The sequence below is a fragment of the Alosa pseudoharengus genome, unplaced genomic scaffold, assembly GCF_046254945.1.
Source record: "Alosa pseudoharengus isolate Yale_2024_CS ecotype anadromous, Long Island Sound unplaced genomic scaffold, YU_APseudo_1.1 YU_APseudo_1.1_scf_20, whole genome shotgun sequence".
NCBI classification, from domain to species: Eukaryota; Metazoa; Chordata; class Actinopteri; order Clupeiformes; family Clupeidae; genus Alosa; species Alosa pseudoharengus.
The window spans coordinates 14,035,696-14,166,353 of NW_027468664.1; the positions used below are offsets into that span (position 1 = coordinate 14,035,696).

At 40.3% G+C, this 130,658-nt stretch overlaps 5 protein-coding genes and 3 long non-coding RNA genes across 9 annotated transcripts; 4 read left to right on the top strand and 4 right to left on the bottom strand.

The window, feature by feature from the left end:
- The first annotated feature begins 6,779 nt into the window (after positions 1 to 6,779).
- Positions 6,780 to 25,212, top strand: LOC143136116 (uncharacterized). Its single transcript, XM_076296618.1, has 2 exons — positions 6,780 to 6,800; positions 20,344 to 25,212. The coding sequence occupies exon 2, from the start codon at positions 20,368 to 20,370 to the stop codon at positions 24,100 to 24,102; it is 3,735 nt and encodes a 1,244-aa protein (XP_076152733.1). The 5' UTR covers positions 6,780 to 6,800; positions 20,344 to 20,367; the 3' UTR covers positions 24,103 to 25,212.
- Positions 9,052 to 9,582, bottom strand: LOC143136618 (uncharacterized). The gene is made up of 3 exons (XR_012989363.1): positions 9,528 to 9,582; positions 9,337 to 9,407; positions 9,052 to 9,210 (listed from the first exon to the last, which is right to left on the bottom strand). It is a non-coding gene; the product is annotated as an uncharacterized LOC143136618 (long non-coding RNA).
- Positions 9,577 to 10,291, bottom strand: LOC143136619 (uncharacterized). Its single transcript, XR_012989364.1, has 3 exons — positions 10,202 to 10,291; positions 10,022 to 10,087; positions 9,577 to 9,614 (listed from the first exon to the last, which is right to left on the bottom strand). It is a non-coding gene; the product is annotated as an uncharacterized LOC143136619 (long non-coding RNA).
- Positions 10,294 to 11,406, bottom strand: LOC143136620 (uncharacterized). Its single transcript, XR_012989365.1, has 3 exons — positions 11,356 to 11,406; positions 10,451 to 10,542; positions 10,294 to 10,337 (listed from the first exon to the last, which is right to left on the bottom strand). It is a non-coding gene; the product is annotated as an uncharacterized LOC143136620 (long non-coding RNA).
- A 14,316-nt stretch (positions 25,213 to 39,528) lies between the features above and the next one.
- LOC143136118 (uncharacterized) lies at positions 39,529 to 60,020 on the top strand. 2 transcript variants are annotated; one of them, XM_076296619.1, is made up of 2 exons: positions 39,529 to 39,956; positions 56,539 to 60,020. In XM_076296619.1, exon 2 carries the CDS (start codon positions 56,576 to 56,578, stop codon positions 59,834 to 59,836), a length of 3,261 nt encoding a protein of 1,086 aa, XP_076152734.1. In that variant the 5' UTR covers positions 39,529 to 39,956; positions 56,539 to 56,575; the 3' UTR covers positions 59,837 to 60,020. The 2 variants fall into 2 exon arrangements, with proteins under 2 accessions (XP_076152734.1, XP_076152735.1); XM_076296620.1 differs by lacking the exon at positions 39,529 to 39,956 and adding an exon at positions 39,972 to 40,189.
- A 5,043-nt stretch (positions 60,021 to 65,063) lies between these two features.
- Positions 65,064 to 83,853, top strand: LOC143136621 (uncharacterized). Its single transcript, XM_076297335.1, has 5 exons — positions 65,064 to 65,154; positions 78,912 to 79,128; positions 79,800 to 79,836; positions 81,881 to 83,590; positions 83,668 to 83,853. Exons 2-5 carry the CDS (start codon positions 78,983 to 78,985, stop codon positions 83,764 to 83,766), a joined length of 1,992 nt encoding a protein of 663 aa, XP_076153450.1. The 5' UTR covers positions 65,064 to 65,154; positions 78,912 to 78,982; the 3' UTR covers positions 83,767 to 83,853.
- A 582-nt stretch (positions 83,854 to 84,435) lies between these two features.
- Positions 84,436 to 117,786, bottom strand: tdrd9 (tudor domain containing 9). Its single transcript, XM_076297471.1, has 35 exons — positions 117,671 to 117,786; positions 117,033 to 117,100; positions 116,445 to 116,518; positions 115,906 to 116,127; positions 115,452 to 115,574; positions 114,418 to 114,498; positions 111,895 to 112,059; positions 111,434 to 111,546; positions 110,650 to 110,763; positions 110,421 to 110,505; positions 110,229 to 110,286; positions 109,925 to 110,029; positions 108,991 to 109,088; positions 108,648 to 108,779; positions 106,667 to 106,826; positions 106,078 to 106,141; positions 105,265 to 105,328; positions 104,998 to 105,042; positions 104,496 to 104,549; positions 104,053 to 104,169; positions 103,587 to 103,694; positions 101,371 to 101,471; positions 100,436 to 100,612; positions 98,772 to 98,880; positions 98,252 to 98,476; positions 95,116 to 95,205; positions 93,503 to 93,763; positions 93,130 to 93,297; positions 91,024 to 91,094; positions 88,015 to 88,124; positions 86,902 to 86,998; positions 86,512 to 86,650; positions 86,030 to 86,148; positions 85,144 to 85,216; positions 84,436 to 84,819 (listed from the first exon to the last, which is right to left on the bottom strand). Exons 1-35 carry the CDS (start codon positions 117,784 to 117,786, stop codon positions 84,721 to 84,723), a joined length of 4,005 nt encoding a protein of 1,334 aa, XP_076153586.1. The 3' UTR covers positions 84,436 to 84,720.
- An 837-nt stretch (positions 117,787 to 118,623) lies between these two features.
- atp23 (ATP23 metallopeptidase and ATP synthase assembly factor homolog) lies at positions 118,624 to 121,547 on the top strand. The gene is made up of 6 exons (XM_076296621.1): positions 118,624 to 118,847; positions 119,108 to 119,153; positions 119,244 to 119,325; positions 119,543 to 119,680; positions 119,986 to 120,069; positions 120,707 to 121,547. The coding sequence occupies exons 1-6, from the start codon at positions 118,697 to 118,699 to the stop codon at positions 120,908 to 120,910; spliced, it is 705 nt and encodes a 234-aa protein (XP_076152736.1). The 5' UTR covers positions 118,624 to 118,696; the 3' UTR covers positions 120,911 to 121,547.
- The last annotated feature ends 9,111 nt before the right edge of the window (positions 121,548 to 130,658 follow it).

Genomic DNA, 130,658 nt, shown 5'->3' on the forward strand with positions numbered 1-130,658 from the left:
AAAAAAGTCTTCTTACAGTAAACTGGAGAGAACCAGAAAAATCCAAGGCAACACCGTTTTGCATATATATTTTTATGTATGATGGGAAGATGGTTTCCACAAATATAATTACTGTACAATTTTGACCCCTGGACCATAACTAGCCTAATGACGCCATCGAGCAAATGATGATAGACAATGATAGATAGATATATGATAGTGTCAGATTGTCTATCATTGTCTATCAAATACAAATGGGAACGTCTTGATTTGGTCCAAAAGTGTAAAGCATTCAACAAAGCAAAAAGTGGTTACTTTGAAGTATTTAAGTTAAGATATTACATTAGTTTGTTTTTAGTTATTTTTACATACAACATTCTTACATTCTTAGTTGATTTTGTCCTTGAATGAAGGAGAAAGGCTCAAGGAATGCCTATGTCTGTGCTGAATCATTTCAACAATAGCAAATGCAACTGTTAGTCATATTACATTTTAGGACTTTTACTTTCGATACTTAAGTACATTTGAAGGCAATTACTTTTGTACTTCCACTCAATATCTGTCAATCAAATATAGCCTAGTCAAGAACGATCGGGAAGGAGAAGAAGAAGCGAATAATAAATGGTAAAGTAAAATGTTATTAAAGACACTATTATTTTTCATTCGTTTGAAAATAGTTAGGCCTTGAAGGCCCTGACGGTCCTCATGTTTCGAGCTACTGCACAACTTTAAGTTTGGTGTTTTTCACGTGTCATTCTATTGTACGGTCTTTGCTGACATAACCGGTTTTGACACTTTGAACGATCACGCCTCGGTGTGGTGTTTCAGTGTACGTGACTTTGATTGATGGCCTATCGCTCCTAATCACCATATAGCTGTCCCAGTCCCATCATTAAATGGGCTTCTCACGGAATCTGTGTTTTGGGTTCTTTTTCGTTTTGGAGCACTTAGCACTGTCTTCCCTATTGCCGTGTGTCACTCACTTGTCAATGTAAAGTGAATAATACCGGGATTGCGTGCCATCACTACTTCGAAGAGCGTGAGAGCGGAGAAGGGACTTGCCTAAACGGTGAATATTATCTGCATTGCGTGCGATCAATGTTTTGGGGTGCATGCGAGCGTGCGTGCGTGCGTGCGTGCGTGACTTGGGAACGAAACCCATGTGCAGGTGGGTGCATGAACCTTCAAGGGAACAGGACATCATGTTCTTTTCACTGCAGAGTGGTACTCATGTCTTTTCACTTTATGTTGGAAAATTACCACACCTGGAGTCTGGAGCTCCGACTCGCACGTCTTCTCCCTCGGATCGTTGCAAATGACTGGAAAACGGGAGAGGTGCGCGGGCGCGTTTGCGTGTGCATGTGACATGCGCGTGCAGCCTCTCTTTGTGCAGGCTGGTGCACAATTTCACACAATGAAAATGTAGTATTGAAACACCATGCCTGGGTACGTAATCGCTCTCAGGGACGCCCTCTGTTCGCTGGTTGGTCGGCTGCCCAACTGCCGAAGTAAACGAGCGTGAATCAACCTATTCCAGACGGAGTACTGTAGGGAAAAGAAATCGACCGGAAGTACGTAGACAGGCCAAGGCCAGGCTAAGCCTTAAAGGAACACGCCACCCAAAATCAGTAGTGATATATGTTCTTACCGTAACTTTCACGAGTTGAGTCGTACCTCTCCCGCGTCGGTAGGTGCACTCAAACGCTCTGTCGCGCAGCGCGAATGTGTTAGCATGTTGCTATGCTAGCGGGCTCTGCCGTGGCCGTAGAGAGAGGCACATAGCAGTATTCAAACACCTCCACGTTTTACCTACTTAAATACAGTTGCACAAGTAGTTGATGAAAAATGTTAGGGCACACAACATGAAACGTGACGATTTTCCAAGCGAATAAACATGAGAACTACGATGTGTGGCGCAATAGCACTTGGGAGTACTTCGACCTAGCGTGGTAATATTATTAACACCTAATTGTAGATCCTATCCACCACAGAGTTTAGAATCCATGCTGGATCGACCCTCAGCCTCTCCCTCCCCTCTGAGCGAGAGAGGCACACACACTAGAGGTGGTGGCTGGTTGTTTTAATGTAGGCTATATGGGTGATGCAGCGCTGCTGACGTGAGGCTAGAAAGCCCTTGCCTGTTCTAGAAAGACTGATCTAATGCAGCAAATATATTAAAAGGCAAAAGTCGTACATTGGCTAGGCCTATCCCCAGAATATCAGCAGCAAACTCAGTCTCTGTCGCGCAAAACAGTCTCCAAATAAAACGCAAATCGTCCAAAATGCTTGATTGCATTGCATTCTCCACATTTTTAGCTACATTTTCATGTACCACATCAGCATTTTTGTTCAGTGAATCTTTTGTAAATTGCTTTACAATTACCGTCGGGCCTATAGGCCTATTGCCTGGCTTGCCTCAGCTTCGGTCACGTCCTTTTACAATTTTATCATTGTAATAAAAAACGCAATTTGCCACATAATTTCAGCATGCTCCTGGCCTACTAATTAATGCCTATTGTACTTTATTTTTTGCAAAAAGAAAGAAATCCTTGATAAAATAACAAGTCATTCACATTATAGGCTACTTTACACACTGTTATGTCAGGTTGACTGACAAGCCTGTTCTGAAGACTCCCATTCATTTTGACTGCACGAGCGCGTCTTTTTCAGACAGACATCGCAATTAATTTTATAGCAGGCCATCGGACAAATATGACGCCTCGATATTAAAGAAACTCCGACTCCATTCATTCTGAAAGTCCACCGCACAACAATGCAACGTGCATGTTCACATTTTTAGTAACAACCGCCAAACTTGCTTGCTTGCCTTACACATCTAAGTTTTCCGACTATTTTTCTTACCTTCTTTTTCCGCTGTGGATGTTAGTGAGTTTGTAGAAGTTTTAGCTCTTACGTTCTGAACATCTCGCACTGCCATCGCCCGATGTCATTTCTTAGTCATATCACTCTCTGTCTCTCTTTTAAATGCCTATTCCCTGAATGGTAGGCTACAATTATGTGTTTTATATATAGGCTAATATCTAAACAAAATAACCCAGGCAGTCTCATCTAGGATATAACACAGGTTGAAGTTGGTTCTATTTAGGGAGGTGAACATCTGTCGATGACTCAGAAATGACATCGGAAGACAAGGTGTGAATATGGCAAGAGGCAAGCCGAAGTCTGCTGACAAGGGCCCGACGGTAATTGTAAAGCAATTTACAAAAGATTTACTGAACAAAAATGCTGATGTGGTACATGAAAATGTAGCTAAAAATGTGGAGAATGCAATGCAATCAAGCATTTTGGACGATATATTGTCACAAGCTGGCAGAATAGGCAACAGGCCGATGTGCGTTTTATTTGGAGACTGTTTTGCGCGACAGAGACTGAGTTTGCTGCTGATATTCTGGGGATAGGCCTAGCCAATGTACGACTTTTGCCTTTTAATATATTTGCTGCATTAGATCAGTCTTTCTAGAACAGGCAAGGGCTTTCTAGCCTCACGTCAGCAGCGCTGCATCACCCATATAGCCTACATTAAAACAACCAGCCACCACCTCTAGTGTGTGTGCCTCTCTCGCTCAGAGGGGAGGGAGAGGCTGAGGGTCGATCCAGCATGGATTCTAAACTCTGTGGTGGATAGGATCTACAATTAGGTGTTAATAATATTACCACGCTAGGTCGAAGTACTCCCAAGTGCTATTGCGCCACACATCGTAGTTCTCATGTTTATTCGCTTGGAAAATCGTCACGTTTCATGTTGTGTGCCCTAACATTTTTCATCAACTACTTGTGCAACTGTATTTAAGTAGGTAAAACGTGGAGGTGTTTGAATACTGCTATGTGCCTCTCTCTACGGCCACGGCAGAGCCCGCTAGCATAGCAACATGCTAACACATTCGCGCCGCGCGACAGAGCGTTTGAGTGCACCTACCGACGCGGGAGAGGTACGACTCAACTCGTGAAAGTTACGGTAAGAACATATATCACTACTGATTTTGGGTGGCGTGTTCCTTTAAGGGGTTGCATGAGAAATGTATGTTAGATTGTGTAAAAGACCCTATATGTGTATAGGGTTTATAGGCACATAAAGGCCTGCATCTGCATAATCTAGGAGGTCAGTCTATATGACGATTTTTCCGATTTTTCATAAAGCCAGATTGTATTTGAGTATATACTGTAAACATATCAGCCTCACTACTTTAACTAAAGCAAACATTTTATATTCAACAGTTAATATTGAGATTGGATGTCAGTTGTCAATAAAAGACTGTGTCGTTACATTCCTTGTGTCACTGATTCCTTGTGTCATTGTCTTCTGCCTCACACATTCTTTATACATACATAGCACCGAACCCTCATTATAGCCCCAAAATGAACACGGAATTCTACTAAACATAGAATTATATCTTGTTTTGAAGGGGCTGGTTGTTTTGAATGGTCTGGCACTTGCCTAAAGCTAGCCTCTAGTGTGAATTTGGTAAGGTTTCATGTGTACTCTTCAGTTTTGAGATTGAGGTGTCTGATGCTCTGTGTTTCCGTGTGATAGTGAGGCCTTGCTGTTCCGGACAGTATTATTTGGCGACCTTCAACATTTTAGACATTCCTACTTGTGATAATAAACTGTATAAATAAACTCTCTCGTTCAATCCTTTAAGCAATTATAAGCCTAATAAGGCTCATTTCCATAACATTACACTTTCTTCATGGAATGGTGGGCATTTCATTCATTCATCATTGCTCTGTAAGCATTCTTGCGTAGGTTCATTTTTTTGTTACAATTTCCTTACACTCCAGGAGCAAATTGACAGATTCACATTGTCAGATTCAGATGTTTTTTTTATGTTTTCATGAGTGAAGTGAACTGAACTGAGTAATACTTACTTGACTTGACTTACTTAGTATAACTTCATCTAGATAAGTTCCTTTACTGGTCTTTTCCAGGCAATCGGTTTCCATTTTTTTAAAAGTATAGTTGTATAGTTAACATATCAGATTTTACAGTACATGTGTGTACATGATTCAAGATCATTTGTGTTTGTAATTTGACAACAAAACCCCTCCTCACCACTTTTATTTTCACCTTCCTCAGGGTTGTTTTCACCATATCTGAAATTGCAATGTTTAACAATATAAGACTGGTTAGTTGGTCATCAATCACGACTCCTAAGTTTGTCGCTACCCTGGTCACTGGTGCTTATAACCACTGATAAAAGTTTCAGGATGAATTCTGATGTGAATGAGGCTACACCAGGCGTAGGCAAACTGCTGCCCAAGGCCCTTTAGCTCCTCTAGTGGCTCCCTGGCTTTCTCTAAAAATGGAAGTTATGAAAGAGAATATAATATAGGCCTAACCTCTTATTGTAATCAAATTAAAAAGTGACAGGTGGGCGGGACTTCCGGTTGATTAAGGCGGGACTTCCGGCAAGGTATTTGATTTCCGGTTAGGGCGGGACATCCGGGTTTTGAACTTGTCATCAATGGAGTTTGACAGGTTGTTTGAATGCTGCGGGGTGCTTTTGTATGAGTCATGTGTCTGGGGGAGGGGTTTTTTGTGTGTGTGTGTGTGTGTATGTGTGTGTGTGTGTGTGTGTGTGTGTGTGTGGGTGTGTGTGTCTGCGTGGAGATAGTGAATTTGACAGTTTTGTAGGATTTAGTGTCATTTTTGTACTTTTTATGATCATTTTGTATGTTTTTTTAGGCACTTCGTGTTTTTTGGCCAGGGGCGGGGGCTTGTGTGTGTGTGTGTGTGTGTGTGTGTGTCCAGGGGTGTGTGTGTGCATGGTGTGTGTGTGTGTGTGCGTCCATGGGGTGTGGGTGTGCAGGGTGTGTGTGTGTCATGAGGTGATCATGGGGTGGGTGTACACGGATGTGATGGTCATGGGTGCGCGTGTGTCCAGGGGTGGGGGGTGTACACGGATGTATTGGTAAATGGCCCTTTTAAGAGAAAAGATTGCTGCACTCTGCTCAGATGCAACCAAATGGATTATTAAATAACAAGTATTATTAATTAATAATGTAATTGCAGTCTGATTATCGGAGAGTATTTCGTTTTTTTCCCTTGTTTTATAAAATCCAACAAAAATCTCGTGTAAATTACGGAAAGACGGTGGGCGGTATATAAAAATACCGGTATATAAAAATATTTTTTTCCCCAGGATGGTAGGGGAAGAGTCCCGCCCTACCTGCCCTGTGATTGGCCGGCTACTACCTTGTCCGTTTCTATGGAGATGGGTAGTAATCAAATCATCATTCTGGTCGTCAAGTCAAGTCAGATTTATTTATAAAGCGCATTTAACATGCACATAGTGCAATCCAAAGCGCTCCACAAACAAGACACATAACAACAAGACAAAAGATGCCGTACCTGTGACACCAAGACATACAAGACAGACAACAAAACACATAAACAAATGGTCGTGGACGTTGAACAATTTGTCAACCAAAGACTGTGAAATAGGTTGTTTGTATTAGCACTAGAGGGGTTTGGGGGGTTTCCCCCTGTTTTTTTTAACGTTCTCGTCAGATTTAGCCAGAGAGGCAGCAACTGTCAATCATGCATAACCCCAGCCAATCACAGACAGAGTAGGGCGTATTCTCATGCATAACCCAGCCAATCACAGACAGAGTAGGGCGGTATTGGCCAATCACAGACAGTCTTCCCCTACCATCCTGGGGAAAAAAATATCGCGGGTGGGCATACAGTATATCCGGGCTGGGCTGTGCAGAGTATAGCCGTGAACTTCGCAGTGACCGCACTTAAGGAGCTGTATGTCATGTGGGAGAGAAGTCAAACGCTGGAGGAGTCGCGCCGCGTAGTAAGTAGCCTAGTTTCATTTATAATTAAATGTAATTAATGAACTCATTAGGGTTCTCGTACGGAAATACTAAAGTTTGACAAATTTGGGATTTGCTCTGCAGGTTTTTTCAAACGAATGAAAAATAATAGTGTCTTTAATAACATTTTACTTTACCATTTATTATTCGCTTCTTCTTCTCCTTCCCGATCGTTTTTGACTAGGCTATATTTGATTGACAGATATTGAGTGGAAGTACAAAAGTAATTGCCTTCAAATGTACTTAAGTATCGAAAGTAAAAGTCCTAAAATGTAATATGACTAACAGATGCATTTGCTATTGTTGAAATGATTCAGCACAGACATAGGCATTCCTTGAGCCTTTCTCCTTCATTCAAGGACATCAATGTTGAAAGATGCCATTGAAGCCCATTTCCAATGTGCACACACACACAGGCACGGAAATACAATCGCTAATCCGGCATGTAGGCTACGTCTAGGCTGTTTCTTTGGAATTAAGCAAAACAACTGCGTTTAAAATATTCGTTTACATGATCGCTGCACTTTTGAAACGATTTGGTAAGAGTTAATGCTGTTTCTTGTAAATCATCGGTTAGACCCAACAGGCAGTTGTGGTGATTTTTCCTTTTATGACGTTTCTAGGCTTATAAGTTTCATTATTAATGTTGGAAAGTACCAAAAACCCAGACTAACAAAGGTAGCCTAATAATGGCGCCGGCAGCTGTAATTATACGCAGTGTGCGTAATTTTTTTCCACCGATTTAGACTGTTTATGAAATCATTCAATATCTACAACAACTAGATTTACTACCGCATAGTGGTAGGCTACAAAATATGACCGCCGCTCAGTCCTGTACCAGTTCCGCTCCTACTCCACCCCTCAGCAAACTTTTGTGTATGCTTATGTCTGTGTGTGTGCGCGCACGCTTGTGTGCGTGCGTGTGTATGCATGTGCCCATGTGTGCGTGTTTGTGTGTGTGTGTCTGCGTGTGAGTCAATTTGTCCAATAGTCTAGTAGTGTAGATAGATTTATATAGATTTGTAAAAAAAACTTAATGAGGCTGGCTATTGACATACGCCTGAACAAGTAAAATACAGGTGGAAGACGCTGAAGACGTATTATGCAGCCAAAAGAGGGAATTCCACCAGCGGAGATTTACGTCACTTTGGGAGCCTATTTGTAGGCTGCGTCGCTGATTTATTCGGAATAATGTCGATTAGGCCTACTATTTAAACAGGAATATGCTGAAAACGTGACATTTTACTTGCTTGTAAACAGGTTAAACTGTATGAAATTCCATGAAACTTGGCATACCCCCAGAGCAGGGGCGCCTAAATACCACCTGAGGCCCCTGGGCTATATGTTTTTTAAGCCCCCCCCCCCCCCCCAACCGCAACTATTAATTATGATTATATGATACCCGGCCCGCGATCTGACCCGACACATAGCGTGCGCTTTTGGTTAATAACATGCAGTCCCACACAGCAAAAGGACTCCGCGGCGGATCCGCCGCGGATGTATGACGGCCTCCGGAACGGACCCGCGAAACGGACCCGTATCGGAGTCCAGATGCTCTCAGGAACGGATCCGCTACGAAGGCGGATCGCGGACCCGCCGTGGCTCCGCGCTGCATCCGCCCCGCATCCGCGATTAAAACCTTACCTCCGCGGCGGGTCCGTTTGGGACCCGCAAATTGATACATACATCCGCCGCGGACCCGCAACGGACTCATAAAGACTCATCTGGCCCGGGTCCGTTTCGGACCCGTTTATCTCATTTTCAAAATTCCTTCTGTTCTTGCTGTAGGATTAAATAGGATAAACTATAGGATAAAAGTAAAACTATCACTAGGCCTAGCCTAGGCTACTACAGCAAGATAGGCCTACGATTAGCATCGCCTCGTATTTTTTACTTAACAATACTGTCAATAAACCTAACAGAAAAGGTTTAAGTCAAGACATCAATTTACTGTACAAACGTGATCACTACTCAATGGAAATATAAAATGGACATTTATGGAAAGTTACAGGTTATAAGCTATTCTGTTTTTGTTAAGTAGCCTACGTTGCCTAGGCTACTCTACATGAATTTTGAGGTCAAAACCTAATTTAGTGCTTTATCAGCCTAGGTCAGTGCAGACATGAAATATTTTATCTAATAGGCTACAACCTCAATGAAATGCTGTGCTATGCACATCTAAAATATCAGAAAATGAATAACTGGTGAATGACAAGAAGTTAAATAAAAAGATTGTTTAATGCTTATTTCTCCTATTACTCCATTTGTGTGGATGGAGGCGGAACACGTCTCCTCGTTGCCCGATCCACCGCCAGTTGAAACACCTAATTGCGTGCTTGGTGACCTCAGCGTCCGTGGCTGACCGTGTCACCATGTTTTTCCTCACAGCACCTGTAATCAAACAGACAGATATGTTTATGTTTATGGTATGTAGCATCCAAAGCCAAGTATGCTTACACAATACAATATATGAGATAGGTATTAAGGAGATTAAATTTAAAAAGAAACATGACTTACAAAGCTCCTCTGTTCGCTGCACGTTGAGGGCTGGTGTGGGGGTGGAGGGAGTTGAGGAGGGACTGCCATTCCTGGCCCATAGTGAGGTGGGCGGTGTGCGAGAGGGGGAAAAAATGTATTAAATGGTAGTCATCATTGATAATACACATGGGGCCTTTCTATTCACTAATATTTCAGAGATCAGTCCCTACCTTGAGTAACTCTCCGTATGTTAAATGCGGGTGCAGGTGCAGGGAGTTGAGGTGAAGAGTGTTGCGGTCCTGCCTAATGGTGAGGTGCTAAGGGAGAGAAATGGTTGTGATCTGTTAACCATGGTAGGCTGAGAGCTACAGGGCCAAACAATGGCAAACAAAAACAAATCTCTGGTCATACTGGACATGAATTTGTATGTTTCAACATTTTGGTATGCACTATCTATATCAACTCCATGAATGGATTGACATTGAAATCAATGTGTTTCAATACAATCTGATAATAATGAATGAACTTTTCAGGCAATATTGCATGAATGCAGATGTTTTAACTGACAAAATATTTGGCTGAGATTTATGTAATGTATGAAGTATGCAGAAAATCTGAGATGGTAATGCAGATGCAATCTGTTGATTTGAAATAGAGTGACTACTGCTGTGTTAATATAGATGGGGCCACTGTATTCAATTTTATTTCAGAGATCAGTCTTTACCTTAACAGTTTTCTCCAGGTTGAGGGGTAGTGACTCTGCTGCCTGGCACTCGGCAAGATGGTGGAGCTGGAGGAATAGATACAAGGAGAGGGGAATGTCTTTAGCACTAAGAATGTTAACCATATCTCTAATATTAATATTATGATTTAGTTATTTCAATGTTAAGAGATTATTACTTACTTTGCCAGTGCAATTGGCTTAGGTTTGAGGCTTCAACTGATATACCAGGCGAGTTGGAAGGTACCTCAGAGATGCAAAGTCACCATTTAACGTTACTGGCTCTTCTTCACTCTCATCAGAGTCCCCGAAACGATGGCTGTTAAATAACCATATCATTATGGTTATTGCAATCCCAAAATTTCCAAATATACATATAGTACAAGCATCTCTGGTCTATTTTGGAATGCTACGGGAATGTGTTCACATTACATTTTAACAACCCAGAAAGTATCTTCATCAAGCGAACCCAACAGAGGCAATCGTAACGTTAGATGGTAGAATCCAGCCGATAAAAGTTGACGCTGCAGAACCAACAAAATAGAAGATGGGGACCAAGTTCCATACAGTTAAGTTACGTTAGCATAATAAATCACAAACAGACGCCAATACCCATTAGTTGTCTGAACCGACTTAAACAGTGATTAAAATGCCGAGGCTTTCATTACGAAGATGGCAGAAGGACACTAAAGTTAAGTTACATATGAGACCAAACTTGGCAAAATGCAAACGTTAATGCACAGCTAGCTAGAAGCTAGGGCTAAACCATTATCAGTGAGTCAACATGCTAAAGTTGTAGCTAGGTAGCTTTCATAGCAGACGAGTGCTTCACTGACTTCATTGACTGAAATACCAGTGCCAATGTATCAGCTTAATCAAGGATTGCATCGCAAACGTGATCTCAAACATATATATGTATAATAGACATTAGCAATAACTTATGCAATTGCGCCTAGCAGCTGTATGCCGCTAGCATAGTAGCACTATGGACTATGGACAACAGCAACACATTAAAACAGACAAGACCAGACTAACGTTAAATAACAATGTGTGTTTTTTAAATCACACTACCATAACATATTTTGCCGAAATTGCTAACCCATTTTAAATCAAATAGGCTACAGACTCATATGAGCATCACAGCTAACAATAACGTTAACGTTAACTTAGCCTGTTGCTCAAAATTACAAACTTCTGCACTAACGTTAACGTTAGTCCTAATATCAAACAACGTCATTATAATCAATAAACATGATAAGTAAGTTTTAAGTATAAAACCACAAAGGCCAATGTTTAGCTATTGTGAATGTCGCAATATGTTAATAAATATCACTTACTCGAGAGGGTTCAGCGCAACCGTGTCCCAGCAAAGAAAATATCCACTAGTAGGTCCTATGACTCTTCTCGGCTCTTGGTGTACAGTCATGTTCAATCGTTACAGTACAGGCGCGTCCGCGCCCGCGGATCCGACATGGGTCCACTCAGGACCCGCTGTTTGACAGTAGAATTTACGGAGCCGCCTGGAGGCGGAGCTGATCCTCTGTGCGGCACCAAAACGAATGCGACAGTCACGCGGGTTTGGCGACTTGAAGGCGGATCCGCCTAGGAGTCTACTGCTGTGTGGGGTGTAGCCTATCATTATTCAGCCTATGTAAAACCTTTAAAATAAAGAAACTGCACACGGGTAAGGCAGCGGGGCCTGGTTCTTGAATTTCCCCTAGGGATCAATAAAGTATATCTATATATCTATCTATCTATCTATCTATCAATCTACATAAACAGGAATAGAAAGCCCTCAAATCACGTCAGCCTACCCATGACATCGCTTATCAAAAAGGCTAGCCTACTGCACGAAAGCAAGCGTTGAACTTTTACAACACTGGCTGTAGGCTAAGTTAAAAGATGGGTAGGGCCTACACATATGGACGTTTAAAAGCTTTTCAAAAGTGCATGTGTTTGTCGTGTCGGGGGTTCCCCAGGAGTTTTTTTGAAATTCTGTCTACTTAACGCACCAGTTTAACGCAGTTTGGGAGGGACAGACATAGTTTTAGCCTACAGAACAAGCTGGCTCATGTGACGTGAACATTATGCATTATCACTACGTTAACAATGGAAAAAACATAACATAGACTATTATATGTGCGAATGGGTTAGCACAAACTTAGCTGTTGGTGAACGGAGATGCAGATCACTAATTCATTTATTTGCGCCACAGCCCATGTTCTGCGTTCACTCCAGGGGCGTCACTAGACCTTATTCACTGGGGCACGTGCCTTAGTAAAAGTATCCAGTGCCCCAGTAAAATTCTAGCGCGGCTCTAGCTGGAAACGGCATTCATGAGCGCATCTCCGTGCCTGCTTTACTCATGGCTCGAGCCTGTCACTTACCAGCCAATAAAAAAAAAAAACAAGGAATAAAGAAAGGGGCCATAATAGCCAATCAGGAAATAGCATCTCTGTAGCTGGGTAAGATTGAACGCAACAACCAATGAAAATCGTTCACATGATTCTTCCGAGTGTTTCGTTGTACTGCACACACACATACACTGTGGAATCGGCTGGAGCTCATTACATCACTTTGAGCACAGAGTAAGTCGTCCCCTAATGTTACAACAAATTAACAACTTGTTTGACAGAAAAAATGACAAGTTGATCGCTGTTAGAGAGTGTTGCCCACATAACTAGCATCTGTTTTTCAATGCTTAGCGTCATAGCCTTAGCAACAGTTTACCAGCTTGTGCTCTCTCACTCACACACACACACACACACACCATGCGTAGGCTGCATGCACACATGCGGACAATTAACAACGATTTATACTATACTGTAGAAAGAGTCCTGTAAAAGTAGCCCATACTGTTTGTGAAGCTGTCCTACTGTAAAACTAAACATAGCCTTTGATAAACTATATAGAGATGGACATCAGAAAATTCTTCCTGAACAGAGGCAGAGGGAGAGGAACAGTGAGGAGGATGAAGGAGGTATGATACTTTTGCCCACATTAACAGTAACATTAACATTTATGCTGGTAATAGCCAGTGCTGTGATTTGATCAATGATTTAATGGCAAACTCAAATAAGTTTGCTACATTTGCAAATGTAGCCTATAATAATACACAGAATCAGATAGCCATCTGTGTAGATTATTATAGGCTACATTTGCAAATTATCACCAAAAGTCAGTATGAAGGCTTTAGTAGGCTATTTAAGCTACAAAGAACTGCAGTATTGCCAGGATGTCTATAGGACCCTTGCCTGGGAGGGAAGTATATCTCAATTTTGACTAAAAATAAGCTTCCCTTGTGTTAGTAGGAAAGCCTATTAAATTAATGCAGTGAGTATAGGCCTACTTATGCCTATGTGTTTGGATGTTGCTGGATAGTGGCTGCTACAACAATTGAGGGAGAGAGTGCTGGAGGAGGAGAAGGAGGAGGAGAAGAAGGTCAAAGAGAGGGAGAAGAGGGGAGAAAGAGCACAGGCTGGGCAGTCCAGTACCAGGCAGGGGGAGGAGGAGGAGAGAGACAGGCAAGAAACGGATGAGAACATGATGGGGGCTAGACGTAAAACTATTCAGAGTATGGAGGAGGATGTCGGGGGAGCCTAGGAGAGATATGTGATGGTCCAAATCAGGCTAGCTATTTATTTCATTTTTTTTTTTTATGTATTGGGAGTTGGGGGCCTGTGCCCCAGCAAAGCTCTAGGTCTAGAATCGCCCCTGGTTCACTCCAATGAGACAAGTGAAATACATGTTTTTAAAGCCGTTTCATTTCCAGGCTATTTGCTACGATATTTACCTGCTATGCCTTCTGTTTTCATGGACAGTTACATGAATCCACGTCATTCGTTTATCGTTGCTTCAATCCTACCCACGTTATCTCCAGAGTTTGTATGATAAGTTTGTCAGTCAGTTTCAGCCTCTCCTCTAGCTCTACACCCTTTGGGATTTATTACGTTTTGTTACATTTTGTTACACTTTAGAATTGGAGAAGACAAAGGGGGCCTCTGCATGGATGTAATTGTAGAGCAGTAGCCTACGATGTGCTCAATTATTTAGGCTAGCTCCAGAGTAAGCTAATGACGCTGAATACGGACAGGCCGTTTATTATTATTGATTATCATTATTATTATTAGGAGGCCCCTCATTGGCCGAGGCCCCTGGGCTGAAGCCCAGGTAAGCCCCTGCATTAAGGCGCCAGTGCCCCAGAGGATGTCAGGTCAATCCACATGAAAAATGGTGCAGTTCAGAACATCTCATCTGAAGATAGGGGCGATTAAAACAGTAGGCGTATAATATTGAATTTTCATTTTTACCGGGGGGGGGGGGGGCATTCCCTGATTCTCAGCATAAACATACATAAGAACGCTGATTCGTAAACTTTGTCATGACATGATAAACCATTCTTAAAACGCAACTCGTATAAATCATTCAAGCGTAATGCTCGTCATGAAAAGAAAACAGCAGCTTAATATTTTCAGACATTTACCGTAAAAGTAGGCCTAAAGGGCACACTGTTAGCAGTGATGCTGACAGCAGTGGGATTATCCAGCTAACAATTTATGGTTCCCAGACTGTTTTTGGTTGCGGGAACGTTTCCTGAAGGTTATGTTTTGGTTGTCCCATGAAAAGTTTTTGTGGTAAATTTCCATTGAAAAGGCCAATGTACCACTCTGCAGTAAGAACTTATAGAAATGTTTAATAAAGTTATCATTGCTTACATTTTATACACAGTTTGAGCAAGCTGTAAGAAAATGCAGGATGTCCTTGTGAAGAGGAAAAAAAAACAGGAAGACACCCCAGGTGTGGTGAAACTGATAACAGATAAAGAGAAACTGATGAGCACTAACAGGAAAATAACAAGTTATGAAACTAATGACTGATGACTTGCTATTCTGATGTTGTCGTGGTTCTTGTTTCTTAGGAAAAGGGGATTTTTCCTTGACAGAACTCATTGTCTTGTTCCCCTTAAGTTCATGCACTCACCTATATGTAGGGACTTGCCCGTTACAACATCTCTCTATTCACATGCTCACCAGTACCTGATACTACCAAGAAGCACTTAAGAAAGCATCACCATAACAAAACTGACATGACTAATGGTGAATTTGATAGGACTAACGTTTGGAAAGGTATCGAGAACCCAAGCTTAGGGGTGATTACTCAACAAAACCTGAAATTGAGAACCAGATGAAGTCAAACACATATTTTTTTTAACTCACTGAATGCCAAGCTGTTTTCGGAAGCTTTGTCCTAGAGTGCCAGCAATCTAGACCATTGTTGATGATTTTTGTACAGCCACAGCATATTCTGTGTTATAGCTATGAACACATACAATGGCTCGTTTGAAAGGTGAGACTTTAAGCTCTCAGTGGGTACAAACCGTGTATTTCTACACGCCTCTGTTCCTGAGAAATCCCAAGCTAAACAGTGGCTAGTTTTCATCAAAATACCTGTTTTTTTTCTAGAAATGGAGATATTGTGTCTTTTATGACCTGAGAAGTGTTGCCTGCAAAGTTTCTGGGAAGAGATCTAATGAGACCTGCCACCTAGTGATAAACCCACGAAAATAAATGACCTGATTTTGACCTGGCGTGCATGTCACTGATAGGCTAATCAGTGACTGATTCGAAACAAAGCGGCAACCATCAAAAGCCGAGTTAAGATCAAACGTCCAGATAAAATGTCCAGATCTTGCGTTTTCATGAGTTTTCGATCGTCATATATTTCATTTCCATTCATCACAGAGTTCCCAAAATCACATATAAGGTGTCTAGTTTCGTAATTAAAAAAAAAAACTAAAAACGTAATATTACGTTTTTTTGGCACTCAACGCACAATGAGTTAATAACAACTGTAAAAGAAAACCCACCAATATGATTAATTGACTTTTTGATCAGGGCTCTGATTGGCTCGTCAGCATGTCAGTCACCTGTTGAGGGGAAGGACCTTGACTTCTGATTGGACATGTTACGTATGGAAACTAGGAGGCCCTGAGACATGTGTATTGCATAAAAGGCACAGCACCACAACTCAGACTTCAGATCGTGCGCCCCTTCTCATGGGAACTGGTTATCTGCAGATATCAAGGGCATAGGTTTGGTCTCAGCTTTGGTGGGCACACATCCCCAACTCCTGTTGTCATGATACCAACATTATTGTTTCAATACCAATAGTAAGTGAAGAATCTCGATTTCGATACTTTTGCGTTTTTTTTTTCAAAATTTGATTTGGTTTGTGTGATTTGTGAGATGATTCACTTCAGTGGCAATCATATAATTTGATTGACCCTCCACACACACACACACACCCACACATACATAGAAAGTGATGGTTGTGATAGGTTTCTATTTCATATTTTGGAATTCATTTAAACTTTATTGTTAATTATTTATAGTATTTTATGATCTGCATAATTGTAATAGCTAAACATATTTAGTAATTTGAATACATCATATTGATATTTAAATTATTGGGCTACACTTGTCTTTAATATCATCACATTTGTGGTGTATAGGCTAAATCTAATTGAGTGCCTGCCACTTTAAGAATGTGAATGCAATTAGCTTTCAGTCTCACGGTTTTAGGCTAGTGGAAAATAGTTTTCGCAAGTGCAAGGATATGTGGATTCAATTCATCATGTTTGCTATGTCATTAGATAAAATAAACTGAGTGTCTATTTACACCCCTGGTACGAACACAGCTGAGCTATTCACACCTGTGACATAACAACAAAAAGACGTTGCTCACGTGCGCAAAAAACATGGCGGACATTCGTTTTTTCGTCAGCAGAAAGTGAAGAATTCTGAAAGGTTTCGGCACTAATATCTGTTCAGAAGTTTTAGATTGAAAAGTTGTGTTTTATTTTCATACTCTTGTGTCAGTGAACACATACAACAGTAGTAGTGGAAGAGGATAGTGTAGTGGTCTCAGACAAGGGATAACATGCGGGAGACCGGGGTTCAATTCCTGCACGATGCATTTTGGCAGAGTGAGTGTGCATGTGTACCAACGTCTCTGGAGAGAAGGCGTGGAATTTGAACAAGAAATCGGTTCTCAAACGCAAGTTTTGATTTCAATAATTAGCTAGTTCATGCATCAGGGTAGCCTGGCCATTTGCCATCCCCTTGGTACGCTTCACTTCTACAAGGGTCTGGGATCTCGGCTATTGATGAACATTTGCAAGCTGGATGCGTGGACTCTGTAGAAGTTTGAAACGATTGGATTTCACCCAATCGCTAACGTTAGGGAGGGGCTGCGATCCAGGCTACCAGAAACAACAAACCAGCAAACAACTTTATACAAATAAGGAATCCCGATTACCACTCCACTGCTGTCTGGGGCGTTTGCCAAATGCACAAAATACATGCCTTATAGTGAAAGATGGAGGTCTTCTGATCCTATAACTCTAACAAAAGAATTCTTAAATCTTTCCTAAAACTTGATGGAGAAGAATGTATTTGGCCATTCAGTTATATACACTTACAAACAGCTATATATTAGCTATATGTGACATCAGCAAGAATTTCATCTAGTTGTAATATTAAGAATAATTCATTAGGACTATTTTCTGCTAAAACATTAAATATTTTTAGTTCAATGTAGTTAACAGTGTGAGGCAAGGAAAAAAAAGATAAAAACAACACAATCAAGAATTATTTGAATAAGACTGTAGTTTCACATCGCTTCACATGCATAATCGCTTCATTTTTGCACACCCTGGCTGACAGTCATGCATATGCATCAGTTCTAGGCTCAATTTAATTTCCAGGGAAACGTTTTTATGTGTTAGCCTATGTTAAAGCAGGGTCTATAGAATTACTGCTTACACACTCCACATTACTGCTTAAGTCACTGATTACACACAGGAGTAGCAATCTCAGATGTGTATATAGGAAAGAGAGTCCTGTACACCAGAACTGACATAAAATGTAATAAAAGACTGTTCTCTGTACACTACAGGGCTTCAGGATCCTTTAGGAGCTGACCAGCTCATTTTAGGATCAGATCACACCAGACACAAGCAAGGATAAGGAACTTGATTCTGCCAGAGAGAGTCTTAGGCAAACACATACTGGACTAGTGATCTCAACTGTAACCCGAGGGCACTAGAGTAGGCACAAAACAAAACAAGACAAAAAGTTTAACTAACAGCTTGAAAATGTACTTACTTGCCTTTAACTTTGGCACTGTCCCACTCAACCTGACATGCCCTGTCCCAATTTTTCGAACCCTGTCAGGTTAAGTTTTTTTTTTATTTTTACAAAATTTGAGGTCGGGAAATTTGGTCTGGCATTGCTTCATTGAAGTGCTTCTATGTACGTATGAAAATCAGCCGACCAATCAAATCGTACTGGCGGGCTTTATATAATAATGTAACAGAACGGAAAACAGTGATTAAGGCATTTGTTGAGAATGATGTTTTGGCTGTTCTTTCTACACGTCTCATGGTAGACTATTTCATTGCTCTAATTAGTTAGGTCAATCCAATTGTGTGTAGATGCATTTTTTCTCTATATTTGAACCAGTGTGTTTAAAGCAACCTTGAGTTTGAGAAAGGCGCTACATACTGTAAATAAAACTTCCTCAAATCACTGATTCTGCAGGTGAGGTGCATGTTAGTTTTCTTTGTCTTCCAGATGGTTGATCCTGCTGGAAATTCACTCGTGTGTTTGTGGCATGTAACTGCTGACTAGCACACTGGTCTTTAGACATGTAAATACCATTTGTTAATACGGTGTATCTGTATCAGTGGAAAAGTAATCAACAGGACAAGTGTGATCATTCATCTTGGACAAAAACTACAACCCCTATAGATTAGTGAAGCAGAAATAGCGTTGACATAAACCACAATTCTCTATTACATCATGATGTCATTTCCCCTTGTTAACAACATACCATCTGCACTCGGTGAAAACAACCACATGAATGCATTGAAATTATTTGCTGATTGAAGATGTCATACAACTATTCTGATAAGCTAGATAAAACAGTGAAAGAAGGGCAGTCTGAAGTTGATGACAGCAGGATTGAGTGCATGCCCTTAAAAACTACTTGCTGGCTCATGGAAAAATGATCTGACTAAATTGTTGAATATTCAGTGGCATGATGTTTATTGTTATCTTGCGGACACTCCTTTGACCAGACTGCAAACGTCAAATGTTTAAGGTGAAATGGCAGAGGCAAGGACAAAGGCAGAAAGAAAGGAAAATAAAAGTGGACTGGACAAATGACAATGTATAGCTGCAATGGGTGGAGTATACACGGAAGAAAATCACTAGTGATTCTGGCACCTTGGGAGATAGAGGAATAAGGGGAATAACATGGAGAGTTTGGTAACAGCCCCTTTAAGTGTCTGATCATGATGAGCAGCAGCGAACGCAAAGCCTGAAGCAAATACAGGTTAAACAGGCAAACTCATGCATCCCATACACAGCAGATAACGGAACAAGCGACTAATATGGACCATGAAGAAAGGTTAGAAAAATTTGAATACTTCACCCCCAAAGACCAATCTGTGACCGTGGTCAAAGGAAAGGTGGACTCATTTGAAGGACAGTGTGAAAAAAAAACATGTGAGCAAAAATAGCATGCTGAGTGCTGGAAAGGATAGAAACAAGGTCATATTATCAGGGATGGATTACTGCACGGGCCTACCAGGCCCAGGGGCCCAAGGGGTCAGGGGGCCCTGAAGCCCAAGCCATTGCATGGAATCACTGCCTCAATATCAACAAATCAGGATGTAGGCTATGAATCTGATTGAATTGAATTATTGGCCATCCCCAAAATGCACCAGAATACAGGAAATCACATCAAACAAATAAAAAAAATTCTGGGGAGGACCCCCAAACCCCCCCCCCCCTCCCACATATGCAACAATTAATGGGGGGCCCTTAATACATCTAGGCCCAGGGGCCTGAAAGTTCATAATCCGTCCATGCATATTATTATGGTTGGATGTTGGTAGTTCACACAGGACATTCCACTTGTGGACCTCTGGTGGGCTTGTGGAAAAGAGCGGGAAAAGAGAACACCCTTCCTCCAAATTGGAAAAACTGGGAGATGTTCTTGAGTTGCCCTCATGCAGCTGACTGAGATGATACCCATGGACGAGATTGGGGAACTGGGAAGCAGAAATGGGATATTAATGACTTTGCAATAAGAAAGAGTCGGATATACAGATGTGTGCAGATATAGATGTGTGTCTAGTGTAGTGCACTGTTTTGGGAGGAGGTTGACTCTTGTGTTGACTCTTTGTGCAAAATATAATGGGGATGCGCAAAAGGAAATATAAGAGTGTAAAACATAAGACTTTTTCACTTTCCTTTTAGACCTGCCAGTGCTCGGCACTCATCATGCATCCTCAGTCCTACCAAGAAACTCAACAATATCAAAACCACTACGACTGTTCTATGAACCGCAACTACTATGGGCTGTCTGTTGAAAACCCACAGCTAAATGGAAGCCAAATCCCAAGTTCCAATTTAAACCAGCATGCCAATTTCGGATCCAGTCAGTATCACCATTCTTTGCAGCATGAAACATGCTCCCCACAGACTAGTTACCATGGAAATGGATGTCATGGGACATCTTTACCCAATCAGAATCATGTGTGTCCATATGAACATTCAGCCTCAGCCTCAACTTCGGGTCCTTGCAACAGTTTCTCTGGATGTAGCATGCCACTGGGCGGTTCTCAGAATTCCCAAATAGTACAGTCACACCAGGGAGCTGTGGTACAACCGACACACATACCCTCTTCAAGAACATCACAGGACTGGCATCCAAGGAACAGCCCACTAACCTACTTGAGACACAGTACACCCCAACTTCAACCAGAATCAACACATGGCTGGCATTTACAGAACCACTCACAAAGTAATGGGAATGGCACAGTCATACTAAACAGAGGATTACAAATGTTAAGTGGCCAACTTCAGGCTACTGTTAAAAATCTAAATGTCAACAGATCATCTCTCCCAGCCCAGCTCCAGACATTACAGTTAGAACACCCTAGCTGTCAAGGTGTACTTCAATATCTACTTCTATTTCCGGCTACCAATATCTGTTGCTTAAAATACCAGCTCTATGCAATTTGGCAGGCCTTATTTAAAAGGCAGAATATGCAGCAGTTTTGCAAACAAGGTCATGTTCAAATGCCTGTTGTCAATAAATGCTGCCGATCATGCCTATACCAGGTTGTGCGGATCATCTCTCATAAAATGAAGACAATAATGACAATGACCCACCACAGCAAGCAACAGCAATATATTCAAATGAATGGTGTGTTGAGTACCAAAGGCCATGCATTAAAGCCGCTTGCAGATGGTGGCAAATTGAAGACATGTGAAGACGTTCCACTGAAATGTGGTGATGACCTCCCATTGCTAATAAAAGACATTCAGCCCCTTGCTGTTGAAGAAGTAACAGAAGAGGCAGTAACGGCATTAGACACTGACTGTTCAGCTATGAGGAAGTTGTCAACAAGTGTAAAATCATCAGAAGATGGCAGTTGTCCTAAAGATTATTTCACAGGTGGTCAAGGCACAACACACGAAGAGTTTGTACTCTACCCAAGTACGGAGTCAGCAATCTGTTCAAGCACATTGTCTGCAGTCTGCCCAAACTTAGACTCTCTGATCAACCTGTCCCCTGAGAACAAAGATACTCCCAAGAACCAAAACAATGAAGAATTAAACCAACCTGATGTTCTCTTTGATGTGCCTATAGTGACTTTCAGACTGGAAATGTTGCGAAAATTGGTGGCAAGCCTGGACCCAAAAGGAGAAGAAACAAAAAAAGATGAAAGCAGCATGAACAAGAATGAACTAGATTTTGCACCTAGTATACTTGATCTGTATTGGGATGGCAGCTATCACAGCTACATTGAGGCAGAACAAGGAGGTACATTTGCAAATATATTGAAGGAAGCTGCAGAGTTTGACACAGACAAAGACAAGAAGATATTTGATTCCATAAAGGTAGAGGATTTAAATCAGCTTCAGCAAAAGGGCCACATTCTTACAAATTGTTTTGATTTTGATTCTGCTACCAAAGTAGATACGTCATCATGGAGAAACATAAGTGATAACTCATTGGATATTGACAAAGAATTGGCAGATGGGTCATTTCCAGAAAATTGCCATGAAAAGTCACTTGAGAGAAGCTTGCTCAATAACCTCCAGAACTTGGGCAAAAATTTAGGCCAGGACCGTATCAGTTCTAAACCAGAAGATCACCCGTCACCAACTATTATCATTGATGACCAGTCTGATCAAGACTGCTCTAAGACTTCAGATGACCCCATGCTGCCAACTAAGATAATACTGCTGCCACCAAATGAGTTAAAGCCTCTTCCAAAACAAACATACAAAGACTCTGATAGTGCGTGTGGTGTTGCAGCACCTTCAACTTGCGTTGATGTTAATTATTCTGAGATGAAGTTGGTACCAGACAATTCTGTGAACTCACAGGACTTGGATCAAAAGGAGGTTTTTCCTGAAGATGGTTGCAGATTGTCAGAAAATCTCTCTGAAGAGGTAGAAACACCAAATAAGGACTGTCCCAATAGCCCAGATGATTCCATACTGTCCATAAAATTGCCATCTGTGAATGAAATAAAGAAGGTGGGTTTAGACAATTTGTATCAGGACCTTGTGAGTTCTCCGCAGAAAGACCCCCCCTTACCTATTATTCTTGATAAGCATTCAGCCTGTCTTAAGAGTCCAGCTGATCCCGCACTGCCAATGAAGATAACGGTGCTGTCAATGGATGAGGTAAAGGCATTGTCAGAGGAATTCTGCAAAGACTCTGATGACGGTGTACAGACTGTTGCTCTGTCTTCTCCCATTTGTCTTGACAGTGAAGATGATGATTCTGAGGTGAACTTGGGCCCAACTTGTCAGATAACCAGAGATCTGAGTCAAACATCAAATCAAGAACTGATTGCCATACTTGATGGAGAAGAAGAAATACCGTCCTTTACCTCCATAAAAGATGTGTTAAAACAAGCCAAGACAAGCAGTAAAAAAAGAAAACAAGATGACCACTTAACAAAGACAACTGGAAAAGAGCCAACTAATCTTCTTATAGATAGAAGGAAGGGAAATGAAGTTCAGAAGCCCCAGCAACACCTGCAAAAGGAATACAATCATCCAAAACTAAGCCGTTGGTCATCCATTCATCAAAAGGTTTCCAGGAAGGACTCTGCTCATACAGCTCACCAGCCAGCAAAGCCACATGGACTGGAAACTGTTGCTAATTCATCCCCCTGTGGGATTAAAGCCAGCCATCCCATCTCTCCATCAGCACCCATTAGGAAAAGAAAGTTCAGTGAAATGAAGGAATCAAGTTCACTGGACACAGTAAAGGGTTGGGAGCCTGGAAGGCTAGGTGCAAATTATGGACTTGAAAGCAGCAGCCCCACCAGCATTCTCCAATCATTGCCCCTCAAAAAAAGAATGCGATCACTTGGTGAATTTGGGAATTCAGTCAAGTTGACAGATATCATGGTTCCCTCAAACCACTCACCCATTAAAGGGACTAAGACATTTAGTAATTCCCAAGACACTGGTGTAGACACAGAGCTAACAGACAGCAACATTCATACAGATGAAGCTGTAGGCCTACCTACTACTTCAGAAGATATTGTTCTGAATTTGGCAGGGACTTTAAATGTTTCAGAATTACAAAAGTCTTCACGTGGATGCAAGAAAAGGAAACCTATAACTTTGATGCTGTTTGGAGCCCATCTTGAGGACTTAAATAGAACAACTCAGCATTATACAGATTGTGACCGTAATATACCAATTCAACTTTCCATTATGCATTCCTTGGAAAAGAACTCTATAAAGGACAAGGTCAGAAAAAGTTGGGAGGACTGTTTTGTGCCCACTCCTGGGAAATCCAAGAGACTATCAGGTCCAGAAGGTGTGTACAGAAAAAAGAATGTGCATGTAAGACCAGTAGAGCATCAGAAATCACAAGGAGCACCTGGAAAGGACAAGGAGGAGCAGCAATCATCTGCCAAGGAACACCAGTCAGAACACAGGAAACATACCAAACACATATCTGCCAGTCTAGGCAGTTGAGGTGGAGGTGCTGCAAGGGTCCAAGAAGGTATGAAACATGAGTTGCTGATGCTATTTTTGAATGCTTTCTTTTCATTCCTGTACATTTTAGATGCTTTGAATCTGTTTCAAGTTTTTGTCATTCCTTAAGGGCCATTCACACCTGGAGAGATAATTATAAGAATAACGGTAACAGTATGACCGCATCAGGTGCAGTGGTAATGTAGTAGCTAAGGAACAGAGTTTTGCATGCAGTCTGAAAAGTTGTAAATTCGACTCTCAGCTGCAACTGTTGTGCCACTGCAATCAATTTGCATCTGTAAGTTGCTCTGAATAAAAGTCAAGCCATAAAAAATTAAGATACGGACAGGGCCCACTTCCCCGAAAGCATCTTAAGCCTAAGAGCGTCGTAAAGTCCCTCTTACGAACGTCTTAAAATTTGCCGACTGTTTCCCGAAACCATCGTAGCTTAAGAGCGGTGATGTCAGGTGACTGCACGTCACAGCTATAGGCCTACCATTTAAACTTCGGATCTACACATTAATTCACATCAAAACGAAAATAGAAACACTTTGACATCTGCATGTAAGCATCACAATTAGGTTATATACCACACAGAGATATAAATAATTGTAATTATTTTAAGATTAGATTGTTGCACCATGCAATAATTTTTCGCGGTGTCACTTAAGAACACGTTTGAAGATAAGAAAGAAGTCGAGTAAGAAAGAGAGGAAATGTGTAGGCTTAGATTTTGATGCAGTAGGCTACAGACTAAACCACATGTTGCTTTCTCTGCTTTTTACCTCATAGGCCTAATAAAATATTCACTTAGCAAAGATAATGTCAAACTATTCTGGCAACGTCTCGTTTCATAACTTGATTGCATTTTTGTCTGCTTTTCATCACATTATTATGACCATTAAATGTAGGCTATTTTGCACGCTAAAATCTGATCACAGGTAAACACAATAAAGAATGGGAACGTAAATTGGATTATGTATTCTAAGTTGCAATTCCTCTGTATGTCCTGTTGGTAACCTCAGTGAGAAGTACTGTTAAGACGCTCTTAGCCGGTAACGAGTACTCTGGAGCACTCGTAGATCTACGAGTGTTTTCACGACGCTCTTAAGCTACGATGGTTTCGGGAAACAGTCGGCAAATCTTAAGACGTTCGTAAGAGGGACTTTACGACGCTCTTAGGCTTAAGATGCTTTCGGGGAAGTGGGCCCTGGATGACATGCAAAACAGCACCATCAGGAGAACATAAAGGATAAATGATCCATGTTACAATGTTAATGAAAGTTGGATGGTTTCTTGGCTCATGCTGCACACTTCAGTGTAAGTGTATAACTTATCGAGTGAGTTTGTTATGTTCATAAATAAAATTCACCGACATTGCTGGACCACCTGCTATTCAACCGCTATTGTTTACTAGCGACAACAGCACAATAACATTGATTACAGGTCACCACACTGACAAGGCCGATACCGAACTAGTGCAATGTTTGTTGACTTAACACAATGGAAGTTAATTCAAGCGTGATTTATGTTTTGTAGCTAAGACATATTCAGAGCCTACACCGCCTACGCAAACAGGCTAGGCTACACCGTTGTACGCAGAATTCAATGTGTATCAGCGTGTATGCTGATATATATTCAATATATATTCAATATAGCTAGCTATTTTATTATTGCTGGTGTGAATGGTCCTTTAACGAAAGGTCAAAGTAAATAAACAAAGAAATATTCAAACAGTGTACTTTTCTTGAATTCTTAAACATTAAAGGTAAGCATTTTGTCTGATATCTGAAAGAACATATTGGGATCTGAAAACTGATTTTCTTTTTTCCCTCTTTCACCAGATATTGCAGATAAGATGACCTAAAATGACTATTTTGTGTTCAACATTGTTGTGTACAGCACTCCATTGATTTCTAAAGTAAAGTGGCTGGTACAACACTGTTGCAATGTCAAGTTAAGGATTTGAACCCAAGCCAACCAATTGTCCAGGCATTGTTAATTTGCTCTTTAATTTTGTGTTTAATTTTCCATTTTACTGAAATAAGTAACAAACAAATAGAGCATATGGACATATAAAAAATGTATTTGAATCTTAGTATGATGATGTATTACTCCTCTGTTATAGCAAATGTGGATATTATGAAACAGTTTTGGTCAGTGATTATGAATCTGCTATATATCAATATACACTAACCAAAACCTTGTTGCTGTTGTGCTTCTCGGCAACCATGCTGCTATATTTTGCTGTGTAACCACATTCCCAGATAGCAAGAGGTTGGCGGACCACTGTTGGCCCACTGGGGGCAGATCTATTGGTCCACTGGCGTTTTGCTCATCGGTTTTCTGGCGGTCCGCTGGCGGGTTGCCTACCTATGCCCCAGTATTTTGCCAGTATTGGTCTAAAATCTTTTTCATGTATTCAGTTATAATGAATCCATCATTTTAACAACATTTCATGTATTTTCTTAATATTCATAAAAAGTTAAATTTAAAGAGATGGTCGCCCCCTCATTGGTCAAGCGTGGGAAGTCACACTAGTTTTGTAGTGATTTTCCACATAACTATTTTGTACATAACTCTACATTTGATATTGTTTTCAAACTAATTCTTGCATTCCAATGATGATGCTATATTTCATGCATGCTCATTTACTGTATGCTAAAATGCTGAAGTTTTGTGCAAAAATGTAAGCTAGCTGTCACACACATCCCGATATTCATGTGACATGTTGTCAGCAACAAATATGAAAGATGACATAGGGAGGGAAAGTAATCTCATCGCCACCTACTGGTTGCGTTCCTAGAGTTGAGCGGAGTGGATGGGATTTGTTTTTGGAAAAAATAGATCTCGGTCAACATTGGGAACTTAGTTTAATGCCTTACATATGCTATGCAATGGTGTCAACTCTATTGCTTCTGGTTAACAGGGACGCTAGTTAGACGGCTGCTCCTTATGGCATCATGTTTTTGTTTGTTTTTACCTAATGTTTGTAATTTTATGTAATGTTCTTTTATTTTTTGTATTTGTCTAGTTAATTGTATTCACTCTTTATTCATGTTATTTTACTTACTTAGTTTTTGTGTTATTCTTAGTCCAGTTTTTCTGCTGACAAGTCGGCTGATGCTGTGACGTTAACATTTACCTAAGTCCATTAAACTGAACACCTTGCCATGGCTAGCTTTTGCCCTGGGTCTCTGACATCCTCCATCCATGAACGGCGCTGCACTTCACCGTCTGGTCGAAAAGAAAGATTTCTCAGGACAGCTGTGGACCTACCAAATATGCCGCCACCGTGACCACCGAACTGCTGCTGACCTGCGAGCTGCCATGCTCTGCTGCCTGGAGTCTGGATTGAGTAGAAGCAAGTTTGAAGAAAGCTGATGACAGCAATCTCACGAAACAACAAACTGTCGCTGTCAAAGTCTATCGAGTTGCTGATCTGCAGGATCGCCCACGACTTCAGACTGTTTTGTGCTTCTAGTACTCTTCAAACTGCCAGGCTAACGTTAAATCCTACGGGTTGGTCTGTGCACCATCATCATTGCCCTTGGACCTTTTCTAAGTTAACATGGAATTTTATTTGGGGTGAATTCGGGTAATCTGGGACAATTTTTGCAATTTTGACTTATGCGCCTAATTATGAGATATTATCTAAAGAAAAAGATCAACATCCTATACCTTTCTGTAATTTCCATGTTTTCTACACATCAGAAGACAAAAAATAGATAGCATAGGAGACATAACAAACCTTTTAGTTTTCCTTTCACCAAAAAAATAAATGCTAATTTTTAATGGGAAAAGCTAGCTAACCTAGCACTAACCAGACTGTACTGTATATACAGACAGTAACAGACTCATACAATGTATGATAGCTGCAATCCATAAATTACATGTTTTAGTTAATACTACTGCAACTTCATGAAGTCCCTAATCCTATTTTTCCTAATTTGAACACTTTAATTGACTGTCCCAGATTACCTAAAACATGCTGTCCCACATTATCAAACACATTTGATAAAGTGGGACAGCCAAAAAATTATCTTAAAACAATAAATGAAAACTGATTTTCAACACTGTGCATATTGTCTCTTGAAAATGCCACCAACATCAACAACAATAAAGAACCTTGTTTTATTTTATGTAAGATTTACATCCTTAACAATAATTTAGCCAAAATCATAAGTCACTGACCTTGTCGTACCATTTCAGGGGGGAGCTTCTGAAAGACACTTGCCCTGCACATTTCTGTAATCTCTGACATCTATGGTCAACTTATAGTAAAAGTTTTGATGGCTACATTTTGTAAGAACAGGAATTAAACAGGCCAAAGTTTAAGTGACCCAATGTCCCAGATTACCTAAATTCACCCTTTAAAATGTCTTATTAATTATATATTTTAGTATTTGTTAAATTCTGTTTGTTGTCTGGTGTCATGAGTACGCCGCATCCGGCATCTTTTGTCTTGTGTGGCATTTGTTATTTTCTAAATTTGTTAGGCCTAGGCTGTCTTGGTGTCACAGGCTTGTTGTGACTACTCCATCCGGCATATATTCTCTTATGTGTAAATGTCTTGTGAGTGCTGATTATCATTATATTTTATTACTGTGTTTAACTGTATTTACTCAAAAAAAGTGACCTTGGGTGCTTTGAAAGGCGATGTAACAAATAAAATGTATTATTATTATTATTATTATTATTACTTTTATTTTACATTTGCCCAAACTCTCACTTTCTTGCGAAAGTCATATGCATTGCTAGCCTATGTGTCTAATGTGTCTATTTTATCTTGCTGACATATACCTCAGTAATTAGGATATTTTTTTCCATACATAGGCCTACTCATATACTGCCCTACTAAGGCAAAAGACCTTAACTCACCAGAGTGTGAAACTGAGAAAAATGCCTTTAAAGTTATCTTAATGTCCTGACAATTGAGTAAAAGGTATAATATTGTAATTTTCACATTTTGTAGTGTATACCTGTACTGCCGCACTAAGGCAGAAGGTCATAACTTCGATTTTGGCGAAAATGAGTTTTTGCCATTATTAGGACAATAAACATACGTTTTATCATGTAGACAAACATCAAGTTTCAATTCGGTTGTTTTTTGGGAGAAATAAGATGATGTTTTTGCCGTAACTTCAAAAAGCCGAGGGGAAACTGTGGCAGAAGCCCATAACATCAGATACGGCATTATGCCTTCCTTTCATGCTGCTACTGAACACTCGATTGAAGTTACGATGCGAAGTTATGGCAAGCTGCCTTCTGACCGACCATCAACGTGAAGTTGTATTGCCGGCTGGAGTTATGTCTAGGCTATGCATTATTCAATTAAATCACCTCAGACACACACTAACTTCAATAAAGTGTATAGGCTACAGTAGCCTACATGTTTTGCAGTGCTTGATTTTTGTTAGATTGATGGCTTTGAAACGTTACCTAGCCTAAATGCCACGATCAAGGATATGCTCGTGCGTTAAAGATAGGCTAGCTAGGCTATCAAGATTAGCCTAACTTAAAAGCCTAAACTCAACAACATATTCAGTAACAATCGCATTAGAGCATGGCTTGTAGCCTAGGATATCTTAATTCACACCACAGCCCGTAATACAAGGCTACATGTCAACTGGAAAATGTTTCTCATACTGTATGCTAGCTCTCGCCTGCAAATGATAAGTGATTGACTGAAAACGACGCGAGTTTGTTGGAGCCGCAACGACACACCTTCCACACACACACCAGCAGCAGGAATGTAGTAATTTAGAGCCTACCTTTTGTTGAAACCTGGTTAAAATCCATACCAAACAACCGACGAGAAAGCGAATCCATTAAATCTGCCACGAGTTTTTAAAACTTGCTGCCGGCTAGTCAAAACTCCCAAGTTTTTACAGGCTGTCAATTCTATCAACACATCCTAAAGTTTAGTGTAGCTGCGGGTTGGTGGGGAAATTAAAGCTAGTCGCAAAGCAGGCAGCTTTAAATTGCAGTAATATAAAATTACCAAATAAAGGCAACCAATCTCATCCTAATCTACCTAATTTGTGTGGGAGAACTTTGTTTTATCATCTGCATTTGGTTAAGTTTCCATTCTATCCAGGAAAATGTATAGGCCTACAATCATAACTTAATCAAAGACCTACACACATCATCAAAATGTATTCCTGATTTCATGATAATAATGCAAATAGCCGACTGCAAGTAAAATCCCAAGAAATATTAATTCCTATGTTTTCACTGAAACTTTTCAGCAGACATTAAGATGCTACAATGGGATGATTCTGAAATATGTATGCTGTTCTAGGCTGGTTATAGAAATAAACAAGCCAATTAGTCTAGAAATTAGTGCCTCATATCCAAACAGAAATATGCTTTATATATATTAAAACATCAAAACACTCTCATTCTTAATTCTGACATCGGTCAGAAGTGACTGTCTGTGTGGTACTAGTATGAGTATGAAATACAGAAAAAAACTATGAAAAAAACTATAATTTTCATATGATGATACATTTTATCATAGTGAGTCCAATATGGTTAATATTGTTTACATTTTAAGTGAAAGTTATCATTGTTATCATAACATTGTGCTATAAAATAGAAGTTAAGGTATTTTGCCTTAGTATGACCGATTGTCATTTAGTGGGCAATACTAAGGCAGAATACAGTAACTTCCAAAAAAGGGTCAAAGGTCAAATTTGAGTTTATTTTTTTTTGTAGATAGATTAATACACTGCCCTACTAAGGCAAAAGACCTTAACTCACCAGAGTGTGAAACTGAGAAAAATGCCTTTAAAGTTATCTTAATGTCCTGACAATTGAGTAAAAGGTATAATATTGTAATTTTCACATTTTGTAGTGTATACCTGTACTGCCGCACTAAGGCAGAAGGTCATAACTTCGATTTTGGCGAAAATGAAAAAAAAATAAACTCAAATTTGACCTTTGACCCTTTTTTGGAAGTTACTGTATTCTGCCTTAGTATTGTATCTCCGTAGCACACATGGGAAAGGCAGCGCTGTGCTACATAGCACTTTAAGAATGTCATCGCAGGTTCGATTCCGGCCTGAAGCACCGTCCGGCAGTTTCCGCGGACTCACGTTGTTTGGGGGCGGTGGTAGTGTAGTGGTTAAGGAGCTGGGCTAGCGTGCAGTAGCCTGAAAGTTGTCGGTTCAATTCCCGGCTTCCACCGTTGTGCCCTTGAGCAAGGCACTTAACCCCAAGTTGCTCCAGGGACAATGCGATCCCTTGTAATATAGCTGACATATGTAAGTCACTTTGGTCAAGAAGTGTCTGCTAAATGTAATGTAATGTAATGTAATGTAGTATTGCCCACTAAATGACAATCGGTCATACTAAGGCAAAATACCTTAACTTCTATTTTATAGCACAATGTTATGATAACAATGATAACTTTCACTTAAAATGTAAACAATATTAACCCTATTGGACTCACTATGATAAAATTTATCATCATATGAAAATTATAGTTTTTTTCATAGTTTTTTTCTGTATTTCATACTCATACTAGTACCACACAGACAGTCACTTCTGACCGATGTCAGAATTAAGAATGAGAGTGTTTTGATGTTTTAATATATATAAAGCATATTTCTGTTTGGATATGAGGCACTAATTTCTAGACTAATTGGCTTGTTTATTTCTATAACCAGCCTAGAACAGCATACATATTTCAGAATCATCCCATTGTAGCATCTTAATGTCTGCTGAAAAGTTTCAGTGAAAACATAGGAATTAATATTTCTTGGGATTTTACTTGCAGTCGGCTATTTGCATTATTATCATGAAATCAGGAATACATTTTGATGATGTGTGTAGGTCTTTGATTAAGTTATGATTGTAGGCCTATACATTTTCCTGGATAGAATGGAAACTTAACCAAATGCAGATGATAAAACAAAGTTCTCCCACACAAATTAGGTAGATTAGGATGAGATTGGTTGCCTTTATTTGGTAATTTTATATTACTGCAATTTAAAGCTGCCTGCTTTGCGACTAGCTTTAATTTCCCCACCAACCCGCAGCTACACTAAACTTTAGGATGTGTTGATAGAATTGACAGCCTGTAAAAACTTGGGAGTTTTGACTAGCCGGCAGCAAGTTTTAAAAACTCGTGGCAGATTTAATGGATTCGCTTTCTCGTCGGTTGTTTGGTATGGATTTTAACCAGGTTTCAACAAAAGGTAGGCTCTAAATTACTACATTCCTGCTGCTGGTGTGTGTGTGGAAGGTGTGTCGTTGCGGCTCCAACAAACTCGCGTCGTTTTCAGTCAATCACTTATCATTTGCAGGCGAGAGCTAGCATACAGTATGAGAAACATTTTCCAGTTGACATGTAGCCTTGTATTACGGGCTGTGGTGTGAATTAAGATATCCTAGGCTACAAGCCATGCTCTAATGCGATTGTTACTGAATATGTTGTTGAGTTTAGGCTTTTAAGTTAGGCTAATCTTGATAGCCTAGCTAGCCTATCTTTAACGCACGAGCATATCCTTGATCGTGGCATTTAGGCTAGGTAACGTTTCAAAGCCATCAATCTAACAAAAATCAAGCACTGCAAAACATGTAGGCTACTGTAGCCTATACACTTTATTGAAGTTAGTGTGTGTCTGAGGTGATTTAATTGAATAATGCATAGCCTAGACATAACTCCAGCCGGCAATACAACTTCACGTTGATGGTCGGTCAGAAGGCAGCTTGCCATAACTTCGCATCGTAACTTCAATCGAGTGTTCAGTAGCAGCATGAAAGGAAGGCATAATGCCGTATCTGATGTTATGGGCTTCTGCCACAGTTTCCCCTCGGCTTTTTGAAGTTACGGCAAAAACATCATCTTATTTCTCCCAAAAAACAACCGAATTGAAACTTGATGTTTGTCTACATGATAAAACGTATGTTTATTGTCCTAATAATGGCAAAAACTCATTTTCGCCAAAATCGAAGTTATGACCTTCTGCCTTAGTGCGGCAGTATAGTTAATTTACTTCTAATGAAACCTGACAAAAGTGATGTACAGTGGATAACTAAAGATAAAGACTAAGACAAATAGTACAGAAAAACACACTGGACCAACAGGGGCGGAGCCAGACATTTGAAACATTGGGGGCTTAGCCCAGTGTCACACACAGGAAGACTAGGGGTGCCCGGGGGCATGCCCCCCCGGCAGAAAATTTTGAAAAATAACCCCTTAAATAATGACTTCTAGTGAATTCTATGTAAACTAATGGACACATAGAGACTTTAAAAATGTGAGACTCAAGGTATGTCTGACTGCCACTTTGGGTCTTTCAAGAGGGGTCTATAGGCATAGCCAATGGGTCATTCCACGTCAATTCAACCAGGGCCCATGCACTTCGGTTTCAAAAAATTCTGAAAAAAATTACCAGGTGTACCTATGTTACCCAGGAGACACACTGTAAAATTGCTCTTATGTAAGATCAATACTTTCCAAGATACAGCCAGTTTTACAGGGGGAGGGGGGTGTCAATTTTGTTCAGCCTTTTTTTTTTGTCAAAGTTCACAAGCCCACAGCACAAGAACTAAACCATGTAGGAGGCTCAAATTGTGCATGCTGGTACATCAATAGGAATAGTATGTAGCAAAATTGTCACGTTTGGTCCTGATGATCCTGCATGGTCATAGCTGTCCCTCAAAGTTGATCAAAATTTTATTGGAGTTTTTGGCTGGGGTCTGTTTAGGCCTTCAGAAGACATATTTGTACTCAAATCGCTGCCGGAGGTGTCACCACAGCCAGAGGGACCCCAGGCACTGCTCCACACACCGATGCGTGATTTATTTCCCTTACTAAGATAATCATTTTCAGAGCACCCAATCACCTTGTGGGAATATACATAGATTTTTTTAATATGTTTTTTTTTATTCTCCATGATCCCTTCTTTTTAAAAACACCAATTTGACTTGTCTTGATGCAAATCTTTCTTTTTTATTTTCCACCCTGAACATGGGCAAAATGCCCCATTGACATCAATATGTTGTATAGAGTAACCTGTGGTAGCTCTATACAAAACATATTGATCTCAATGGTGCATTTTGCCCATGTTCAGGGTGGAAAATAAAAAAGAAAGATTGGCCATTGAAGGAACCAATCACAGAACGGAGGGAGGGCAGCAAGACGATGACGACACACCGAAGCCGTTATGAGCTACCTATACGCATTTGATAGAGATTTGTAACGCCCAATCAACGGCTCTGGGCATTCGTAAACCACGTTTCAAATACGAGAAAATGATCGTCTAGTTCCCAGACCCCATCTCAATGAGATGAGAGAGAGATATAAAATACACCTTATGTCAAAAATGGTGGATGGCCCTAAGGTCACAGGTCATATAAAAAATGTGCTGATTCAGGTAGGCGTTACCAGAGAATGTCTAATAAGGGGAGAACCTTCACTCTCGGAACGCTTCCGGTGTGGTACTGCATCTAGGGGCGCTCGCATGAAGAATGAAGCCCTTTTGTCTTTCTTTACACTCTCTCGTCAAGTGGGTGAGGATGAGGAAAAGGCACTGTAAATTGTGATTAGTTCACTTTACTTAAAAACTGTGAAAACCTGTTGCCTTAGAAAAAGTAAGTAAATTAACTTGGTAAAGTTTGTTGTACGGTATATTGTATATAATATTCTGAGTTGTAAGTTCATATGAAAGTTGTTGTTACTCACACACTCACAAACACACACACACACACACATCCATATGTACATGTATATAGACACACACACATTCAACAAAATGTAGTCATTCAAACTAACTTGAGCTTCAAACTAACTTGCTTGCTTACTTAAAGATTATTAAGTAATTATTCCAGTTGTTAATACAACTTATATAGCACATTAACTTCCACAATAACTGCTTTTTGCATTGACATAGAATGTAATGCTAAACTGTTTTGATTCAAATAATGACAAGATTTACCACCAACATTACAGAGTCTGCACCCTGCATGTATGAAACTCATGCTTTTAATACACATTTCATTTTTAGTTTGTGCAGAAGGTGATGTTGGAGTTAGCCTTAAGGGGTTGCATGAGAAATGTACAGTATGAGATTGTGTAAAATACCCTATATGTGTATAGGGTTTATAAGGCCTGCATCTGCATAATCTAGGCTATCCCTGCCCTCTCGGCTTGCCGTCTGCTTGCCTGACTGCTATCGTTTTGTGCTGTTGCTTCTGCTGGGGGACGGTACTCCTGCTCGCTCTGCTTGCCTGCCCTGCCCGCTGCTACTGCTAGGCCCACTGTTGCTGTTTGGATGTTGGTTCGTCGCCTGCGACCTTGCTGTTCCTCTGTGCTGGGTGCAGTGGCCAGTAGGATCGTAACGCTATGATTGGTGGTATGGATTGCTTGGACTTTTATTGGACGAGACTGTTTTAGGCTAATTCTGTGACTGCTGGACTGCCGAGATGAAGTGATATGCCAAATTATCTTATGAATGTTTTACTATTATTCCTGACTAACATAAATTATTTAATAAAATACACTAAAGTAAGAGTATAATCCTTTGGCTTGGAGTCATTTGTCTGCCCACCACATTCCCTGCATATTGACAAATGTTTTGCCTGGTCACGGGCAACCCAAACCGGTGGACCGGCGTGACGGAGGGGTGTGGACTATATTGGTGTCCGGGAGTTTCTCCCCCGAAAAAAATGTGAGATTCTGATTGCTAAACACATCATTTTAATGCAGTTTGGGAAGGTATGGTAGTTTTAGTTAAATAGAACACTTGTGTGTGTTGGTTTATCAGAAATGATCCATTTATTGTAAGAGTGTTGGTTATGCAACTGTTATGCAACATTTCCTGTAAGTCATGAGACTGAACTGTCAAAGGCTAAAAGTAAAAGTAAACCAGACAGGGTTTGGGAGAGAAAGGGACTCACCAGAAAAGTATAAATAGAAGGGGCTTGGCAGAAGAGGAGATGCAGGGATTTTCCAGAGAAGGAAGTGAAACCAAAAGTGAAGTTACACATAGAACTGTGGTGATTTTTATACTTGCATGTATCTGTGTCTGTGTGTGCATGCTGATTTATCAGAAATAATCAATTTATCATAGGAATGTTGTTTGTTCAACCGTTATGCAACATGTACTGGAAGTTATGAGACTGAACCGTCAAAAGCCAAGAGTGGAGTAAACAAGACAGGGCCTGGGAGAGAAAGGTACTTTCCAGAAGGGCATAAACAGAGAGGGCTAACAGAAGAAGAGATGCAGAGACTTTCCAGAGGAGAAGTGAAATCAGGTGACACATAGAACCAAACAAACACATACCCTGCCTGGCAACAGATTACACATAGTCCTTGGCAACATATATTCTGCCTAGCAACTCATATTTTTTATGATCTACATGATTTACATCATTTACATGATCTACCTACTATCACTTCACCATTTGACACTACTACTCTACATGGAGACATATCTCATGTTATAAATCAAGAAATAATTTCAGAAATTATTATGTTTTGTGCATATGGGTTAGCAGGCTACAATAAATTGCCTAACAGCAGCCTAATTTCGAGGTATCACTAGCTACCTATTAAATAAATGTAAAGGACACAGAATAGTGACAGAACTGTAAGCTCAAATTCAAAAACGTTTGAAGTCTACCCAAACATATGCAAAGGGAATATAAATAAATTGTGTTGCATATAGCCAGCTTAATTAATGTCAATGTAAAGATTATGATTAGCAGTTTTATGGTTTTCCATTGATCGTTACAGGAAGCCTCCAGGGGCGATTCTAGACCTAGAGCTTTGCTGGGGCACAGGCCCCCAACTCCCAATACATAAAAAAAAAAAAATGAAATAAATAGCTAGCCTGATTTGGACCATCACATATCTCTCCTAGGCTCCCCCGACATCCTCCTCCATACTCTGAATAGTTTTACGTCTAGCCCCCATCATGTTCTCATCCGTTTCTTGCCTGTCTCTCTCCTCCTCCTCCCCCTGCCTGGTACTGGACTGCCCAGCCTGTGCTCTTTCTCCCCTCTTCTCCCTCTCTTTGACCTTCTTCTCCTCCTCCTTCTCCTCCTCCAGCACTCTCTCCCTCAATTGTTGTAGCAGCCACTATCCAGCAACATCCAAACACATAGGCATAAGTAGGCCTATACTCACTGCATTAATTTAATAGGCTTTCCTACTAACACAAGGGAAGCTTATTTTTAGTCAAAATTGAGATATACTTCCCTCCCAGGCAAGGGTCCTATAGACATCCTGGCAATACTGCAGTTCTTTGTAGCTTAAATAGCCTACTAAAGCCTTCATACTGACTTTTGGTGATAATTTGCAAATGTAGCCTATAATAATCTACACAGATGGCTATCTGATTCTGTGTATTATTATAGGCTACATTTGCAAATGTAGCAAACTTATTTGAGTTTGCCATTAAATCATTGATCAAATCACAGCACTGGCTATTACCAGCATAAATGTTAATGTTACTGTTAATGTGGGCAAAAGTATCATACCTCCTTCATCCTCCTCACTGTTCCTCTCCCTCTGCCTCTGTTCAGGAAGAATTTTCTGATGTCCATCTCTATATAGTTTATCAAAGGCTATGTTTAGTTTTACAGTAGGACAGCTTCACAAACAGTATGGGCTACTTTTACAGGACTCTTTCTACAGTATAGTATAAATCGTTGTTAATTGTCCGCATGTGTGCATGCAGCCTACGCATGGTGTGTGTGTGTGTGTGTGTGAGTGAGAGAGCACAAGCTGGTAAACTGTTGCTAAGGCTATGACGCTAAGCATTGAAAAACAGATGCTAGTTATGTGGGCAACACTCTCTAACAGCGATCAACTTGTCATTTTTTCTGTCAAACAAGTTGTTAATTTGTTGTAACATTAGGGGACGACTTACTCTGTGCTCAAAGTGATGTAATGAGCTCCAGCCGATTCCACAGTGTATGTGTGTGTGCAGTACAACGAAACACTCGGAAGAATCATGTGAACGATTTTCATTGGTTGTTGCGTTCAATCTTACCCAGCTACAGAGATGCTATTTCCTGATTGGCTATTATGGCCCCTTTCTTTATTCCTTGTTTTTTTTTTTTATTGGCTGGTAAGTGACAGGCTCGAGCCATGAGTAAAGCAGGCACGGAGATGCGCTCATGAATGCCGTTTCCAGCTAGAGCCGCGCTAGAATTTTACTGGGGCACTGGATACTTTTACTAAGGCACGTGCCCCAGTGAATAAGGTCTAGTGACGCCCCTGGAAGCCTCGTTGTTGTTGCTTCTAGCCCACGTTAAGTTTCACTTGCTGGGACGCACACATTGCATGAGCGCTCAGAAGCGTTCTATTTGAGTTCTACATGCTGGAAATCTTAGTTCTCAGATGTAGGCTATAACTCAAATGTGTCTTCACGCCGCCGTTTATAAGATCAACATAAGATGTCCTAAATGGAACGCGATCGTATAAGACATTAAGATCTCCAGTAGATGTAGCACTACGACACACATTGATAGTGAAATGCCACTGGCATTTGTAAGACCAGGTCAAATAAAGACTTTGTAAATGGAACGCGATGTAAGCTGTTCAGATATTTTCCAAGCGTTTTGGAGACGTGTGTGCTGACTGGGCTATGTCTATAGTTGATGACACCAAATCAATAAGTATTTCTGATTGGGGAAACGTTTAGCCTATTTTTTTTTCAGTCCGCGGTTCCATACAATTCAATCTTGCTGCAAATTATCAGACGTGTGAAGCACCGGGCATAACTTAATTTCGCGGCTATGGACCAGTAAGTAGGTTAATTGTTGAGGAGGCCCATAGTTTGAGAAAAGCTGCAGATCATAGACAGAGAAAGCATAATGCTCTGTAGCCAAAGATCTTTCTGCAGAAACAACAGTGCCTTGGTGCGCACCCCCGCTTTCACTTTGACTCTGCATTTCCACATTGTGACAAAAACTGTCAGTCAGACAATTCATTTTGCTTTACTAAATTAGCATATGTGCATTATGGTAGATACGGTCAACTCTTTACGGGAGCGTTTATTTCCATATTTTACTTTCATTTTAATCTGACAAAAAGTGTGGGGGATAGAATCGTGTTCCAGCAAAAGTGTGTACGTTATAACACCCACATCCCCCACGCTATCTACGCGCCTAAGGGGGATTGTGGTAGTTTTAGTCAAGTATGATACCGGGTTTACCAGAAATGATCAATTTATTATAAGAGTATTGGTTATGCAACTGTTATGCAACATTTCCTGTAAGTCATGAGACTGAACTGTCGAAAGGCTGAGAGTGAAATTAAAAGGGACAAAAGTGAAAGTAGAACCAGACAGGGTTTGGAGGAAATGGAGAGGTTTACAGGAAAGAGAGGTGGAACCAACGGTGGAGCTACACATAGAACCTAGCACACATAATACACATAGGATAGGTTTCCACCAATAGCTCAAGTCCAAAAACATTCTGATTGGCTGATGACGCTCCTGAAGAGGGAGGCGCGTCTCAAGCCCCGAGAAGCTTAAAACGTAGAGCGCAGGCACACTCACATCAGATGTCATCGGAGTGGCAGCTGCAACTCATCACTGACAGTTCAGTATAGACATTGTTTGGATTGTATTCTCAGTGCAATACGGTGAATAAAGGATCAACGGTCTTTCAACATCTTTCGTCTTGGTGGTCTCTTTCGGGTCTTTGACATCAGATTGCTAATTGGATTGGAGAGGTCCAGGAAGTGGTTAATTTTCCACATTAGGATTTCCATTTTTCACACAGGAAACAGCTCTCCTGAGGTCACCTGTTTCCCGTGGGCGCGGAATGGACACCAAAAGAAGGAACACAGTCGTGATTCAAAAACTGGAAAAAAAAACTCTTCATTGAAGGTTTGACCATGATATCAATCGATTGAATAATTGAAAACGCAAGTTGTTAGCCTAGTTTACTTAACGTGTTGGTTTGTTGTGGTGCAGATATAACGTTTCCCAAACAAACAGTCTAATTTGTCTGCCTTAATTGGTTGCACCTGCGAGTTGTGAGGGAAAATAACTCCACTGAAGATAAACAGTCGTTCTGACTGAGACTGCTGAACAAAAAAGGAAGAGGGACGTTTAAGTAGGTGGGTTTCCAGCTAACTCTGGTTTTAACAGAAACAAGACTTAATGCTCTGCTGACTAGAAGATGTTACAGTCTCCAACCTTTTGAAACAAACAAACCCTCGCCCCTTTTTTGCAAGGGTAATCCTCCTAAATAATAGTCCTATGTGATTTTTACATTTCAATTATCAATATTATGTAGGCCTATACGCCTTTACATAGGCTACTAAACAACTGTATTTTCATCTGATTCTTGAATAGGCCTACTTCAATATCAATATGCAACACTACCAACATGTTTCTTCATTTCAATTTCATTTAATTTCCATGGGGAATCTAATCTATTTTTTTTTTTTTTTAAAGAAAAAGCAATCTTTTTGTGCAATTAATAATTTTGGTTACAATTTTTAGCATTACCCACCTTTTAAGAAATCAGAGGCTGTTTAAGTTCTGACTTCAGTGGACAATTCGGTTGTAAAATTTTAATAGCAATCACCAAAACCACCCTAAGACGCCTCTTATAGTTATTGCACATCTGAAATCTCTCCATGATTAAGATAAAAAAGATTTTGTTTTTCGACAGGTAATGCAGTCCAGCACACTATTTTCAGCGCTATTGCTACACCAGTAGGCTATGGAGGAGAAAGGGCCCGTGAGATAAAGCAATTGTTTTTCAGTTCTTGACGAACATGGAATAGCCACAGAACTTTTGCAAAGTTATGCTTCCATTGGCTACACCAGACGAGCAAGCTTTTTTTCTGTTACTGTCTATGCGTGTGAGCAACGTGTGCGCTCCGCTTCCGTTGTTGTTTAAAGATTGAATGGGAAAGGGATTCAGATGTTTAACGGCTCCTACACACAGTTGCGTGCGCAGCAGTGCTGGAGACGCATCCTATTCACTTTGCATGGGCTCATATCATCTGTTGCCGAAGTGAATTGTGGGTCCGTTGCGTCGCGTTTCTCCCGTCGCTCGCGTTGAGAAGTTCAGCTGTTGCTGCACCGACAGATGGCACCGGCCAATTAAGCCAATCGACGGGCGGCATCAACCAATCAAATTACGGTTATACTTCAAGTCATTTGGATAGGTACCATCGGGAACACCCACTGGCATGCGTTGACGGAACGCAACTGTGTGTCCCTCATAGGGTCGGGCTTGATTTTTTTGGGCCCGATCTAAGCTCTACCCTGCATTAACCATATCTTCAAAATCACAAAAATGCTTCTACAGTTGCAAAGTCGAGGATTCATGCTTGGTAGACATTCTCTGGTAACCTGACTCTCGCCAGATGAATTTCGTTCCGCTTAGCTCTGCATAGCTTCACTCACATCCATCTGGGACCTCTTCCATTGAGAGTGATTTCTGCACCCGATTTTATGGTACAGCCAATCAGGACACAGGGCGGGAGTTTCATAGATGTGACATAGCGTAGAAGCGACTGTGACACTGTTATCAGCGTCACGGGTTGGCTTCGATGTGAGTGGTTGAAGTAGCACGTCAATAGATGATGGACAAGTGGCTTATTCAATCATATGCAATCATTTAGCATTGAAAAATACAGAGTTCCTAAATGCATTCTTTACACGATTACGGTGTAAGACCCTTAGGCTAAGAGTTTAAAGTTGTCTAAGGCTACGTTTACATGTGGCCGGCTATTTTCATAAACTTTTCATAAAGGAACATTTCAGCCTCTCCGTTTTCAAAAATAACATCGTGCACACCTGTCAGTTTTCAGAAAAGCTTTCGTTACGTGTATGTCATCGAACCTGTAGGTGGCAGTGTAACGAGAAGCCTCCGTTTGTCTAAGGCTACGTTTACACGTGGACGGCTATTTTCATAAACCGACATTTCACCCTCTCCGTTTTCACCCTGTCAGTTTTCAGAAAAGTTTTTCTTTACACTAACCCGGGTATATGCCTTCAAGAGCATGCCAAACCTGTCGGTGGCAGTGTAAGGAGAAGCTCAATCCCACGTTAGCCAATCAGAATCCCGAAAATACCAACAACAGCAACGAATCACTTCCTCTTTCTCTTCTGAACTAACTAAAAATCTCTGCCTCGTCACATAATTCTCTGTTTGTACCTCTTTAGACGCAAATGAACAAACTGAGTTTTCCCAAAAAAAACGATCAGAGTTTTTAAAAACTCTGTTTGCGGGGGGAAAAAAAACTCTGTTTTTTTATACTTAATAAAAAATGGGTTCCACCATTATAACTGATCCTGCTCGACGCTGATTGTCTAAAATGCATTTTTCGGGGATGGCTGGAGAAGGAGGCGCTTCTCGAGAGCCGAGGAGCACAAAGGGCATGCCACAGCCATCCATAGCTCAGATCTCATTGAGGGTACCAGCTGGTAACATCTCATCTTCATCCTATTGCTTGACTGTTCGGTCTGGACATTGTTTGGGCTGTATTTTCACTGCAATACGGTGAATAAAGATCAACAGTCTTCAGAATCTTCTGTCTATATTGTCTCCTTCAGACTCTGGTTCCAGAGTGCTATTAGCTAAGTGCTAGTTGCTAACTAACAAGTGTTAGCGAAATTCGGGAATTGGACTTTTTCCACAACACCACCTTTTACATCCTGACTCGGCTTGCGTACCCCCACCATCCGATACATAAAAACGTAACACATTCTATTGATGCATTCCAGGCATCATGTTTGATTAGCCACCCTACGTGAACAATTAACACAACTTCAGGTGTGCAACTGGTCTATCAGTTTTCACGCTAAAAAACAGTGTGGAGAACAACATTAGACTGGTGAGGGAGCACCTCACTGCAAACCACGCACTGTGGCTTTGGGGAGTCTGTCTCCAAATCCATGTGAAGCCTAGGCCTACTGTATATGCCTCATCATACTTTAGTTTTCTTTGCGCAGTATTTTCTGTCTCGTCCTTTCTTTTATTCCCCTGCGCTCCGGAGACACCTCCGCCTTCATCATTCTGCCCCCCATCCCATCGTTACCTGTGTCCTACTCGGTTTCTCTCGCTTCACCTCTTTGATGGCTTTAATTAGGCCTTTTGGACAGTGTCCCTCTTTTTAGCCAGTTTTCCATGTTTGCGTAGCCTTCTACCTAGCCTATACTTCCATGAAACTAACGCGCCAGATATTCTGGCTGCCCGCAGGAAATAATTTTTTTATTGAAAACACAGTTTACAAATAATTTCCTTTTCTTTAATTTCACGTTAGTGAGGATAGGAGCAGGCTTCACTCAATTTGTCTACTTTTAAACTTTAAGAGTGCTGGCCTGGATAGTTATACATAAAGGAAAGTAGGAGAGGCCGCACATATGCATAGTGCGGTCTCTCTCCTACTTTCCTTTAATTTCACGTTTCCATATTATTATAACCCGATTCAAAATTATTTATTATTTATTAATTAATTCGATTATTAATCATTGAATCAATTTAATCATTTTTAACACCTTTCCGACATTGCCCTTTTCATCTCGCGTACCCCCTAGTGGCAGCTTGTGTACCACCGGTGGTACGCGTACCACAGTTTGGGAACCCCTGGCCTATGCCAAAGTTGTTTTGAGGTTATGCTACTTATTCATCCACTCGTTTTGTTCAAGAGTGAAGACAATCAATTTGCTTTCATTATTCTCTGATTTATATAGGCTACTATCTCATTTTCTCTCCATGTTCAGGTTTTTGACTGTCAATCAATGAAAATCCTGTAGATGGGCTTGTAAATCAGAAATGCTCTAGTTTCCCCTTAGTTTTACAACATATATCCTCTTTTGGTCAACCTTCTGTTTTGGTCTACTTTTCTACCTCGTGCACAAGTAGACATGAAGCTGACCTAAGCCTCGCTTGAATAAACAAAGGCAAGATGTAGCTGAGTTAATGTAAGGGTTTCAGCCTCAAGTGAAAGTCTATGTTAGTTCAAGCCAGGCTATTTCTGTTAAGTGCAGCATTAGTGACGGTGATGGAATACCTGCTATGAATGTAAAATACAGTAGATAAAGCCATGTTTATTACAGTGCATGAAAATGCACTGTACTGTTCTTCCTAGGCTTCTTATTACAGTGCATGAAAATGCACTGTACTGTTCTTCCTAGGCTTCTTATTCTTCTTCTTCTAACGCAATTAATGCAGCTTCAACCGCTTAACGTAGAAACTTCATTTAAACTATGTTACGTAGGTCTTACTTAGGACATGGGTGCTTTGTATTTTTCAGCTTTGTAACTTTTATACTTTTTAAACTATTAATTAAAAACTGTTCAAAATTTCCCCATTGACTTAACATGGGCTGATGACATCACAATAGAGCCGTTAAGCAATTAGAATCCTATGGCAGGTGTTCGGGCCACCTGGACCAACTGCCATTCTCAGGCTTTAAGCATACAAACTGGCCCTATTAAGACTACACATCCTGTTCAACTGCTTCCTCTGCCAAAAACTGTTTCAAAATAAAAGTCCTCACTACAATATTTCACTGTTAAACAATTTAACCCTTTAAACTACTGAACTTTTTAACTGTTCAGCCATTGTAACTGTTACTTGTCATCAACTATGACTCTTACCCACTGTAGCTAGTTAGCATGGTTAGCATAGTTAGCATGGTTAGCATAGTTAGCATGCTAGCATGTTAGCATGCTAGTTAGCATTTTTTGCAAAACAGCTAAAAACGATTAGCTAAGTTAGCTAAGTCACATAGTTAGCATGTTAGCATGCTAGTTAGCATGCTAGTTAGCATTTTTAGCAAAACTGTTAAAAACGATTAGCTAAGTTAGCTAAGTCACATGGTTAGCATAGTTAGCATGCTAGCATGTTAGCATGCTAGTTAGCATTTTTTTAAAACTGCTAAAAATGATTAGCTAAGTCACATGGTTAGCATAGTTAGCATGCTAACATGTTATCATGCTAGTTAGCATTTTTAGCAAAACTGCTAAAAATGATTAGCTAAGTTAGCTAAGTCACATGGTTAGCATAGTTAGCATGTTAACATGTTAGCATGCTAGTTAGCATTTTTAGCAAAACTATTAAAAATGATTAGCTAAGTTAACTAAGTCACGTGGTTAGCATAGTTAGCATGTTAATTAGCATAGTTATCATAACTAATAAAAATGATTAGCTAGGTTAGCTAAGTCATATGGTTAGCATAGTTAACATTTTAACATTGTTAGCATAGTAACTTGGTTAGCATTATTATCTTTGTTAACATAGTTAGCATAACTACTAGCAAACAATGGAGCCATTCCAACTGTTAGTTATCGTCAACTATCTGGCTAAATAATTTAACCATTTCAATTATCAACCTATTTAACTGTTTAGTCATTCCAACTATATTAAACCTTATCTACCAAGCAAATAATTTAACCATATGAACTCATCATATTTTTGCATTTTCATGCACTGTATTTCCTTCAGGAAATGCTTTTCTAGTTACAGTGCATGAAAATGCACTGTACTGTTATTCCAAGGCATTTTATTATTATTATTATAGTGCATGAAAATGCACTATACTGTTCTTCCAAGGCTTCTTCTTATTACAGTGCATGAAAATGCACTGTACTGTTATTCCAAGGCATTTTATTACAGTGCATGAAAATGCACTGTACTGTTATTCCAAGGCATTTTATTATTATTACAGTGCATGAAAATGCACTGTACTGTTCTTCCTAGGCTTCTTCTTATTCTTATTCTTCTTCTTCTTCTAACGCGCTTAATACAGCTTCAACCATTTAACGTAGAAACTTCATTCAAACTGCGTTGCGTAGGTCTTACTTATGACATGGGTGCTATGTATTTTTCATCTTTGTAACTTTTATACTTTTTAAACTATTAATTAAAAACTAATCAAAATTTCCCCATTGACTTAACATTATGATTATGACATCACAATACAGCCGTTAAGCAATTAGAATCCTATGGCAGGTGTTCGGGCCACCTGGATCAACTGCCAGTTTCAGGCTTTAAGCATACAAACTGGCCCTATTAAGACTACACATCCTGTTCAACTGCTTCCTCTGCCAAAAACTGTTTCAAAATAAAAGTCCTCACTACAATATTTCACTGTTAAACAATTTAACCCTTTAAACTACTGAACTTTTTAACTGTTCAGCCATTGTAACTGTTACTTGTCATCAACTATGACTCCTACCCACTGTAGCTAGTTAGCATGGTTAGCATAGTTAGCATGCTAGCATGTTAGCATGCTAGCATGTTAGCATGCTAGTTAGCATTTTTTACAAAACTGCTAAAAATGATTAGCTAAGTTAGCTAAGTCACATGGTTAGCATAGTTAGCATGCTAACATGTTAGCATGCTAGTTAGCATTTTTTACAAAACTGCTAAAAATGATTAGCTAAGTTAGCTAAGTCACATGGTTAGCATAGTTAGCATGCTAACATGTTAGCATGCTAGTTAGCATTTTTTACAAAACTGCTAAAAATGATTAGCTAAGTTAGCTAAGTCACATGGTTAGCATAGTTAGCATGCTAGCATACTTAGCATGCTAGCATACTTAGCATGCTAACATGTTAGCATGCTAGTTAGCATAGTTAGCAAAACTGCTAAAAATGATTAGCTAGATTAGCTAAGTCACATGGTTAACATAGTTAGCATGTTAGCATTGCTAACTACTAAAAATGCATTAGCTAAGTTAACTAAGTTAAGTATTGTCCACCTATTTAACCGTTCAATCATTCCAACTTTATTAAACCTTATCTTCCAAGCAAATCATTTAACCATATAAACTATCCACCTATTTAACTGTTCAGTCACTCCAACTATATTAAACCTCATCTACCTAGCAACCAATATAGTTTGTTTTTACTCTGTATGATATTTTACATCATATTTTTTGCATTTTCATGCACTGTATTTCCTTCAGGAAATGCTTTTCTAGTTATTATTATTCTTCTTCTAACGCACTTAATGCAGCTTCAACCGTTTAACGTAGAAACTTCATTCAAACTATGTTACGTAGGTCTTACTTAGGACATGTGAGCTTTGTATTTTTCAACTTTGTAACTTTTATACTTTTTAAACTATTAATTAAAAACTAATCAAAATTTCCCCATTGACTTAACATTATGATTATGACATCACAATACGGCCGTTAAGCAATTAGAATCCTATGGCAGGTGTTCGGGCCACCTGTTTCAACTGCCAGTCTCAGGCTTTAAGCATACAAACTGGCCCTATTAAGACTACACATCCTGTTCAACTGCTTCCTCTGCCAAAAACTGTTTCAAAATAAAAGTCCTCACTACAATATTTCACTGTTAAACAATTTAACCCTTTAAACTACTGAACTTTTTAACTGTTCAGCCATTGTAACTGTTACTTGTCATCAACTATGACTCCTACCCACTGTAGCTAGTTAGCATGGTTAGCATAGTTAGCATGTTAGCATGTTAGCATGCTAACTTGTTAGCATGCTAGTTAACATTTTTAGCAAAACTGCTAAAAATGATTAGCTAAGTTAGCTAAGTCACATGGTTAGCATAGTTAGCATGTTAGCATGTTAGCATGCTAGTTAGCATTTTTTGCAAAACTGCTAAAAATGATTAGCTAAGTTAGCTAAGTCACATGGTTAGCATAGTTAGCATGCTAGCATGTTAGCATGCTAGTTAGCATTTTTTACAAAACTGCTAAAAATGATTGGCTAAGTTAGCTAAGTCACATGGTTAGCATAGTTAGCATGCTAGCATGTTAGCATGCTAGTTAGCATTTTTTGCAAAACTGCTAAAAATGATTAGCTAAGTTAGCTAAGTCACATGGTTAGCATAGTTAGCATGCTAGCATGTTAGCATGCTAGTTAGCATTTTTTGCAAAACTGCTAAAAATGATTAGCTAAGTTAGCTAAGTCACATGGTTAGCATAGTTAGCATGCTAGCATGTTAGCATGCTAGTTAGCATTTTTTGCAAAACTGCTAAAAATGATTAGCTAAGTTAGCTAAGTCACATGGTTAGCATAGTTAGCATGCTAGCATGTTAGCATGCTAGTTAGCATTTTTTGCAAAACTGCTAAAAATGATTAGCTAAGTTAGCTAAGTCACATGGTTAGTATAGTTAGCATGCTAGCATGTTAACATGCTAGTTAGCATTTTTTATAAAACTGCTAAAAATGATTAGCTAAGTTAGCTAAGTCACATGGTTAGCATAGTTAGCATGCTAACATGTTAGCATGCTAGTTAGCATTTTTTGCAAAACTGCTAAAAATGATTAGCTAAGTTAGCTAAGTAACGTGGTTAGCATGCTAATGTGTTAGCATGCTAGTTAGCATTTTTAGCAAAACTGCTAAAAATTATTAGCTAAGTTAGCTAAGTAACATGGTTAACATAGTTAGCATGTTAGCATTGCTAACATGCTAGTTAGCATAACTACTAAATATGAAAACATTAGCTAAGTTAACTAAGTTAAGTATTATCCACCTATTTAACCGTTCAATCATTCCAACTATATTAAACCTTATCTACCAAGCAAATCATTTAACCATATAAACTATCCACCTATTTAACTGTTCAGTCACTCCAACTATATTAAACCTCATCTACCTAGCAACCAATATAGTTTGTTTTTACTCTGTATGATATTTTACATCATATTTTTTGCATTTTCATGCACTGTATTTCCTTCAGGAAATGCTTTTCTAGTTATTATTATTATTCTTCTTCTAACGCACTTAATGCAGCTTCAACCGTTTAACGTAGAAACTTCATTCAAACTATGTTACGTAGGTCTTACTTAGGACATGTGAGCTTTGTATTTTTCAACTTTGTAACTTTTATACTTTTTAAACTATTAATTAAAAACGAATCAAAATTTCCCCATTGACTTAACATTATGATTATGACATCACAATACGGCCGTTAAGCAATTAGAATCCTACGGCAGGTGTTCGGGCCACCTGTTTCAACTGCCAGTCTCAGGCTTTAAGCATACAAACTGGCCCTATTAAGACTACACATCCTGTTCAACTGCTTCCTCTGCCAAAAACTGTTTCAAAATAAAAGTCCTCACTACAATATTTCACTGTTAAACAATTTAACCCTTTAAACTACTGAACTTTTTAACTGTTCAGCCATTGTAACTGTTACTTGTCATCAACTATGACTCCTACCCACTGTAGCTAGTTAGCATGGTTAACATAGTTAGCATGTTAGCATGCTAACATGTTAGCATGCTAGTTAGCATTTTTTGCAAAACTGCTAAAAATGATTAGCTAAGTTAGCTAAGTCACATGGTTAGCATAGTTAGCATGCTAGCATGTTAGCATGCTAGTTAGCATTTTTTGCAAAACTGCTAAAAATGATTAGCTAAGTTAGCTAAGTCACATGGTTAGCATAGTTAGCATGCTAGCATGTTAGCATGCTAGTTAGCATTTTTTGCAAAACTGCTAAAAATGATTAGCTAAGTTAGCTAAGTCACATGGTTAGCATAGTTAGCATGTTAGCATGTTAACATGCTAGTTAGCATTTTTTATAAAACTGCTAAAAATGATTAGCTAAGTTAGCTAAGTCACATGGTTAGCATAGTTAGCATGCTAACATGTTAGCATGCTAGTTAGCATTTTTTGCAAAACTGCTAAAAATGATTAGCTGAGTTAGCTAAGTAACGTGGTTAGCATGCTAATGTGTTAGCATGCTAGTTAGCATTTTTAGCAAAACTGCTAAAAATTATTAGCTAAGTTAGCTAAGTAACATGGTTAACATAGTTAGCATGTTAGCATTGCTAACATGCTAGTTAGCATAACTACTAAATATGAAAACATTAGCTAAGTTAACTAAGTTAAGTATTATCCACCTATTTAACCGTTCAATCATTCCAACTATATTAAACCTTATCTACCAAGCAAATCATTTAACCATATAAACTATCCACCTATTTAACTGTTCAGTCACTCCAACTATATTAAACCTCATCTACCTAGCAACCAATATAGTTTGTTTTTACTCTGTATGATATTTTACATCATATTTTTTGCATTTTCATGCACTGTATTTCCTTCAGGAAATGCTTTTCTAGTTATTATTATTATTATTATTATTATTCTTCTAACGCAGCTAATGCAGCTTCAACCGTTTAACGTAGAAACTTCATTCAAACTATGTTACGTAGGTCTTACTTAGGACATGTGAGCTTTGTATTTTTCAACTTTGTAACTTTTATACTTTTTAAACTATTAATTAAAAACTAATCAAAATTTCCCCATTGACTTAACATTATGATTATGACATCACAATACAGCCGTTAAGCAATTAGAATCCTATGGCAGGTGTTCGGGCCAGCTGCATCAACTGCCAGTCTCAGGCTTTAAGCATACAAACTGGCCCTATTAAGACTACACATCCTGTCCAACTGCTTCCTCTGCCAAAAACTGTTTCAAAATAAAAGTCCTCACTACAATATTTCACTGTTAAACAATTTAACCCTTTAAACTACTGAACTTTTTAACTGTTCAGCCATTGTAACTGTTACTTGTCATCAACTATGACTCCTACCCACTGTAGCTAGTTAGCATGGTTAGCATAGTTAGCATGCTAGCATGTTAGCATGCTAGTTAGCATTTTTTACAAAACTGCTAAAAATGATTAGCTAAGTTAGCTAAGTCACATGGTTAGCATAGTTAGCATGCTAACATGTTAGCATGCTAGTTAGCATTTTTTACAAAACTGCTAAAAATGATTAGCTAAGTTAGCTAAGTCACATGGTTAGCATAGTTAGCATGCTAGCATGCTAGTTAGCATTTTTTACAAAACTATTAAAAATGATTAGCTAAGTTAGCTAAGTCACATGGTTAGCATAGTTAGCATGTTAACATGTTAACATGCTAGTTAGCATAGTTAGCAAAACTGCTAAAAATGATTAGCTAGATTAGCTAAGTCACATGGTTAACATAGTTAGCATGTTAGCATTGCTAACTACTAAAAATACATTAGCTAAGTTAACTAAGTTAAGTATTGTCCACCTATTTAACCGTTCAATCATTCCAACTATATTAAACCTTATCTTCCAAGCAAATCATTTAACCATATAAACTATCCACCTATTTAACTGTTCAGTCACTCCAACTATATTAAACCTCATCTACCTAGCAACCAATATAGTTTGTTTTTACTCTGTATGATATTTTACATCATATTTTTTGCATTTTCATGCACTGTATTTCCTTCAGGAAATGCTTTTCTAGTTCTTCTTATTCTTCTTCTTCTAACGCGTTTAATGCAGCTTCAACCGTTTAACGTAGAAACTTCATTCAAACTTTTTTACGTAGGTCTTACTTAGGACAAGAGTGCTATGTATTTTTCATCTTTGTAACTTTTATACTTTTTAAACTATTAATTAAAAACTATCAAAATTTCCCCATTGACTTAACATTGCCCTTTATGACATCACAGCAATTAGAATCCTATGGCAGGTGTTCGGGCCACCTGGATCAACTGCCACTTTCAGGCTTTAAGCATACAAACTGGCCCTATTAAGACTACACATCCTGTTCAACTGCTTCCTCTGCCAAAAACTGTTAAAAAATAAAAGTCCTCACTACAATATTTCACTGTTAAACAATTTAACCCTTTAAACTACTGAACTTTTTAACTGTTCAGCCATTGTAACTGTTACTTGTCATCAACTATGACTCCTACCCACTGTAGCTAGTTAGCATGGTTAACATAGTTAGCATGCTAGCATGTTAGCATGCTAGTTAGCATTTTTTGCAAAACTGCTAAAAATGATTAGCTAAGTTAGCTAAGTCACATGGTTAGCATAGTTAGCATGCTAGCATGTTAGCATGCTAGTTAGCATTTTTTATAAAACTGCTAAAAATGATTAGCTAAGTTAGCTAAGTCACATGGTTAGCATAGTTAGCATGCTAGCATGTTAGCATGCTAGTTAGCATTTTTTGCAAAACTACTAAAAATGATTAGCTAAGTTAGCTAAGTCACATGGTTAGCATAGTTAGCATGCTAGCATGTTAGCATTGCTAGTTAGCATTTTTAGCAAAACTGTTAAAAATGATTAGCTAAGTTAGCTAAGTCACATGGTTAGCATAGTTAGCATGCTAACATGTTAGCATGCTAGTTAGCATTTTTAGCAAAACTGCTAAAAATTATTAGCTAAGTAACATGGTTAACATAGTTAGCATGTTAGCATTGCTAACATGCTAGTTAGCATAACTACTAAAAATGAAAACATTAGCTAAGTTAACTAAGTTAAGTATTATCCACCTATTTAACCGTTCTATCATTCCAACTATATTAAACCTTATGTACCAAGCAAATCATTTAACCATATAAACTATCCACCTATTTAACTGTTCAGTCACTCCAACTATATTAAACCTCATCTACCTAGCAACCAATATAGTTTGTTTTTACTCTGTATGATATTTTACATCATATTTTTTGCATTTTCATGCACTGTATTTCCTTCAGGAAATGCTTTTCTAGTTATTATTATTCTTCTTCTAACGCACTTAATGCAGCTTCAACCGTTTAACGTAGAAACTTCATTCAAACTATGTTACGTAGGTCTTACTTAGGACATGTGAGCTTTGTATTTTTCAACTTTGTAACTTTTATACTTTTTAAACTATTAATTAAAAACGAATCAAAATTTCCCCATTGACTTAACATTATGATTATGACATCACAATACGGCCGTTAAGCAATTAGAATCCTACGGCAGGTGTTCGGGCCACCTGTTTCAACTGCCAGTCTCAGGCTTTAAGCATACAAACTGGCCCTATTAAGACTACACATCCTGTCCAACTGCTTCCTCTGCCAAAAACCGTTTCAAAATAAAAGTCCTCACTACAATATTTCACTGTTAAACAATTTAACCCTTTAAACTACTGAACTTTTTAACTGTTCAGCCATTGTAACTGTTACTTGTCATCAACTATGACTCCTACCCACTGTAGCTAGTTAGCATGGTTAGCATAGTTAGCATGCTACTTAGCATTTTTTACAAAACTGCTAAAAATGATTAGCTAAGTTAGCTAAGTCACATGGTTAGCATAGTTAGCATGCTAACATGTTAGCATGCTAGTTAGCATTTTTTACAAAACTGCTAAAAATGATTAGCTAAGTTAGCTAAGTCACATGGTTAGCATAGTTAGCATGCTAGCATGTTAGCATGCTAGTTAGCATTTTTTACAAAACTGCTAAAAATGATTAGCTAAGTTAACTAAGTCACATGGTTAGCATAGTTAGCATGCTAGCATGTTAGCATGCTAGTTAGCATTTTTTACAAAACTGCTAAAAATGATTAGCTAGATTAGCTAAGTCACATGGTTAACATAGTTAGCATGTTAGCATTGCTAACTACTAAAAATGCATTAGCTAAGTTAACTAAGTTAAGTATTGTCCACCTATTTAACCGTTCAATCATTCCAACTATATTAAACCTTATCTTCCAAGCAAATCATTTAACCATATAAACTATCCACCTATTTAACTGTTCAGTCACTCCAACTATATTAAACCTCATCTACCTAGCAACCAATATAGTTTGTTTTTACTCTGTATGATATTTTACATCATATTTTTTGCATTTTCATGCACTGTATTTCCTTCAGGAAATGCTTTTCTAGTTACAGTGCATGAAAATGCACTGTACTGTTCTTCCTAGGCTTCTTCTTATTCTTATTATTCCTCTTCTTCTAACGCAGTTAATGCAGCTTCAACCGTTTAACGTAGAAACTTCATTCAAACATTGACGCGTAGGTCTTAATTAGGACATGTGGGCTTTGTATTTTTCAACTTTGTAACTTTTATACTTTTTAAACTATTAATTAAAAACTATCAAAATTTTCCCATTGACTTAACATTGCCCTTTATGACATCACAGCAATTAGAATCTTATGGCAGGTGTTCAGGCCAGCTGGCCCAACTGCCATTCTCAGGCTTTAAGCATACAAACTGGCCCTATTAAGACTACACATCCTGTTCAACTGCTTCCTCTGCCAAAAACTGTTTCAAAATAAAAGTCCTCACTACAATATTTCACTGTTAAACAATTTAACCCTTTAAACTACTGAACTTTTTAACTGTTCAGCCATTGTAACTGTTACTTGTCATCAACTATGACTCCTACCCACTGTAGCTAGTTAGCTAAGTTAGCTAAGTAACTTGGTTAGCATAGTTAGCATGCTAGTTAGCATTTTTAGCAAAACTGCTAAAATGATTAGCTAAGTTAGCTAAGTCACATGGTTAGCATAGTTAGCATGCTAGCATGTTAGCATGCTAGTTAGCATTTTTAGCAAAACTGCTAAAAATGATTAGCTAAGTTAGCTAAGTCACATGGTTAGCATAGTTAGCATGCTAACATGTTAGCATGCTAGTTAGCATTTTTAGCAAAACTGCTAAAAATGATTAGCTAAGTTAGCTAAGTCACATGGTTAGCATAGTTAGCATGCTAGCATGTTAGCATGCTAGTTAGCATTTTTTACAAAACTGCTAAAAATGATTAGCTCAGTTAGCTAAGTCACATGGTTAGCATAGTTAGCATGCTAGCATGTTAGCATGCTAGTTAGCATTTTTTACAAAACTGCTAAAAATGATTAGCTAAGTTAGCTAAGTCACATGGTTAGCATAGTTAGCATGCTAACATTGCTAACATGCTAGTTAGCATAACTACTAAAAATGAAAACATTAGCTAAGTTAACTAAGTTAAGTATTATCCACCTATTTAACCGTTCAATCATTCCAACTATATTAAACCTTATCTACCAAGCAAATCATTTAACTGTATAAACTATCCACCTATTTAACTGTTCAGTCATTCCAACTATATTAAACCTCATCTACCTAGCAACCAATATAGTTTATATAGTATATATTTTTTGCATTTTCATGCACTGTATTTCCTTCAGGAAATGCTTTTCTAGTTCTTATTATTCCTCTTCTTCTAACGCAGTTAATGCAGCTTCAACCGTTTAACGTAGAAACTTCATTCAAACATTGACGCGTAGGTCTTAATTAGGACATGTGGGCTTTGTATTTTTCAACTTTGTAACTTTTATACTTTTTAAACTATTAATTAAAAACTATCAAAATTTTCCCATTGACTTAACATTGCCCTTTATGACATCACAGCAATTAGAATCTTATGGCAGGTGTTCAGGCCAGCTGGCCCAACTGCCATTCTCAGGCTTTAAGCATACAAACTGGCCCTATTAAGACTACACATCCTGTTCAACTGCTTCCTCTGCCAAAAACTGTTTCAAAATAAAAGTCCTCACTACAATATTTCACTGTTAAACAATTTAACCCTTTAAACTACTGAACTTTTTAACTGTTCAGCCATTGTAACTGTTACTTGTCATCAACTATGACTCCTACCCACTGTAGCTAGTTAGCTAAGTTAGCTAAGTAACTTGGTTAGCATAGTTAGCATGCTAGCATGTTAGCATGCTAGTTAGCATTTTTAGCAAAACTGCTAAAAACGATTAGCTAAGTTAGCTAAGTCACATGGTTAGCATAGTTAGCATGCTAGCATGTTAGCATGCTAGTTAGCATTTTTAGCAAAACTGCTAAAAATGATTAGCTAAGTTAGCTAAGTCACATGGTTAGCATAGTTAGCATGCTAACATGTTAGCATGCTAGTTAGCATTTTTAGCAAAACTGCTAAAAATGATTAGCTAAGTTAGCTAAGTCACATGGTTAGCATAGTTAGCATGCTAGCATGTTAGCATGCTAGTTAGCATTTTTTACAAAACTGCTAAAAATGATTAGCTCAGTTAGCTAAGTCACATGGTTAGCATAGTTAGCATGCTAGCATGTTAGCATGCTAGTTAGCATTTTTTACAAAACTGCTAAAAATGATTAGCTAAGTTAGCTAAGTCACATGGTTAGCATAGTTAGCATGCTAGCATTGCTAACATGCTAGTTAGCATAACTACTAAAAATGAAAACATTAGCTAAGTTAACTAAGTTAAGTATTATCCACCTATTTAACCGTTCAATCATTCCAACTATATTAAACCTTATCTACCAAGCAAATCATTTAACTGTATAAACTATCCACCTATTTAACTGTTCAGTCATTCCAACTATATTAAACCTCATCTACCTAGCAACCAATATAGTTTATATAGTATATATTTTTTGCATTTTCATGCACTGTATTTCCTTCAGGAAATGCTTTTCTAGTTTGCTTATTCATCACCAATATTCATAACAGGAAGTTGATCTGCTGGAACATGGAATTGTGACGTGTATAGGGCACATCATGGAATTCTTGATTATGCCAAACGAAAATGAATGCACTTCTGGCTCTAGGCTATATTTTTGGACAGGGTCTTTGAACATGAGGTTTTGTCTCATTTGTGTATTCTCACCTTGAAATAAGTCTTTACATGACTGAAATAACTCTACACATGTTCCTATTACTAAATCTGTCACCTTTGCTTTGCAGGAATACCTTTTCCAATGACCCGACACATTGCCTCATCATGCAGTCCGAAACTCACTGTGACCCTCCTAGCAATCTCTCCCACAATGGACAATCAGTTGGAACTACAAATGGAAGCCAAATCCCAAATCCCAGTATGAACCAACACCACTATATTACCGCGTGGCAGCCACAACTTTTCACACAGCATGGATTACACTTTCTACAGACTGGTCATCATGGAGATGGAGTTAATGGGAGGTCATCAGCAGAACAGACTCCTGTGTACTTATCTGTAGGTCCAGGTTGTGGCACTCTTACCAGTGGACACAACATGGCCTCAGCTGGAACCCAGCACTGTGTGCAGTCACAGCCCATGGCCATGGTACAAAGTCAACGGACATTCCTCATTAACACGTACAAAGTTCGCTTACACAGAGGTAATCAGCCACAGGACAAGTTAAACAGTGACAAGAGTTCCTCCCATTCATCTATTGTTTCTCAATCTCACCAATTCAGTGGTTCAAAGCAAGTTCAAAAGCCCACCATGGATCAGATCTCCGGTGGGATCTCGAATCACCAAAAAAGTTTTCCAGGAAAAGTTACTCTTCTCATCAAGCAGAGTGACTTGGTTTGTGCTGCTAAACCAGAGCATGTCCTTAAGGATCAAAGAACTGTTGTTTCATGTGGAGATGACCGTTCACAACAGTCTGAGCAAGAGCGCAACATGATTGGGAGGGGAATGGTACAGGCATCCTCAACTTTATCTACAGGACAATCAGGGAGCTCAGTTCTTCACATAAGTGACAGTCGCTTTAATGGTGTGAAATTAGCTAACAGGTCATCTTTGTTAGCTTCTCAGTCTGTCTTCACTACCAGTTTGACTAGCTTGCAATCCACCTGCTGCTCATCTGATAACGGTGTCCCTTCTCCGCCTACCATAATTTCCCAAGGTCTTCAGTCAAAGTATACCTCTTCTCAGGGTTTGAGTACTTCCCTCCCGACGAGGAGTAGTGCACATATTTCCACCTCCTACCCCAATAGCCTTCCCCCTGGCCTGCACATTTCCAGGCCCACTCAGACCCGTGTTGATGTTAGAAACATGCTGGTGCAAACAGTCCAAGGACAATCGAAAAAACATACGCAAAGGGCTGTTGCGGTTGTCCCTCCTACATTACAACAGCGTCCTGATGATGATGAAAGAAAAAAAGAAAAGGGTGATGAACAATCTATTAAGATACATAGTGTTTGGTCAGACGCTGCAGAAAACACAGATGAAAATATATCTAAGCCTGATTGTCATCCTTCAGTAATTGCCATTGATGGGTCTGATGTGAAGTCCTCAACTGATCACAAGAGAGTAGTAAATGAAGGCTGCCATCAAACTGTTGTCTCGTTTAAAAAATGTGTGCCTAACTTGTCACAATCAACAGGACAGAAATCTGATGTAGCAAAACATCCAAAGATGAAGGGGAGCATTGTCGATCTGAAATCAAAGACAGAGGAGATCACCACCCAACCAAACCAACATGCGACAACCAACACTCATCCAGAACAAAATTACGGACTATTAGGTTCCATCAGAGACCCTGTAAAGTTTAGTCTTAGAATGTTGAAAGAGTTTATTGCTAATCTTGAAGCAGAACAAATCAAGCAAAACGGCAAGAGTGATGATAGCTCAGACCTTGTGCATACTTTACTTGACCTTTACTGGGGTGGAAGTTCTTATAACTACAAGACTGCAAAAGCAGAAGGTGTCATTGAGAATATACTGCAAGAAGCCACCGAGTTTAACATTGCAAATGATTCTGTGGTTTTTGATGGCATGAAAGTGGAGGATTTATATCAGTTAAAAGAAAGATTTCACATTCCTAAGTGGGATTGCAATGTTTCAGTGTCGGATGATATCTTTAAGTCATCTTCAAGAGGCATTAAGGAAAAAGTAGGAGGGCTTGACAAACAATCTACAGAGAACAGTTTCATCTCTGAAACCTGTTCGTTATTACCACCAGAGCACATTGAGACCATGGTAGGTGTATCTCTGGAAGATCCTCATTGTTCCCCATCAGCCAAAACTTTGGACAAAGCCACTGATCTTGAGAGGACTGGCACAAATAATGCAGAAGATTCCCAAAAGCCAGCCATTAGCCTTTCAAATCTGCATGTTTCTGACAATGAAATTGTCACTGACACAGAAAAAAATGCTTTTTATAGCAGCAATGTTCCAAACATCCGTAAGTGTAAAAAACAGGATGATTGTGGTATCCTTGAGCTGGAGAAAACACCAGAGAAGGACTACACAATAAGTCCAAAGTCCCCTCGAGATTTTGCAGTGAAATTAACCATGCTGTCGTCTGAGGACATAATGAAAATGTTTGATTGTGAGAATAATGGCAAGATTAAAAATCTCTGTGAGAACCTGTCTTCAACAGCACCAAGCACGGCTGAAGAATCAAATCAAGGCTTTACCAAAATGAAGATGCAAGTGTTGTCACCAGATGAGGCAAAGGCCCTCTCTAAGCTATTTAATAAAGATGACAAAGAGGGGTTCTGTACATCTTCTCCTGACATGCCTCATAGGCATGCAGATGATGATGAGGATGAGACAGGGCTTGGTTCTCTGCAAAAGGGTAATGTAAACCCAGATCAGATCCAAGAAGAAACTGTTGATGGCAAAACTCTAGACTTGTCAGGTGGAAGTGTTTTGCCATGTATTTTCGCTAACAATTCAGGTAAAGGGATTCACAGCCACACAATTACAGCAGACAAGATGGTACTTGACAAGAACAAGTTATCAATGTTTAAAAAGGTGAAGCATAGTTCTCCTGACAAAACCCTAACTGTAGAGGATGCAGTGAAACCAAGGTGTCTCCAACCCAAAAGCAGTAATGCACAGAAATCATGTGGTACAACAACCCTCAAAAAGCTATCCCATGGTCCAACAACCTCCCAGAAGGCTAAGAAAGGTTTTCTTTCATCAGCCAAATATGTGCATGGAGCAAAAGGGGTGCTGCATCCACACCTTCTCTCAAAATCCAACAGTTGTGCCACACTTTCTGTAAAGGATCTTGCCAGAAGCAATAAAAGGAAATGGGTTGAACATGGTAGTGAAGATCAAGTAACGTTAGTCACATCCTCACCACCCAAACCTTCAATTGTTTTCTCACCAATGGAAAAATCTGCTAAGGAAAAGGTCCTCAAAAATTGGGAGAGCACTTTTGTGCCAACAAATGTTAAGTCAAGAAGACTGTCTGTCCCTAGTACAAAGGAGACATCCTTCAGTTCATCAGAGTTTAAACCTAGAAGACATGAGAAGACATGACAAATCAAGAATGAAGCCAGATATTGGACCATTAATAATTTTACGTCTGGGTGACATCTCTCAGTTACACTATTCAAATGAAGAGTTTTGTATGAATCTCTGTTAAATTAATTTCATTGTAGATAAGGTTGACATTATGTTTTTTTTCAGTATATATTTTTTTAAAATAAAACATTTACACCTATTTTTGGTAAGTGATGTTACTGTTGACCTTTATAACTGCTTTTCAAAATAATAAAAAATGTATACACTGAACTTGCACATACACAGAAGATAAATGACCATTCAGTATATGCAAAGTGTTGAGTATATAAATATAACATTTTTCAATTTAGGAAAAGGTCCTCAAAAATTGGGAGAGCACCTTTGTGCCAACAAATGTTAGGTCAAGAAGACTGTCTGTCCCTACATAAAAAGTACAAAGGAGACATCTTTTAGTTCATCAGTGTTTAAACCTAGAAGACACGACAAATGAAGAATGAAGCCAGATATTGGACCATTACTGATTAAGTGGAGAAAACGTTTGCAAAAAAAAGAGCTAAAGCTAAGTTGTGTGTCATTGTGAAATTACTTTCTGGAAAGTTATATTTAATTTCAGGTGACATTTCATTTCAGTAAAATGTCAGTTATAAGGTCCCTTGAAATGCATAACTCAGCATGTCTTTCATTGCCTCCAATTTCATTGACAAAAATGCTTCCATGATGGCATTCACAAATATAACACAGTTTTCCCACCGTTTCTGGGCTGACCCAAGTCTTGTTGGTTGATGTGCCAGAGATGTTACCCAATCAGCAGCAGCTATGTAAACCCCACCATATTAAAGGCCCCCCTATGCAACATGTCCAACTTTAAAAGACAGTTTAGAAGTCATTGTGATGGTTAAATGGCCTGTTCTGGCGAGAATGGAGGCTTTCCCTGCGTCTTCTACTGTCTCCTATAGCGGAAAACCAGCCTGGCAAGATCTGCACTAGCGTCCCGGCAGTGTCTGAGTCAGGAAGTCCCATGAGAAGCGAGAAACACAAAATGCTTAAAATTCTCTGGACACATGGCCCTGTCAAGCACTGATTAGCCATGCTGGCTAGCTATTAGATTAGATGGCTTCAATGTTTTGATGTTCATCATGGCAGAGCCAGTGAAAAGACCAAAAAGATGGATGTGAAATATGCACCCAAAGGTGTTGGAGGTCCGTATAGGAGGAGCTCCGAAGAGAAAAATGCGAAATTCTTGAAGAGGGATTCTTTTTTCAAAGTTCATAGGTGTCCCTGTGCACCAACCTTCAGTTGAACAGGTGCAGGTGAGGCAAGTAAGTATAATCCAAGAGTGAAAAATAAAAAAATCACCGCACACTGATCACTGATTGATTTTTCACTCTAGGATTTATTTTTTCTTCAGGCAGCCTTAAAAAAAGCAAAAAAACAAAACAAACAAAGACCCTCAATGGCTCACAATCTGCCCATGCCTACAGTAAACAATGTAGACTCTCCCTACATTCAATTTTTGTATAATAATGTATGTTTCAGTTCACATTCACATTGGCAACAAATAATGTTCCTTTTTCAGTATTTGAGTGTCTCATTAATGCAACATACATTACTGTACATCCATCTAGCCCTCTATGGCTCTCTAATAAAGATCATGCAACATTCATTGTTAGGATAGTGAGGGATTTATCTTAAGCATACAAGTGAATATGTGGCATGCATTGCTCTGCAGAGAATAGTGCTGACATATAATTAACATCATGTGATGCAGCCTCCAATAGCAGGACACTGAAGGATGCATATGGGGTATTGAGCTAAATATTTGTGTTGTCTACTGTCTCTCTGCTGGAAACTACAGCATGATGGTCATGATTTTTTTTATTGTGAAATTAAATTACCATATGTATGTATGTATGCATTGGTTTTGTTTAGAAACAATATAACTGTGTGTGATGATCCTTGGGACCTTTCGATTTGCTGCTGGTAATTTTCCATGGTTGAGATGTTCATCTGTTGCAATGTGTGAGTGTGACCTAAAAGGTAATAATAAAGCTTATTGTGGTAGTAATTTGCCAATTAGGCCAGTTAATAAGTAAAAAATGGTTTACTGTTGCCAAAACACACCAACAGCAAGCGAGTGTAGGCCTACCGCGGGAACAAGAGTTTGCTTCTGCTCACTGGCTCTTTGTGTATGCTGACTCATCATCTTAGCAGGTGCTAGGCTGAGTGTTTTTCCCCAAAAGGGCTTCGAGAGACTTCACCGGGATACAGAGAGCTCAAAGAGAATAACTTAAGTAGAATAACTTCAGTGTGTTATTCTCTATTTGTTAAAATTGTTATTTAAAAATTGTATTTATCAGTAACTTCAGTGTTTTACTTAATTACCATTGAGGTTATATAAATACATGTACAATACATTTACTGTTTCAATCTTTCTTCCCTCATCATGTCTTCAATTCATGTTATCAATTATACCACAGCTTCAAACCCATTGCTTTGGTCTGACTTGATTTTCTAATCTCAAGAGCTGTGAATTATCAATTCATGATTAGAAATTGAAACATATTGACAAAATAGACAGTTTTTTTGTAGGCTACTTTATTTTTTTCATTCATGGCATTTCACAGCTCCTGTAACAATGCAACAGAACAGTATCCTTTATTGCATCAGATTAAAAATCATAATGTGAAATGGTAAAATTCTTCTTTACTTGTTGGGTTCTATCACCAAGGTTACATATTACATTCTAATTGTAACATAAACATAGAAATGAATGTAATGTTGGAGTCAGAAGTGGCATTAATTAATGACTTCCATGGATGGTGCGCCTGAGGATGTCTTCCCCAACAGGTACAGTTGCATCACCTATGTTCCTTTTTAAACCTGTGTGACTACTGTAGGCCATACAATGAAAATACCATGGCCTCAGAATAACAAAAGGGTTATTTTACCCATGTAGTGTTTTAACATTTGATGAACATTAATGTCTAGGCCTATTTCAAACCAGCTGACTGACTGTCAGGCAGTAAAACCAAAAGTAAAGTATGTTTTGTGTGTGTGTGATCAAATTTTGCATTGCTTTTTAAAAAAGGGGGGGTTCTTATATTGGAAGTGAAACGTGTCAAAGAGGAAGTGGTGACACCAGATGACATCATGGTGTGTGTGCAGTCTCTTTACATGATCAAAACCAAAAATACAGGATTACACATGTTTTTAATATTAAATCATATCCTGCCTTCCACCAATGATTAGTCAAAATACAGTTTAAGTTATATGTTTTTTAACCCATGCAAACGCTGACTAAAAAGAGGAATGAGGAAATATCCAACACCAAGGACACCAATTTTCTTTGTGAATGAATAATGTATTGTAAATATATAAATGTTCTTCCTTAAAATAGAGGGGTCATAAGTATTCACACCCCTATGTTAAATTCCCATAGAGGCAGGCAGATTTTTATTTTTAAGGGCAGTTATTTCATGCATCCAGGATACTATGCATCCTGATAAAGTTCCCTTGGCCTTTGGAATTAAAATAGCCCCACATCACATACCCTTCACCATACCTAGAGATTGGCATGGTTTTATTTCAGTTAGCCTAATAGCTGGTTTGATTTGCATTGAAAGACGATCTTATGGAAAGAACATTGCACCTATCAAATGTGGTGTCCCTCAGGGTTCCATTTTAGGCCCTCTGCTATTCTCCCTATATATGCTGCCTCTTGGCTCCATTTTTAACAAACATAACATTCAATATCACTGCTATGCTGATGACTCTCAATTTTATCTGCCATTAACAGCCGATAGTTCCTGCACCTTGGAAAGCCTGTTTAACTGCTTTAATGACATAAAGAGTTGGATGGCTGCAAACTTCTTACAATTAAATGAAAAGAAAACAGAGATAATTATTTTTGGTCCACTCAGCTCTGTTCCTAAGATAAGAAATGCACTTGGGCCACTGGCTGTAAATTGCCACAGTGAGGTCAGAAATCTAGGTGTTCTCTTAGATTCCTCTTTGAATTTCAATAAGCAAGTCAGTAGTGTGGTTAAGGGAAGCTTTTTTCAACTAAGACAAATAGCTAAATTAAAGCCCTGCCTCTCATATACTGACTTAGAAACTGTAATCCATGCTTTTGTTACATCTAGGCTGGACTATTGTAACTCTCTGTATTTAGGTCTGAACCAGTCTACCCTTGCTAGACTTCAATTAGTCCAAAATGCAGCAGCTAGGCTTCTTACTGGAACAAAGAAACATATGCACATAAGTCCTGTGCTGGCCCAACTCCATTGGTTACCTGTCAATTACAGAATTCATTTTAAAGTTTTACTTTTTGTATTCAAAGCCCTAAATGGAATGGCACCACAGTATATCTGTGACCTTTTAAGTCCCTACTGTCCTTCTAGGCCACTGAGGTCTTCCTCACAACTTCTTCTATCAGTCCCAAAGGCAACCCTTAAAACTAAAGGTGATAGAGCTTTTTCTGTTGCTGCCCCTAGACTCTGGAACAATCTCCCTATAGAAATTAAGTCCTCTCCCACCATCAGTAGTTTTAAATCAAACTTAAAGACCCATCTATTTTCTTTGGCCTATAATGTCCATTAATTTCTCCCCTTGTTTGGTTGTTTATTCCTATTTTATTTCTATTTCTTTTCTGCATTATATTAACTGGCATCTACCTTTACTGTACATCTTTCTCTAGGCCTATAGTAGTAGTAGTTTCAGTAACCATATGTTTATTTTTATCTACAATCATAACCTATTTATTATTATTATTATTATTATTATTTTGTATTTTCATTTATTTACTTATTTATTTATTTTTTGTCATTTATGTTTTTATTTTATATTTTTGTTTTTATTACTGTTTATTTTATTTTTGAGCACCTTGGGTCAATAACATTGCGTTTAAGTGTGCTATATAAATAAATATGACTTGACTTGACTTGAAAGTACCCCATGCCAATCGTGAGATATGGTGAAGGGTATGTGATGATGTGGGGCTATTTTCATCATCATGTAAAGAGCCTGCACACACACCATGACTTGCCACCTCGTGTCACCACTTCCTCTTTGACACGTTTCACTTTATGCATGTGTGCCCGATGGTTGACTGCACTTCTCCACCATTAATCATAACAGTTTGTCATTTGGATGGGCCCTTGAGTGCGCCCTTGTTATGGGCCGCTTCCTTAAGAGCTATCTGTTGTTCATGTAAGTCTATATGTCACTATACCTGTAAATACTATATACGTGCAAAAGATGCTTGGTGTGCGTGCGGATACTGTTTGGAGTGCGTGCGAGCAGAAGTGTCTTAGTGGGCAAATCCCCACGTGTAGGTGAGTGCATGAACTTTTTAGGGGAACAGGACATTCTGTTCTTTACTGCAGAGACACAAATAAACATACGTTAGTTTTGGTGTAACTGCCTGACAGTCAGTCAGCTGGTTTACATGAAATAGGCCTAGACATTAATAAAATGTTAAAACACTACATTTTTTAAAATTTATTTATGATACATTATTCATTCACAAAGAAAATTGGTGTCCTTAAAGGTTGGATATTTCCTCATTTGTTTTACTTATGGCATTAAGATCAATTTCAAAAAGATTATTTTATATTCCTTTTTAGTCAACTTTAGCATGGCTTCAAAAACATAACTAACTGTACAATAGGAGGGAGGAAACCTCAACTCTGATTGACTGAGTGACATTTTGAGAAGGAGGCGCTTCTAGAGTGGCCAAGTGTATGAAAGGCAGAGCACAGCTACCTCCAGATCATATCTCATCAGGTTTCCAGTTGGACAACTACTTTCCCTCTACTGCCTGATAGTTCGGTCTACAGCAGGGGTCTCCAACCTTTTGGGGAATAAGGGCTACCTGAAATCATATGGAGGGCTATTCATTTGAAACAAACAGACCCTCACCCCTCTTTGCAAGGGTAATCCTCCTGAATAATATGTGATTTTTACATTTAAATTATTGACATGTATAATGTTCAATATTAAGCAACTGTATTTTCATTATAAGTACCCTAAATAGTGAACACACACACAGGCTTACATAAATGCTTAGACATCTGATTCTTCAATACTTCAATAAATATGCAACACTACCAACCAGGGGCGGACTGGGACCAAAAATCGGCCCTGGCCTATTTGGCCCAAGCGGCCTTCAAAAAGGTCGGGCACACCTAATTAAATACAAAATCTTTGCATTACCCTTAAATATGCATATATTTTTAACTGTCATGGAGCACTGAAAGTGATAGGCCTCATTGGCTATCACTCTGTCTGATCAGAGGTAGCCATGGAGTAAATTATCTGATCTCCATATTCAGGTAGCCTAGGCCAGCGGTCCCCAACCACCGGGCCAACCGGGCCGTAGCCTATGACATGAGTTAAAAATAAAATGCATGCAAACTACTTAAAAGTAATTAAATTTAATTTTCAATAATATCACGTTTTTACATGACATAGGCCTCTATGCAGTTGTTTGATTGCACGCATGTTTGCATTTTGCAAGGTCTATTTTCTTACGTCTGTCTGTCCCGCCTTCAACACTTTTACATATTGCCTTCAGCGCTGCGCAGCCTCAGGTCAGCTCACTTCACCTTCTTAGCAAACGGTAGTGTCACACGAAGTTAGCTAAACTACTAGAATGAGCAACAAAAAACAAGCATCTTTAGCAGGGGCCTGTACTACGAAGCGGGGTTTCTGGCTTATCTGGGTAACTTCGAGAGTAACTTGATCACGTGTGGCGTAACTTCCCGATTAACCCGTACTACGAAAGGTGGATAGGTTTTAACCGAGGTATGCTGCCATGGCAATTTACGCTGCATCTCAAACCTGCTCCGACCAAGTTATGTTCTTGGTTAACCCGAGGTTTCCGTTAACCACACCCTTTATAAGTACCACCCCTCCACTAACAATTTCTCCCAAGACATGTCGGCGTACCTGGACGACATTGGAGCGCAAATCGTGAGGGACTCTCTTCGCAGGGCGAGGGGTTTTAGAGACCGCCAGAAAATATATATAGCCAGGACGATATTCTCTATGAAGATATAGATTGTCAGCCGATGGAATTCGTTGTCTTTGTCAGATGATCGATCTAGGAAGACGTCTCATAGCAATGCCCGTACGTGAACATTCATGTATTCAATCGGTGATGCAAGAATACTGTATGTCCGAAAATAAATCGGACATAGGCCTACAGTATGATGAACATCTCAGCAAGAATAGCCTAAAATAAATCGGACATATAGCCACAGTAGGCCTAATAAATAAAAATCACAATTTTAACAAACTTGTTGAATTGAATGTCATAATACTGTACCCTGCACATAAAGGCTACACATTTCCACAGCACCAGAATCCGACCGAATGCGTCCCTCAACCCCCTCCATAATCGGCCTTCCACTATTATTTGCGATGGCCAACTCCTCTGCTACTGTAAAACACTCTGGTGCCTTTCCTCCTACAGTAGTGTTCGAAGACACCTTTTTCTTGTTAGCTGTAAGACAGAGGCCAAGTGAAGGCTATAAGCTAGGCCTACATGTTTTCATAATTAAGAAATATTAATGCAAGCTATAACTATATAAACCTACTATTCTGAATAATTTTTTTGTGTTTCATTTTCACCTGCTGCATGTGCGTTTGGCAATGGTGTTGCATCTGAAATGTTCAAAGGATTAGTCATACACTAAATCAGTCAATGGGGGCTACTTAAACATTCAATTATCCTTATTACTGTAATCTATATGCTCACTTCTGAATTGGGTTGCATCTGTAGGCCTTTCTATGAACTCAAAATAGGCTATTTAATTATTTCAACTCATTTCAGACATTGCGCAAGCTACTAATCCTCCGTAACACATATTTGAAGAACATGTATAAAACTTTACTTTTAGGCATTTAGGCTACCCGATCTGCAATACGTTGCCAACAGCCTTGCTTTGCTCACTGCCGACGTATTTGATTTTTGTCGTAGAGTGGGTTTTAATTCCTCATAACTTGTCATAATAATTGTGCTTTCCTCATCCGTAAAATAAGGTGATCGCGTCATTAAAAGTGGTGACTTGCACTGCAACCCACCCCTTTTATGTGAACGCGCACAAACTCCAATTAGGTTAACCCCGGCTCAACAAATCAACTTCATAATCAGCGTCGTAGTACCGATTAACACCACTTAAGATAACCAGGTTTTGTCAACCCTGGTTTAACAAAGTAACCCTGGGTTACATCTGGGTAGGTTAAGCTCCCTTCGTAGTACAGGCCCCAGGTCACTGGCCAGAGTGTTTGAGTTGCGAGAGCCGCTGCAGAGATTTCTTACAGAAAAAAAGTCACCGTTAGCTGCACATTTTACTGATGAGGACTGGGTGTCAAAACTCGCTTACCTGTGTCTTACCGGTCACTCCAGGGAAGAATGACGACTGTCTTTAAACTGGCAGATAAAGTCGCTGAATTTAAAGCCAAGCTTGATTTGTGGGGACGACGAGTGGACCGGGGTGTATTTGATATGTTCCAAACAGTAGTGGGGGTTTTGGGAGAGACTGAGGCAGGGCCCTTTCTGTCGCAGCTGGTGCGCGATCACCTTGTTGCGCTTTCAAATGAGTTTGAGCGTTACTTCCCATCCTCCAAAGATCCACGGCAAACCAATGAGTGGGTCCGCAACCCATTTGTCAATATTGAATAGTAACTTGTCAGCGCAAGAGGAAGAGCAGTTGATCGAAATTGCAAATGACGGTGGTCTTAAGAGTGTGTATAAGGAAACCTCTCTGGCGGGTTTTTGGATCAAAACCAAAGCAGAATATCCCAAGATAGCCGTAAAAGCGATGAAAACGTTGCTACCATTTCCCACCACGTATCTATGCGAGGCCGGGTTTTCGGCAATGACTGCAACTAAGACCAAATTGCGCAATCGACTGGACATTTCAAACATACTGAGGGTGTCACTGTCTTCCATCACCCCCAGATGGAACCTTCTTGTTGCAGGGAAACAGGCACAGGGCTCCCACTGATTATATTCGTAATGCACGTTTAGTTCCCATGTTTTGTTCCCATATTTTGTTAAGCATGTTCACACTTATAGATGTAGCTTCAAGTTGTTCAATATTCATAGTTCATATTGTTCAATTTTCACTTCTTCAAGTTCACGTTTTTCACATGTTTAAGAGATCGTTACTGTGGTGATTTTATTAAAGGAGAATTCCGGTGTGATTTTGACCTAAAGTGTTTTGAAACAGGATACCGAGTGTGAACGTATGTCTCATAGCCCATCTCGGCTTGTCCCCTGCACTCCGAAATCTGGCGCTAGTTAGCCGATGCTACCAACAAGGCGGTCAATGGTGGTGCCTCGGCATCGGCATAGCCATGCAAATAAATCACTGTTTTACACCATTTACGAGGCTCAATGTATCTCCACACTTCATCGGTAGACTTCCGAGGGCCCTGACATTTAAAACGAGACATTGAGAACTTTGAAAAAGCACTGGTAGTTTACTTACAAGACGATTTATACAGACAGTATCTTCTCGAAGTTTAGCGTTTGCAGCCATCTTGAATTTAGTCACATAAGTCAAGTGATGAGTAAGAATGAACAGGTATGATAAGGGATCAGATTCCAAAAATAATTCCGTGGAAATGCATGGATTCCAGATGCTGCTACTGGAAGAAACTGTAATCCATGCATTTCCACAGAATTATTTTTGGAATCTGATCCCTTATCATACCTGTGTGGATGAAGTGTGGAGATACATTGAGCCTCGTAAATGGTGTAAAACAGTGATTTATTTGCATGGCTATGCCGATGCCGAGGCACCACCATTGACCGCCTTGTTGGTAGCATCGGCTAACTAGCGCCAGATTTCGGAGTGCAGGGGACAAGCCGAGATGGGCTATGAGACATACGTTCACACTCGGTATCATGTTTCAAAACACTTTAGGTCAAAATCACACCGGAATTCTCCTTTAAGGCATCATGCTTGTATGTATTGGTTTATTAGAAATGATTCAATTTATCAAAAGAATGTTGTTTGTGCACCTGTTATGCAACATTTACTGGAAGTCATGGGACTGAACTGTCAGAGACTAAGAGTGAAACTCAGAAGGAATAGCAGTGAAAGTAAAACCAGACAGGGTTTAGGAGATATGGAGGGGTTTACAAGAAAAGGACACAGAACCAAAAGTGAAAGTACACATAGAACCAAACAAACACATACTCTGCCTGGCAACAGATTACACATAGGACCTGGTCACATGTATTCTGCCTAGCAACACACATTTTTTTAATGTTTAGATGAGAAGGGTTTTCCACCAATATCTCAAGTCCCAAAACGTTCTGATTGGCTAAAAGGGGCCTGGTGACGTTCCTGGTGATAGGAACGTCTCCCAGCCCTGTACGGTGTTCTCCTGCGGGTCTTTGACATCAGAGTGCTACTTGGAGGTTCGGGAAGTGGTCGATTTTCCATTTCCACGACATTACCTTCACTGTTCACTGGAGCTTGTTCTTTTCAAGTAATGCGCATGTGTATGGCAAGCGATTTTATCATTTACCCGCTAAGTTTGACTATCTGGAATTAACATTGTAGATATCAACAACGTCTTTCTGACTAGTCGCAATTACATTTTGGATAGTTGGAAGCAGGCCCGGAGTGGGTAATCGGGAGAATCGGGAGAATTCCCGGTGGGCCGCTTCACTTTTGGGCCGGTCGAGGGAAAAATATTGGCATTTTGTCACGTTAATCTATCTTCTCTTAAAGTTGGCTACACACATTCTTCGCATTCTATGCCTAAAACCGCAGCCTCTGCATGGGTTGTTCTCCCCTCCCAAGAAGAGTTAATTGGTTGGGTCCATATAGCCCGTCTTTCCTAAAAAGTTTTCTCAGCCGGGCCGGCCCTACCGTAGTGATAAGCGTCAGGGAGGATGGATAGTAGAAAGATGCCATAAGGGACTGAAAGGCCAGGTAAAAAAGACGAAAAGTATTGGAGGGAAATGCCAAATGTGCCATGCTTCCAATTTTTTTTTAAGAGAACAGACATAAGTGGCAACTGGTAGAGATAGCCATTATAACGGCGTAATTGGGCTAACATGGACGTTATAGCGTTGTCAACCTATTCGCAAGTAACATTAAATTAATAAAAATATTAGCATTTTGGTATCATCCAATATGGCTATTCATAGACTTTGCAAATATTATGCAAATATTGATAACAAAACTCAAGCTTGATCTGTGTATGCAGTAGCCTATAGGCCTAAAAACAAAAGTAGCCTGCGCGGCAGATCAGCAGTCCCCCGCTGAAAATGATGAGCCCGAAATTAACTATGACTATAGGCACAAGTAGAAAGGATAATAGAGTTAACCATATTAATTAAAGTTATTTTATGGAAGAAAGAACAGTAGGCTATGACAGCAGTAGGCTACATGATCAACCTATATGGCTTGTTTGCTCAGAAGTGGATGTAGTACAGGAGCAAATCACCAAACAACATGATAGCTGACCCATGCAGAAAAAAACATGTAAACAATACAGTAGTTCAATATGCCTCTTAGTGGAATTGTGGGATACATTTCAAATGCTTTATTTCTTCCTTCCTGTTTTTGTTAACTTATCAACCTATCCTTGTGGAATAGTGGAATATTAGCCTATAATAAAAACTACAGGATAGTAAGAGCTGAAATTTTGCTTTATTTATCCAATTTCCACCACCACTAAAAAAAGTGGGCCGGTCTTGGGCCTGAAACTCCCGGGCTGAAAAGTGGCCCCACTCCGGCCCTGGTTGGAAGTGTCATTCAAGATATCTGTAACGTAATTGTGACTAGTCGAAACGTCAGATAGAGATATCTGTAATTTAGTTTTGACTAGGCAAAACTATGGCAAGCGATTTTATCATTTACCCGCTAAGTTTGACTATCTGGAATTAACATTGTAGATATCAACAACGTCTTTCTGACTAGTCGCAATTACATTTTGGATAGTTGGAATTGTCATTCAAGATATCTGTAACGTAATTGGGTGATTCTCCAACTATGGTACTTTTTGGACCTGAACATTTTCAGAAAATGAAACATTTTTAATTAAAATATTACTGGCATAATTTGTTTCCCCAGTATGCCTAGATACCTGCCCTGAAGTTGGCTGTGCTGATTTTTATGGAATAATATGTATTTTTTGACATTTTTCCAGACAATGGCAAAAGCAATGGTCATTTCCACAACCGAACAAAAACAAGCCAACCTGTCTACCTATCACTACCATGGAGACAGATGTGGAAAAGACGGTCGTGGAAATGACATTTTCCCACTTTCCCTCTAATATCTCATGTTTGACTAGCCTGTTAGTGTTAGTTTTAGAGTTAGCATTAAATAATCTCAAATTACACCTAATGAAATGGTAAAAATCCAGAATTTTTCCCATCGGAATGAATTATGAGCGGTTCAGAAATGACGTACAATAAACATACTCGCGGTATTTCTCATATTTACCTTGATATATCTCCTATGTATTAACCTCTGCTGGGATCATTCTTTCATTCAGCCATGTGGATCCCTCTGGAGTGTCAGTTGCTATGGTTAATGAGTATACAAATCTAGAATACTGAGCCTGGGATTGCATTTTATGCAGAGGTGTGGAAATGACGGTGAACCCAAGGGACAAGTGTTTAACATGTTTAAAATATGCCAAATCGAAAAGAAATATAAAAACAAATAGTAGATTTGAATGAATTGGGTTATAATGCATACTTTCTGTTTGAATTTAAAATTATATCAGTATTAGATTTTAAGTGAGATAAGGTTGAAGACCCAAAGTCTGGCCTAGGGACAGAGGCAAAATAGTACAAAACGCATATAAAATGTCTTATATTTTATAAAAAACAACATAATTGAACAATGATTTTTTATATATAGGTTCCCCTAAATATGTAGTAAGTGTGAAAAAAATAAAAAAGTAGAAATGTTTTTTATTTTTTTAAATATATGTCAAGGACAGAAAAAGTACCATAGTTGGAGAATCACCCAATTGTGACTAGTCGAAACGTCAGATAAGAGATATCTGTAATTTAGTTTTGACTAGGCAAAACTGAATTACAGATAGGCCTATCTGTCCTCACGTCATTGAAAACAACATTCAACTCGTCACACATCTTAAATGGCAATTGCAGATATCTTTAATTCAGTTTTGACTAGGCAGAATGAAAGGTGAAGATATCTCAAACGTCATTATGACTAGTGCAAATTATTATGCAAGACGTTGCTCTTTAGTTCCGTAGCAGAGCCCGTCTAGATTTCTAGGCTAGCCCATCTACTTAGACATTGTCAGCTAATTTCCCCTCCCCAACATAATCGAAGAAAAAGTGGGCTTATTTCCTTATTTCTATGAATGGAAGAAGAATAAGCAGGCTGTAATGTCGTAGCCTACATTAATTAGTAGGCCTAGGCTACTAAATTCACCAGCACCAGCTACAGGAAATTCCATTCATAATGGTGTTGGCTGTAATCGAAAAAATCAAAGCAACATTGAATCATCAATTCTTGCTGCCAGCTCCTGTCTTGCATAGGCTGCAGCATTAAAAAGACGATTAAAAACTCCTTCGCCCTCTGGCTGCTCTGACATGGTGCTAATTACAAAGTTAACAGTTAACAGGTGCTATGTGATTTGATGATTTGAACAACAACACGCTCTTCTCCCGCCTAAAGTGGGATGCGGGCCTAATTTGCATAGCAATACAGATATCTCTAACGTCATTTCGCCTAGTCAAAACTCTAATTCAAGATATCTATAGGCCTAATTACATTTTGACTAGGCAGAATGAAAGTTATAGATATCTCCAATTTCAGATATCTCTAATCAAAACTCATTCAAGATATCTATAACTTGATAATAGATATCTACAATCAAATTATGACTATCCCTAACTCCAGTTTGAGATATCTACAACGTCATTTTGACTAGTCAAAATTCCATTTACAGATATCTACAATGTCATTTCGCCTAGTCAAAACTTAATTCAAGATATCTGAAAAGGAACATGTAGATATCTTGAATTGAAGTGAATTAAAGATATCTTCAACTGGAGTTATGACTAGTCAGAATCAAATATCTCTAACTGGAATTACAGATATCTACAATTCAATTGCAGATATCCGTAATTCACATAGTGGATAGGCCTATCTGCAACTGAATTGTAGATATCCGTAATGATAAACCCCATAGAAATAAATGGCAAATGTGGCGTCATTTGTCCTAGGAAGAATGTCTTTGTGGATATCTGAAATGACAATTATGGATAGGAAGAATTCAATTGCGGATATCTAAAATGTTCCTTTTGACTAGGCAAAATTTAATTACAGATATCTGCAATACATATCCAGTCTAGCGGGAAAATGTTAAAATCGCTTGCCATACATGTGGACACATACATACATGGAACCCCCGACCCCCCCCCCGCCGGTCCGTGAAAAAAAAAAATAGGAAACACCGGTCCATGGTAGCCTACATAAAAGGTTGGGGACCCCTGGCCTAGGCTATACTTGAGTTTCTGCTTGAATTCAAAGTATCATTTCAAATTATTCAATAGGCTACATTTAAACTATACAAAGCTCAACTGACAGCAGCACCAAACAGTTAGCCTACTGAATTTGCCTATGTGTAAAGAGCTAAATTAGGCTACCTAGATTGTAGTAGACGTTAATTACTGTAGGACAACTGAAACAACACAAAATAAATAGGGCTGTTGCTGGAAATATTTTATAGGCTATAGGCTACTACATTGCTGGTACATTTTGGAACATTATAGCTACATTAACTATTTATCTTTAATGTCTTCCAGTAGCCTATCGTATAGGTTACTGTAAAGCCTATTAGTTGGCTTGTGCATGAATATGACGATGTTTTGTAGCCTACATTTCCGTCTACAGTCTTTTAGCCCATATTTACCATGATAATCAACCCTTCCAAAGCTCTAGTTTGAGAGACCAACCACCACTCATAACCTGGCCCTAGCCAGATGAATGTCGTTCCGCTTAGCTCCGCCTAGTTTCACTCACATCCATCTGGAACCTCTTCCATTGAGAGTGATTTCTCCAACCAACTTTATGGTTTAGCGAATCAGGACGCAGGGCGGGAGTTTCATAGATGTGACATAGCGTAGAAGCGACTGTGAGACTGTTATCAGCGTCACGGGTTGGCTTCGATGAGAGTGGTTGAAGTAGCACGTCAATAGATGACGGACAAGTGGCTTATTCAATCATATGCAAGCATTTTTTGATTAGGTCCAGCCTTCTGAAGCAACATTTCAATGGATCGGTTCCAGATGGATGAGTGGAGCTAGGCGGAGCGAAATTCATCTGGCTAGGGTCAGGTTACCACTCATGCCATCGATGTTGAATTTTGGGCGTCTGACGGAAACTGATCAATCTGACCAACAATTAACATCGATTTGACACTCTTTTGCTGTCCGGGGTTGCAAATCATTCATTTAGAACATTTAAGTTACGCTGTTTGTTATTATAATCACAGCACGGCTTTACGTTATCATAACCACATCATTACATTATCGCAATTAATAAGTCATCATAATCATCATCGTCAGCATGGCATATGTCACACATAGCCTGCTCCACTGGGTTCTTATCATGTAGCCGCGCAAGGTTCCACCACCTGCTCACTGTCCCTCTGTATGCTTGCTTACATCCTCCTTCAAACTCAACGAACTTCAACATGTTGCAGACATATGCTAGCCTACTTGCAATATTGTATTTTTTAAGCTTCTACAGTGGTGTTACTTTTGCACAATTGTTACTACCGGCATCCGCCGCAATTTCGTGTAGGCAACTTCGTTTAACTTCTGATGGCTCACAAAATCCTGGCTCTGGGCCAAAATGCGAGGGGTGGGCCTGATGTTAGCTGTTATTGGATCAGTTGACATATGGAAATGTAACCAGTGGGCCGCTGATTGTCCTTCCTTTGGGCCGATCGTTGGCCAAAATGATTAAATTATAGCCTATTCTATCGGCCCAAAAGATGCGTCGACCCACCGGGAAAATGCCCGGTATGCCAGGTCCGCCCCTGCTCCCAACATTTTTGTTTAGTTTGTTCATTTCAAAGTTTGCATGGGAAATCTAATGTATTTTTTAACAACAAAATGCAATCTTTTGTGCACTGAATAATTTAGTTTACAAGAATGAATTATTTTTTACAAGAATTTTGGGTAACACTTTATAATAACTACACACAATTCATCATTTATTAAGCCTTTGTTATTAGTTAATGGTTTGTTCATCATTAGTAATTTATTGTTCATACATAATTTATCATCAGTAAAGCATTTGTTCACACAGTTATGAATGGTTTGTTCATAGTAAATAAGCCTATATCTAAAATATGTTTATACATTATTGTTGATGCTTAATAAATGATGCAATAATATGTTTTTGATGAAATAATATTTCCATTATTTAACAGTTGTTACATACACATTCACTAATGATTAGTTAGGGTGAGGATACATATTTTATAAATCACTTCCTAATACTATAATTCATGATTAACTCAGGAGTTACAAGTGGTTAGTTAATTATATTTTGTGAGCTCATCTAAAGTGAGGATGTTTTATGCCTTGCAACACATTTACAAATGAGTTATGAAGTTTACATTTGCATTTATTCATTTCGCAGACACTTTCACCCAAAGTGACTTACACATGTCAAGGAAATTAAAGGGCAAGGCCAGATTGGTATATGCCGGGGTTTGAACCCCCAACTTTATGGGGTACTGCATGTTAACCCGGCTCCATATCCACTACACTACCTCTGTCCAGTGGTAATGCAACAGTCAATTCAAAATATAATGCGTGTTTACTATGAACAAACCATTTTTAACTGTGTGTAAACATGATTTACAGATGAGAATTAATGTAGGAATAATGCTTTACAAACAAAGAATACAGCATTTAATAATAGTTTTCAGAATGTTAATACTACATGCTTAACAGTGTGTAGTAGAAGAAAACAGAAACTCTTGCCTAGCTGTAGCCAAGGTAGTGTAGTGGATAAGGTGCTGGACTAGCATGCAGTACCCTGAGAAGTTGGGGGTTCGATTCCCGGCTTTCACTGTTGTGTCAATGGCCTTCAATTTAATTGACATTTGTACGTTGCTTTTCTGCTAAATGAATGAGTGTGAATGTAATCTTTACAACTCATTTGAAAATGGGTTGCAATGCATATAAAGTCCTCACTTTAGATAAGCTCACAAAATATCATTAACTAACCACTTGTAACTCCTCAGTTAATCATGAATTATAGTATTAGGAAGTGGTTTATAAAATATGAATCCTCACCCTAATTAATCATTAGTGCATGTGTATGTAACAACTGTTAAATAATGGAAATATTACTTCATCAACAAAATAGTATTGCATAATTTATTAAGTATTAACAATAATTTCTAAATATATTTTAGATATAGGCTTATTTACTATGAACAAACCATTTATAACTGTGTGTACAAATACTTTATTTATGAGAATTAACATAGGAGCAATGCTTTACAAATGATGAACAAAGCATTTTGTAATAGTTTGCAACTGGTTTATAATGGGAAAATGATTTTGTTTATAAGCGGTTGTTTCATTATTTCTTAAGTATAAATCATGTACTTAAACATATTTTTTGGATAGGCTTTTTTTACTATGAACAAACCATTTATAACTGTGTGAACAAATGCTTTACTGATGATAAATTATGTATGAACAAGAAATTACTAATGATGAACAAACTAATTAACTAATAAGTAACAAAGGCTTAACAAATGATGAATTGTGTGTAGTTATTATAAAGTGTTACCAAATTTTGAGTTTTGTTTTTCGCTGGGTAATGTGCAGCCCTATTTCACGGCATGCATGCCACAAGACTTTCAGTGCTATAACTACACCAGGCAGTAGAGGAGAATAGGCCCATGAGCTGAAGCAATCATTTTATAGTCCTTGAACAATCATGCGCGAACCCTATAGGACGAACCCTGAAAGGCTACATAACTTTTGCAAAGATATGCTCTTCCACTGGCTACACCAGACCAGCGAGATTTTTTTGTTGTTGTTTACGTTCTATGCGTGCAAACATGGTGTATGCGCTCCACTTCTGTTCTTGTTTGGAGAATCGACGGGAAAGGGATTCAGAGCCAGAGGCTAAAATTAAAGGGGAACTATGCAGTTTTTTTTTTTTTAAGCTACAGCCCAATTCTGAAGTTCAAAATAGTTTAGGCTACAGAACAAATTCTGAATTTATTTTCAAAGTGCACCAGATTGATAGCCTAGAAATCTAGACGCACCCTAGCGGCGGCAAATTAATTTGCTCAGCTTGTACGTCTAGTATCGAACCATAGGAATTTCTATTGGCTTAACACCGTGGATGACGGCCAATCACAGCGCTCTATTTCGTTAGAGAGTCTTAAGGCGGGCTTAACAGGATAACGACATCCTGCGACGGTGAACAACAAGGAAGGTGGCTATGGCAAACGAAGAGCGGTTGTTTGAATCGGCGTTGGCGTCAACTTTGGAGGAGTTGGACTTGTGCTTTTCTTTGAAAGTAGATCAACACAATGCACTTAAGTCATTCATTTCGAAGAAGGATGTATTTGCCGTTTTGCCGACCGGATACGGATATGGTCGTAGCGCTGGCCTATTGCATGCCTAGGCAGTTTGAAAGACAATTATCTGCCCGCCCCTTGGATTAAGCGAGGTGAATGATTCGATGCCAGACTATACATGTCAATGATATAGGATGGCCCGCCAGGCTACCAGATTGATGCATTTAAAAGTTAATACGCTACAACACAGTAAGATTATCAAAGCGAGCAAAAACTAAAAGTCTACAGTCTGCAGAATTGACGCTTGCGGCTATACCGCTGCAACAAAATTCCCTGATATTCCATGACTTTGGCCCCAGAATGATAGCATTCCCTGACTTCCCATGGAATAGACTTTCCAAAATGCCATGATATTCCAGAAATTCCATGACCCATGGGAACCCTGTGATTAATATGTTGTGATTTGAATAATATAAATCTTGTCATTTTAATATATCAGCTTTTTTTAATTCAGCACATACTGAAATCCAACTGACTCAAGATCAGCCAGAGGACTCAGCTGGGAAAATTAAGGGCTGTGCAGGTATGAGGTGGAAGAGTAAGACAACCAAGAGATTAGAGGCTGGCCCGAGTGGGAGAACAGAGGACGAACGGACCCTTGACTCCTCTTCCTCAGTGCAACTGGCTGACAGGGATTTCATCATCAGTGTGTTGCTGAGCCTGTCCCAAGAGTAAGTATGCCTGTTTCAAGGAATTGTTGAGGTATAGGATTGTGGTTAATTTTTGCTTTGCTGATAATTTTATATGTTGCACATATATATTTTTTTCCATTTATAATTTTCTGATATATTTTTATTTATTATACACAATGTAATGGATTACACTGAGAGAGAGAGAAAAACAGGTCAGAGAGGAGAGAAAAGAGAAAGAACCAGATTAAGGACAGAAATAATGAAAATTAGTGAAAAGAATGGAGCGAAAAAAAGAAAAACAGGAGTACAGTAATAGTAGTTTGGAAAACAAGAACAGTAAAACAGAATTTGGTGTGGTTATTTCCAGGGCCGGAGGGACTTTTTTTTTATTATCCTGGGTGAACACAAACGTACCTGCTAAGAAATTACAAAATGAGCTTTGATCAAATTCAAATTTGTTAACAGACTAACTTTCCATAAGAGTTTGGTACCACCAGTTAGTGAGTTAATTTGGAGAAATTCCGATGCTGACTCTGCACCTTAGAAAGAGCCTACACAGTGTACAAAAAGAAAAGTGCCGGCATTGTAAGTCAGTTCAGTCCTAGGACTTGCTCTGGTTGTTGGTATTGAACATTTTCAAATTCAACCACGAAAATCAATTGGAAGTCACTAGCTGATATTACTCCTCACACTGACCTCTCTTTGTACAGGCAATTCCAGTGTCTTTGGGATGACATGGCAAATAATGTGAGTACAAAAATCCTTGGACAGTTGCAGAAAAAGTATAGAGATGTATAGCTTATGTTGATGAAATGCAGCCCTTAGGAGTCCTCTAAAGCAGACACACTGAGTCCTCAGTGATGGTAGAAAATTGACAGCTCTTGCTGTTTGCTGGGTCAGTGTTCATAACCAATTACCAAAGATGCTGATGCAACCAGGGTCTTTTGCTTTAACACAACCTTTCTTTAAATACCTTCGTAAAATGACAGCATATAGATCATTTAAAAAGAAAACCTTTCAATAGAAGAGCTAGGACGACTTCAGCAATAACATTCACTGTATCGCGTTTGCGGTCAGGTCTTTCAGATACAGACTTACTGTACTAGTATTGAGAGACATGTTTCATGTCCTGAGACTGTGGCACATCCAAATATCTTCTATGGAATCACTTGTCTTCACCAACGCCTCTAAGGAAAACTTTTTACAACATTCCTATTGAGAGGAATGAGATCAATATTTTAAGATTCCCAATACAAGGACAAGTACCCAAACCACATTCATATGAAAAAGATGTCCTTTAGACCACACCTTTTTAACAGCAATCCGGGTTTTCAGTCAAAAACTATTATTTGCCATCACTCTGGCCTTGTGCTCACTTTTTTAATGGATTGAGGTCTGGACTCAGGCTCTGCCACTCTAAAATGTTAATATTGTTCTCAGTTAACCATTTCTTGCCTTGTGTGGCTGTATGTTTTGGATCATTGTGTGGTTTAATGGTCCAATGATACTCATTGGGGCAGGTCTCTCGGCAGACTTCCTGATCTTTTCCACCAAAAATCTCAATGTAGCCCCTTGTTTTAGTGTTACCGTTTACTTAGAGAAGTTCACCAGGTTCCATTGTCTGAAAAACACCCAAAACTAATACATTTCTATAGCTATTCTCCACATTGTGGATGGTGTTTTGGTGGTTGAAATTTTCACTCCATCTCAAAATGGATCACTTGGTCATCTTGGATGCTGATCATGGATCACTCTTCTCCAAACATGCATAACTCAGCTAAACCTTTATAAGGACACAACTGTCCTTATACACAACGCTGAATTTTTTTTGACCCAGGGACATGGCCTGAGATTGGCATAAAAAAAAGAAGCATTACATTCCACTGACACCATGTCCCATTTCAATTGTGGGGGTTAGAAAAGTATTCTTTTGGGATGTTTTTCAAGCAGGAGGACCTAGTGACCTTCTCAAAGTAAACAGTAACACTAAAGCAAGAGGCTACACTGAGATTCTGGAGGAAAAGATCAGGCAGTGTGCCAAGAGACCTGCCCCAATAGGCATCATTGGACCATTAAACCATACAATGATCCACAACATACAGCCAAACAAGGCAAGAAATGGTTAACAGAGAACAATGTCAACATTTTAGAGTGGCCCAGCCAGAGTCCAGCCCTCAGTCAAAAGTTGCCAAAGTGAAGGCAAATAATCGTTCCTGCCTCAAAACCCAGATTGCTGCTAAAAAGGTGCGGTCTACAATCATTGTGGAGACATGGAGAGGCTTGGTAGGTATTATAAAAAACATTTTGAGAGCTTTGATGGCAAATAAAGATGTTTCCATTGATTATTTAAAAAGGGTATGAATAATTTTGGACATGCCATTTTTCATAAAAAATTTAAAAAGGATAAAAATGATTATTTTTTTGATTCCATGTTACCACATTGTCTTACAACCTTTTGGCATGTGGTAGTGTCATTTTCAGTCAGAACAAACATATTGGTCAAGAGAAAATCAACATTGCATCAATATTTGCCAGGGGTACAAATAATTTTGTTCTTTATTTCCTCCTAATTGCAAAAACGTTTGTTTTCTTTTTCTGTCGGTCCTCGGTTCCTTGATCGATTGCACAGCAAATTATCAGACGAGTGACAGAAGCACAGGGCATATTTTGACTCCACAGCTCCGCAGACCAACAGTTTCCTCACCTATAGTTTGGAGAAATGTTGCTTTAGAGGAAGGGGGGCTTTGTTATTTGCCTCGAATAACAAGTTATTTGTGCTGCTCTATGGCAGGTGCCCGTGTCTAAGCTGGCATGGACTTTGTCATCGTGGGTGAAGCAATCTGCGAGGCAAGTGCTTCCTCAAGCGATGATGGAAGTCAAAACTATTTGGGCTACTCTTCCTGTCTCCATGGGTGCCTCACTTGAATCCTCTTGCCCCGACAGAGTAAGGATGAATCTTCAGGCCCAAGCACCAGGTGTCTCCACTTTTGCATCCAAATGCCTTCCTGAGCAGCCTGAGGTGTTGAACCAGGATGAGTGCTGCCATTCCAGTAGGTCTGCGCTCACTGATGGGGACAGAAACAGCATGGGTGACTCCTGCTGCTCAATGCCTATTGGTGCAACTCCACTGGACTCTCCGACCAGACTCTGTAGGTTAAATGTAGCTGGGGAATTTCTTTGGAAAGCTGATGTTTCAGAGCATTTGCTGAAAACCAGGGGAGAGTTGTCTAATGGTCTGTGCTCTGTCAGTGTTGGGCACAGCTCTGACATTACCCCTGGAGGTCATATAGGTCATAAGTTGCAAGAGGTTCGCCAGCTGGGGGTCCCTGCCAAAATGTCTTCATACACCTCCTCTGGTGGCCTTGTCTGTGGGAGTCTACAGTTTGACATTTCCTCCATTGGATCCAACATGTCTTCTGCTATGGATGCTCTGAAGAGCACCATGGAAAGGATGGTTCTCTGTGTGGATAATGCCAGAGCTTCTCAGGAGAGGCTTGAGACCCTCTTCGCAAGTGGACTACTCCAACCCTTCATCCAAGACCTGGTGGATCAGCTCCGGGAGGTCATCTCCTTTGGGAAAACCTTAGCTCCCTCCCATATTGAGAGATCGACATCTGACCCTGCCGTTTCACTGTCTAGATGGGCCAACAAGAGTCAAAGGGGACTCACAACGGATAGAAGCGTAGAGATCACTTGGGTCTACATACAGAAGGTTGTTCGAACTTTACTGCGGGAGTTACTGATCACCCTACACATGCCTCGGGCTGAGAATGAGAAAAGTACCTGCTCCTCCAGGACTTACCAAAGGCTCTCTGAGAAGGTGTGCGCTGAGGTGGTGGAAGTTTTCACTGAGGCACTGGTGCGGCAGGTAATGACATTCTTACCCAATAGACAGACAACTTGCTTATCCCCTTCACCATCAAAAGCGTCCTTGCAGTCCCACTCCAGCCTGGCCAGTGACATTACCCATATCTCACTTGTGCCACCACCACACACATCAGGCCTAAACTTCCAAGGAGACGACTACCGGTGCCTGGTCACAATCCTGGTGGTGAAACTGCTGCTGAACATCCACCAGACAGAAGAGTATGACCGTTTTGTAAGCATTCCAAAACTCTCTCAGATGCTAGCCAACAGGGTGCTGTTTGAGTTCTGTGCCATGTCTGGCCTCTCCAAAAGTGAACCTTATCCCCCCACACTGCCAATTCAGAAGGTCTATCGGGATGTCTACAGGAAGCTGCTGGCCGAGTTTGGCACCAAGGGAGAACTTCAGAGGGCTGTTTTTTCTCAGCGAGTCTCTTTCAGCAAGAGCCTGGTCAACCTGCTCTGTGAAGAGCTACTGATGCAGTGTCGAAAAGAGAAGGTGGCAAACCTCTCAAATCCAAACAAGAAAGTGATGAATGCAGCCAACCTTCCTAAAACTACATTACAGAAAGATCAAGACAGAAAGATCTCTACCAAAGTCTCTTCATTCTTCAAGGAGAGGCGGTCCTCAAAGAAGGTATCTAAACATTACAGTTTGACTTTGATTTAATTCAACCAAAGATGCCTCAGTGTTTGATTTTATCGTCTTGAAAGTTTTTCCGCAGGACCAACCAAGTGACACCACATGGTGGTGGGGCCCATCAGACATCGAGAGCATCTGTTGATTACTGCAATGGCGGTAAGCCTAAATAGAGGAACTATGATTATCATGTTTAAATCTAATGATGCATAAAATTCGCTGTAAGCATCTTTGCCCTCTACAGGGCTTGATAGCTTAAATCTTACTAACCCCCCCCTTCCAATATGTGTAGTTAAATGAGGCTTTTAGAGAGTTAAAACTAGAATATTTAGTCATCAATTCTTTTTTTTTTTTTTCAAATGAGAAATGCATTGTGTTTAGTTGTTATGTTTTGGTTTGTACTTAAGGCTCAAGCTCCCTCTCATTCATACAGACATCTCAGGTTCAGGAGACAGGTCCCTCACTCTAACCACTTCTGTGGACGAAACAACTGTCAACGAAACAGCTCTCTGATCTTTGTATCCATCATAGCCTTTTTTTCAATAAGATTTGGTTTAAAAACTTGCATTTTATTTTATCTATGAAAAATAAATTCCAATTAACTACTGTTTCCAAAAAGTCAAGTTTATACACAATGAATTACTTGTGATTCCACACAAATGGTGGTTGCTTGACCAAGATATCAGCATTGCATCAAAGAAATGTATTTATTATTTTTGGTGCAGGGCACAACTCCACCCTAATAGGAGTTACTAGGTCATTAAGAATGACAACACAATTACTGTCAGGAAAAACACATGATTGTTTATGTTCAGAAGCTGAAAAAAGAACCATCATGAAGAATGAAAAGTGCAAATACAAAACATGTGCAGTTCTGACCTCAACTCTTTAAACTCAAAGTAACACAGACGAACTATGGTTGTGTTTAATGCCTACATGCATAAATAAGCAATGTCTTGCGTCCTAAATCCCTATGTAGGACATTATTTTTTCAAATATGAAAACATGGTCTCAAACATAACACTAGAAAGGCATGAACTCGAACACATTCACACATACACACCCCCACACACTGTGGTGTGCCAAAGCTCTCTGATAGAAGCAGGAAACAGGAGAATTTACCACTCTCACATGCTGAGAATGGTGATGGAGTGCATTTGAAACAGGTGGCCTTTGCTTTTCTTTTCATCTTCATTTGAGATATCCATAAGGTTAGAAGTCTCCACCTACACACACACACATGCATGTGATGTCAGTATAGCAGATGTTTTTTACCCTAATGACAAGTCATCCTACACATATTCAGTATCGAGTCTACGGTTGTCACTTCCGATTCTGTCTGACCTACTTGGTGGTAACTGGGACCCTGGACATTATCAATAGATCTATGTATGTAAATGCAGAGTTTGTGTCATAATGTAGCATGGGACCTGTGTATGTAGGTGCTAGGTACTTGCTATGTACAAAATATGGATGCACACCCAAAACAGTACATTTGCAGGCATTTCAGGCGATAGCCTATGTGTACAGACACTGAGTGAGTACTGTACCTGATTCCATTTCTTGGGTTTCTGGTGGTAAACCGACACCTTCTCCTCTCTGGGAGGTGACCTGGTAAAGAGTCTGTTGAATATCAACAATCTGTTAATTATAATAGCTACTTGGAATTAACACAATCCCTATCACATGATTACAGACGACAACCTGGAATATATAAAGTTTGAAACATGTTGAAATGACAATGAATTAGGGGTGTCACAATTCTCCAAATCCTTGATTCAATTTAGTAATCTATTTTAAAGTCACGATTTGAAATAATATTTCCACACACGTGATTTCAGAGAAGCAGCTGGTGGTTCGAGTTTGTTTGATGTGTTTTTTAAGTGGAGCAGTTTGGAGTGGAAGTTTGAGGAGATCCTGTGCCACACTTGAAGCATATTTGTTTTTGTTTTTTGTCCCCCTTGGCATGCATGCTGGACGTGACATTGTGGGTGTGGCTGCATCATCAATTCTACCTTTGATTTCAAAGTTTGAGATTGATTTCGATTGATTTTTGACTTAAAACCAAGATCGTGACACCCCTTCAATGAACCTCTTCCTGTAAACTCAATATAATCCTTTAAAATATTCACATAGTCTTGAACTATTTATGATTATAACATAGCATGGCAGTAACATTAATGGCAGAAGAAATTTGTTCAGTGTCATGGGTGAAATGTTTGTCAACTCCCTGAAATTATGGAATGTTGACATTTGTTGCAACCTTTAGTGGTCGGTCTGTCTGTGCTGTTACAACATTTCTCTGACTATGGACTTTTGATGTGTCACTAGCATCACTGTTGTTAATTTTACTTGTAGTTGGATATTGTTGAACTGCAGATAAAGCTGGTGTAAACTTGGGCTGAATTAAGGGAGAGTAAGAAAATAGTGGACTACCTTATGAGGCGATCTCTAGCATCCTGTTGAAATCCGCTGATCTTCTCTGGTGTCAAATGCAGAACCCCGTGAGGGCCCTCACAAACCAACCGGTTAATTGCTGCACGCAAGTTATTTATCTGAGAAAGAAAAACAGTTTGAGAGAATGACTGTATGAGGAGAGAGACAGGCTGAAATCAGACATTCATCATTTAATCAATACGTGACAAGCACCAATCGTCTGGGTGGTCTGCTCATCATTTTGGAAATAATTTGGTACATACCCATGTCAATATATGTTATATCTAAATATATATACGTTTATATATGTAAATGTAATTATACATTATATTTACATGTCTGTCTGAATATGAGAATGACAGAGAATGTTTGTGCTTTGTGTGTGTGTGTATGCTTTGTGTGTGTGTGTGTGAGTGTGACTCTGATTGTGTGTGTGTGTGTGAGAATGAAAGAGTACAAGGATGACTGGATTTAACAGAAACCTCAGAGATGTCGTCTGTGTCCATCTTGACATCGAAGGCGAGCTCAATGTCGTTGTCTGGCAGCAGACCCTCCGCAGACTGTAAACTGGGGCCGAGCCCACAGAGAGCCCCAGTGAAGAGTGTGCGCTCTTCATCAGTGCTAAAACGCACACGCACACACGCACACACACACACACACACACACACACACACACACACACACACACACAGGGTAAATTTGAGACTACCATGTATTTAACATTACATTTTTGGTATAATAGATGTTTTAGTTCAGGTTCACGTACAACGTGTTAAGTTTGGGAAGGAAAATACACCAGTATGCAACAAATAAAACAACAGTCTCTAAATTATGTACATCAGACTAACACATTCAAGTGTACTTCAACCCACCGTAGCTCCATGACAGGGCAGAAGATCATTGTGATGAGAGCAGGCAGGCCAGGAATGTGAGGCATCAGAGTGGTCTCCCTCAGGAGGATGCTGGAGCCTACACACACACACACACACACGTGCGTACACAGGTATGCACGCACATGAGCGCACACACACACACACACAGATAAATTGGCAATCACACAGACACAGAAAAAACACATTAACACACATTTGCAAAATAAATATGAATGCAGTTAATGACCTATGTGGATTTATGAATGCTCTTGTAAGATAAGGTACAAAGCTTTCTGCTCTGCAGAGAAGGCTCATCTGAACACAACAAGCAGTAAGCGCCTTTCTATCCATTAGCTCTTTCTTAGAACTCAGGTTTTTTGTGGTTTTTCTGACAATTTCTAACCACAGTCTGTCGTCTAAAACATATGGCAGTTGCAGACACTTACTTGGGTTGTGGATCACAACTTCACAAGTACATTTGGTTACAAGAAGACTAAGCAAAACAAGAGAACATTAGGTTATCTGAGGACAGAGAAAACAAGAGTAACAACTAGGGTATCAGTTGAAATTAAAGGGGTGGTTCAGGATTTTGGATATAGGACCTCATTTCCAAGTAAGCAAGTGTGAAATTTATCAGTGGAGACCGTTTTCAACACGTTTCATCCAGTCCTTTAAATTGCAGAGTTCGCAGGTGCTAGGCTAGCGCAAGTCAACGGTATGTGTTAAGATTGCCACTAAAAACAGTCTTACCCAAGCCGTTGACTTGCGCTAGCCTAGCACCTGCAAACTCTGCAATTAGAAGGACTGGATGAAACGTGTTGAAAACGGTCTCCACTGATAAATATCACACTTGCTTACTTGGAAATGAGGTCCTATGTCCAAAATCCTGAACCACCCCTTTAAGAGAATACGGCACCCTTCAGATGTCAGGGCTATAGCTAAAAAAACATAACTTGCTGTTACATAAAAATTTCCATTACAACAAGCATACGCCGGGTGTCATACATAAGCGCGCGCACACGCACGCACACACGCACGCACACTCGCGCACGCGCGCGCACACACACACACACACACACACACACACACACACACACACACACACACACACACCTGAGCCACTGACAGACACCGATCCTGCCACCAGCATTCTGGAGTGAGTGTACTGGGGATTCTCATTGATGGACACCTGGTTAATGCTGTCCTTTTCCAGGACAACAGACCTGGAGACAGACAAACACATTTCACAGGACGGAAATAACAGTTAACAATAATGCAGTTAACCAAGTCAGGTTGAGTGCACGTGATTCACGCATGAACATTTGGATCTTTCTTTTGGAACTTAGACATGTAGTTCCTATTCCTTTTCCTAAGAAACAAGAACCACGACAACATGTAAGCTTTTCAACCAGCAAACTCTGATCAGAGGAGAGAGTGTTCACTAGGGTTGGGTATCGTTTGAATTTGAACGATTCCAATTCCGATTTCTTATTTCGATTCCGGTTCCTAACGATTCTCGATTCCGATTTTTTTAAAGGGACACCAGGCAAGCCTTACGCTTTTTCTCTACGAAACTCCCCCTCGCTTGGTCTGAAGCTCTTTTCCTTTTCTTTGCGTCTTCCGTCAAGGGTTTTCGCTGCTTCTTCGCCGGCTCTGCCATTATACACACGATTGCAACAATCTCTAGCGTTTCGTTAGCCTGCCTCTGTGCTGTAAACTGATCCTGCTTCGGTGGGCGGGTAGGATACACCGAACTTGCAAGTGGGATATTCTTCCTACAGGCAGTTGGGGCGGGCGAGAGAGCCTTCATTCGCCCCGTAATGAGTCATTTAACCATATACCGACTTAAGAAGATGATTAATTAACACGAAAACGTTGCCTGGTGTCCCTTTAAGAGGCAGGGTCAAAAAAAGTTTAGGATATTTTAAATGAGCTAGCTAACCAACGGTCTTTCTCAGGGTATCTGCACATTTTCCAAGTGCAAATTTAAAGACTTTTAAGACCTTTTCAAGACATCTAAATGAAACTTAAGACTATACCACGGCAAAAAGATATATATGACTGTTTATGCAATATTTTTTTTTTCCTACTAATTTTAACCCCCACCCCATTTTGGATGTCTACAGTAGTTACCAAATATATTTTGGCAAAAGAAAAATAAGTGTGTGTGAATTACCTTCAAAGCTATAAATGCCCAATTTTAGGGTCTGGGCTGCTTGCTTTTGAAGCTGGCTGCACATATTTGGTTTTGCTTACTGCTGAGGCTGACTGTTCTTCACATGTGTCTGTAGTAGCCTAGGCTACTTGCCAAAGGCATGTGCACTGGACTGGATTCCCTTCAATATTTTTTTCAAAGTTAGACTAAGCTATTTACATATTTTAATAAGCCTACTTTATATAATTTACTATGTGCATCTATTGTCCAATATGCAGCACAGCAAATTAAAGTTAATCCACTGCTTTACATTTTGCATACCAGTTGTATCTAAACCAACCAAAACTTGACTGAAACATTGTAAAACCATTTTTAAATGAATTAAGAGACAGGTCCTCCTCGCATGATCCTGCTGAAAACTGCTGGTTTCATCTCAAGCACGCACGTATTATGAACGCACGCTTTTTTTTATGTAGCCAGTCGCCGACATTCAAAAAATATGCGGCTATAGTTCACCACTTTTGCGAAGTAGGCCTAGCCTACTGGGAAACGCTGGCAAGCAAGCTGCTGACAGATATTACAGGTAGGCTATTATAACTTAGACAGATATTTTCTTCCCTAGGCTAGGCCAGCAACACACGCTGGAAAGATGCAAACAGATCAACTTAACATATACAGTATTTCCTCCTGATTGCGAAGCACTTCACATAATTTGACCAGCAGTCTTCGCGTCCATAGTTTGTGAAACGATGCTGCGTCCGAGCAACGATTTTAGGAGCCAAGCGCAACTCCAAAAAGGAGAACAAATGAGCGTCCGGCTTGAGGCTGCGCCGGACGCCGTACAGGGCTTTTAAAATCCATATGTCCGGCCTAAATTCGAACGTATGGCCAACCTATCGCTCTTTCTCCCGCTCATTCTACCGTAGGCTTCCTCATTCCACGTAAGCTACCTGTATATCTCTCTGGCCTCAGCTACACCACGAAAACGTCAGGCATATTATTTTGTACATAGGCCTACTGTATTATTACCGTTTTCACACCTTTAACCACACCCGTGAAAAACATCTTCACTCTGCAACCACTACACTTCCTCCCGTAGCCTAATAGCCTAGTCACTTATACAATTGCGTTTTAATACACGAAACTGGATTGAGACATCACTCGCTCTCTTGCACTCGCTAGCGGTCCCATACGCACATTTAATACCTCTCGAAAATTCAGTTGTATTTAAGACTATTTAAGGATCCGCGGGAACCCTGCTTTCTGAATGAAATAGTCTGACCTTCTCCATGAATTTTAATTCTATGAACTATGCGCTTCTTCGTTGGTGTTCAGCCGTTTCTTCTTCAGGTCGGCGGACTGGGAATCGAAACTAGGAATCGAAATTTAAACTTTTGAACGATTCCGGGAAAATAGCAAAGATAGTCCCGGTTCCAACCAATACTCGATATTCGATACCCAAGCCTAGTGTTCACAGAGCAGGGATTCCCCCTTTCTCCAGAACAGTCTCTGCCTCAGAGGAGAGAGTGTTCACAGAGCAGGGATTCCCCTTTCTCCAGAACAGTCTCTGCCTCCGAACTAGAGCAAACTCTTTTTATTACAGTAGCTCAGAATAGCAAGAGTCATCAGTCATTAGTTTCATAACTTGTTATTTTCCTGTTAGTGCTCATCAGTTCCTCTTTATCTGTTATCAGTTTCACCACACCTGGGGTGCTCTATTTTCCAAGGAATTAAAAAAATATATTTCAGATGGAATCTGACGAATTTCCCAAACTTAAATTTTGTGGTCGAGGTAAGTGAACTCTGACCTTTCTTTGTGCTACACACTGGCCACTAATTACACCAAGCTGCCTATTGCTGAACATACACATGTACAGGAACGTACTCAATCAACCCTTCACCCCTCCGATTACCATGTATCTCTCTCTCTCACACACACACACACACACACACACACACACACTCACCTGTAGTGTGAAGTATTGCTCATGCTGTAGAACTTGACTTTATTAGGGGTGTAAGGGCCATGCACCAGGCACTGGATGGGACAAACAGATAAAGGATACAGTAGGCTAAGAATCATTCTGACACTGTCATAGCAGGCCAGTTGGCAAGCAGAAAATGTAGCTTATCAGAGAACCACAGTGGGAATTTATTTAATATAGTTAATATTTAGTATTTAATGGAATTAAAATAGTAAGGTGCAGATCCATTAAGTGTCCTTTAGGCCAGAGTGAGGAATTTGCGTTCATAAGACATTAACAGAAAACAACATTGAGCTAATGGTAACTTGGTGACAAACAAATACTTAAAAAACAAGTTATAGAGTTGACATTTTGTAGAGCATTATGCTATAGTCCGATTCATTTTCATTTCAAAGTATCTGTGTGAGTTTGGAACATTTCAATGGGAAATCCTCTAGGAACAGATTGAAAGGGTCTATAGGAAATCAATGGGGGAAAAAATAACAGAGGAGTTACATGTCTTGTGGTGTTTTTCTCTGGTGGAATGCACACTGCAGCTGGACCAACTTTGCATGTTGTCTAGACTAACTGTTCTATGTGGTGTTGTTGACCAGCATCTTGCACCTAAACCAACTTTGCATGTTGTCTGAACTGTCTGTCAGAACAGTAGGACTGAGAGTAAAGAGTAAAGAGTAAAGAGTAGTGACACCAGATGGTCAAAGGGTTCCACCATTACAACAGGCCCAGCTCAATTCTGATTGGCTGAGAGACGGTCTTGGTGAGTCTCGAGAGGGAGGCGCATTTCAGGCTCTGAGGAGCATAAAAGGCCGAGCCTGACCTTCAGCAGTTCAGATCTCATCGGGGTAGCAGCTGCATACTCTTCATCCTATTGCCTGACAGTTGAGTCTAGACATTGTTCTGAATGTATTCTCACTGCAATACGGTGAATAAAAGGATCAACAGTCTCTAAGTATCTCTCGTCTTCGTTGTCTCCATCGGACACTTGGTTCCAGAGTGCTAATTGAATCAAAGAGGTTCAGAGGTGGAATTTTCCGACACTTTGTTGGCTGATTAAAGACCAGACGTGGTACTGCATTTTGAATCCAGATAATGGTTTCACTACACAAGCAGATAGGCCAGCTAACAATGCATTGCAATAGTCCAGATGGGAAAGAACCATGGCCTGTATGTGTATGTGTAAAGGAATTATTATTATCATTGTATAAAACATCTGTGTAAACAGATATATAAATCATCTCTGTAAGCAAAAATATTATGCTGAGTTTCAAGGACACAGAGTTCGAGTTGGGACACACAGGAAAAGGCCCCCGCTTCTCTGTGTGTGTCTGTGCATGGGTTTTGAGGGAATCAAGCTGAAGGAGATAGATGTCTGGCATCCTGTTTTTCTGTGTGCATCTGTACAATAAAAGACACTGCTTTTGGGCTGCAGGTTCAGAGACTGAAGGTGAGGGGTTTCATACCTTTCACTAGCACTCTCTCCTCGTGGCGCCAAGAGTCTGTGAGCAAACCAATACTACGTGTTGTGGTTCTTGTGTCTATATGTTGAGGTAAATTCCATGACAGTATGTACATGTAAATGTGCAGTTGAGGTCCTATAACAGTCACCCTTCACTGGTAGCTTGCCCTTTGGGTTGCCTGAGCAAGTTATGCAAGTTTCCACTTCCTTGTACAATACGCCTTGTACAATAAGTGTTTTACATTTGACAATGTCAACCAAATGACAGAAGCAGCACTCAGACAGTGTACATTTGAGGCTGTTCCATACTGTAGGGCAATTTCACGCAAAACTGTCACGTCCTTAACGCCAACTAAATGCCATGGTATTATGATTATGTGAAACGTTTTTCATGTAAGTTCTACAACCAAGAAGAGTGACTGCTCAAATTTCAATTAATCGTCATTCACATCATACCATGGCAAACGTGATAGTTTTGTGTGGAATTGCCCTGTACGCAAACACAATGCAAGACTCACAAATCCCTCCTGAAGTCTAAGCAAGCCATGCAGATGTTGTGCCGCCATGGGAAATACATGACACACGTGCACTGTGCTACAAAAATTCAGACATCACATTTTGATTCACTTCACTGGTACCTTGCCCTTGGGGTTGCCTAGGCCCGTTTTGGGGTCGAGTAGCTTGTTGATGAGCAGCTTGTCCTTTTGCTTCTGTTCAGTCCAGGAGCGGCTGGCACAGCTCGGCAGATAGGTCCCGGTGGCCAGGTCCTCGTACATAGACATCAATGCCTCGTGACTTTGCTGAAAAAAGGAGCACATTTTAAATTCTATGCCTCACATTTCACCCAAAACACAATCTGGTGGAGGCTGCTATGCAAGGCATGAGCCTGCACTTTGGTGTCTTGCTCAGGAACACTACAACCAGGAGGAGCCAGAGTTCTTTTGACAATCCTAATACAACAGGCATACCCCGATGAGAGGCTGATAGCAAGTCTCTGACACTTACTTTCGACTCAAAGCTCTCAGGGGTCCGTCGGGCATGTCCCTCTTTCACCAGGATGTCGGTGACGCTGACGCTGTCGGCGATCTCGGTGGGCACCAGCAGGTCCACGCGCACCACACCATGCAGCACGGAGTAGAGCGAGGCGGCCAGCGCGCGGCCGTGCACCAGCGTGGCAAAGCGGTTGCGGGCGCGTCGGCTCCACTGCTCACCGCAGATCATCGACTGAGCCGATGGGGCAAGGAAGGCCAGACGAAACTCCAGCGCCTGAGAGATGGCGAGGGAGAGACTTCATACCTTTTTTTTTTTTTTTTTTAAACCATTGAAATAACACTGAAAAAATGTAGTACAAATTCAATTTTGTAAGTCACTTTGGACAAAAGCATCTGCTAAATTACATAAATGTAAACATAATTAATGGAGATGATCCCCTCACACTAACTCACCCCGAAATAAGTAATGTTTTGCTTTTGCTGATAGAACGCGAGAGTATTGAAATCTGAATTCATGTAGTGAATTCTTATAGTCATAAGTAGCTCAGTTCCTTATGTTTCTTATACATGTCCTTATGTTACAGTCAGAATTATGGTGAGATAGAAGAATTTAAGTCAGCTGTTCAGCGTTCTTCCACATATGACATGACTTTGTTTAACTATGTCTTTAGATTTTTTATCCCATCCTCAGCGTATGCTAAGTGATAATTCCATATTCCTCACAACACCTGCTGGCTACATCTACTAGTTGGACAAATGAGCTGTCGACTAGGCCTGCAATAATAATCAAGAATGTGGCATCATATAACACTCTTGGCCAGTCTGCCTGCACCCAAAACTGAACCCAAACAAAGAGAGATAGATAGGGAGACAGGGAAAGAGAGGGAATGAGAGTGGGAGAGAGAGAGAGAGAGAGAGAGATAGAGAGAGAGCGAGAGAGAACGAAAGAGAGAGTATGTGTGTGTGTGTGTGTGTAATGGAAAGTTTTATGTAAGAGCAAGTTTTTTAGCTATAGCCTTGACATCTGAAGGGTGATGTCTTCTATTAATTTCAACTGATACCCTAGTTGTTACCCTTGTTTTCTGTGTCCTCAGATAACCTAATGTTCTCTTGTTTTGCTTAGTCTTCTTGTAACCAAATGTACTTGTGAAGTTGTGGTCCACAACCCCAGTAACTGTCTGCAACTGCCATATGTTTTAGATGACAGACTGTGGTTAGAAATAGTCAGAAAAACCACAGAAACTGACCGGAAAAAACAACAACACTTGTTGTGTTCAACTTGTTGTGTGAGCCTTCTCTGCAGAGAATAAAGCTTTGTACCTTACCCTCGGGGTGAATTTACTTTAGGCTATAATACTAATTTCCACGGAGGAAGAAGAAGAAGGATTTATTTTTCTTCATGCTTTGGCAACACTGTATCTCAACAGTTGTACTAATAAAGCACAAGATGAAAGAAAGAGTGGATGAAGGAAAAGAAAGAGGGGGAGAGAGAAGAAAAAAATACAGAAGATGAAGATGGAAAGAGAATGTATTAGGGGGGAAACAAATTAAAAGATCCCCAGAGCTTTATTACAGATGCATAGAGATGGTGTGTTTGTGTGAGAGAGAGGGAGACAAATTATTTACCTGGAAGGGCAGCGTTTGAAGCTCTGGTGGCAACTCCCTCAAACTGTTGCTTGGCACTCTAGCAGTGTTCCCAAAGTCCAAGAAGAAAACCTACACACACACACACACACACACCAAATTAAAATGAAAGCTGTTTTGAAAAAAACTCAAGCTGGGACCAGAGCGGATGAGTGCCAGGTACGGAAGATAAGGTTCATGAGAAAGCTCAATTACATGGCACCAAAGCTATCCACAGGAGGATATGCATACCACCATTATTGTGATTCATGCTGGTAAATTGGACAATAAAATTACACTGCCAGATGCCAAACAATAAATTAGTCTGGCATCTTGTTTATGTTTCATTTCATTTATGGCCATAAATCATTATGTTTGTGATTCTAACCCTTAAAGGTGTGGGTTTTTGAACATTCTAACATAGATTCCGCTCCGGAACAACTGAAGGTTCTATGACCCAGATATTCTTTAGAACATTCATTTTCCAACATTCCTGTCACACCGGTCTTGCTCCAGTTTTGCTGTTGGTGTTGTACTGGCAGAAATGAACCTTTTTGCACCATCTCTTGTTTGTTTGGAGACTCATCTTTGATTTCATCATAGTGTTTGATGATTGTTTTTATTTGGAGTCGTAAACCTAATTTTCAGAACAAAGGACCACTGACAGTTTCCTACATTTGAAACAGCTCTTAAATAAGCTACTCTCTACAAACCAGACAGATCTGCAACTTTTAACCCTAGCGTCCATGGCCTCCTTGTGGCTGTGGAACAGAAGTGCAGCTTAGGTGAGCAACTAGACCTGACCCATCTTACTTTCTGCTTTGCTCATATACACTACACAACATTATTTAGAGTTAGGCTGTGGCTGCATGCGTGGTCTGAAATAGTGACTCTCACCCCTGTATATGATTGTACATATTTTAGGTATAAGTGAGACACGTCTGAATTCTACAGATATCTTAAATAAATATTTTGGGCAATAAAGAGAATGTGCTTAGCTTGACCTTAAATAGACCCTTTGGTTAGGCCATTGTAATGTGTCTCACTCTGTTTGTGTGTTTGTGTGTGTGTGTGTATCTGAATTGTGGAGAGGATATAAGGTGAAGGGTATTGTGTGAGGGAAGTAATGACAGGAAACGTGCATCTGTCAAGCTTCTAAGTGCATGTCTGCTGAACAACTTTGACTTATTGCCCCATTCTGTGGCTGCATCCGTGCATGTCTTTCTTACCCTGAGCAGCAGCATCTATTTGCAGCTGATTCCTCTGATTGCACGGACAGCGCAGACCCTCTGTCATCATTATTATCAGTGCCAAAGTGCATATGTCAATATGCATGCATGAATGTGTATGAATGTGCAGGTACATAATATGCATGTGTGTATGAATTGGTTTATGTGTTTGTCTACACCAAGAACATGCAGTGTCTTGGCCTTACGATAACTGCCTGCCTGCCTTATATATAGTACTGTAGAATTCTGGGGTATTCTCACTATATTCTGATGTGTTCATATGTCACTCCTGTGTGCAGTAATGGAGAAAGGTCCATACCATTGTATACAACCTTGTTTTGACCAAAAGCTAGAATAGATGTGGACACGGGTCAGGGGGATTTAGGCTTATGCCACAAACACGTAGGATTTACCAGAGGGTCATACTGCCATGTTGGTTGGAGAAATCCCCAAGGCCTCAGCCATAACATGTGCCGAATGAGATATCGTTTTGTTGTTCTGGTCCAGGGTCAGTATTTTTCCATCTGGTCATAGCCAGTTATGTGCAATGGTTGGTACCTGCCACTTTGACATAATTTACATCGAGGAAGCGACTCAAGGAGCATCTTCTGTCAGAATCCCACTTTTAATAACAACCACAACTGCAGTTTTTCTGAGGGGTATTTCACAAAACCTAGATAAGGGATTAAGCTGGGATTTTTAGGTTATCCTGGATGAATTTAGCCTTGACTTGGTTTCACAAAAGAGATGGCACATAAGTTACCATAGTGATTTATTCTCTGCACCTAGCCTGGTCCCGACCAGGCAAACAGCCAAGCTAAGTTAATTCTAATGGTAATTATGTTGTCTTATTGGTTCAGCTAGCTGTCATTCACATCAGACCTCCGTGCTAATTTTTAAGGAGCTTTATTCCATTTATAAACTATTTGCTAAATATATTTGCTGGCAAAACAAAACAGATTGTCTGCCTACTGCCATATAGTTATTATAATTTAATTGTGATAGCCTTATAATTATTAACATAGGCCTAGGTACTCTTTGTTTGCTTATTTTATTGATAGACGTTTGATGAATAGCCTACTGTAGTTGATTGGAAGTGGAGGGGCAAGTTCTCGGAGGTATTTTTAACTATAATATTAAGGTATATCATACTATGTGCATCTTTGCAGAGGCAAGCGCTTTCTTAATGACGTTGCGTACCGAGACAAGAAAGCACTCACACGTGGGTGCATACGTAAATTTGCATTCAGTTGGTCTACCACGCCTACTCCCGCTGTTTTACAGAAATAGCCATGATTCCCCATTCCAAAAAGGACAACTTTACTTCATTTTTAGTCTATATCAAAAGCGGTTGTTCACTTTGTGTGAATGACACTATTTTCCGTGGGCATTTTGGAGCAGAAACGAGAATGCGCACACATCCTGAATTACTTACACCTGGCTTGACATAGTTGCTCCTACTCATTGGATTGGCGTTAGTGAAACGAGTTTAGCTAGGATGACCAGACAACGCTATGTCAAACCTCGCTTTATCACTTATCTTGGATGTCTTAATTCTGCCTTTGTGAAATACCCCTCTGTTCAAGACTGTGTTTTGTTATTCATCATTTTACCATCTACGATAAATGAATCTAATCACCGATCCTGATCCAACCGTCAAGCCTTATTGAGACCATCTTCAATACAGACAGTAGTACTAAAACACAACACAACATTTTCTTGGGGAAACCAGACAATCCAACAGTACATAGTATATGTACTTACACAAACATCTCGATATCTCAGCACTCTAGTAGCTGTGTGTGTTATATGTATGCACATACTGTATGTATACTAACGTATGTGTATGTGGCTATCCACATGTGCTTGTGAATATTTAGAGTGTGCTACTCGACTCTGTGTACCTCCACTTCCACAGAGCTGCTGGGCACGTGCAGTATCTTGGCTCTGTAGTAGCGGGATGGGGTATCCGGCTCCTCGTCCTCACTGAAGGGGGCCAGGCACAGCAGGTTGGGGTACAGCGAGGAAGCCAGAGGCTGGAGCTCGCACGTGTTGATGGCCGCTGTCAGCTGCCGCTGCTTGGTAACGCTCACCTCGCCCGCCTGGAAGCCCCAGAAGTGACCCACCTCCATCACCTGTGAACCACGGGGTCAAAGATGACAACGTTTTACATGCTCTTACATGTAAAGGAACAAAAGTTCAAAAGCACACAGGTCTTGGTTAAGAAATAGATAAAAACAAGGTAAAATAACAGGCACAACAATAAGCACAGACCAGAGATACCTCAGCTCAGGAGGTAGGGAGTAGAAAATGAAGGAAAATGACCGCCAACATTTTTTTGTCATGGCTTTGGTACTTGGTAATATACCAAGCACATCCCCCACCATCCCCACACCAACCGAAGATGCTGACACACACACACACAGTCACCTTAGTTATGTTGACGATGAAGACCCGATTGGAGGGAAGCCTCTCTGGATCAATGAGGCTCAAGAAATCCACAGGAGACACAGTGTGGTTCAGGAAGTCCACATTGACCCTAGAAGAGAAGCGAGACAGAATTTGTGTACAGATGCATGTTTACCATTTCATATGTGTTTATTACCTTGTGTCCCATTTCCATAGTTTGGTTAAAGTCCTTTCCTGAAAGGCAACACTTGACAAACAATATCTCAATAGTTGTTCAAATAAGGCTCAAACAGTTCACTGCTCAATTATTTTCCTGTGGCTATTGTTACAGTAACCATGAGAGTAAACAGAATGTTGATTGTCATTGATTGTCTCAATATTAACAGGCCAGAGGTGTGTTCAAATTTGGCAAACAGTGGCGAACGTTCGTGGTGAACATGTTTTCTTTGAACAGTTAAATTTGAATGATTTGGTGTAAACATTCCATTGTAACGGTAATTGCATTGTTGCCTTCGTCAAACTCATGTCCAGTTCCACTGTATGTTCGCAGAGAACTACCTCCTCAGACTGTTTGCGATTGTTTGCAACTCTTCCAACTCTTGTGTATGTAAATGAGTGCGTGTGTTCACTTTTGAGTGTGGGGGTAATGAGGTGTATGTGTGTTTATGTGCATTTATGTGCGTTTGTGTGAGTGTTTGTGTGCTTGAGTATGTCTGTGTGCGTGTGTGTGTGTGTGTACACATGCATGTGTGTGTGTGTGTGCCTGCATATGTATGCATTTGTGTTTATGTGTTTGTGTGTGTGATTATGTGTGTGTGTGTGTGTGCGTGTACGCATGTGTGAGCGTATGTACGCATGTGTGTGTGTGTTTGATTGTGTATGAGTGTGTGTGCGTCGGTGTGTGTGCGCATGTGAGCGTGTGCTTATAGAAATGTAGTAAGGTCAACATAATCCTCTACTGGCAACCCTTCGCTCAACTCCACCTACATTTACAGGCCGATTAATGTACAGTCACTAAATATACACATAAATTAATTGATTGTATGCCCCCCCCCCCCCCCCCCCAAGAACGGAATTCATCTCCACCAAGTTTCACGCAGCCCGGTCTTTCAGCGTCCCGGGAATCGTTGACACAAAATTACTGAAGAAAAATTTTTTTTGCAAAAACAAATCCGGAAGAAAAAAAACTGACTAAACCTATATGACCACTGCTTTGTTAGTGCGGCGGTCATAATGACTAATTATACTTATAGTATAGTATTTTGGGTGCAGCTTTGTGTGTGTGTTGTGTCGGGTCAGACTATTTATGACCTGACTGAGACATTTTGAGGTTTTTCTGTGTCTGTCTAGGTCAAGGAGCAGCATTTTCAGCCATAGAGGGGGGAAAAGCCTGCATGCCCCAAGTGGTTGCGTTCCTATAGGAGAGTAGATTACATGTAAAATCCCATAGACCTAGTTTTCAAAAAAAATATTATGAAGCCATATCAGCAAAGTTCAAACTAACTGCGAACATTTCATGAGATATTTTGCCTAAATTAAAAAAATTGGCTCCTTTTGTTTTTTAAATGGACTACAACAACTACAATTCACAACACAAGTCACACAAGTACTTGCAAAAATGGTGTTCCAGTCGTGTGTAGTCATATATTGTAGTAGTGTGTGTGTGCATGTGTGCGTGTGTGTACCGTGCATTGCGCAGGTGTGTGATCAGGGCTTTCTCCCCAGCGTAGGTCTCCACCTCCTCGGTGGAGTAGACGGCCAGCCGCAGGTCCTGCTTCTTCTGGGCCAGTAGCAGCGCCAGAGACACCTCCTGGAGAACGCTGGCCCCCTGTGTGGCCGACCGGCAGAACTCCACATACGCTCTACCGCACGCACGCACGCACGCGCACACACACACACACACACACACATGCGCACAGACATACAAAGGTGTGACACAGACACACACACAGACATAAAAAGGTGTGATTGTGTGCATGAGTAAGTCTTTCATGCATTTCGTGTAGACACTACTTGAGCATCTGAAAGCTCTTGGAATAACGTCTGGAGTTGGATTAGGGTTAGGAAATGGACGTGGATCTTTCTCATTTTTTTCTAAAACTGTTTTTCACATCTGTTTTCCAGTTTTATGACTTCCCTAGATAAAATCCCTTTTCTCACGATAGGTCCTTAAGTTGTGTGCTGTCCAAAAGTTATTAAAAATAATCACAGACTAAAGTCTTTCAATTATACTAGTTTACTGTAAATGTGTACTGTAAATGTTTACAAATAATAGACTCTCTTCAAAAGAATCTTAAAATGTGCTTCTGATGTAGCCTGGGAAACCCAGAAGAACTTCTGGCAAATTTGGGATTTTCTTAAGGGTCTGGTGTCAACCAGGCTACTTCTAATGTGCTGTTTTCACACACTGAATCAAGTGATGTCATTCTCCAGTCAAAACTATGCTTCATAAATAAGACATATTTTTTAGCATCGTTTTTGTGTCATTGCTCAGTGATATCTCTATGAGAAGAAATTGGGGAAACTTTCATACCTGAAAAAACAGATAAAATGAATCTCTCTCTCTCACTCACGCACGCACGCACGCACGCACGCACGCACACACACACACACACGTTACCTGGAGCTGTCAAAGGCGATGGTCTTGACCTGGCCACATTGGCGGAACAGGGATTGGACTTGTTTGTAGTACAAGAAGGCAAACGGTGGCATGTTACGAATCTAAGAAAAACAAAAAACATCCAAAAAAGTAAAACATTGCCTACCGATATAACTTGTGTCACAACTATATATGCAATGTATAGGTATAGATCCTTCTGTGTTGACCCCAAGATCTTGAATATGCTTCACCTTTCCATTATACTACTGTTTCATTATGGGGGGGAAAAATCTAACAATTGCCCTCTTTAAGTCTACAAGAGTCCTACAGTGTTTCCCATACATTGACTAATCTGTGGTGGGGCGCCACAAAATAAAAATCGGCTGCCACACATAAATATTCTATGTTTAATTTAATTTAATTTAAATTAAATATAAGATCAAATCCTTGCATTGCCATCGAGCTGCGCTTTTTATGCACGCAGCCTTTCCTTGCCCCGCCCCGCTCTCTCTCGTAGCCTGCTGCCCCTCCTCTGCATGTGCATTTAACAACATATTCATGATTGTTGAAGGATTGTTGTTGCCACATAGTAGCATTGCATAGAAGACGTCTGGCTAAATTGCTATTAAATCCGCTTAGCATCGTGACCATGCTGTGCAAATTTGTTCAAAACTGCTGCATTGAAGTTAACTCTGCTAAGATCTTATCACAACATAGTAGGCTACATTGAAGAGACTAAACTAAGTTAAGTTATGCAATCAAGCAGTATCTCAAAGCTAACGTTAGAATACTGTTTGGATGCCGAATTTAGCATGCTTAGCCTACTTACAACTGCTTGTCAATTTCATTGAAGGTCTCATTTTATTGACTCTGACACTGAATGTTTGCAAAATCCCGATGTAAATGGAAAAGTGTTTTCCAAAACTCAAAAGTGCTTGTCCCAAGGAGAAGTACGAACCTTTATTTTAGCTATGTAGAAAACGTTATGAATTGCATCCACACATCAGCAGCCTTTAAACTGTGTTACAATTGCAATTTGCAAGGGTTCCCTCAAGTGACAGGCACTCAGGCACAATTAGACCTATACACTACCAAGAGGACGCCCCCCCCCCCGTTGTCCAAGTTAGCTACCGCCACAAATTGAATCCAATTCTGTGGGAAACACCGTCCTATTTACCCCACTGCAAAGCTATATCTGTACACTGATCTGAATGAGGATATCTGTCAAGTAAACTATAAGGGGAAGGGCACACTAGTAAATGTGGATTAAGGTAACTAGAGATGCACCAATATGGAATTTTAGGGCCAATAACGATATATCGGTTTGTTGTGGCTGATCCCGATAAATATCAGTATACGATAACCGATAATATTACTCTTGAAAATTTATTTTTGAAAAGTGGGACATGTAGTAAGAAATGTTTAGCCGTAGAGATGAGTACCATATGTGTGTGCTATATTCATCCATTTTCTCACGTTGTTTGTGAACATGTTAAAGATGGAAATGCAGCAGTAGGCAGAAAACAGAAGGAAAGATTTATGTCCAGCACCTGTGGAATGTCATGTGTTTGGGAAATCATGCTGCTTGTGTTGTCCCTTGGAGAATGTTTGCCAGGCCTACGCTCAGGCGGGCTGGCGCCCTAGGCCTTATTTACTGCCTTGGGGTCAATCTTGACTGGATTCCACAGATGTCGGTCACTAGGCATTATTTAGAGGAAAAAGTAGCCAACCAAGCTAAAGTAGCTCAGTGTAGTTAGGCTAGAGCTTAAAAAAAATATTGGCACAAATTATCAGCCAAAATTCTGTTATCAGAACAATAATATATATTTTTTTCCCACTTATCGGACAATAAGGGGACAGCCGTGGCCTGCTGGTTAGCGCTTCGGACTTGTAACCGGAGGGTTGCCGGTTCAAACCCCGACCAGTAGGCACGGCTGAAGTGCCCTTGAGCAAGGCACCTAACCCCTCACAGCTCCCCGAGCGCCGCTGTTGTGCAGGCAGCTCACTGTGCCGGGATTAGAGTGTGCTTCACCTCACTGTGTGTTCACTGTGTGCTGAGTATGTTTCACTCTGTGTGATTCACGGATTGGTAAATGCAGAGACCAAATTTCCCTCACGGGATCAAAAGAGTATATATACTTATATACAATAATGTATCAGCTGCCAATATCTCGTGAATCCCTAAAGGCAACAGAAGCTATTGTTGGGGAGCTCAGTGTGAACTGGTGTAGACGTACCACCACAGTGGTTGTGGGATCGTAGCCAGACAGCTCCTTAGCAGCTAGCTCATCATCAATCTCGCCCTGCTGGTAGTAGTCTGGGTAGAAGGCTCCAGCAATCACCACCTTACACACACGCACACACACAACACAAAAACACACACAACACAAAAACACACACAAAGGCTTCAGTCACCCAAACAAGACTCTTTTGGACTGTAACAGCTCAAAGGGGCTGGTTTCCTGAAACTTTTTTTGGTTTTCATATCATACACTACAGAAATAAACTATATGAACAAAAGGTGGCACATAACACATTATGGGATGTCAAGTTTCTGTATGTATTAAGGATGGCCATGTGTCCCAATATTGTTTTGTCCGTACATAGTTTGGTGCTTATTGTCCAAGTGTTACTGCTGGTGCTCAAGTCCAAGCTGATGCTTTTACATGACAACACTTTCTCGTTCCTCTCTCACATCCTCACCTGTAAGATGAACTTCTGGATGTGCAAGTTGGTGTAGTCCAGGGAGGAGTGACTGGAGCCGGGGTGCATGTTAAACTGGGCAACACGCCTCTTCAAGTCCTCATACAGCTCTGCTACCTGAAAACAAGACACACCTGCATGAATCCTTGAGACATTGTTTTGATAACTTTTCTGTTTTCATGAGTTTTCTGTGCAATTGATTTGCTATGTAATTGTAGTTGAGCAAAACAATGAAAATATGTCCATGATCAGTGTTTGGGGTTCTTGCTTGTCTCAAGCTTGTTGAGACATAGAGAAACCCACTTGGCCAAGCGGTATCAAAGATTATACAAATAATCTTCAAACTATTGCTGTGCGTCTTTATAGAACTTAGGAGAGCATAAGTGTCTAAAGAGAATTTCCGTGACAATTGTGATTTTTGATGTTCATGGGTGTGTTTGTACCTCTCTGACTCTTTTGATAGAAATGCAATTCTCCTTCCCCCAATCCAGTTCATCCTAGTAGATGTGTTGGTGAATAAGAAAATACTAATAATAAAATGTACAATACAGCATACACAGAACATATATTTACTGCTACATACACACACACACACACAGTCATGAAGTAAAGTTACAGAACCTTCACTATCATAAACCTGAGAGCAAAACATTCTCATGTTTACTTCACTGATTAGCAAACTTTTTTTTTTTTAAATAAGATCATTCCATACACAATATCTGCAACTAAGTTCTTTTTTTAAGAGGCATCTAGTGACTTCTGCAAAAAAAAGTTCTTCTATTCTGGAAATGACCTCAAAACTAAACTATCAAAGGCGGCCCATATTCTATAAAATACCGACAGAAACATTTCAATGTCTTACAAATATTAACTTATCAGAGTCAACAGCACAAATTATGTCAACAGCATATTGCAAAAAACAATGCATGCTGTATGCACTCTTACCTTGGTATGTCGGAACTCGCCCTTTGATTTCAGAGAGTGCCATGCCTTTAAAACAAAATGACGCATACCACATGAAACGTCACATGACTCACATCACATATGAAACACTATACAAGGATATGGTGTAAAACATAAGTAGTTGTTTTGAATGTCGTGACAAAACCCGCACACACACACATGCACACATGCACGCACACACACACACACACACACACAGTCAAAGACAGACAGAGACGCATCCTAACACACACACACACACACACACACCTTAAAGGCATTGAGGCAAGCAATGTAGTCACTGGGAACGCCATTTGCAAATGTTAACTTGCTCCTGTGGGAAAAAATCCGAAGCAATGGGTCACTTCTAGCAGAAAAGAGGCAAATTCTTTGAGCTGGATGCACCGCACTAGGATCAGTTTATGGCCCAGCGACAAGTATTTTAGGCCTATCTCAGGTCAGAATAATATTTATAATAAATTACAATGCAGCTTTGTTGTGTAAAGAAGGATAAACCTTAGAGAGGGAACAGTATAGAGAGAGAGGAAAGACAGTGGGAGAGAGAGAGTGGGGGAGAGAGAGAGAGAGAAAGAGAGAAAAAGAAAGAAATAAAGAACGAAAGAGTGAGAAAGAAATAAGTTGAAGTTTAAAGACAAACATATTTAAGTAGTCATATGTGTGTACCTTCAGTTTGAATATCTTACTCCATGCTAAGTGACACTTAGATTGAGAAGTGGACTTGTAGGTCAAAATGTATGAACTCATACTAAAGTCTAACATAAACACCCATTGTTCTGAAAAGTAGTAAAACATGTTGGGTTGACAATCTCTCAGTGTGGGAAAACTGAATTATTAGCAAAACACATTAAATAGAGGGAGGATGCTGACAAAATGTCAAGAGCAGGTTATCTTGTTCTTCTGAATGTGGATGTTTATGTCTGGTTTCGATAAAAAAAAAGAGGTATGGGTCTCTAGCTGTACATGATAACTGTCTGTCCTTGACTTTGAACATTGTTTTTTGTTACTTTTCATTTCAATGAATCAATGAAACAAAAAAAAACAAAAAATCCCTAACAGACTGACCGGAACCCTGCCAGAGGCTGCAGATGAGGTGCGTTAAAGAAGCTCTTCAGTGACAGACAAGCAGCTGGGGAGAGATAAATGGACACACAGGTTGAGTGAAAGTCTCATAATTTCATTTCTAAAGTCATGTAGGCTAGCGTGTACACATACAGCCTTTCAAAGTCATGCCATAGAGTTATGTAATTACACAGCCCATAGTTATTCACACCATGACTATTTTTGATTTAATATAGTTTTTCTTTTTTTCCAGCAACAAAACAGATTTTTTTTTTTAAACAAAATCTGATTTATCTCTTTATGCCAGAATGTATGGTCTTTGTCATGTGCTTATGTTGTTTCCAGGTATAAAAACATCAAATGGTCAAATTAAAATGCTTTATAAATCAAAATTTTGCATGAATATGAATAATTTTGGGCTTAACTGTGCATTATTGTTGCCACTGTTGCTCAAACAGTTATAAAAAACCTGTTACATACAACAATCTATATTCACATTTTTAACTGCCTGACCCATGGCTCAGCGCTTAGATGGCAGATGGCACAGCGCTTAGAAACTTGAAGCCCTGTAGTAGCAAAGACAAGACTGTACCGATGATTAGGCAGTCGTCCAGAACACCAAACACGTGCCCAAGAACGATCATCTTCCCGAGGTGCAAACCCACAGGTAAGTGCGCAAGCACACGGCCTAGAAAGGTCATCTCCCCATCATAGCGCTTCTGACTAGGGCTGTTTACAGACAGTGCTCCCATCTACACAGTGAAACACACACACACACACACACACACACACACACACACACACACACACACACACAGTTTTAGCAGATCACATTCTGATACTCACTTTGCCATTGAACTGAAACTTGTCTGTGTTCCTATTCAGATTAGTGGGAGACTTTAGTCTTTCAGCAAATGGACACATATCAATTTGTGTGTCATTAATCTGCAAATTAAATCTTTGATTTTTTTGTTTACATATGTATGACCAGATCCTGACCTCTGTCTAGGGAACCAACCGCTGTTGAATGTCTGCCATCTAACAATGGCAAAAGAAAATTGAGAACTAAAGGTATATGAAGGAAGATGAGCAAAGAGTAAAACTGAGGTGATGGTTTACGTGTGCAGTTATTTGATAAGACCTGCTTAAGCCCTCTGTTCATCAAAAAATAGGCATATATGCTATGCTAAAATAAGTTCACACATACTCAAATACATATTAGTTTGCTTTGACAGTAGACACCTGCTGCTCAAATATTATGTGCATGTCATGGACAGAGCAGAAGTGAAAAAAAGCCATTATGTGAAAAGAGGGGGTAGGAGTGGAGACTCTACCCGGGGAAGCCATGAAGCAAAATAAATAACATGAAGACATCAAGATGAGAAACAGATTGAAACAGTAAAACACGTATATACGTAACCTCTATAGCAGTCAAGTAAAACACTGAGGTTATTTTTTAAACATAGTGAAGTTATTCTTCACTGATATAGTCTTCAATAACATACTGAAGTTATTCTTTTTGTACTCTCTGTGACCCAGTGAAGCCTTTTTGAAAGGAAAAATAAAAAACCTCTCGGCCTTGCAGCTGCAAAGATAATGACACAGCAGACCCATGCTCTAGAGCAGGGGTGGGCAAACTTTTTGGGGTGGGCAAACTTCTCGAAAGACACCTTTTGGCTAATCAGCATCTGACAGGGTTACTAATATTGGTGGAAACCATCTTCCCATCATGCATACAAATATATACAGGGCTTTCTTATCTTGTTTACTTCATAGCAGCCAATGCCCATCTGTCACTTCTTATCCTCACCAGCTGGCATCATCCTCTGATACTGGCCATCATATGAAAGGCCTAGTGTCTACTGTATCCTCCTGCACCCCATTCCTTGACTGTTGGTCTGGTCTGTTCAAGATGTGTAATAGCCTTAAAACGCTTATAATAACTGCAGTAATATTAAAGCTTATAAAAAAACATAAATGCATACTTTAAGTCATAGAAAAACACCACATCGGGCCAGATCCGGCCCGCGGGCCGCAGTTTGCCCACCCCTGCTCTAGAGTCTAAACTAAGAACTGCAGAGGAAACTTTTGACCCCAGTGCTAACGAGCAAAAGCTATTTCCTCTGGCAGCATTAGTGCTGACCCTCAAAAAAGACCAATAATTCTAAACAACACACTTTTCATAGGAACTAGGCGCCACCTACTGGTGAGTACTTGAAGTGCAGGAGGGGCTTGAGCAGTGTATAAGAAGTGTTGTGACTATTGTGTGACTATTGCGTGACTGTGTGCTTTACTGTTATATTGTTATATTGTTTTATGTTTTATGAATTGTATTTGTATGCTTACATTTGTGAAGTAACTTTGTGGAAGTAAACAAATATAGTGATTAAATGTATTTTGAAAAAGCACCTTTCATGTCACACAAAGATTTATAAATTCAGGCAAAGTTATGGGTAAGAATCACTGAAAAGGTTACTGTGAAATGAGCAGACTTCGGCTTTAACAGTTTAAAAAAAGAGGTGAAAAACAGTTGTGAGGCTGTTAGGAAAGTTGTGATTAGCAAAGACACAGACCGCTTTGAGCTTCAGCACAGTCCTCTCGATATCGTTGAGGTTGGGTGGGGAGAGAGCCGTGGCAAGGAGTGTCCGGGGGTCACCCATGTCCAGCAGCTTCACCTTCAGTAAGATGGAGTCCAGAGGAGAACGCTACACACACACACACACACACACACACACACACACACACACACACACAGTTTGTTTTGTTACTGGTAGATGACTGAGTCTAGAAAGTTTTTCAGAGAATCCCACAGATACATGCACACACAGATTCTGTGCAAAAAGTGACACACCAAATGCTTTCCTCTGCTCTAGGCATATGTCTCACAAGACCAGTGGCACATAGGACGACTCTCACCAGCATCTCGGGAATCACAAAATCCGGGATCTCTCTTTCCCAGAAGTCCTTGGTGACCAGGCGGTAACAGTAACCCTTGGAGACCCGCCCTGCTCGACCTGAAATGCCAAACAAAACATTCTTCAGTGGTGCATGCAATCTGACCACCTGAACATAAGATCTAGTGAATATGGTTAAGACCAGCAAAGCTATGCTACTGCAGTTTGGCTTGGTAGAGATGTACCGATATTTCACTCGCTAAATATTGTGTTATGAGCAGACCGGGGCATAATTGTAAAACAATCAACCAAATATTGGCATCAGCAATCAGCCAAATTGTTATTTAAAACATTGTCAAGTCAAGTGAAACATTGGTATCAGCACCGGCCCATAATTTCACAATCGATGCATCCCTACTTATTAAGTAGACTAATTCCCATGTGCTAAGTGAATGCAGTACTTTTGGATCATTTGAAACAACATAGAAGTAACTGTGGGAAATGTCCAGACAACACTTTAGCTGTTAAATGTCTACTTGGGTTGGGTCTACTGACTACTAAAGAAATGTAGACATTTACAAGGATGACTTTTGTCCATGACCTCTGAGGTCAATCTCCCTTAAGGAGTATGGAGTAATACCAGCTTTTCTTTATCATGACAGGTCTTTTATTATTATTTTATGAAATCAATCAAGAATATCCTGTGTATCCTCTTTTAGTTATATAAATAGTGGTATAACTGTCTAAGACAGACTTGTTGCTCTCATGCTCGCCAGGATGCTTGTGTGATTGTAACCCGTCTCCGGCGTCGTGAATATAGGCTTGCCTGTGAGTTACTTTTTTTTTTTTCTTCCTCTTTGTGAATTAATACTTAATCTTTACCACATAACACATGGAGCCACTTGGTGTGAAGATCTGTGCCATGAGAACAGGAAGGCCAAGCAGTGAGCACACACCTTTGCGTTGGTTGCAGTTGGTCTTGGAGGACCACGTGAGGCGGAGTGAGCGGAAGTTTGTGTCTTTGTCACACACCAGGTGCCGTGCCAGACAGAAGTCAATTACTGTTAATGACACACACACACACAATATAAATTGCACTTGGTATTAATCATTGATGATGCATTGATGTAGATGGTGCAGTGGTCTAAGAAGAAAGGCAGGGCTTGTTGTTGGGTTTAACAAAACACAAAATGTCATGATCTGTACAGACAGAGTGACTGAGCAGAATTTCTTCTGAGTGTTGAAACGTGACACACTTACCATATTTCACATCTGGTACTGTGACTGAGCTTTCAGCTATGTTAGTGGAGAGGATGATCTGACACACAAACACACACAGACACACACACACACAGAGGACAAGGGTTTAGAAATGATCATAGATGACCTAGATCTCTTCACATGCAGCGTTGACGTAGTTGTTCTTAATCTTGCCATTCTGCCCACAATTACCTTCCTGTATCCAGCCACAGGAACCAAGAAAACCTCATTCTGCTCTTCCAGCGTCACTGTGGAATGGAGTGGGTAGACCTGCAACCTACACAAACACACACACACACACACACACACACACACACATATTGTAACCAGAGATAACTACAAAAATGGCAAGTCACAAATAGAGCTGTATCATACATTGATTCACTTGCTTACACTGCACACACATATTACACACACACACCTCTTGCGCCCAAGTTTGGATAGTGCATCCTGCATGTACTGGATCTCAGCAAGGCCAGGCAGGAAAACCAGAACACTGCCCCTCACTGGAAGCTTCACAAGCCCCTTCCTCTCCCTCTCCTCCCCTTCATGACTGGGGGACAATAAAAACAACAAGCAATTCAAACTCACACATTCACACTGGTCACCACTGGTCTTCTACTCTACTTTTACTATCCGGGTCAGACCCAATAAGTGGTGGGAGCAAGGTTGGGTGTTGGAAGAATGCGGTTGGGGGGGGGGGGGGATGGGGAAGCATGTTTGGTGTTTTAAGCCCCCAAAGGCAGCGCTGCATGGAAGGCACTAGGGTTAGGGTTAGGGTTTGGTGCCTTGAAGTCGACGGTGGCAGCACTGCCTTGAAGTTGACGAGGGGGGCTTAAAACACCATCGAGCGAAAAAAGCAGTCCAGAAAGTAAACGCTTGCAGTGGCAGACAATACTACAATTTGGGTATAGCTGTGGCACAAGGGACTGCAACGTCCCGTACCACATTCAGGCCCAGGTGCCCACGAGGTGCCCACAAGGACCTGGCTTTGAAGCTGACCCACAGTCATTTCCCAATCCCACTCTCTCTCCTTCTCCCACTTGCTGTCCTATCTGGATTAAAGAGCAACAAGCCGAAAAATATACTTTAAAAAGGGGAATTTTGCGTAAAGGTGAAGAGTTTACATCCCTGTAGGGAAATACAGAAGCACAAAAAATGTCCCTCTTAATGTGACCCCCCCCCCCCACCCCCTCACCCATGACCCCTCTGACCTTTGGTCTTTGTCCTCCATGGTGTCGAAGCTCTCAATCAGGCTGATGGCTACATTGTACATCTGCACACTAATGCCAGGCTCATCCATGTACATGGGCACCGCCTGACACACACACACACACACACACACACACACACACACACACACACACACACACACACACACACACACACACACACACACACACAGGTAAGTCCATGCATACAAACCAATGTTTTGAAACAGACTATATCTATTCTTATGTTAACTAGCTTCTATGTGTTCAGAAGAGGAACAACAAATGTACACAATTTAGTTTAAAATATGTGTCCCTGTGTGTATGCATGTGTGTGTGTGTGTGTGTGTGTGTGTGTGTGTGTGTGTGTGTGTGTGTGTGTGTGTGTGTGTGTGTGTGTGTGTGTGTGTGTGTGAGAGTGTGTACGCGTGTGTGTGTGTGTAAAGTTGCTTCACCGAGAAGGGAATAAGCCCGCGGATGTCGTCCAGATAGAACTGATCGATTGCATAAGGTGTTCCCTCCACCTCAAACACATATGCAGGGTTCAGCTGAGCACGCAGCGGTGTGCCAAAGTACTCTGCAAACTCCTTACAGTTGATGGTGGCCGACATCAGGACAACCTGTGAGGAGAATGGATTCTGTTCAGTATCGCAATATTTTGCGCGCACAATTATATCGATACAGTAGCTCAACATATCGCAATATTTAATTATATAATTATTTGTTTTACTTTCGTGTTTTCTCCATTGGTTTTCTCGGAGTTTAACGTTACTCTGATCATTTACATTTCCGTATTAGCCTACATCCACAAGGTGGCGCTTGTTGCAGTGCTTTGTTGTCGTGGTGCATTCGACAGCATTCAAATGAAAATGGCTTTATCACAACCGGTTGTACACGATGCTCCGTCGTCTTTCAAATCTAAAGTGTGGGTAAATTTTGGTTTTCATTCAAAGGCAAATAGTAAAGACCTTGACATGCAGTATGTCATTTGCAAGGAATGCCACATGAAAATTAAGTGCTGTGGAAATACGACAAACTTGAGAGCCCATCTCACAAGGTACCATTTGGAGTTAGCTGCCCCCAAGGAAGTGAAACGACCCAAAGTTGTCCTACCCCCAAATCAACGCACCTTGGACCAAACAAACATGATAAAGCTACCTCCAAACTCCGAAAAGGCTGAGAAAATCACTGAGGCGATAGCCTACTTCATCTCCAAAGATTTACAGCCTTACAGTGTGGTGGAGAATGAAGGTTTCCAGAATCTGCTTAGCATACTGGAGCCCAGGTATGTGATCCCTTCGTGTAAATATTTTACCGACACTGCCATCCCCAAACTCTACAGTGAAGTCAAAGAGGAGGTAAATGAAACATTGAGTTTAGCCGAAGGAGTAGCTATAACGTGTGACGGTTGGTCATCAAGAGCTACGGAGTCGTACATGACCATAACCGCGCATCACATCACGAATGAATGGCAGCTTTTAGCTCAAGTTCTACAAACGAGGGCGATGCATGAGAGCCATACCGGGGCCAATGTGGCTGAGGTGCTGAAAACGGCAACCGAAGAGTGGGGCATCGCTAACAAACAGATTGTTTTGGTTACGGACAATGCGTCCAACATGGCTGTGGCTGCGCAGGTGGGGGGCTACCTTCACAAAAAAAAATTTGCCCATACCCTCAACCTCGCCTCACAGCGCGCACTAAAACTGCCTGCTGTCGCCAGGTTACTAGGAAGAGTCCGGCGCATAACCACTTTTTTCCACCGCAGTACAACTCAATGTTGGAGCAAAAACAAAAGCTTCTGGGCATCCCCACTCATAAGCTCAAGACCGATGTTGTGACCCGTTGGAACATTGGGTACGAAATGCTTGAACATTTCTTGTCGTTTTTGGCTTATAGGCCGAACAGAAAAAAAGCCATATTATGTTTTTGTTGACTGAACTGCATGTTCTTGTTGATGGTGAAATTAAACATTGAGAACTGCAGATCAAGCCTAATTTGCGTGGGTTTGAAGTCAAGTCTAAACTCGTTTGGTCGTCATTTGTTGGTGTTGGTGTAACGTTTTCTGACAGCTGTGGATGGTGCCCAGTAACAGTTCAGGCTGGTCTCGCACCGATGTCCAGTGACAATGCTCTCCAGGCCAGCCTTAGATAGCATCTATACCCAGGGGCGTAGATTTGCGTGGGGTCCTAAGGACGTGTCCACACCGATATCAAAAGATGACTGAAATGTCCCCACCAACATTCAGGTTGAAACGAAAAAAGCGCATCATGCGGTAGGCCTACGCAAAGGGTTAAATAATTTCCCACTTTGGTACTGCTTCCGGAGACAAGTCTGTTTTTTGATTGGCTTAGCTCCCTATATGCTGCCGATTCAACGTTTTTCCATCAAGTTTTTGACTCACTTGGCCCTCTTGCTTAGTTGTCGATTCGAGGATGCCGGGCAAAAAGAGAAAGACGGAGGAGGTCCTTTAATACGTGATGCTTTGCAATGGGTGCATGAATTCGGGACATTAAGCAAGCAGCATCAGGGGACGGACCTTCAGCCTCACTAAGACCACTGTGCCCCAGCCGGTGGACTGTTAGAGGGAAAGCAATCAGAGCAGTGCTCTCCCAGTATGAGAATGTTTTGACTAGTCTAGAGGAGATGGGAGCCAACAGTGGAACCACAGATGCGAAGGCAAATTTGGAGAGATATTAATTAGGACCAGCTCTAAGGGCCAAAAAACTTGAAACCCCAGTCTTTCAACATCATTCAGTTTTTAGTCTTTCCTTGAGCCAATCCACAAAAAATGTACTGCCCAAGCAGTGGGCTTCGATCTGGTCCAAATCCTCTGTACTGATGATCTTATGCTGGACCTATGTTCACAATGACTACCAGAGATGTGTATGTATGATGTATACACAGTGATGTGCGTGCATGCGTGCGTGCGTGCGTGCAGGTGCGTTGTGCGGGTATGTGTGTAAGCATGTTGGACTTACCCGAACATGGCGGGAATTGGAGAACAACAATTTCCTAATGACTAACAGCAAGAAGTCCAGTTCCTCTGTTCGTTCATGAACCTGTTGCATGAAACCATTTTGCTCTGTCAGACAAACTTCCATGAATTTTATTCAGACAAATCACTGTATTGATACAAGATGTCCCTCATTCACTCTGAGGAAGACACTATATATTATGGAATAGCTCGTCCTCTATAGTTCTTGAATCAATATTAAACATTTATTCACCTCCACTTATAAATGAGCGGGCAAACGTTTTGCTGGCATTTGTGGAAATCTGCTAACACAGCATAGCATGGCATGGCATAGAAGTTATGCTACAATTGGTAGATGTTATGTTACGTCATTGATGAGGCAGCGTTCACACTGACACATTTTATTCACCCCAGAAAGTGAGTATTCCAAAGTAGTGAGAATGTTGGAATCACAATAATTTGAGTATGTACTTTACACAATGCAGAGAAATAAAAGGGAGACCACCAAATTTACAGTCAAATGAAGGACCATCTTTGCATTGCGTTGCTTAAGACTCCTTGTTAAGGACACTGTACCGGAAAGACCAGAGGCTAGCTACCTTACCGTACTTACACACCGCCGCCAACTTCAGCTGCAAAAGATACAGGAAGTCATTCATTTTCAATGGAAGCCTGCTTCGCTCAGCTGCAACAAGCAGCAAATCAGTCGGCGTTGCGTTTTGGGCGTCTTGAGCAACTTGAGCATCAAGCAGAAAGTTGGTCAACCTTATGCTAATGAGCTATGACGTGGTTCAGCGGCAAAAGACAAGCAACGTAGAATGCTGCCACGTCAGAGCAGCCAAAGCGTCAAAAGCTTCCCCATACTTTTTGACAGGGCGGCCAGAGCTTCTTTTGCAGCTCAAGTCGGCGGTGGTGTGTACGTACAGTTATGCTCTTGATTAATGGATCCTCAAAAGAGCAGCGTTGCTAACGCAAATAACCAGATAATAACTTATAACACTATCTGGAGTATTTTAAATTGCACGTGATGGTTCATACCTCATCTATGAAGATGTGGGAGTACTCAGTCAGGCTCTTGGCCCCCACTAGTTTCTGCAGGAGGACTCCAGTGGTCATATAAATTAGCCTGGTGTGCTCTGACGCCATTTTCTCCAGGCCCACCTACACACAGAGAGAGAGAGTGAGAGTGTGAGAGTGATAGAGAGAGAGAGTGAGAGAGACAGAGAGAGAGAGAGAGAGAAATTATATTCTAAACAATGACTATGCTCATCATGTTCCGGTTTTATTCTGAATAATCACAGTATTCCGATTGTGCATGAGTCATACACCTTATTCCAGCTGCCATAACCCGATTTAGTCAATTTACAAGCTTAACACCATCGGAAAAGTGAAAACTGGACTCGAACACACATTCACACAGAAATGTGTCTGAACTGTGGAGCACATCTGTAAGATCAATACACTCTCAAACTATGCCCTGCCTGTATCATACCTGATAGCCAACCAAACTACCCAGAGCACACTTGCGCTGACGTGCAACCCAGCGTGCGATGCTGGACGCGCCGATCTTGCGGGGCTGGGTGACCACCAGGTTGCAGGGCACATGCCTCTCATTGTAGTAGTCCAGGACAAACTGAGGCACCTGGGTGGTCTTTCCACTACCTGTGGCCCCGCGGATGATTACCACCGAGTTGTTCTCTATTAGAGACACAAGCTGTGGAACACACAATTATTCTTTCTTAGAGGGACAAGCTACTGAACATACACACAGACAAGTCACAGCTGAGTTATTCATTAATAACGGAGTTATTCTTCAATCTGGCCTTCTGGGTGCACATCACCAGTGTTAAAGACTCCATTCTTCCTATTGCAAGTGAGTCTGAAGTTGTAATTTGTAATTGTTAAATAACTACAGTGTTGCTTTCAAGGTCAAGGTCAGTAAACACACACAGCCACCAATTTTTTACACAAGGGAAGTATACGAGTAACAGCCATTTAAACAGCATTAGCTTATTCTCTCTAAGGGCCTACCTCATGTCTGTCCTTGGTGATCGGTAGGGAAGGATATTCAACGCTGGTCAGGGAGGGTGGGAGCTCAGATGAACCTAGTCGTTACAAAGACCAAATTAGACTAGTCTTGTAAAAAGCTGTTTAAGTGCTTTGGAGAGCAAATCTCATGCCATAGTTCAGGATGTAATACTAATGGATCTACTTGACATTACTTATTGTTAAATGAGCGTATTTGTGCATGCATGAAGAGCTACAGACAGCAGACAGCCCTTGATGTCTATATGGTCAGGGGCATTTTATACAAATTAATTGAGACAAAGTAAGATTAATTTGACAATGTAAAGCACTATACAGATAGTACATGAAAATTGTTGTCATGTATGGATTCCCAAGATTCCAAGCTTTCAAATGGTATATAATATTTCTATGCTACTTAGCAATATGGTGCATGCAATTGATTTAGTATGTTGGGGGAGGTGTGGTTAATGATGTGCAGAGTGTGGTGCATTAACTAGTGTGGTGCATTAATTACTGATGTTGGTCTTTGCACAGTATACCCAGTGAAATTATTTTTCTTTAAGGGGAGTGCACAATGTTCCTTTAACTTACTGTCCAATCTGATTTTCCTCACTCCATTTTGGCGTTCAGAATAATTCCTCTCTTCTGAGTCACCAGAGCTGGGCACACACAGAAATAATTTTCCTTCATTTTGATAACGTCTGTTGTGAGCAACACTAGACTAGATAATTCAATTTCATCATCTAACATTACCTCTGTTACATAACGTTAACTTCAATTTGCTAACCATTTAGAGTCAGATAATATCAACGGTATGCTAAGCTAACGTTACATTCCATAATGACTATATGGTATTGTTAGCACCCCATATGTCAGACGACAATCATAAAATTGTCACTTAACATTAATGTGTTTAACGTTAAAACCACATTTTAAAAAGATGTGCACGAAAACTAAATGCCAAAAATGTTGGATAGAGTTGGCTAGATGGCCACCTGCATAGCAAACTTTACACGTGTACAACATTAACAATCAGGTGACAAATTCAATTGAACAGGCTTAAGACACTCCTAAAACATGGTGATTTCAAAAACCCATCCTTCCTTATTTATATGTTATGTTCATTTTACTTCCCACATCATACTGTTTGTAGTGTGGTAGTTACAGACTGGTATTGCCATTGACATTTTACTGCTAAGTATCTAAAATTGACGAGTTAGCAAAGTTACCTAGCATTAGCTTCTGGGTTGGATTCCTTCAATTCCCTTTCAGCATTTTCTTTGGCAGACTGTGTTCCGATAGCGAACCAATCTGCAATCTGGCCACCAGTCACTGCTTTCTTCATTTTGTGTAATATTCCGCTTTCTGTGAAACTACAATGTATTTCTTAAGCTTCTCTGTTTCAGCCGTCGTGCAGGTGTTTTCCAATGGCAGCCACCTCAACTCAACTCACCCCTTGACCTAGACATCAACAAGTGCGAATTCGAACAAGGCGGGGGACAACGGCAAATTCTAAACGTTAGATTAATTGTGCATATTTTCTTTATATTCGGTGGATACACTGGAATATTTAACATACGAATTATACATAATTATATATTTATTCTCTGTAATTATAAGGGCTAACTTTTTCCCTCTTCTGAAAATTAAACAAAGCTTTTTGCCGAGTTGTCGACATTACTTTGATGAAGACGTGTTCTGCAACTTTTTTGCTGCGATAATGGTCTCTAAAGCAAAAATGTTCATGTAGGCCTTGCTTGCAAGTTCCCTAAAGAGCCCTAGCTAAAACCTTGGCTGCTTCGTTTTCTAAGAAGCTAGCGCCATCTGCAGTTCATTGACATTGGTAGGGCCAGAGAATGTCTAGTCTGGCGAAATTACCGAAATGACTACTGACAGTATTTTTCTGATTTATGGAATTTATATATATATATATATATATTACACCTTACCTTACCTATATGGTATATTGGTAAGGTATCCAAAATGTCCTATGTGAAAACATTCTAATATTCTAAAATGTAACACGTCAACAACAAATCCAGCCAACACGCCCTGTGTATCTGATTGTGTTAGATGGCTGTATTCGAGCTTTTCACCGATCCACCCGGTCAACAAAGGGTTACTACGGCAGAAACCTTTGCCTTTAACCTCTGACGTAGTGATGCCCACGTGGTCTACAAAACACAGAATGACCTCCTTAGCTCGCTGTGTAACTAATGTAGCACAGCTATCTGGGTAGACACTGCACAGAATAAATGGATCAAAGTAAACAACAAGAGGACGACTATGGCTACAATTTATTCCCCGAAAGAAATTCACCCAAGTATAGAAAAGACTCGATTGCAGAGAGCTTGTTCACTTTTAACCACAAGTGTCAGGTCATGCTTCATCTTGCAATGGAAACAAGTACGCGGAGCTATTTCAGTCAGCTAGCTAGTTTGCTAGTTTTGCTTCTGCAAGTTCCACTTATGTCAATCTTGCCTGCCGTAGCATGTACACGACATACAGTTGTACGAACAGGAAATCTGTAGTAAATATTGACATTATGCCTGTGTTTATTTGAACTTAACATGATGTGTACATTTTGTAACGTTGATGACATTATTAGCTAAGGGAAATGTTTCAGCTAGTATGATTGACAGTAAACTGATTTTTTTTTTTAACAGGTCCATATGCTAAACTTCTGCTGGGAGCAATGAAAAATTCAGGGTGGTACGTATGTAAATAAAGTTCGATTTGTACTTGACTAATGTTCATTCTAGATGTCGTGCATAACTGGCAAGTGTGCTGTTTTCAAATTAGCCAGGTGTTTAAAGACAGACATTTCTCCTGTGAAGACTGCGATGGAACTGTCAGCGGAGGTTTTGACGCAACATCATCGCAGGTAAATTCATAAAAAGGAACGCAAAGTCCTTGAATTGCCATGACGAATATCACCGCTGTGATTGACTGTCGTCGTTATTACACATTTCAAACATTTGCTGATTTTTTTTCTGAGACGGTGGTGTATGGATATTTTTAGGTTTGGTATGACTGCCAAACTTGTCAGCCCAGGTGCGCATATTGGGCAAGCATGGTCAAATCTCTCTCCCTTTCCCTAGATAGTCTTGTGCCAGAACAACATTCACCAGCAGGCTCACATGAACAGAGTGGTGACCCACGAGCTCATTCATGCCTTTGACCACTGCCGAGCACATGTTGACTGGTTCAATAATTTCAAACATCTTGCCTGCTCAGAGGTGAGAGAGTTTTTGTCAAGTGCATAGTTTTTATGTGCCAAATGTCATGGCTTATTCCAGATGTCACTGTTTTTTGAGGGTCCACAAAATTTTTTGTGGCTTCAGCATTTTCAAAGTGAAGCAATCTAGCATATATTGTTCACTTGGCTACACCAATTGTCATGCATGTCGTGAAATTGTTGAAGTGTAGGGATTTGCATGATCCATGATTCAAAACGTAATGTTATTATGTTGTACCATAAGACATACCTGTGCATGATTCACTTTTCAAGATTTGATAATGGTTGTATTGTTGTCTTTCTCAGATTCGTGCAGCTAATCTCAGTGGGGATTGCTCTTTCTCCAATGAGCTTTCCAGGTTTAACTTTGGGCTCAAACAGCACCATCAGGTATCATTTTACAAGCTAACAAGACTTATGTCAATGAAAATCTTGGCTTTGTCTGTCTGTCTGTCTGTCTGTGTCTATGTGTCTGTCTGTTTTATTTAACCAGGACGAGCTGGGAAAGTGAGAGGGGAGGCAAGTCTATTGTCAAATAGTGTAATGTTAGTTTGCACTGTACCTCTGAAAGGCACAGTGTTAACCATTACTACTCAAGAGACGATAACCCCTTAGGTCTGCCATTGTGATGTACACTGTGAGGAGATCCTTTTCATATAAACCATCATTGTGTAAAGAATGTTTGCTTGGTGGCAAATATACTTTGCACATTGCATTGTTGAGTGCTTTGCATCTGCTCTGTCTTCTTTTCATCTGCTCTAGCCTATTGCGCAAGCGCTCAGCTGAGACAGCAGCGTCGCTGTCAAATCTGTTCCTGGGAAAAGTAACGTTGCACCGATTTGAAAAAGGAACTACATTACATTACCAAATTTTCAGTAGTAGCACGTTCCACTACATGTTATCCGGAAAAAAAAATTAGTTACGTTACTGTAACGTGTTGCACACAACAATGCTGACCGTTGCAAGATTTGGTTAAATGCATCAGAGGAATACCACTTACCTTTACATGCCTCCCTGTTCCCCCCAGGAGTGTGTTCGTGGGCGGGCCCTGCGCTCCATCCTGGCTGTGCGGAAGGTGAGTCGCGAGGAGGCGGAAAAAGTTGTGGACGAGGTCTTCGACAGCTGCTTCAACGACCACGCCCCTTTCGGACGCATCCCACACAGCAAGAAAGACGCCAAGTTTGCCTATCGAGATTTTGAGAACCGGGATCGGTATTACGCCAACTTATAACCAATGCTGTAAAGCCTAAACCAGTAGGACTGACTGTCTTTATTCCATTTGGTGCTTTTGTAGGGTGCAGCTACTGCTACCTTCACCAAGGAGGGTAGTTATTGTCTAAAGCTATGATAAGGAGGCACTGCATAGCATCCTCATCCATGGAATTGATCAGCGGAGTAAATTATCCATTTTAAATCAATTAAAATGGCAATGAAAGAGATTTTTTTTTAATTCACAGTACATTTTGAGGCTTTTTGATGTTGTCTAATGAAAAAGGGATTTTTATTCCAAGAAGCTGAAATGTTTGACAAACTATTTGTCTTTGGTCCTTATGCTTTAATGGTATAAAATTCAATGAACCACGCCTGACAACCTCAGACAATGAAAGTACTTACCTCTGTCATGTGGCCTGTGCACTACATTTTCAATATTACATAGTGAGAATGAGCAGGGTTCACAGGTTATAGGCCATGTGTAGGAAGACATCAGTCCTACATCAGGCCAGATACTAGTGGTGATGTGAGCCTGTCCCATGGTCTCCTCTCCCAGTCTTTTTCTCTCTCCACACTCTTGAGTGAAATTAAATTTATTGTGAATACAGACCATTTTATAGTGTCAACTTGTGTTGGAATAAAATTGATTCCTATGACGCTTTTCTTTTTGCAATTGTGTTTATTAAAATATAATGATGTTCAAATGTTTGTCAAGTGAGTACGATCTACTGGTTTGTCCAGGGAGAATCTAGAAACTTATCTCAAATATATCTTGAATTAATATAATGCATTTGAATGCAAGAATTAAATTGCACAATGGAGTCATCTGTAGTTGGTTTATCTGTATCTTTTTGTTCTCTGGCTTGATTCCCATATTGTCCACTAGATGGCAGTATTGACACAGCTCTGGCAGAGATCCAACCATAGTTGCTAACCTGCATTGCAACCAACAAAGTTGGTAATTTAGTTAGCAACTATGGTTTTTTTAGGAACCGTGCCCCTGAGCTGTAACACCATTTCTTTTGGCTATAGGCCTGTCTCTCTGCAGTTCAGACAGATAAGCTGATACAGCTGTCACTGGTATTGAATTATAAATGCCTGTACATTTCAAAGCTGAACAGTATACAGTGTGGAATGCTGATTTGACAGCATTGCAACTTTATTTGAAAAATAGTATCCGAAGTATTTTTGTAGGGTAATCCTTACAGTTTATTTTGTAGCATTAGCATGTTGTGTATGATTAGACAAAGTGGCATAAAAGATTTTAAGTGGCACCTGTGGTTTTGAGTTCTCTTGAGTAAAGAAAAAAAACTCCTTAATGTACCTCCTCAGGCACAAATGGCTTAGACTATGGTTCCATTTTAATCCGAAACACTCAGCTCCTGTGCCTCTTTCATGGCAGTTTAAAGGGTGACCTCTGACCCTGGTGGAAACCCTCGTGGAAATAGTTGTGATGGTGCGCTGGTGGCTGGTCTCTCGCTGTGACCTCGCTCTCTTCCTCACAGAGAGAAGCAGGAGAGGAGCAGAGGCTTAACTTTTGCTGTACAAGGGAAGGGGATTAGCTGTCTGCACCTGGGAAAAGGCAGTCAGAAGAGGACAACAGCCCCAGCTGCACCAGGTCTCTGGAAGTGCCCAATTCTAGGGCAATCAATTACATGAAATGCCTAGCCCAATTCTAGGAAATCTACTTTGATCCAGAATTAGTAGAGTAGATGTCACAAACACTGAATGAGCTAATAAACTAATTATCTGTTGAAGTGTCCAAGTCTTGGTTTATATATGGCAACTGCTCCATATAGATAGTAGGCCTAGAAATGCACATGTTTTTTTAACTCCAGGAGCTGCCTTGTTCATCATATAGATACAGTATGATATACTCCTTAGTTTGCACAATTACAAAATTAGTCAAAATCAATATAGGTGTGATCGAAAAACCAATTGTTTTCTCTGTGTTAGTAATTTAGCAAAAATAATAATGACAATGACAAAAAGAACTTTCCTAATTTCCTGTTTATTTATTACTTGGCAGGGCTTGAGCGCTTCAACACTAGATGGTGATATTGCACGAGGGATAAAATGAGTTGTGGCCATTCATGTACTTGACTGCCTCCAGTAGCATCCTCATTGGAGAAATTCTCATGGATCACTGATGAAGTAAGGCACTGTAGGCTACTGTTGCACTAGTCTTATTGCCCATCTCACCACAAACAAAGTCTTCAAATACTTTCCCCAAATCCTTTTTTTCAAGGTAGGAAACAGGGTGACATGGGCAGCACAGGGCGACATGGGCAGCGCCATTTTAAAACACAATAGCCATAACTGGTGTTACTATTTGATGGTTTGATGTTTTGCCTCAAAGTTATTGGAACTTTTCGTTTTATTTATTTTAGCCTCATCTAGAGCACCACACCTTGGAACAGGACTCGAAAAGCTGTGCCCTTGTCCCAGGCGTGGGGGGGGGCATGCCTTTCTCCCCCCAGAAAGGTCATCACACCTCATTTGCACTGTGGAGGCAAGTTGACTTGATTACCCAATTAGAGCCGCTTGAGATTAGCAGACTGGATTGTGGGAACTTGGTCGGGGCTGTGGACCGTGGCACCAGGCAGTCTCCCACTTGTTCAACAAGGTTATTGGTTTCTGGAAACAGGAGGGAGAGAGAAGGGAGAAAAGAAAAAATGTCTGTCGGTGTGAACAATCAACCAGAGGGGATGTTGGGGGAGGGGAAGCCTGCTGTGTACATGAAGGAACCCAAATTAAGTTCTGTGTTTCAGCAAACGGGAGAAAAACACACTTCCCACTTTCCCTGGACTCTATTTGGCCAAGAGGCCATGCATTGGTTACTATATATATACATCAAATTAAGCAGTACGCTCTCCACGCAAGACTAAGTTTCCGTACAGCTATGATTCCTTGTTCATGTTAAAAGACCTCCTCTCATTACAGAGTGACAAAAAAAAGAAAATGTAAGAGCTTTGTTAAATATTTATTGAAGTATTTAGCCGAGCCTTGATTAGGCTGTCCCTCTTTTGGAAAACAATGGAATTTTAACTGATTACAGGACATTCTGAGCTTTTCTGCAAAGCCAAGAAGCTGATACAATATATACAGAACCGCTTAATTTGGAAGGATTTGATATAATTAACTTTTTTCAGTTTGAAAATATTTTAAATGTTTGTATCTGATAATATCTCATCGTTAGCAACATCGGCGACATTAGAGAGGATCCAACACAGCTGAATGACTGCCTCAAGCAGACCCCCCCCCCCCCCCCTCACACACACACACACCACCCAGCTCTCTGTCTGGTTCTGCCCTGTCAAACTTCTATCCACAAACTCCCACCCCCACCCTATCCCACTCCTCTCCTCTACTCCTTTCTCCTTCCCAACCCCTACCTCTGACACACACACACACACACACACACACACACACACACACACACACACACAGCAGTCAGAAACCACTTCTAATGGAAAATGCAGATGTTTGCAAGTTTGCCTGGCGAGTTTGACGGTCTCAAAGCAGCGCTCCACTGGAGACAGGCGTAAGGCAGACCCAGAGACAGAGACGGAGCAGCACGTACAGGCCACATGTGGTCAAACACTAGGTTGTGACTTTTTCACCAGGAATTATCCCCCCACTCCCACTCCTTCCCCTTCCTCCCTCTCTAAAAAAGTCTCACACTCGCTCTTTATTTCTCCGCCATCGCCTTCTTTTCTCCCTGGATTTCTAGTATACCCTTCCCATTCCTAGTTCTCTCTCCCTCCCGCCTTTCAGTTCCCCCCCACCTAATTTTTCACCTATTCCATAGCCTTCTCTTTCTCTCTCTCTATTTCACCCTCGTTCTCTCCCCTTTTCTGCTCACCCCCCTTATTTTCTGTCTTTCTTCCTCCTTCACCCTCCCCTCTCTCTCTTTCTTTCTCCCTCCTTCTCCCTCCCCTCTCTCTCTTTCTTTCTCCCTCCTTCTCCCTCCCCTCTCTCTCTTTCTTTCTCCCTCCTTCTACTCTTGTTTCCCCTTTTCTCTCCCTCTTTATAGGCTCCCCCTTTCTTTCTCCTACTTTCACTCTCTTCATCTACCTTTTCCCACTCTTCCTCACCCTTGTTTGCCTCCTCTCTCTCTCTCTCTCTCTCTCTCTCTCTTTCTCGCTCTTTACAGCCCCCCCCCTCTTTTTCTGTTTCACTCACTCTCTCTTTCTACCCTTTTCTTCTCTCTCTCTTTCTCTCTCTCACCCCCCATCCTGTCCCTGTCTCTGTGTTGTTCATGTTATGTGTTATGCAGTTGGCTCGCTGAAGCCCTGAGTCTGAATGTTTTTTTTACTACCTCTGAGCATGTGCCAAAACAAATGAGAAACAGACATGGAAGACCCTCCATCAAGAGCAGTATTCTTATGCTGCACAGAAAAACAAAAATAAATATCTGTGTCGCCAAAAGATGTCATGCCTGAATTTCTGAGGGGACATTTTATGAAAGCATTTAGATATGGTTAAATGGTGATTTTTTGTAGACATGGTTTAAAGTCCCATGAATAAATGTGATCAAATTCATTCTTTTTTATGCTTCTCATTTTACTGTCAAATTGCTCTCCTTTTACGGCCGGGTGAAATGGAAGACATTAAGATATCAGCCCATATACTGGAGCTGAAAGTTTGCTTGTGAACTCTATTTTGCTCAGCTTTCCAGATGATTTTCCTTTTCATATAGAAAACAGGTTTCTTTCCTTGAAGAAACAGTTTAATTACATTTTTGTCCCCTATTGTGTTTTAGAGGCCTTTCTGAGTGTCAAAGAATCAATGTCTCGTGGTAGATTGATTGAAAACGTGCACTGTTTGGTGACGGATCCAATATGGCCAGCATATGTGTTTGGCATCTGGTAATTACCACACTTTGAAACCCATGGAATCTGTTCTTTTGATGCGAGCCTGTCTGAACCGACTTTGAAGAGTCAGACTGCAAAAGACCATCTGGGGTCTGGAAAAAAAAGAACAGATTCAAGGAAGGAAAGACAGAATCAAAGAATGGAGAAAAGGAATGGAGAGAAAGAGAAAGAGAGAGAGAGAAAGAAATGCTTTGTTGAGAGTGCAGGAATCCACAATCATGAGCTCGTCACAAAGACTTGGAAGCATTCATATCGATTCTTAATTTTATTAGTGACTTTGAACTGTGAGATGTGGAGCTGACGTGGGCTGCCTCCGCCATTTCTGTGAGGCCCTGGGACTTATTTTGAGTGCACGTGTGAGGAGATGGAGGTAGGGGTGGTGCACTCATCTGGACTTTATGGAGCATAGGGTTTAATGGGGGTCACTGGCTGGTAGAGTTGCGTACCGCAACAACGTCATGCAAGGTTTGCATCGGTGTACAAAATGTAATATCACAAAATATGGCATAAACATACAGATTTTAAACAGAGGCTCCCATTCCAAACAGCTTAGATGAGCCTCTTACTGCCCATACCAGTCAGTACGTTTACATGACACAAAATTAATTATTGTGTTAGTCCAACCAAAACCGAACTTGTGATGTAGTAGGGGGTAGCCAGTTGATACAAGAGGGACTGTATGGTTAGAACACCTTAAATAAGTCAAGGTCAGTCTAATCTGTGATTTTTGTTCTGGACATGTTTAGTGTCCTCTTTGATGATAAACAATTTTGTGAAAGTATGCCTCTCCTATATCTGAAGATTTAACCCAAGTTGTTTTGCATGGGGAAGATTTTTACTTTATCACATTACCTCACAGCTAGACTAATGGCTGTGAACTTTAATCTATGCTCTAAAATGACACATTTCAAGACTTAGTGACCTTCATTGTTATCATGAGGTGCTCAGATGATGCAGGCACAGATAGCACCGTTTTAACACACTGCTGCACCTTAACTGCCACACCATTGTCTCACTCACATGATCTAGAATTTCAAACTGATCCTACTAGTCATATGCAGATTTTATTTGTGAAAACAAATTAAACCAATGTGTATATTTGTAATATTTGAGTTGTCTCTCAATTGTTGGAATATTCTAGCATGAAGGATATCAAATATCCAGGCAAGTTTGTAGTTTTGTGTGATTTAAGCCTATGTGTATTTACATATCCATTATGGTAGATGTGTACCACATCAGGAATAAAAAAGATGTGAAAGTAAATATGATAACAATCATTTGTTCACACACTAGTGCTGGTGTAGTAATGCGAAAAAAAAAAAAAATATGTACCAACTTTACTTGCTGTACCTCACTCTCCACACAAGCACTCATTCGTCTGTGCAGTTTTGTTTTGCAGTAGTTTCTTTTCTAGTTTTCTTTCTCTCTCTCTCTCTCTCTCTCTCTCTCTGTGTGTGTGTGTGTGTGTGTGTGTGCTTAAATAGGGATTATTGGACGTCTCTGCACAGCAACAGATTTATAGTCCAGAAAGTCTTCAGTGATCCACATAGGGGCCTGCGAAGGGAGATATCTTCCCTGAGAGTTCTGTTCTGTTTTGGGTGGGTGGTTGCATGTTGGAAGAACAGAGCCCTGCCCCCCACCCCACCTCCAAATGTGGATACATCAGCGAAAGCCCAGTCTCGCTAATGAAGCCCCAACCTCGCTATCACTGAAAGTAGTGCCCCTACCCCGCCTCGGTTCTGCTGGAGCTGGAGCAGGCTGTCCACCTGCGCTTTGAACACCAGGTTTGGTAACAATTATTGGCCCCGGAAAACAAACATTACGAAGTCATTACAATAATGACAGTAATTCAGGACAGGATTGATGTAGGCCATATTGCCTCCTCCCCTCACCCCAAAGCCCCCTCCACCCTTGCCTACACACACGCACACACACACATGCGCAAATACGCACAGTTTTCCTCTGGATTATTTGCCTCTTGTCCGTTAGTGCTCTCCGTTTCTTTTCTTGAGCACTAACAAAAAATCTACGTATCCATCGTTGATAGTATGTGTCGATCCAGCAGGAGGCGCCGTGGGACCCGCTAGCGCCAGCGCCAACATGGCTCTTTAATAATTTTATTTATGTTTCAGAAATTCACGCCGCGCTGCCAAGACATTATCTAACGTGCTGATGGAGCCGTTGCAGGCCTTAGCTATTTCCAGGCTGTCTGGAAAACATTAGATTGTCTTTGTTATGAAAAAGAGTGTGATGGCTGTCTAAATTAACTGCACATTGGAACATTTCTGTTTAACTCTTTACTCTGATTTCCAATAGGATCGCGCTAATTAGGATTGGTACAGAAATGAATGTGTGCGTGTCTTTGAGTGCGGTGCGTGCGTGTGTGTGTGTGTGTGTGTGTGTGTGTGTCGGTGAGGGTGGGGGTGTCTTTGGGATGGTATATGTAACTTGGCACTGATCCGATAAACCTACCAAGAAGAGAACTGTGTACTTTATTAAATATCGAAGGCAGTGCTCTTCTGGGTGGGCTGCCGGAGGAGAGAAAAAACGTACATCTCGGATGATGTCTCCAGGGTCTCAACTGTACTCTTTGGTTTTTTGGCAGTAGAGAATAAAGCTTTTGAAAGAAGTAAGAATAACGACTGGGCTTCAAAGAATCAGACCGATCAATCATCGATGCAGTGCTGAAAAGCCACCTGATCTTAGCAAATCTTTGCTTAAAAAGTAGTGGCCGCATAGGGACTGCTGGGATTCCCCTCTTCTTCGCCGAGTAGAGCACAACCAGAGCCGAAGCAGAGGCGTCCTTTGGAAGTAGTAAGTCTGCTCTGTAACACAAAACCCAACAATAAATATTAGCCGCCTGCGCGGTTCAATGTTTCCACAACAGTTCAGGCTGGAACATGTGCATGTAGGGGCAATGAATGCGCCTCCGCTGTAAGCAGCCGGCAGCCAGTTCCTGCATACCTGCCATAAACCTCTCCTCACAGTCAACAGTTTATCATGGATGGGCTTTACTAAATTAACATGAATGTATGCAGCCCAGGTGAGGCTGGTAGTGTACCCTTTCTTCAGGGTTGTTGGTCTTATGGCCAAAAAACAATGTGTTGTGTTCCTGTTAAATGGACTGAAGAATCTCTCTCTCTCTTGAGGGATGCCATATGGCCTGGTATGACCAACAGGGAATGGGCAAAATGGTGGAACTCCATGCCACCTGTGGCTTAAAAAAGAGAAACCTACCTCAGTTGCTCCAAAAGAGGATAATAGTTTTAAAATGAAAACACCCATGACTTCTTACAGAATGAGCACAGAGTCTTGTATGGAAATCTCCACTGTCTCTGCTTGACACTTTTACTGACAAAAGGCATGGTGCTGAGAAATGTATCATTAAATATAGTCCCCTACATCCAAGCTGGAGCAAGTTTACAGAACTCTTCTTGATAGCTCATATTATTACATATGATGCATGCAATGTGAAGTGTACATATTTGTAAATGCTTGACAGGATAATGTGCATCTTAAGGCAAAGCTCAATTGTGTCATATGGGATAGTGTCTGAAGTCGCTGCAGTCTGTCAAATATCAAGGCTGATAAAATACTAAAAAAACGAAGTCAAAGTTAGCTTTTTATTAATAATGTTCAAATCTCCCATACAGTCATTACATGAACCATTAGACCCAGTTAAACATAGCTGTTTATCATTATATAAAATAATACTTCCGTCATTATCAGCGTAGAGTAAAATATAGCATTGTCATCATTCTAAGTTGGACGTTCTTGAGCAAACAGCTCATTACTGCAAACCCTCTTTCCAGCATTAATGGTCTTTTGGTGGCGGCCTTAAATCTTAAGCAAGCAACAGATCAGTTTCCAAAGTAAACAATGCCACAATACCATTTCACCTTTGCACTCAGACTTGCCTATGAGATACTACAAAGACCCAAAGGGACTCAGGGTCGGTAGGGGGCTGTTGTGTTTTGGAGGAAGAGTGGAATTTTTGCTGTGCCCACACCAGGTGCCCACCCCCACCCCACCCCCATTGAAAGCCCATTCCTTCTGTGGTTGTGTGATACAGGTGCCGTTTGAGCTGGGCACTAGCAATGTGTCAGATTACACCTCTTTCATGTGTGTTTGGCCGTAGGATCACTGCCAACACCCATGAGCAGTACATACAAAAACACACAAACACACACACCACCTGTCTCTCAAACGCACGCACGCACATACACACACACACACACACACACACACACACACACACACACACACACACACACACACACACACACTAACTTGCAAAATCTTTGCTGCCGTAATACGGTCTGGTCCACTTACCTTGCACACATTCGCTGGATTAAGTTACTCCTTTTAAAGCTGAAAACAGCTTGGTTGCCATGTTTAGTCATGCAAATGGTATGGTCTGGAGGACTGTGTGTTTGTCTGATGTTTTCATTGTGAGAAAACACATCTGCACCGCAGACATGAGATTTATACTGGCCCAATCTTACATTGTACCGGCTAAATCATACCGTCTAAACACTTTTTCCCACCCCACCTCGAAATTATCTGAACATTTAATAAAGTCTGTGATGCATCTCTGCGTAGCCAAATCTAAGCAACATTTATACAAATTACTGCCGTATCAACATTCTACAGTTACCTGAATATCGACATGTACGATGTAGGCCAAACCTCATAGCCTCATTTTGTCTAATGGATCTTATTTGTTATGTTATTGGTTATAATAGGCCGATGTTTACAAGAATGATGCAGAACAGACAAATCTGATTATGCATGCGTGTGTATGTGTGCGCACAAGTGTGTGTGGATGTGTGGATCTCTCTCTCTCTCTCTCTCTGTGTGTGTGTGTGTTTGTCTGTGGCAGAGGGTATT

Excerpts from the sequence above, each read along its gene's own strand:
- LOC143136116 (XM_076296618.1), top strand. The coding sequence starts at position 20,368 with ATGCATCCTCAGTCCTACCAAGAAACTCAACAATATCAAAACCACTAC.
- LOC143136118 (XM_076296619.1), top strand. The coding sequence starts at position 56,576 with ATGCAGTCCGAAACTCACTGTGACCCTCCTAGCAATCTCTCCCACAAT.
- LOC143136621 (XM_076297335.1), top strand. The coding sequence starts at position 78,983 with ATGAGGTGGAAGAGTAAGACAACCAAGAGATTAGAGGCTGGCCCGAGT. Across the intron at positions 79,837-81,880 it reads GGGATGACATGGCAAATAAT|GTGCCCGTGTCTAAGCTGGC; the intron begins GTGAGTACAAAA and ends GCTCTATGGCAG. Across the intron at positions 83,591-83,667 it reads AGAGGCGGTCCTCAAAGAAG|TTTTTCCGCAGGACCAACCA; the intron begins GTATCTAAACAT and ends TCGTCTTGAAAG.
- tdrd9 (XM_076297471.1), bottom strand. The coding sequence starts at position 117,786 with ATGAAGAAAGCAGTGACTGGTGGCCAGATTGCAGATTGGTTCGCTATC. Across the intron at positions 105,329-106,077 it reads CAGCCTCTGGCAGGGTTCCG|GAGCAAGTTAACATTTGCAA; the intron begins GTCAGTCTGTTA and ends TTTTTCCCACAG. Across the intron at positions 103,695-104,052 it reads TCCAGAAGTTCATCTTACAG|GTGGTGATTGCTGGAGCCTT; the intron begins GTGAGGATGTGA and ends CGTGTGTGTAAG.
- atp23 (XM_076296621.1), top strand. The coding sequence starts at position 118,697 with ATGGATCAAAGTAAACAACAAGAGGACGACTATGGCTACAATTTATTC. Across the intron at positions 119,681-119,985 it reads AACATCTTGCCTGCTCAGAG|ATTCGTGCAGCTAATCTCAG; the intron begins GTGAGAGAGTTT and ends TGTCTTTCTCAG. Across the intron at positions 120,070-120,706 it reads GGCTCAAACAGCACCATCAG|GAGTGTGTTCGTGGGCGGGC; the intron begins GTATCATTTTAC and ends TGTTCCCCCCAG.